The following is a 121,896-nucleotide window of genomic DNA, read 5'->3' on the forward strand; positions in this document are numbered from 1 at the left end:
CTACTTACATTCAGTGTCACGAAAGCTTTATAGGCAGGCTGTTTAGAATAGCTATTGTGCGTACGTTTTATGCTCCAGAGCAGAGATTTTATTCCTAGCTTTGCACCCTAGGTTATATAACTGTAGAAGTTTTCATTATTTGTCTGAGTTCCCAGATGTTTTGAATTGTGCAAAGGTGTGTAGGCTTATCAGATTCACTTCCTCAACTTTATTGATAATTTATTTCTGGAGATGTCTTCGTTTCAGGAAAATCCCTCTCTCCATCTAGTATTTTTTTTTTTCCATCAACTTCATTTTTTTTCTATTTACTCTTAATGGCATTGGAGTATTTCATGTAATTTCTAACTTCTTTCATATTTAAATATTGATATATTTTTGATGTGAGAAGTCTTCAAGGAATCTGGTCTTATTAGTGATTTACAGTAAAGTGTAGAAAGAATCAGAATTATTCCTTGTAATAAATATTGCTTTACATGCTGTGCACATGAGCAATGAACACTACTCACCCGTGACCATTATATGTAATTTATTACTATATTGCTCTCTATGTCCTTATATTTAATAGATCTTTTCAACATCAGGAGGTTTGCTACACTCCATATTTCTAGGAACTTTCTATTCTTCTTGTGACAAGCATTCCCTCCAAGTCCAGGATATTAGCTTTGTATTAAAATAAATAAATAAATTGTTATACAAAGTATGTTGCCATGGACATCTTTGGGCTTGTGTTTGGAAGTGTGTTTATGTTACTCTGATGCCACAAGCCTGAGACAGGCAAAAAGATATAAGTAGACAAAATATCATCTCAGATTTTGCAATCCTCGTGTTTAGTCATTGACCTCTTCTATCTGAAACTCCATTTCACTAGGAACTTTGAGACAAATCCACCATGGGGAAGTCAGGAGTCAGTCAGTGAACACCTGAAATCTCCTTTAGTTGGAGTCAGATTGTAGAGCAGAAGCTCCAGCCCACTGTCTGCTTGTCCTTTTATATCCCTAGCACAGATGTAGAGAACTGCAATATTGGTGTGAGCAGAAGACAAATGGGTCTGCCTGGGAGTGGAAGCTCCTGAAGGAGCAGCAGCAGAATGTCTGAAAGAAGGGCACCTAGGTATTGATAGCAGCTAGATTAGTAGGCCATCAAGGTCACGGTCATAAACCTAAGAACAATTTGGAAGAAGTGATGAATACCTAACAGCTGATATTCTTTACCATCAGTTTCATGGCAAAGAATCCTGAGCAGACTATTTGGGCACAAGTACCTTGGTGGTTGTTAGAATAAGCGTGTGAAAGTGTGTGAATATGACCAAGTGAAATGAGTTTTGTTTTAAAACAAGATCACTTTTCTCCCCACAAAGTCTCACAACGAGCTTTACTACACTGGTTCTACACTATTGCAACATTTTTTCCTTCATGGAGTTGATTGCCAGGCATCAGGTGAAATTCAATTATCTCCCTTCTGTTTCTCTCCCTGTAGATGCCATGTGAAGGCTGCATGGAGAGGGACAATGAGAGCACTGATGCAACCATGGAGTTCCTCCTGCTTGGCTTCTCTGAGCTGTTCTGTCTGCGGGTCTTCCTCTTCCTTATCTTTTTAATTGTCCATTTGGTCACACTGGCAGGGAATGTGATGATCTTTGTAGCAGTGGTTATGGAGCCTTCCCGCCCTCCCATGCTTTTCTTCCTCTGTCAGCTCTCTGTCATTGAACTCTGCTATACCTTAGTCATTGTCCCGAAGGCACTCCTCAGCCTGATAGTAGTGGATGGCAGCACCATTTCTTTCATTGGCTGTGCTGCACAGATGCACTTTTTTGTGGCACTTGGTGGGGCTGAATGCTTCCTCCTGGTAGCCATGTCGTATGACCGCTACGTTGCCATCTGCCAGCCACTTCATTACATAGCAGTGATGAATGAGGGGCTCTGCTTCAGGCTGGCTGTGGCATGTTGCCTGGGAAGCTTTGCTGTTGCCCTGGGGTTGACAGTGGCTGTTTTCCGCTTACCTTTCTGTCAGTCACATCAAATCAACCACTTCTTCTGTGATGTCCCTGCTGTGCTGCACCTGGCCTGCACTCAGAGTTACACCCCTGAGCTGCCTCTGCTTGCTGCCTGTGTGCTTCTCCTACTGCTTCCCTTTCTCCTAATCCTGACTTCTTATGTTTGTATTGCTGCTGCTTTGCTACATGTCACCTCCTCCCTGGGAAGGAGTAAGGCCTTTTCCACCTGCTTTTCTCACTTGGCCATCACCTTGCTGCACTATGGATGTGCCACCTTCATATACATTCGTCCTAAATCCAGTTACTCACCAGCTCAAGACAAGATGGTTTCTCTGGTCTACACCAACATTACTCCATTGCTATATCCCCTTATTTATAGCCTGAGGAACAAGGAAATCAGAGGGGCTCTGAGGAAAATGTTTAGGAGGAAGAGAGGAGCTCAGCTGAACTCGGATACTGTCAGGGCTCTGACAGGTGTGTGGTAAATTTTATTAGAATAAACATGCTTGTTGGAAACACAGCCCCATAACCAGGTTAGGACCAGATTCTCTATAGATGTCACTACAACAAATATCCAGGCAGAATTCAACATGCATTGATACATTTATGACAAAATGACTTCTCTGCTTCTAAAAAAAAGTCTCTACCTACCTACAGGGAAATTCTACCAATTTGTAAGGAAGAAGAACTTTCATCAGTTTTTGGTCTGACTTTTGTGATCACATATATGTGCCCATGCACACATTTACAGTCATATCAGCGCACTCAAAACATCAACACAAAATTATTTACAGCTGCTGTATTCTTTTCATTATTTTTCTTTCAAGATGAAAGTAGAAACTGGAAACTCAATAAATACTTTTAGACTGGTAAGTCTTCCAGCACAAAAACAAAAGAAAACAAAACAAAAACAAACAAAAAACACAAAACAAAACAAAAAACCTGAAGGCCATTATTAGAAGGTTACAAAAAGAAAGCCACTGCTTTGAATGAAATAGAAATTAAACTATGGTTTCTCCAAATTTATTGAAAGACTGCACTTATAACGTTCCATCACATGAAGGAAAGATCATCAGTGTAAACTCATCTTACTTTGAATTATTTTAGATAATGAAAATGAAAGTGCCATGGATTTGATGAGTATGACTTTCCTATGCCCATTTAACAGGAAAGATCTTTCCTTTTACAGGAAGATACTTTAGGTTTGTGTTGTTCCTATGTAAACACAAAGGCTCATATACCAATATTATATGACGTCTATCAGGAAAGGCTGTACCATATAAATAAGGATGCCTGAGGAGTGTCAAAATCTATCAGCATTAAGTCTAATAATACCATTGCTGCAAGTATTGTCATTTATTTAATAAAACTAGTGAGAGTTCCAGCATATGCTGGACTGCAGCAGACATAAGAGTCTGAAATGTGCACAGCAGTGTTATTTTGTGTGTTTCCTACATGTAGACAGGACAGGATGATTCAGGCAAATTAGGACAAAATCAGTTTTGGACAGGAAGAGGGGTGAAAAATCAGCTTCATTATTTTATTTAATACTTCAATTTGCATCATGTTTTAAAGCACCAAACAGACTCTATGATTCAGATCTCACCTCTTGCATGTAAGATTGCTGAGGAGAAAAAAAAAAAAAGAAAAAAAAAAAAAAGAAAAAAGGCTTGCTTTTGTTTATCTGTCTAATCCAAAGGTAATTCAGCAGCCAATTGCCCTGAAATCTCCCTGTTGTCAAATTGAGGGAGCAGAATGATATTTCCTTTCTCTGAGCTACGGTCATAAAAATTATGATAAGTGGACTTGACTAACATAAAACCTGCACTGTAATGGAATAAATTAACTTGGAGCTATCTAACAAAAGAGAAATGTGAAATTTAAAACTCAAGTTAAAAGCTGTCTTTAAATAGACAGTCTAGTCAGGCTAAAATATTAACAAAATGTTGACTCTCATGTCAATGAATACCTAGTTACTCCTGTGAGCAAAGTTTCAGCAGCATTATTTAAAATGATCAAAGTATTAGTGAAAAATTTATCACCTTCTAGGTCTTTCAAAAATGAGAAGGGGAGGATCTCAATAAAAGCACAGTATTACTCAATAAAGAAGTACTTTATAAATACATTACAAAAGTGCTTTGAATCAAATGATAGAATCATAAAGTTTGGAAAAGACCTTTCAGATCATCTGGTCCAACCATCCTCCTACTACAACACTATTAAAGGATTTAAAGACAGTAAATAATTGTAATGAGCATGAGACAAAACTGAAGCCTTAAATTCAAATTCTGTCATGTCAAATCAAGCTTTGAAGTTAATTCGGCTGTAAGCAGTGGGGTGGACTAGAGACCTCCAGAGGTCCCTTCTGAGATTAGTAAGATTCTATGGCAGAGGTTTCTACCCTGCTTTTTAGGAGGTATTGATATGCTTGTGTACCTGGCAATAAAACTAAAGAGATGAAACACACTACAGTTAAAATGTTAAGAACATTGGTAGAGGCCCTCACATATTTCTGGCAGTTGTAGGGATGGAATAACAGCGATATAAATGTCGTCTGCTTCTAGTTATGAGAAGATAGCAGGACTGTGTCTTAAGCTAGAATTACTCCTTGTGGACAGTTATTGATCAGGGGCACTTCAGCAGACCTGTCCTTACTGTAAGGATATGGATGGTGCCTTTAGGAGGGATAACATGACTGAAACAGCACCCATGCTAGACTCTCACCTCTGTAATTTTGAGATATATGTCAGAACCACAATAAACAGTAGAGAATTCCTGTGAAGACAATGTCTTTACCTAGTGTCCTTGCAGATGAATAGAATGAGGAGATATTTCAGAACCCAAGACTATGCCCCATCCTACCCCCACCAGTATGCCCACACAGATTCACAGCACCCTCAACCCCTCTTCAGTGCTCAGCTGTGTTGAATGCTGGGCTTTCCTGTATGGACCTGTAGAAAGGACTCAAGAATGAGAGTGGTAGGAGGGAAGCTTACGATGTAAGAACAGCAAGAATGTATATGAGACATCAGAATCACTTTCTCTTTAAATGTTGTTTTTCAGATGCCAGGAGCTACCTGATGTCCCTTCCACACCCCTCTCCCTCCACCAATGTTAGAAATGTCTGTTTCAGTCCTGTTGACCCACAACACTGTATGCTGAGAGCTTGAGAGTGCCCAAGTGAAGTAAGACAGCAAAAACCTTGAGCTAGAGCAGAGTACAGAAAGAAAATGAGGATTTTAAAGTCCTTTTCAGAACTTCACAGGGAATAACAGGATCCAATCAGGCAGTGCAGAGTTAGATAAATGCGTATTTATCTAAGTTTCCCTTCATGGTTTTCATGACCATAAAATCAGTATTCAATCTTGCAGTTAATTTTGTCAAGGCTGCCATGAGCAAAGCATTGGATGAGTACAAAGATCTCATTAGTAGTTGAGCACCAGAGCTCAGCCTTTAAGCTCTTAACCTTTAAGGCTCGTAAAATTGTCCATGTGCTCAAAACTTAAAAGGGTTTGGATGTGATGGCAGAGATGTTCAGTAACACTTGAAGTATTTGAGGCCCAGTACCTTCAATGGTGCATACAAAAGAGGTACTTTCACTTACATCTAAGAAAGTACTTCAGACATGTTTGTGTTTGTTTTTTTATTTCACTGTCATGCTTTACTGACAACACAAGTAAGACATCCGGGGAGGTCCCAGATGACTAGAGACTTGCTAATGTGATGTCCATTTATAAGAAGGGTAGTAAGGAGGACCAAGGGTACTACAGGCCTATCAGCCTAACCTTGGTGCGAGGAAAGGTGATGGAACAGAATTCATCTTGAATGTAATCATGCAGTGTATGTGGGACAGGCGGGGGATCAGGCCCAATGAACATGGGTTCAGGAAAAGCAAGTCCTACCTGACCAACCTTATCTCCTTCTATGACTGGGTGACCCACATGGTGGATGACAGAAAGGCTGTTGACATATTCTACCTAGACTTCAGCAAGGCCTTTAACATGGTCTCCCACAGTATTTTACTGGAGAAGCTGGCAGCCCATGGTTTGGACAGGTATACTCTTCACTGGGTTAAAAACTGTCTGGATGGCTGGGCCCAGAGAGTAGTGGGAAACTGAATGAAATCCAGCTGGCGACCGGTCACCGGTGGTGTTCCCCAGGAGTTGGGGCTGAGGCCCATCCTCTTTAATATCTTCATTGATGATCTGAATGAGGGAATTGAGTGCACTTAAGTTTGCAGATGACACCAAGCTAGGGGGAAGTGATGATCTGCCAGAGGATAGAAAGGCCCTGCAGAGGGACCTGGACAGGATGGGTTGATGGGCAGAGGACAATGGGATGAGGTTCAACATGGCTAAGTGCTGGATCCTGCACTTTGGCCACAGCAACCCCATGCAATGCTACAGGGTTGGGGCAGAGTGGCTGGAAAGCTGTCCAGAGGAAAAGGACCTGGGGGTGCTGGTTGATGCTCACCTGAACATGAGCTGACAGTATGCCCAGGTGGCCAAGAAGGCCATCAGCATCTTGGCTTTTATGAGGAATAGTGTGGACCAGGGAGGTGATCATCCCCTTGTACTCAGCTCTGGTGAGGCCGCACCTTGAATACTGTGTTCAGTTTTGGGCCACTCACTACAAGAAGGACATCGAGGCCCTGGAGCATGTCCAGAGAAGGGCTATGAAGGTGGTGAAGGGCTTGGAACACAAGTCCTGTGAGGAGTGGCTGAGGGAACTGGGGTTGTTTAGTCTGGGGAAGAGGAGGCTCAGGGGAGACCTTATTGCTCTCTACAGCTACCTGAAAGGAAGTTGTGGGGAGTTGGGGATTAGCCTCTTCTCACAGATAACTAGCAATAGGAAAAGAGGGAATGGCCTCAAATTGCACCAGGGGAGATTTAGGTTGGAAATTAGGAGAAATTTCTTTTCAGAAAGAGTGGTTAGGCATTGCAATGAGTTGCCCAGGGAGGTGGTGGAGTCACCATCCCTGGGGGTGTTTAAGGAAAGGTTGGACATAGTGCTTAGGGACATGGTTTAGTGGATGACATTGAGTGTAGGTGATAGGAGGGTGATGGTTGGACCAGATGATCTTGAAGATCTTTTCCAACCTTAATTATTGTGTGATTCTATGATAGATTTGATTTCTTAAAAATTGTTCCTCTAAATATTCAGTCTCCTAGAAATATTAAATGTACTTGGATTAAAAAATATTTAATTATTTTACTAGAAGTCTAACTATCAAAAGTTTACTGTAGAAATGTGTTTCTGTTATGGGCTAGGGAAGTTGAAATTTTGCTGGAAATCCAATTCTAGGAACATGGAATAATTTTCAGCATAATCACCTCCCCTGGACAAGACATGTTTTCACAGCTTATCCATCTTGGCTTACATGGGAATTGAGTCCACCAGCCTCCCTTCATTTGTATTCTTTAAAAGCTTAGCAAACTGAAGATAATCCTATGGTTACCCAAACAACTTCCCTTGTCCTTTGATCTGAAGCAGGAGGAAAATATCAAGGTGAAATTAATACAGGTATTTGCAACAACAGAGTTGCAGCCAAAGTAAATGAATGCGTGGATAGTATTAAACCCAGAAATGGACTCTAATGCCATGAAGGTGAAGGGCTGTCAAAAATGATGATTTTATGTATTGAGAAATGACCCGTTTTCCTTATGTTTATCATTCAGCGTGCCAAGGGTGATAGTCATATTGAATTTACTATGACAAAATATAGAATGCTACAGAAGTATCTCTTGCACATATTTATAGACCTATAAAATAACAGATGAACCCTGCCTGAGATTGCTTTGTTCTATTGTATGAAATTATTTACCCAGCATACAAAATCTGATAGAATCTTATATCAAAAATAAAGTCTACATTCCTATAAACAGGCAAATAAGTAATAAAAATGCATAAGTAATCTGACCTCCTCTGCAAAAAAAAAAATATATATATATAGAGAGAGATATACATATTTAGAATCTAAAAGGTTTTTATTTTCCAGCCATGTGATTGTGTAGGCCTTATGTTCCCTTTTGTGGACTACCTCAGGAAGCAATCAGGAATACAGGACATAATCAGAAGACCAAAGTGAAGTTGAGGAATGAAGTGAAGCTCCATACCAGCATTTTTTTATTTTTTTTTTTTTTCAGATCAATTTCACTTCTACAATCATATAGATCAAAAAGCTGACTGCAGGCACTATTCATGATTACAGCACTGTACCACTAACCCAAAGCTCTTGGTTAGAAATATCCTGTTATGCTCAGTTATCTTTTAGACAAATTCAGGAAAAAGTGAGGACAAGAAGGTCAGCACCCACCTAAACTGTACTGTTGGCTTTACCTGCACAAGCTCAAAAATATAAAACTGTTTTTAAAATTGGTACATAAAGCTGAGGGAAGACCAGATGGCTCAACAGCCTCTAGCCTAGTCACCACTGAAAATCAGGACTTCCCAAACCTATGTCATGTTTTATTGTGGTTTTGATCTAGAGTTGCTTTCAGTATTCATTTTGGTTTCCATGTTTTGCTTTAATTAGAATTTCAAGCTTCAAAATTCAAGTGGGAATTTGAACTGGGAAGAGATTTGACAGTGAGTTGGGAAGATGTTATTGCAATCAAATGCTCTCATTCCACATGCAAGAGAGCAACCGGTCTGTTTCAAGTATCTTCTCTTGTCAACAAAGAAATCACTCATGATCAACACAGGTTGTTAACACAGTGACCAATGGAAACTGTTTCATTCAAAGGACAGCAGGGCTCTGTAGCATTGCAACATCACAATTATGCTACAACAGAAAGAAAGAAGGACAAGTTTATTGAATTGGTATTGTTGAGGCAACTGTAATTTGTCAAGAAGAGGACCATAAAGATAACTGCAAAATTGAAAGAGAAAAAAAGGCTTTAAATTTTCTATTAATAAAGTAGAAATGAAAAACTTGATTAGCTCACATGTTCAGATGTCAGGGTACAAAAGTAATTTAAAAACACACTACCAAAGTGACTAGTGATATGTCTGCTTACTACATGGTTTGAATGGTAATTATTTTTTCCAGTCTTGGTGAGGTATTTTTTCTCATTTAAGCATAATTAATCTGAGAGTGGGAAAGAACATCAAGAAAATATCTACAAACAACAAATAATAGAAAGATATGTACTTGTTGTGCAGAGATTATTCTTGCATAATTTCAGCTGTGATTCAGTTACTAAAAAGATTATAATCCTCATTTCCTCATTTCTATAACCTACTTGAAGAAGTCACAAGCATCTCTACAGAAGTGAAAGTTTTCTGGGGTCAGGTTTTATGCTTATACTTAAACATATGCTGTGGCTTTTTTTTTTTTTTTTTTTTTTTTTTTTTTTTAATTCCTGTGGGGTCAGTAATAGAAGTAATAAAAAAGTGAAAACTCAACACCACCAAAATAAATATCTTCAAATATGCTCAGAAACCAGATGCTCTCAAAGAGGAGCGTTTCATGTAGAACTGCACTTTTTTTGATTTGTAAGTATATAATATGCTAGAATATCTGTTAGAAAGCAACAAACTCTTGTGCCCTGGAATTGTACCTGTTAGGGTAATTTTATGAGTGAGAACATGAATCATACTATATTATGTCCGGGTTTGGATTGCTTTCCACTTATGTATCCAAAAGGTAGCAGCTTGACAAAAGCAGAGGGATGTTTTGCTTAGTTGTTGTTTTATTACTATTATTATACTACTTTTTGCAGCTGGTCCTTCAGTCTCTCACGGCCTCACTGTGAACTAAAAGTGTTAACTTGGAAAAAACAACCAACCAACCAACCAACCAAAAACCACAACAAAATCACAGACATCACCAGACAAAACTGCATCACCCTTGAACTAAGTGTAGTCCTGGTGGGTGAGACGGGCTCCTCTCTGGTCCTGCCACACCACCTTCAGGCTGACAAGATCTCTAGGGCTCTACACCCATTCGACCACCAGAGGGAGCAGAACTAGTATTTGAAAGCAGGCAAATTTTCTCAGGTGTTTTCTGGTGAAAAGAAAGGTCCTTCTCATTTTCAGGTGGTACAGAAATTCAGCTTACTCCGGTTTTGAAAGCCCAGTACTATCGTGGCTTATCAAGAGACAGAAGCCAGAAGTGCTGCAGTTCAGCCGAGTGGAGATACTTTGACTGTACTAAATTAGGTTTCCAGCTATGGCATCAATAGATAGAGAAACACCTATGAGTATGTATCTGATGAACAAGAAAGTGGAGTTTTATGCAAGGATACTGAAATTCCATTCTCAGTTTAGTCATTCCCCCTAGCTTTCTCTATAAGGTGAAGTATTAATATGCTGCTGCTTTCTCATTTTGATTGAAGCCCAGGTAAGGAGTTGTCTACATTCCTAGTGGCATGTGCATGTTTGTTTATCTTATAGTGATCAAAGAAGCACAAAAAGGGGGAAGTTACTGCTGGAGGTCTCTAGGTCAAATATCTGCTCACAGCAGGGTTAACACCAAAGTGGTACCAGGTTACTCAGGGCCTTGTTCAGGAAAATCCTATACATCTCTGATAGGGTTTATCTCTAGATATGGGATGAAAAGTGAGGGACCATCCCCTGCTTCTACTGGGATGAGCAATAAAAATCAAAACCCAGATGTACACACTGCCTCTATCAACTTCATTTGTTCCCTTGCCCTTGTTTTTCTTCTCAAGGGAGAAAGAAAACCAGCTTGACTACTCATGCAATCAAGTCCCCAGGTCCCTAAGTTAGAATCACTTTGTGATCAAGAAGGGTCATTTGTGTTCCTTTGTAGGAGCATAAAATATCTGTTAAAAAGGCCTGAGTTTCTGGATGAAAAGTAGTCCACGTGCAAAACTAATTTAATAGTTGAAACCACTAGATGGTAGGAATCTATCTTCTGCAGACTGAAGTCAACTGTTTGAAATATTCTAAGATAATTGTTGATGGAGTAGAGCCAGAAAATTTTCCAAGGCAAAAAAGAAAACACAAGAATATTAAACTGTGGTCATGATGGTGAGAATAAAAGAGAAGGGACGCAAACCCTCTATAGGGAATTAAACATAAAAACTGTCTCCTGAGCTCTACAGAGCTGTCATGGATTTTTCTTAGAGCTGTAGAGTTAGTGGATAAAAGAAATGAATCAAGGCCAAAGAACAAGGGCCTGATTCCATCTACCAAAAGCATCTCCAGAGCAAGTTCTTCATTCATACTGAAGTGAAGCTTGTTGCAGAATGTGACCAGGGCCTCTGGGAGCCCTATTTATATGTATATTGTCCTATATATATGTATGCTACCATATCTTACTGAAAGACTGTACAAGGTGCACAGATTCAAGATACCAATACTACAGGCTGACTGATGTAGGGATACTTTGTTAGTCTGGGAATCGATACCAACTTGGGAACTCAGAAGATTGTTTCTAGGTTCAGTTTTGTTCATGATCTAGTAGGACATTTAATAGCACAGTGGTGAAATTCATAGCTCTTTCTAAAATGTGAGGTACAAAAAACTCAGGAAAAAAAAAAACAAAAAAAAAAACCAAAACGTATGGAAGAGTTGTGTCTGAACTGCATTTCAAAAGAAGCACATCTTAATTCCATCTTGGGAGTGCCTTATTACTGTCCCAACATTACATGAAGACAAGACCTGGTGCATACCATTCCTCCTCACTTCCCTCACCACAAGCCCATATTTCTGTAGGAGGAAAGCCCAGGTGTGTTGTGTATTGCTATTTTCCACCTAGATAACTAATCTCAGCAATACACAAAACAGGACATGGGAAAACAGAAGGAAAAAAAAAAGCCCTGCGATCCAGAAATACTTTGAGGGTCTCAAAACAGAGGATGAGAATCAATCCAAAGAAATGTTGAGAGTGAGTGTAAAAGATTCAGTTGTCCTCTTGCCATCAAAAAGCATATCAGAGATGCACAGCTCACTGGTAAGACATGACTATTAAAAAGTTTTGGAGGTGTAAAGATAAAGACATTCTGAAAATAAATTATTTTATTTTTATTTATTATTTGTTTTTCACTAGACACTAAGAGAATTAGCTTTGTCCAACAGTTTACAAAAAATAATAATAATAATAATAATAAAAAAAAAATCCAACATTACGATGTGCAAGAAAAAGCATCCCATCAGTGAAATACTTTGTGGAGTTGTATGGAAAATCCAGATTGTACTCCACTTTATTGGGTGCAGCCTCTGTGTAGATTCCTTCTCTTTCCCTTAGGATGTGCAGTTTGGTGCAGAGGACACTTGGCAAAGCTACACAGCAGAGCTTACACAGATATCAGTAAAGTTCCAGGCATTTGGGTTTTCTACTTTTTTTGTGTTTACACTCATTTATAGCCTTATTGTTACCGTGACATATTTTGTTTGACTGTGACAATATTTTGTTACTGTTACAATATTTTTTTTGACTACCACTGTGACAATATTTCAACAACCCCTGTACATATTCTAAGAGGGAGCTACAGTAGATGAAATCTACAAAATCTAATCTACAAACTAACAAAGCTGTACATAGAATTTCTGACCCCCATCATTTGGAATACTCTATTTTCTGACACCCATCAGCCAACACTAACAAAGGGGAGAAGATGAAAGTAAATCTTTTTTAGGCCATCTTTTCCAATTAGCCCTAGAAAATCTGTTCCTGCACATCCCATCAGCTTAGATCAAATGTCCTTGAGTATCTGCCAACTAAGTAAAACGACATAGAGAATCCCCACATTCTTGACACCAGAGATTTGGTACTTTAAAGATTCTACAGATGTAAACCTGGGTATGCCTAAGGAACTGAATAAAATCTGCAATATTTTTTTTTTTTTTTTCCTCTTTAGAAAACATGCAAGCTCCTGAGCACTCCTAGAGCCTTATTCTCCAGCTGCAAATGTTTTTTCTCATTTCATGCCTATGGGGGCCATCTCGTTTCATGCCTATGCTGTCCCATCACAAAGGAGAAGTTAGCCATAGGCACACCTCCTTCATTGCTATGTCATAGACTAAGAAGGCACAGTATTGTATAAACAAAAACTGAAATGGGTACATTCTGCTAGTGCAAACTTAAGGTACAAGATGTAGATAGGGAAACATTATATTTGTGTTGCAATGGGAATCACTTAAATGTTGGGAAAAGATGGGCGTAAAAATGTAACAGCTCTGTAGACTGAGAAAAAAGAAAACTTTTTAGACAAGATTAAACTGGAATAAATTTAAGATAACTAATTTGAATGACACTAATATTTTAATTGTTTTTATTGATATTTTACTTCTTGCATTATGCTAAATGTAAAGATTAGTATTTTGACTGTTTCTTCTGAAAGGAGCTCAGATCTGTAGCACCAGCCCCTTCTCACAGCAGAGCTGACTCCAGAGCTCTATCAAACTGCTCACAGCTGTGCCCTGGTAAGTCTGGAACATCTCCAAGGGTGGAGATCCCCCCAGCTTCTCTAGGCAACCCATCAAAGTCCTTTCTTCACTCTTCTTTGGGGAGGAGGAAAAAGAATGCAGGAGGAACACAGTCTTACAGCAAGTGGAGGAACATTGCCATCTCTGTTTTATGGGGAAGGGGTTAACAGATGTATTTGAGAGAGAATACTATTCGTGATAAAAGAACATCTGAATGGTGGAAAAGTTACCACAAAAGGAATTTATTTTGTATTTACATCCCTCAAGTCGGAAACTAATGAAATGAGGTTTTCCTACCCAGAAGAAAGAGGGAGTCCTCCCAGGTCAGTTTCTCTTTCAACATGACTTTTGTACTGAAAAGCAGGAGACTGCCCATGATGAGGAGCTTACTAACAGGAAAATGGTAATTCTGCAAGATGGTGAGAGGTCTGGAGGGGAAGACACGTGAAGAGCGGCTGAAGTCACTTGGTTTGTTCAGCCTGGAGAGGAGAGGGCTGAAGGGAGACCTCATCAGAGTCTATTGCTTCCTCGAGGTGGGGGCGTGGAGGGAGGCGCTGAGCTCTGCTCTTTGGTGACTAACGATAGGAGCCGAGGAAATGGCTCGCAGCTGTGACGAGGTGTTTGAGGCTGAGTATCGGGAAAAGGAGTCTCCGGAGCAGGAGCAAGTACGGTAGCAAGGGCTGCCCGGGAGGTGGCAATCGGGAGCCTCTTACAGGGCTAGAGCAAAAGTGGAGGGAGGCTCCCAGGAAAAAGGTGGCTGCCTTTAAGGTGGGTTTATTTGCCTGCCAGATGGGAAGTCTGTGACCAGCCCCTTTAAAACAGGTAAAGGCAGTAAGGCTTCTCCACCCACTTGCCTTGATCTTTCATCATAACTGTGGGCCAGGCGGGGAGGTTGTGCAATGTGCGCGCTCCAGTCAGGAGGCTGTGGGAGAGGTTCATGCGCTGCGAGCAGGAGCCGAGGCTCGGAGGCCTGAGCCAGGAGAGCAGGCAGGGGCTGGGATCGAGGCCCCCTCTCCAGCCAGCATGGAGCTGAGGACCTCGACTGGCAGGATCGAGCTCTCCCTTGGGCTCCTTCTCTTCTGGGCTCTCCTTCCTTCTGAGGTGCTTGGGAAAGAAGGTAAGTGTGGGGCCTGCTAGTCTTGGGTGGCAGGCGAGCGAGAGGGACTTCTTCCGAAAGGGCAGGGAAAAGGGCCTGGGCTACTTGCATGGGGACCCAGGGACAGTGCAGCCTGCCTGGAGAGAGCTGGAGAAGGCCTGCAGGAGACTGCAGTGCATAGGGAAGGCAGATGGGTAGGGGGGTTGAAGGCGAAGAGCAAGCCGCTTCTGACTCTTGGTGGCTCAATGAACTGAGCTCAGGTATGCGGTTCCCCCCTCCCTCTCCACCCCCACCCAGATGAAGCACAAATGCCTTGGCATATCCAGTGATCCAAGAGAATCTGTTTGCATTAAACACAAGTGTTGCAGATAACAAGCTCAAACATAACCTCATAAAGTCATTGCCGCCACCCTCCTCAAAAACATCCCTGAAGTTTCCTGAGGAAGCCCTCTTGAGGGTTAACACTTGTAAGCAAGAGAACAGTCATTTTTGGAGGTTTGGAAGGCAAGGTGGTTTCTTTCACTTACCTCAGGGCTGGTAGGTAGTGTTGGGCTTTACAATTTCTTCTTCCAGCTCTTCTTTTAAGACTCCCTGCTCCCCTTCCCTGTTCCACTTAGTCCCTTTTACTAGAAGTAGTAATCTTTTTTTTTCTTCCATCTTGGCAGTTGCACAGTAGTTATGAAATGTCTGGGGAATGGAAATTTTAACAGAGAGGTGAGGAAGAGTAAATCTCCATTCAGTTTCCTACCTCTTGCACCTAACTCCTGTTAGAGAATTCTTTCTGAGTCTGTTTTGTGTGGTGAGAAGTGTCAGGGTTTTTCAATCCCAAGGACAGTCCCCTCCTTTGCTGCTCCTGGCCCTTGATTGAGAGGATTTAGTCATAACTGGCAGCTCAGCTGTGGGATCATCTCAGACTCACTGCATGATGAATGCTCTTTTAAACTGTTCTTGACAAGCACGTTTGTATTAAGGATTCAGCTAAATGGATGCAGCTAGTAGATGTTGTGGAGAAGGCAAACCTAGGTGAGAAGTAATATAAGGTATTGCCACACAGGCTCTGTTTTCCCTAAGTGTGCGACCAGTAGTTGGCAATTACACTCAGGGACTTCTCTGCCAGCTTCTCACCTATCTCAAACATCTTATTTTGGCTGTGGCTGTGATCTACTCTTCCTTAATGTGCAGCAGGGAACAGCCCATTTCCCTGTCCTCTCTTATCTGAAGTCTTTCTTCTTTTTGGGGAGATCTTCTATGTGTCTGGACAGCCATGGAGAGATTTCTAGGAGAGAGGCTGTGGACCAAAGAGCTAGTAGCTCCAGAGTACTTTTATTCCCTGTGCTTTTGTAGTCCTGCTTACTTATTCTTCCTTTCTTTGGAGACTCCCTGTTGTGGGTCTTTCAGTTTGAGAGATGCACTTGTTGAGAGGGGACTTTGCCTTCTCCAGTGGGCACAGGGTAGCTGAAGAAGCACCTGCTGGAGGTACCGTGACATGGTACACAGGATGTGGAAGGTTTCTGTCCCGGCCTCTTTTGATTTTTTTTTTTTTTTTCCTTTGCTCTCTGCTAGAACTTGCTGTGCAGCCCCTCTCACTTCCACATCACTGCTTCAGGCCTGAAGTGCGTGGGATAGATGTTATCTGGGTGATGGTTCTGGAAGGACAGGCTACCTCACCCTGAGAGTTTTTGGAGCCAACAACACAAGAATAGTATCTCAGATAGACTGAGAGCAGAAGGGAAGTGAGTGAGGAGCTTTGTCTGGACAGGGAGTCTGTGGCTTAGGAAGGTTTTGCCATATGACCATGCTGTGAATGCAGCAAACTTGCAAAACCTGGATTCCTGCTTTTCCCTTCTCCTGATCCTGAAAGGGTGTTTCAGAGGTGAGAACAGCAGTGCAATCCCTCTTATCTCTGATTCTGGGCCCACAGCCTGCTTCCTCATTCCACAGGACTCCTGCTGATCTGCACTTTACACTCTATTAGTTGTAGTTGGCAGGCAGCATTCGTAAAGCAGTCAGACGAGGGGGAGGAAATCCAGTTATTTAAATGCTGTTTAAAATTTCCCCCCCCCCTCCTACTTTTCACTCCCCCCTCCCCTCCCCCCCCCCCTTTTTTTTTTCCTGTTACCATTAGAAATGTCCCCTCTGAATACACCCACAGGAATTCAAAAGGGAATCCAAGGATTTCTTCCAGTTTCCTATGTTCCCAAGTCAGGGCTGCAGTAGGTGCACTGAAACGAGTAGCCTGTGCTGTCAGTACCGGCAGACCCAAAGGCAGGCATGAAGCTGTACATCCAGCAGTACAACTCACTTTAACTTTTCTCCCTTCTCCCTGTTTACCAAAGAAGTGATAAGTTTTTAATTTTTCTTTAGATCAAAACTTCACGGTAAAGTCTGATTGTATTTTTCAAGTTTCTTTGCGGGCTAACAATGAATATACTACTGAATTTCTCCATTGCACGACTCCAGGAGCCAAGGCTTAACGCACAGTCATGCAGTGCAAGCCTTTGAGAGGTGGCAATGTTGTGCCCTGGAGATGCTATTAGCTTTCTCTCTTGGTTAAAACTGTTTTGAGGGGGAGAGAGTAAAACGGTTTCTAGGCCACCATCAGATGGTGAACAGCCTGGGTCAGCGGTGTAGTGCTGGTCAGTTTGAGAAACTGCCTCATGGCTTTTGGGCCCTGTGACAGTGGAAAATCCCTTTTACAACTTCACATTGCTTCTGTCTTTCTGCCAGTGTTTGAAGCACTGAATAGTAGTTCCTCTAGGCGACATCGATTGATCTTTTGTGTTGGTAATTTATTTGATCACCTGCCTCTTCATCCACTTTGTCTGCTGGTTTCCTATTCCAAGGAAAGATGTGCTCGGCTGCTAATACTGGCTTCCCATTTCAATAGGCTTCAGACTCCTCCTATTTTGGGACAATTTTAAAAGGCAGAAAGTGTCAGGGTTTAGCATGTCATTATGTATTGTATGTGTTAATTGAGAGGAGGGTGGAGGAGGAGGGGGTCTCATGAGGAAGAACTTTTAACTCGTCCTGACTAATAGCACTGTTTTTTATTTTCCCATCCTTCCTCCAGCCATACTTTCTGAAGGTAAAAAGTCACAAAGAATGCGTGAGCTGAGAGACAAAGTGCAGGCTTTGCCTTCCTTGACAAAACTAGAATGAAGTCATTCCATGGCACATAGGAGTTGAGTTACTGATTTTTCTTTACCCTCTTCTGTTTTTCAGTGGATCTGCTAGACACAAGCACTGCACAGGGTGAACTGGGCTGGCTTCCAGACCCTCCAGAAGTAGGGGTGAGTACGCGTGTTCAAGGATGGGGAGCTGCTGGGAATGCTAGGTGATGGAAAAATGTAATCCAAGTTGAAATTTCACCCTGCGTCCCAGAATCAGGCTTTTTTTGCAGCCCCATCCTCTCCTGGGCCTTGCATGGTCTTTGTCTCCTTTGCAGTCCCTTCACCTCTACAGCCTCACCCACTAGCCAGCTGTTAAAGGACTGTAAATCTTCCAGTAGCTTTCAGTAACTAAACGTGTTCTTGAAATATATTGTTTTTATGATGCAATAAAACCTAACAGAAAAAGAGGAAAAATCAAATCATATGTCTCCTTCTCCAGGCAAATAGCCATGGCAGAAGTATTTCTGTCTACAAGCCTCTAAAAATTTAGAAACTTTGCCTGCTTAAGCTTGTTCTCTCTCTCTCTCTCTCTCTCTTTTTTTTTTTTTTTCTTCCTTCTTGAGCATTAAACTGAATGATTCAATTACAATTTATTTTTTTTAATCATCATCTGACTGAGGAAATAATTGTAAACTCATGGGGCAAGAACCTGGCATATTGGGTGGGCTGTAAGGTTCTAGGACTTTACATCCAGTCTTGTTGCTATTTTTGACCCACACAACTAATAATGAGGGAGGCGTTTCCCTTTATTTCATGGCTGTAAAATTGAGCTGATGGAAGTGCTTCAAATTCTACTCCTGAAAGCACTGCAAAATTGGACTCAAAAAGGCAGCTGAGCTCTCAACTATTTTTGTGTAAGCATGGATATTTTGTATCAAATACAGACAAACAGTCCCTCTTACTGTTACAACTTAAGTTAGGGAAGGTGGTTTTCTAAGAGCGGGAGTGTGGGTGGGGTGGTAGGAAGGACGGAAGAAAAATGGATTCAGGAACCATGTTACAGTAGTTAGAAGGATGCATGTTAATAAGTAGTTCAAATTCCTCATCCTTATCTTTCTAGCAAGGCACAAGCTCTCATACGGAGTAAGAATCTTTACTCTTGTTGCTTATAAAGTAGACAGACCTAGGCTCAGCCTGTTCCTAACTCATTTTCATAACTTTCCTCTGTAATGTGCTGTGGCTGGTTAAAATTCATCCCAGCCTCCTCCTACTCCTGGTAGTCCTGCTAAGTGAACTAGAGCCAGATAGTGAGGTTTTCCTATACTGACATATCTGCATTTTTTGCTAGTACAGCTGTTTTGCTTATTATTATACCCTACTCAAAACAGGTGCCATACTGAGACATACATGTAGATAGTATTTTGCTCACTGCTCCCCTTCTTGTCCCTGTCAGCTGTCTGTATGGTGATTTTGACCCAATACTGTGCTCCAGGCATGTTCAGGATGAAATCAGTATATTGAAGAGATGGAAAGAAACATTAAGAAGCGCATTTTAAAAATTGTTGTCTTTCTATCAGATTATTTTTTGTCATAGAACATCTGGTTTTTGCAGAGTAGGTTCATAGCAGTGCTAGGAGCTGGCATACCCTTCTGCTTGTGTTACATCTGCTTTTTAAAATTTATGTATATATATATTTAAAATGTAATTGTAACTAGGAACTTTAGAATATTCTGGAAAGAATGGCCTGAGAGCATTTTATACTAGTCGATCAAGATGCTGATGACTGATAAACTAACAGATGATGAAAAATAGATTCATTGGCTACTGAGAGCAACTCTTGCAGGAATTTGTCTAATTACATTGTTTCCTTATCGTTTCCTGTTAGGTGGATCTCTGACAAATGTCCACAAGTAAAAAGAGAACCATGGGCAATTCTCTTGAAATCAGAACTTTGAAAAAGTTTCTGAAACCATTCTTTCAAAATGATGAAGTAAATGTGTTTGAAAGAGAACGAAGATTAATTCAGAACATTTTTGATACAAAAGAGCAAAGCTTAATATTGAACGGTCTGACTAGTTTAAGTAATAACAGGCTGGAAATGTCTGAGTTGTGTTGCCTACGGAGTCAAAGGGAAGAGCTGTATTTCATGTAAGAATGCTATTTGCACCTAACCTCAGATGCCAGAGATCTCCTATCTGTGAGGTGGATTTGTGTCAATATGCTTATCACATGCAGGAGGAATGTGCTGTGAGGAATTTTCATGCTTTGTATGGACAAAGTCTCTGAGGCCTTGCGCAGAAGAGTTTGGATAACTCTGTGGAGGCAGAATCAGACCTTTGTTTTCTGCTCTCTTCTAGCCTATGCTAAATGCATGAAGTGGTTTGCTATGTGTGATCGTTTCATGGTCAGACAGGGTCTGCAGCTAGTGTAGACAATGCTTCTGTTAACACATGCTCAGCTTGTGAACACCAAGCTGCACGGCAGTCAGTTTTGGACAGTATGGGTCATTGTTCTGGACTGTGAGTACACTGTCTAGCAGTGAAATCTTGCCTAAGCTTAATGGTGTGATGTAGGACTGAAGTAAAATGTATATAGAAATTGTTTGCTGAAAGGTTTATGCTAGCTTGCTTTGTAATACCTGTTTAGAAATCTTTAATTCACTTTAAGTTACTGTCAAAAACTAGGCCCTTAGAAAGGCAGATTACTGAAGTCCTGTAATGAATAAATTAAATAACTAGGCACAGTAGCATTGCTTCTTGTCAGGTTGTAAAATAACAGTATCCAATTTATCTGTTTTGCTTTCATGTATAATTGCATCAGCCTTGAAAATACAGTAATGAGGAGTCATGCTATTCTCTTGCATTTGTCTTTCAATAGACAAGGCCCTGAGCGACTCCAACTGTTTTTGAAATTAGCCTTACTGTGAGCAGGAGATTAGAGACCCGAAGGTCCTTTCCCACCTAAATCATGAGTATATGTGACTATGTATGTTCTTAGCAATTCTTACTGTAGGATGCTATGTGCTGGGCCTTTCAAGGTGGCATTCTATGCTGTTGTGTGGATTGTAAATTAAACACATGATTCTTTGGTGGCTGATGTGTTTTCTTTCAATGTGTACTTTCAGCAGCTCTACAACAGTCTTTGCTTGCAAAAGAGTACTTTTTCACAGCTACTTTATTTTTAATTGGGTATCTGTTATTTCCAAAATCACGTGAACTCTGCTGCTGCCACATATTGCTATTTGTGTCAATAGGCACAATTTGGACTATTATATTAGAATTGAAGGATCAGGATCAAATCCAGATGATTTTCTTAGTCTTCTTTCTGGACTGCTGTTGTTCTCAATGTTTTATGAATGGCGAGGTGGGGGACATAATTTTCTCTGCCTATTCTATACTTGTTTGCTTCTACCCATACTTGAAAGTGTTGCTATCAGTTCCAAACTTTATAATATGTTCCAAACTTTATAATATGCCTACTGTGAATGGCACCTGGCTTGCTCAGCCTTGGTATAGTTTCACACATGTAAATGCATAGCAACTTAATGTATTCCAGTGACATAAATAGCCACTAGCTGCAGTTATCATGGCTCCCAAAACACTTGAAAAACTTTGGAAATGATGCAATTCCTGTGCAGCTCTGTAGTCTGTGTTTCACAGGATGTCTGATTGTGAATGTAGCAGCTGCCAAAGCTATATTATTGTAACTTGAGTAAAGCAGTGTTCAGATTTGTTTATTTGATGCTTTATTTTTTTTTTTCTGTTAAACCCTAGGCATAGTACAAATTTTCACATTGCTCCATTTTTTTTCTTTAGGTAATAGACTAGATCAAGTACTTGTGACCTGTCAGCAACTTTTATGTCACTGACCACAAAATGATGATTATAGGCCTTCAGGTTCTAACAAAGCAAGGTAGTTTTTCAGTGTAGTAAGAGGTCTCAGAAACCAGTCATCAGCTGGTATCAACATCTGTTTCTGCCGTTTCTGTTCAGACAGATCAGCCTGGCCATGAAAGAAATAATGGTGTGGGCCACACAGCCCTCAACCTGCAAGTGACTCCAGCACAGCTCTCCTATTTCATTAAACCTTAGCAGTTCACTTAATCATCAGTATCTTATTCAGATAGCCTTACCTGGAACAAGTCTCAGCAAGTCTGCACCATCTGAAGATGGTGTCAGAAATAACCACCAGAAATGCTGTTGTGTGCCTCTCTTTCCACAGCTGTTGATAATGCGTGTCCTCTAGGATCTAACTCAGATGTTATCATCTCTGACCCTGAAATAATATACCTCATTATATACCTCAGCCTGCTCTCAGTTTAAGTATCAGGCATAGGTGCTTAACTCCAAGTGAACAAGATCTGCATGGAAGTAAGGGACAAATGCCTGGTAAAGCCACTAAGTAACTGGAAATGGACATTGCTCTGTCTTCAGGGTCATATCCTGATATGTCCTATTGCTGTTGATGTACGGACACGTAGAGATACTTGTTGATGATATTAAGTGAAAAATAGTTACCTCATGTACATGTATATTTGGGAGAAAGTTTAAAAAAAAAAAAATATTGTACATGTCCAGATATACCTCACTCAGAGGGGTGAGAGGTGGAATAGGAAAAGTGAGATGAGAGGAAGTTGGCTACATATTAATAGCCGTACTGTAAATCAGATTGCATGATCCACTAAATAGGTAGGTAGTCTAGGATGAAGTTATGCACATACATCCAAGAAGCAATCTCAGCTTGTGAACTCAATGTTGTGACTTGAAGGGCAGAAAAGAACACATTCTGAGCCAAAGTGACGATGCTGTATGACTTACATTCATCACCATGGCTGCTCAGGCACTACAGTGATGACAGCAGTGTTGCCTAGCAGCTTGCGGAAGCTGACTCATCTTTTTATAGCTGTTGGATGAGAGTGGACAAGGTTCATTGAGCTTCCTCACATGAACACAAAAGCTCCACAAGCCATCTGGAGCTTTAAGAGGAGGCTGCCTATAGCAAGGTCCTCTGAAAAGACGAGCAGGCTATTTAAAGTTTAAAACCAAACCAAATTTCATTATAATACCAACTAGAATACTGCTGAGTTTGCAGGCAGACAAGTTAGAAAGTAAAGGCTTTATATCTTTTGCTGCCAGCTGTGTCCTTGCTGGGTTGACCCAAGCTTTGAAGTGTGATTCTTACTAATTCAGAGGCTGAGTTACAGAAAAATTTGCTCATTCACTCTGGTTTCTTGGAAGGTTATTTCCATTGTTTCTAAGGCCAGTTCCTGCCTTCTTTGTGGCTGACCTGGAGCCTGCCATCTACTTGCTAGTCTTTCATGCTGCCATCTCCTGCAGCTTCTTTTCTTCAGGCATGCTTACCTTTCCAAAGAAAATGCACAATTACCCTGTCCCTGTTTGGGATTCTACCTGATCCGATGCTCTTTTTTAAAAGGAACCTATACAAACAGCGTAAGTATTGCCCATTGCCATCAGACTCATTTTCCAGCTCTACTATAAATACTGGAAGTGTAGTTGACAGACCATACAAAATCATAACTCACACCAGACTGAGCTCTTTGCCTTGGGAAAAAAAAAAAAATAAAAATCACTTTCATTTACAATAGATGCTAGGCAATGTAAAATGTAGTGCACAAATATGTGAGAGATAATGCTGTATTGGTAATTGGATTTCAGCCATGAATTCTGAACTCCTAAGATGCACCATCTGTTTTTCTGCTCCTGTGTTTTTTGTAATTATTGATGTAGTTGATGGGTGTTACCAAAGAAGACACAAGAAATAAATGTTCCAAAATACCTATGTGAAGTGTTGGACAAGAGTATCATTCTCCCTGACCTGGTAGCACCTTTTGTGACCCAGACTGTTTTCATGCAAGACCTTAATGTGGCCAGGCAGTTCAGAGAACGAGCAGACAGCAGGACCTGGATTTGATAAACAGGTCATATAATCAATGCACTGGAGCTCTGTGGCTCAGATTAGCGCCTTACCTTCCCATAAGGACATGAATACAAGTTAAATTGGAAGGAGGTGGGTGGGATACAGACCTATGCACTAGTGCCCTAAAGGACAAATAATTGCACAACACTTGCTCCTCCCTGAAGATAATCAATGGATCATTGTGGGGAAAAAAAAATGTATCATCCCACCCAGACAGATATGCAGACAAGTAACCATTACTTTTATGTTCAGTTGTATCAAAGGTTCCATGACGATGATGTGATGAAATCAAACTTGCCTGACCATTGCCAAATGTTCAAAGAAATAAAAACAGCCTCTTTGCTGTTCTGCGATCTAAAGTTATAGGACTCATGAAGTTAAGAGTCTAGTTATAACCGTGTTTCTTTCGTTATCATCTAAATTGTCTTCCACACCCACAAGAGAGCTTACAAGAACATTGAGAAACTTTTAACTTTCTGTGACACTGTGCTAATTCTGGAATATTTTCAAAACACCAGTCCGGTGCTGCTATTTTTGACGGGTCGGTCAAGCTTTGCCTACTGACAGATTTTTCATCAGATGTATTTTAGCTAAAGAGAAGCTGTTCACAGTATTACAGCAGATATCAGCAAGGTGTCTCCATTGTCACAGTCTTACCTCTGAGGAGCTACGTTAAGAATCTAATGCAGCTGAACCTGTAATGTACAACTGGCCTTTAACTCTAAAACCATGCCAATATATTTTTTTTTGTCATGATGGCATGCAAATGCTATACGAATGTCAAAGACTCAGAATTTTGAAATTCTATTTCTCTCCCCTTTCTGTTTACATGGGGAAAGGAGAGAGAGAAATCATTCAGCTTTGTGTATTCTGCTAGGCAGTTTTAGGCTTGGGGCACCAGTGATGTATGGTGGTTGAGAAAGATTGCTCTTTCTGTAGCTCTTCTTCACTGTAGATGGCTGTACTAACCCAGCTTGTCTTTTGATCTTAGCGTAGCTCTCTAACCCAAAGTTAAACAAGTTAATGCTTTTCAGCATGTGAACTCCTAACCTCTCCAGTAGAGACCTGCATCTTAGTTTAGCAACTTCAAGCTTACTGGCAAGATGCTTGCTTTGTTGTTACCTTTTTTAAAGTCTCTTAGAAGTATCCCTGTACCTTTCCCCAAGGGTGTGCAGGCCACAGGCTGGAAGTTACTGTGCTGAGCTAACCTGAAGGCAAATGAAATATGGGTCACAACAGGCAGGCTCTTATCTGAAAGGAGATGGGACAAGTGCCTGGCAGGCTAGAGATAGAGACAGCATTACTGCTGTGAGCCACAAGCTCTTGTGACTCCAGTCTGAGCCTTAGGATTTGCAATACTATCTGCTGCTTCTGTCACTGGTAGCCTACCTCTTCACAGCAAGGGTGAATTTTTTACTTTTCATGATAAAAGTACTTTTTTTCATTCAAACAAAAAAAGCTGAAACCAAAGATGACCACTTTTCTAATGCCTGAAGAGCCTGCGACAGCAGCTCCAGGAAGACATACATACTGTCTCAGTTCACTTCTTAAGACAGACCTTAGGAAGAGTAACTCAGAGATAGATGGAGGAATCACAGGTTGTCCTGTATCATCTCCTTGAAACAGACCTAATCTAGAGAAGGCTTATTGATAGAAGAAGCAAGGTAAGCCTTCCTGAGGCTTCAGAGCTTCAAACTGTATAAGCAATTCACAGTCAATCAAGACATATTATAACATATGTACCTTAATCTTATCATGTTTACTCACAAGGTAGACCAAACCCACACTGTTTACTGCGAATATCTGTCAGTGAACTCCCAGTTTGTCATTCATGTCATTCTAAACTGGCTTCATAAAGATAGATCTTCTTCGCTGCTTTCTTTAATACTGAATCCAACCCAGCAGTGGGAAGAATGTTGCCTTCCTTTTTCCTAAACTTGCAGTATTCTGAGCTTATTGAGATAGTATTTTTGCTAAGTGATCTCTGAGGTTTTCTTTCACTTACCACTAACTGCTGTGCTGGAATAACTTAAAGAATTTCAAGAACAAATCTCTGGAGTTAAGTGCTGTGTCAGCGTGTGGGTTCCTGAGAATCACAGAGCACCTTTTTCTCCTCAAATCCAATAGCTACATCCTTAGGCTTCTTAGAAACTCATGCTACTAATTTATGTCTCTCTCTTGAATGCACTGGCTTTTGCCTTCTCAGCAACTTTTTAAGAATTCTAATAAGTTTTAAGAATTTAAACTTAAGAAAGTTTAAACTTAAGACAGTTAAAACTTAAACTTAAGAAATTTAAAAGAATTTAAAAGGAATTAAAAATGTGAAGAGGTTAAGAACTCTTTAGCTTGCTTGGAGATGGGGAGTGGAGTAGATGACCTCCAAAGGTCCCTTCCAGCCTAAGCCTTTCTACAGGTCCAAACCTCATGAGAAAGTTTTCTAGAGCATCATAAAACCACAGTTCACTCCCTTCTGGAATGAGGAAGTCTAACTCTGAGCCTCCTCCACTTCTCCTATAAAAATATTTCCCATCCTCTGGCCAAACCGATGACTGGAGTAAGGATACAGTGTCTGGAATTAAATGGGTAGAGAGTAATATTATCAAAGGAGGTTGATTCAATGTCATTGGCAGATGAGCTGGAGAGTCAAGTAATTCATATTGATTGAATCAGACTCTACCACACATATTCATTAAGAACATTACATTAAAAAACAGAGGCATACATTTTGATTTTGCAGCAGATTCCTTGAGGATGTGAGACAGTTGCCTAGCAACTTCTGGACTCATCACCCTTTCATTAAGTGTTGTATGTAACAGTATTCTTCCACTACTTTGAATTTAAAAGCTTCACTGAATAATGAAAAGAAGTCACAAGTGTCTTTAACGATAGTTCTGCAGTTGCTAGCGTAAATAATATCCTCATTTTACTTCCTTTACCCATCAGCAGCAGAGTCTAGAGAAACCATGTCTGACTCCCTTGTTATTTCTCTGTGCCACACTGCATATGAAACTGTACAATAGAAATCTTTGCTCTGAAGATCTCAGTCTGGAACAAGATGGGCTAAGATAAGATGAGAAATACAGGAGTTAGGAGTTGGATTTTTTTCCAGTAGTAGAATAGGAAAAAGTTCTGCCAGTTGTCACTATACAGGATCAAAACTTAATTTTCAATTAGATAAGTTAGGAAAAGGGTATATTTTCACAATTCATGTATTTCAGTGAGACATGCAAAAACTGCTTTCTGGTGACGCTTATGTGTGACACTGCCTTGAAATAAAGTGCTAATGGCAACTTTCTTTAACTCTCGGCCTTCGAATGCAATTGTATATTTCCCATCAGCTTGGTGGAGGCAGATACCCATGGAAAAAATGCTTCTAAAAGCTATTAACGTTGGCAGTTTCTTATGAAAATTACTTTTTTGTTGCTCCCTTTCTTACCTCTTCTATTTCAATATACTTCAAGATGCCTTGTAAATTTAGTTCTGTAGCATTGTCCAGAAGTTTTTTTTTAAATGAAATACTGCAGGGGGCAATTAAGTGACTGACACTTTTGGTTGATCAACAGAGATCGATCAGTCTATTTCTCTCTCTTGATGTTCTTAGTCCTTTGACCTGCAGTAAATGAAATAAATGAAAATCCTGTGTGGTGCACGTATATACCAACTGAATCCGATTAAGAGGGTGGGGTAACACTGGAGATTAATTACATGGAGAAAAAGGAAACAAGAAAGGACAAATTGATTCTATCTGCAGAACTTCCTGGGAGGAAACTGCAGGTATGCATTTAGGTAAATGGCTGAGAACAGACTGATACGAGCCAGTGCTATCAGCAGTGCTTGCTATCTTGGAGAAAGCAGTGATAGTTTACAGAGTGGGGCTGTACAGGAGATTTCCTTTGGCACTCTATCTCTAGTACTCCAGCAGAGTAACCCACAAGGCTGTATCTGGTCTGTGGGATCAGAAGCTGGGAGAGGAGCTGCAGGGCTGTGTCTGAGCACAGGAGGTGGTTGTGCTGAAGAAGAGGAATATGTGAATCTCATGCTCAGCTCATGAAACTTGACAAACTTAGAGTAATATAGACACTGAGGTGTTGTTTAAAATGCACCTTAACCTGCGGTGTGATTTGAAACCAAGATGCTTAAACCTGTGCCAATACCTATGTGGGCACTTGTTTGAATGTAATTTGATTAAACATTTAAAGTATAATGAAAAGACAGCATTAACACGGTGTGAAAAAGGGTATAAGCCATTTTCCCTGTGGACAACACTTTCCTTTCCAAGTTCTCAATTTTCATGTGTAACTTACTTATCATTGGACATTCTTTGCATTTCATATTTGACCTGTGGTGAGGAAACAAAAGCGCAAAAAAAGTCAGTGAAAATGCTTACAAAGATTAAAAGATTCATACAAATAATATCAGTGAGATATATCCAGTTGGGCATGCGTCCTTCTCCCGGTGATTATTTTGCTGGGGAAGAAGCAGAACCTAGTATGAAGTCAGGAAAACCAACTGAGTTTTAATAGTTAAATTAGGGTTTGCAAATATCACACCCAAATGAAGTGTGAACTCCTAATTAATGAGCACAGTGCTGCTGCTGTTGGCATTCCCATTGTGTCAGGCCCTTTCTTCTCCTGCCCCAAAGTGCTGTGCACTGTTTTCAGGGGCAGTTAATAGTCTTGGCATATCTTATTGTACACTTTGAATTTAAACAGGGGCAGAAAGAAGTGGACAATACACGGGAGTAGGGGGTCTTTATCTAAGACAAGACAGTGCATGAAAGAAAAGAGGTTGGAACCAAGGTAAGATGAAGGGGATGTGCAGCAGTCCGTGCACTGTGGTTCCTTTCAGTTTCGCATGAGTTACACCCTAATTAGAGTATCCTCCGTGTTCCCAGTGTAAAGAGTTCAGGCAGATACAGGGCTGTAGGCCAGTGTAAGAGGCCTTTCAGCTCTGCAGGCTTTGAGCCCTGAATGCTAAATAGGAGTGGATCTTGTAGGCTAGATTTTGTTGTATTTGAGGTGAAATTTGTTTCTCACGTTTGTCTAACATGTTTTCTTCTACCTTGGGAGCAGTGGAGTGAAGTGCAGCAGATGATAAATGGCACCCCAGTCTATATGTACCAGGACTGCAGTGTGCTTTCTGAGGGAGACACCGATCACTGGCTTCGCACCAACTGGATTTATCGGGGTGAGGCAGCCTCTCGCATTTACGTGGAGCTGAAGTTTACTGTGAGGGACTGCAAGAGCTTCAAAGGAGAAGTGGTGACCTGCAAAGAGACTTTCAACCTCTACTACATGGAGTCTGAGCAAGATGTCGGGATCCAGTTCCGCCGCCCGCTGTTCATCAAGGTCTGTAGGGCTGTGGGTGTAAGGCTGTCATGCCTTTCAGCTTAAACTGGGTGTGTCTTGCTGACTGGGGGCGGACAGGAGAACCAGCATCTGGGGAAGGGATGTGGATAAGTGCTGTCCTTTGAATAAGCTTTGCCCCTAAGTGCCCTCTGTGATGCTCAGAGTAGTCACTGCCAGAAGAGGCCATAGTTTTCAGATGAGATCAGACCTCCATTCTTCTTAATCACCTATTTAACTGGATGCAACTTAGGTAAGGATTCTAAAGGATTATAACTGTGCCTGATTGTTACATCAGTTTTTAGAGTAAAGCAGAGACCAAAATAATTTGACTTGCCTTAGGCAATAAAGCAAGATTAGACCAAGTGAGGAACAGAACCCAACTCAAACCTCTGTTGGTGCTCTTCTTCATTTGCTCTGATTGTAATTAGATATAGGGTGTTTGTTTGTTTTTATTTTTTCTAAATCTAGAGGTGTTGGCTTGTTATAACATATTTCTCCCTTGTGTGAAAGTATTTAGCACTGCTATATTTTACCTGCTGTTTTCCCTGATGTACTGCCCTTTTGCCATGAAAATATTTGAATTACAGAACGGGGAACCTCAGCTTTTTTGTAGAGGAACTTCTGTAACTCAGTTGTGTCCTAAAAGAAGCCACGGACCTAAATTACTTGACTGCCCTTTTCCTCTGCAGTTTAAACGACATGTTATGAAAACAAAGAACTGTAAAAGCTACAGTCCTGCTGCTTCTGCTCCAGGAAGAGTAGAACTATGGTAGCTAACTCTTCCCTCCCCCTTCCCCAGTGCACCTCCCTTGCAACTGGAGGCTGCTGTATGCATCTGTGTGATACCTCCACAACTCTTAAACCCGCTTTATGATCCTACTACCACATGCAACTGCTCTGCAGATTTTTTTGCCATCCACCTACATGGAACAGGTGGTGTTGTGTAATGGGGAGGGGCCTACAGTGGAGAGGATCATTTACCAGTGTCTCTGAGAAGAAAGACCATCCCACGTGCAGTCCAGTTTTTCCATATCATTTGATGTCATGGAGACCTTTCCCATTTGCCCCACTATAGAAAGCATCTCTCTCACTGTCAGTTGGTGAGGCAGTGGGAATGTAAAAGCATGGAAGCATTCTTCACCCAATTGAAGTGGAATTTTCAGTGCTAAAATGCCTTGAATACTGCATGAAAAGCACCTTTCAGTTGAAGGTCTGATCTGCATCAAGTGCAGCCTGGAAATGGGTAGCTGTAATTCACTGGTCAATTTCAAAAACACATCTGTAAGTCCTATTGTGAATTTATTTTAATTTTTATTGCATATGATTTGCAAACAAAAATAGCATGAGAGATTTGCTCCTGATTTGTTAAATTCTCCTAGGGTAGTTTGTAAAGACATCCAAGATCACAGACCCAGAATACCGTGTGCTGTATAAGAAAGTGAATGACTGGAAATGAGTTGAAAGGAGATAGTGAAAAACATGCAGTACACTGAGATCAGAAACAGTCAAACATGCAGCCTTTAAAAGGCCTTAGTGTAAAAAATGTTTGACAGCTATAGGTAACTCAGAGCTGCTGCTTGCTCAGATGTTAAAACTGTTGTCTTTTCCTCTTTCACCTAGCTCAACACTGTGGCTGCAGATCGAAGCTTCACAAACAGAGACATTGAATCTGGTGCCATGCAGCTGAACACAGAAGTGTGCCCCATTGGGAAGCTGTCTCGCCGGGGCTTCTACTTAGCTTTCCAGAACTCTGGGGCTTGCGTAGCAATGGTGTCTGTCCGAGTGTATTACAAGACTTGCCCGGAGGCAGTGCGAGGCCTTGCCCGTTTTCCAGAGACACTAGCAGGTTCAGAGGGGCTGACAGAAGTGCTTGGGGCCTGCGTGGAGCATGCAGCTGAAGAAACAGGCTCTCCCCCTAGGATGCACTGCAGCACAGATGGCGAGTGGTTGGTACCGATGGGACGATGCCTTTGTGCTGTGGGGTTTGAGGAAGTCGATGGGAGCTGCGTAGGTGAGTATGCAGACAGACAGTGGCTGTAGGCCATGGGAGAGGTTCCAGGGAGCTGGAGATCAGAGTATCTGTAAGCACAGAGTGGGAGCAGGGGAGTTAGTGTGGTCTAACTTTTTCTTGCCTGCCCTCTGTGCCTGAGAGCCATTTCTTAAACCTTTTCTCCCCTCTTTAGCTTCTTATTCAATTGGGATTTTCTCCTTGTGTGTCAGGTGTAAGACCTGCACACACCTTTCCACTCCCTCTTGGGCTCCATCCAGGAGCTTTTAGCTCTGGAGCTAGTTTCTGCGAGCTGTAACTGTGTGATTGACACTGACTCACTCAACAACTAGTTCCCAACCCTTAAATGGCAGCCTTGTTCTCTCAGGGCAGACAGGTCAGACACACAGTACAGTGTGCTTGTCCCGTGACTAGAAAGCGAAGAGCTGCAGGGGGGCAAGTTTCTCCTTCGTGCCCCCTTCTGCTTGGACTGGGATGGTTCTTCTGCCATGGGAAACTGTGTAAAGCACATTGCACAGTACCATCAGAGCCTGGCTCATTTCTGAGGAAGAACAATCAGCAGGCATAGGAGTCTCTGGTACTGGAGCCACAGAGTGAGACAGGGTTCTTGGAGCAAGCAGTGCAGGGCTATCCTTTTGACAAGGAGGGGAGAGGATTCAGCTTCCTATGGAAACTACATGTGTATGCCAAGGAAGAGGATGTGTACGGTGGTTTTAGGGACATGTATTAATGCAGACAAGGAGGTAAGAGCACATTTCCACTCTTGTTTTCAGAGTCATATGGCACAAGGCTGAGGCAGTTCCGAATATAGGGGAAAGAATCCATGCACTGCTCTCAGGGTCAGTGGAGTAACCTCTCTGCTCTGTTCTGCCCTTGTTTCACTGCAAGGATCTGGTGCCCCTTTGAATCCTCACTGCTTGCCTGCTTGCTGCTCATTTTGCTTGGAGAGCTGGCAAAGGTTGAAGCGCAAGATCCTTGCCCTTCTCCAGCAATCCCCTATCCTTGTATAGCCCAGCCAGTTTTTCCACTTAGGTGCTACACAGCTCTCCCCGCCCTCCTGAGAGCACTCCCCTGGGAAGGGGCAGGGAAGCTGTCATGCCTGGACAGGCCCTGGCTGCTATCACAGCACAGGTTCATTCTTCATCTGTGCTTTTATCCCACTCTGCCCAAGTACAGCTGCAGCTAGGAGTGTCTTTTGTATCTGTGGAGAATCAGGAGGTCTCCCAGGAGATGAAGGGAAGAGGGGTAGAACCTAGCAGGGGAAGGGAGAGGTAACTTCAAGCCCCCAGAGCAGTGTGTTATTTTAGCATCAGAAAAGGTGAATGTAGGTTGCCTGTTGGGGAATGTGTTTGGTTCCCCTCCCTCTACAGAAAAGACATGGCATTATGCAAACAACTGGGAACAATCCATGTCAGGATGAAGACTGCGGTCAAGGCTTTTACTTTTGTCCTTGCAAGGTGAAGGACTTCCCTTCAAACACAAAAAGAGAGACAGAATGGAGGAAGAATACCTTCAGGCAGAGTATTCTGGTTCTGGTTTTTGCCTTGAGCAGGAAGACAGGAAAGCTGTACTATGATCCTTGCCTCATAACAGGGAGGAGAATCTGCCTCCTGTCCTGTACCTGAGTTCAACAGAAAGCCAGAACACCAGGTTCTGAACCAGTTCGCCCAACCCCTCAGTGAATTTCCAGCTGTACAGAGCTCTGGTGGATAAGTGGCTCAGCCATCTCATCATGCTGAGAGGGCTGTGCCTGCCCAGAGCATTACATCTCAGCCTCTCGTAGCATGTTATACCTCTCTTATCTGAGCTTCGGACTACACCTCTGCCAATAAGCCTGGACCTCCGTGACTAACTTCCTGAAGTACGTCATTTACTGTGAATACCGGAGGCTGACTATGCCCCTAGCTTGCATTCTGGTTTCTTGGTGGGCTCTGCAGGGTGATGGGTGAGTTAGCTGCTGATGCTGAACTCCCTGTCAGCATCGTTCTGGTGTCTGAGTACTGCCCAATGCTTGCCGGCAGTCGTAGGAGAAAATCACCTGCCAGAATAAGCAGTGAAGGGTTAGACCACTGCTGCCCTCTCTGCCTTCTGGTTCTTGGGTGAGCAGTGCTACACCCACCCTTTTTCCAGTCCTGTTTTCCACACCTTGTTGCCTGAAGCCACAGCTTGGAGCAGATGACCAAGGACAGGGGAAACCAAATGCGTGGAGTGGGAAAGGGTCTGGACTGTAGCTGAGGGAGAGCAGAGGGGCGGGTGCTGCTGAACAGCAACGGGACCTGAGGGAACAGCACGGAGCTGTGATGGGGAGGTTACTCCCGCGCAGTAGCTGGGCTCGATGATCCTCCATCTCGAAATATTCTCCAGTTCTCTGCTCCCTGGACCTGAGCACCGCTCAGCCTGCGGGAGCCGAGGGCAGAGCCTGCCCTGCTTCTGCCCAACGAGCCCGTGGCGGCGGCCACGTCACGGGGAACCGCAGGCTGGGAAGGACGCGGGCAGCAGCGGCTCCCCGGCTCCCCAGCCTGACGCCCGCCCGCCCGCTAATGCGGCAGGCCGCCGGCGCCTCGCCGCCCCCACGCCCTGCCCAGCCGGCCGCTCCGGGGGAGGCTTCGCACCGCCTCTCAGGCGGGGCTGCCGGCTCTTGGCCCCGCTCCTCCCCGGTGCTGGGCGGCCCCCTGCCGGCCGCTGCAGGCACGGCGGCGGCTGCGTGGGCAGCGGGAGCCGCGGCGCCTCGCCCGGGGCTGGTTGTGGCGGCCGGGGCCGGGCGCTCAGCCCTGAGGCGCCCGGGCCCCTCCCGCTGCCCCGGGCACCCGTCTGGGCTGGCCTGGGCTTGTTTTGGCTCAGCTGCCCGAAACTGAGTGGTCTTGTTGGTTCTGCCCCCGCTGTCCTGTCCTTCCAAACGCGGCCGGGCCCGAGGATGGCTGCCCTTAGCCTGGACCATACCATGGGCATGCTGATATCTGGATATCAAAGCCGTGTGCCATCCCTCTAGCTTGCGTTTCTAGGCTCTGTTTGTCACAGCCTGAGGTGATGTGACCTGGTCTAGCTGACTGGTGTGTTCACTGTTACCTCCCAGGCTTATCCCTTTACACAGACGTCCCCCCGTGCAGTTTCCTCCTTGCACTCACTTGGTACTAGGCTTACTGCCTCCCTCTGAGGCAGTCATCCCACCTGAAGGGTCCTAGGGCCACAGTGAGCAAAGCAAAGCTTTACTCTGAGCAATAGATGTAGACTGTAGGTCTGTGTCCCAAATTTCCTTTCTGTGTTACCCTGACAATAAGTGTGTGTAAGTTGTGCGCTTATGGCAAATAGCATTGTCATTGAATATTGGTGTATGTGTTACACAAATCTGTGGCTCTGCTCTTGGTTTGTTTTTCATGGTGCTCTCAAAGCCGATCCAATCCAGACTGATCCAGTGACATTAATTTTGAAATCTTACGCTGGAGCAAAATGGCAGGAGGTCACAAAGTTTTCATTTTCACTTGAGCAAGTAGAAATGCTCTTGGTCATGAGCAGACTAGAGATCAAAGAATTTTTCTTATTCTTGACTATTTCTGAAAGAGATGATTTGATCTTAAATAGAATATAAATGGCATCTCTGGGCTGCAACCTCTGATGTTAATAAGACAGTCTGCTTGCCATTTGAGGGCAAGAGAGGTAACCAACAAGACTGGGATGAAACCAGTTCTCTGATGGTAATCTACAGAGAGATCTCAACCTATGGTGATGATAATCACTCTTCCTGAGACTGGGCCTTTGTTAACAGAAAAGTTTTTAGTTCCTTCAGGTGTTCCTCTATGTCATGTAGTAGGAGTGGCTGTAATGTTTTTTGTTTTCTTGATAAAGGATTGATTTCTGTGTTATGTTCTACCACAGTAAGCCATTTCAGTCAGGCTCCAGAGCAGATGGCTTTGGGGTATTCTCCCTTGGGATATCCTGAGGGATTACCCAGGACATAATTTTTCTCATAGTGCAATATGAAAAGGGTAATATCCTCAATGCTCAAGTTAAATGCAGGGCAGAAGCTTGGTAAAAAATTAGTGTTTCCATTCCTCAACTATGTGATTAGTGATATGTTTGATTGTATTTCAAGGACATTTGATAAAATGGGGGTTGGACTAGGTGATCTTCAGAGGTCCCTTCCAATCTCGGCCATTCTGTGATTCTGTGAAAATCATTTAGCACAGGCCAGTAAACCATTAAATTCTCAGGGTACTGCAGCTTTCCTCACTCCTTTCCTCCTTGCTACATACCTACAGAGGTAAAGCATTAACCTCGAGATAACTGGTAGACAGACTAGTACTCCTGGAGTACGAGATAGTAATAATGCATCAAGGATGGTGTCAGATGATAACAGCTAGAGAAGGACATGTCTGCTTAGTTTTATAGGACTGGAAATAGGAAACAAATGGCATGTGTTCTTGCAGTGCATTAGCTTTATAGCCAGTGCTGTTAGGCAAACTGATAATTATCTACATGTACATATTCCTCAGGGCCCTGCTAAATACAACACTTGAAATCAGAAAACATGCTTCTGCTAAATAGCCCACTGGCTATTCTGTAGGAAGTCAGCAAGAAGAGGAGTCTGAGGAATCCAAGGACTTTGAGACAGTATTTACAGCCCTTACTGACAGCAGAAATCTTGATGAGTAAAATAGAAAGCAATGTGGATTTATGCTGAAAAAAGTATCCGAGGCTGACCAGGTTGTGTTTTCATTAAGCATTCCTGAGGTTCTTCAGCCTACAAATCCTATCATAACATTGATCCCACCTTGGGTCTGCATCTCCTCTTTGTCTGCTCTTAGAAGATGATTGGTCTAGGTGCCCTCCTGGGATCCCTTCCAACCTAAATATTTCTCTGAACTGAAAGAATAGAAGGAAAGCAAGCATGTAAAAGGAGCTTTCAAGAAATTGAATGAAACTGGCAATTTGTTTCCTGTTGATCTTATGTTGAATTGTCTGTGTCCTCACAGCCTGCCAGCGGGGATTCTACCGTCACTCTCTGGAGACTAACCGCTGCCTCAAGTGCCCCCCAAACAGCTTATCCAACGAGTCAGGGGCTACATCTTGTTCCTGTAACACAGGCTTCTACCGAGCACCTTTGGAGGGCCAGAACATTGCTTGCACCCGTAAGTTGTGGCTGGAGAGAAAGAACAAGGAGAAAAGACGAAAGAGAGTGCTAGGAAATGGGGATGAGAGGTCAGAGAGGGAGAGAGGTTGGGGGGGACAGAGGGCATAATTTGAAATGCATCAGCAGATTGGAAACTGCCACAATACATTGTATGTTATCAGCTGGATCTAATACTTTCTTTCATTCTTCTCATAGGTCCCCCTTCAGCTCCCCGCAATGTCAGCTTCTCCCTTATTGGCACACAGCTCTCTCTGTGGTGGCAGCCACCCAGCGACCATGGTGGGCGAAAGGATCTGACTTACACAGTCTTCTGTCAGCGCTGTCATTTCATGTCTTGTGAGCCATGTGAGGCTGGTGTGGTATTCACCCCCAGTGCTTCTGGTCTCACTAAACCTGCTGTGGATGTGGATGGCCTAGAAGCTTACACCAACTACACATTTGCTGTGGAAGCCCATAATGGTGTCTCAGGAATGGGACCTGCTCCCCAGAGAACTGCTCCAGCTGTCTGGGTCGCAGTTGGACATGCAGGTTAGCAGAAGCAGAGAGAAGTTCTTCCTGCTCATCAGGAAAAGGAAGAGGAATCTCTGTGAATGTTTAACCTTTCTCCATCTCCTTCTGTCTGCCACATGTGTTGGTATGGTATGATAAGGTACCTCTGCCTCTGGCATGTAAAGTCCATTAGTCATATTCCTTGCAAGCTAAATCAGCAGTAAGCATTATCTACCAAGAGCTATGAATCCACCAAGGACTTAACAGAGGTGAGGAGGATAAAGCCCTCCCTGTGATACGCTGTTGTAGTCCAATGAAGATATTGCTATATGTGTGTGACAGGAAGCATGGGGCCTGAAATATTACCAATGGCTCAAATATAGTGAAAAAAACAAACCAAACACAACAGAAATCCTGATGTAACTGAAAATAAAAACTTCAAAAACGTGGAGAAATTTGTATGTTCAAAACATACAAGTTCTCCTTGACACATTTATGCGTAGTTCGGCTTCAAGTTGAGCAGCAGTTTGACTGTCCTATGAATATTTTCTGGAGTGCTGTTAAACAAGATTATAGGAAAGTAACATTGCAGTGCTCAGCAGCCCTTGGTACTTATCCCAGTTCTGATTTAGTGACTTTTATACGACTCCCTGTCTTTTCTTCCTTTTGCTATGCAGAGGCAGCATAACTCTGAGCTAGGAAAGCAGAGCTACGTTGGGTTTACCTCATCACTTCCTGGTGATGATGAAGGACAAGGACAGAACCAGGCTTGACACGTCAGTCCCTACAATCTGTTAAGAATTATCTTTTTATTCATGAATAACATTCTTCTGCAGTCAACTGAGAGATTTTGAGTACGGAATTTCACAGTACCATATGAAATGGAGTTGTATTCATAAATCACATAGGATAGTTGTGTCACTGTTGCTGAAAGAGCAGAAAATCATAACGTTTTGTTTTCAAATTGAACAGTACAGTGCTGGGTTAAATGTAATTTCTTGGAAGACTGGTTTTGTTTCAGAGACAAAAGATATGCTCTTCCTCTGTTGGGGTGGATACTACTGGGGTAGCATGCTATTCTTAGAAAACAACAAATTACAGCTGGAGACCCCATTTTGCTTTCACCACAGAATAGAAAGTTAAGGGAGTGGCAGTGGCAATGAGAGTCATTTCTAGTTACACGGTATGACATAGAAGGAAAGATAGAGCCTCTGATGGAGAGAGGCATTACTTTGTGTTGTTTGTATTTCATTCTGGTATTCTTTGTTTTCTCCCCTGCAGCTCCAGTGACAGTGTCCCATTTTATCCTGACACAAAGGGATGACAGTAGTCTGTCTGTTTCTTGGCTTGCCCCACGGCAGCGCAGCCAGACCGCAGTGGAGTATGAGGTCATGTTCTTTGAGAAGGTGAGACCTGCCTCGTTTGTTCTTCCCCATACCACTTAAAGGGCTGAAAACGTCCTCTTTGTTCCATTCCATGTGTGTTAGTTATTTAACGTTGTTCAATTTCTGCAGGGAGAGGAGGCACGATACACAGTGAAGCACCTTCTTGAGCCAAATGTCACTCTGACTGACCTTCAACCAGACACAGCCTATCTGCTTCGTGTGAGATCCATCACACCTCTCGGGCCTGGGCCCTACTCCCAGGAGCAGGAATTCCGCACCCTTCCACCAGGTAAAGTACAACCATTGGTATGTCATTAGTGAGAAACTCCCTTCTCCATCAGATTGTATATGCACGTAGTACACCAATCTTTTTGTGTTCTGCTAGCTGCAAAGGCAAAGAAATCACACTCCTGAATTCTTTGTCACCATGGCCAAGACTTTACAAAGCTCTGCTTTGTGAAAATGTTCAACAGGGAATCATTTTATCCTTTGTGCTTGCTGTTATACAGAATCCTATTGTACTTTCCCATTCAGAAATGATTGGTGTCAGTTTTGTGTGTTATATAAATAAATTATTCACCATCTGTTCATTTAGTTCTCCTGAAAGATATTTTGATTCTGAATAGTAACGTTTCTAAGTTCAAGTGTTAACAAAACAATTAGCATATTTATCCTTTTATGTAGGAATTGCTAATGAAAAGGAGAACTCAGAGGACTTCAGCACTATTTTTTTCCAGCTTTATCATTTCTACTGTATGTAGTTCAGCCCCTGGATGTGAGTCTGGCAATGACTCTGTCAGATGATATGTGCTGCTGAAAAAAAATTCTCACCCAAAGCACAAAGTGTAGGCCAGTCTACTGAGGCCTCCGGCATCAAAGAATATTTTATGCAGGCCCCACATCCAACCTTCCCTTTCCCTGGGTTATCCAAAGACTTCCCTATTATCAAAGGTTTTCTATAAAGGAGCTTACTCTCCCTTCATTCCACAAATTCACAGATCCTCCTAGTGACCCTATGGATGTTTCTGATAACCCTAGAAATCAGTTCATTGAAATGATGCCTATGAAAAGCTAGTTTTACTGTAACGAAGCAAGAAAATAGGAAAAAGGAAAGGCATACATTAATTTTAAGAAATGGTTATAGTAATTCAGTAAAAGCTGATAAGGATTTATGATACCATGGTTTAAATATTGTTTAAAGATTTTCTTTTTTTAACACCAAGAACTTTGGGTAAGATTTTCTTGCAGCCTTTGTCAATTGTGATGACATTAGTCTGTTGGTTAAGTCTGTTAATGTATCACAAAGGTTCTGTGGAAAATTTTTAAGTTAACATGTAATAGATTTTTTTTTGATTATAAAATGATGTGCTAGGAGATACTTTGCAGCTTTCCACAAGTTTATGCTTTTTTTTCTCTTTAAATAAAAGTTGATCATCTCATCATGCCAAGGCAAAGATATTTTGAATATGAAAGGAATAAAAACCTTGCCAGCAAGGTTTCATTCAGTGGAAGTGATTATTTGATAATATAACGATTTTTGGCTGCAATGGTTTAGAGATATTAGTGGAACAAGATTGGTAGGGACAGGCAACTTTTAAAATCTGAATTTGAGTTTAGATCCCTTAATTTATTGCAGAAGAGCTATGTACTTAAGAGCCTGTCCCTTTTTTCTTGTTGGTTTAATAAAATATATTATTTCCCTCTTCCAAATCTTGCCTTCTTGATTTTAGCAAGAAAGAACGTTAGCTTTGCCTCTTGATTTCTGCCTATCTAAGCTGGTGATTTTTAGTAATTTTAGTGGGATGAGTCAGCATCAAATTGAGCAAGAATAACAAGTGTTAATTAGGCTTTACAGATGCTGAGCATTGGACTGGATGTTAGGAAACACTTCCAGACACTGTTGTCATGCAGCTGTTCCTTGCTTAAAAATCCCTCACTTATTGCAACATCATATTTAGGAATTTTCTTTTTTTTTTCCTGCATGCTTTCCTAAATGTCTTTAGGAAAAATATTAAAAGATGTAGACACTCGTTAGATATGTATATGAACACTTTTCATTAATGTATTTAAAAATAAATTATTATTTTTTTAATTTACGAGAAATAAAGGCTTAAATGCAACCAACAGAGGGAATTTAGTATTTACTCTGATAAATTCAACTATATTGTGAGGATATCACTGTATTATAACCTATATATAATATAGTATATATATATTATACTATGTCAACTATTTTGTGTGGTTTTAGCTTAAAAGTGTAAGTAGAAAAAGACAGCCTGAGTTATCTGAACACTGAGTTCTATCCAGTCACAAAATGAAACCACCTGACACTTTTTTTCTGAGAGAGCAGAAATATGATGTTAGATTTCAGGTTCATACGTCAGTGCTTGCTTGTTTGCAAAAACACTAAGCAGCCAGTGGTTTCTGTCAAATTAATTAGGCAAAAAAACAAACCCGGATTTTCAAAAGGAAGGGAAGGCAGAATGGGGAAATGAACTGCATAAAAGAGAAGAGTCAAACTAGACTGCTGTGCAAATCTGTGTCTTTGCTATGCCATAGTCTAAATCAGCTGCTGAGCAGGAAGAAGAGTCTGATCTGAAAATGTAGTTGGAGAGGAGTGGGAGGGAAGAATAGCTGTTCTTCACTTACATGTGGGAAGAGACCTTGGAGTTGTCTAGCTCAACTGCAGCAGGGATTATTTGAAAGCTAAATCAGGTACAGGGATAAATTACTCATCTAGACGAGGATCACAGATAAGAGTGAACCAGATACCTACCTGAAGAGACAGTATGTGCATGGATAGCATGTGCATATTTGGACTCAAATATGGTCATTGTGTTGCCTGGAAGATGAAACACCATAGTTCACCTAATACCACTGGCTGGTAGAAGCTGGTTGCTACATTCCAGACAAATAATTCTTGTTCTTTTAAATGATATGGCCTTTATCTTTTCCTTTGCAGACACAGGAGCTCTGTCTGGTGGAGTCATAGTCTCCATTATCTTTGGAGTTCTACTATTTATTGGGCTGCTTCTGGGACTTCTGTTCTTTCGACGAAAGTAAGTGTTGATTTTTGGAGCTGAAAAAGATATAGATGTAGGAGTATGACACAAAGCTCAGAGGAGTGGCTGATACCCCAGAGTGCTGTGCTAAAATTCAGAGGAACCTTGACAGGCTGGAAGGTTGGGTTGGGAGGAACCTCATGTAGTTCAAGGGCAAGTGCAGGGTCCTGCATCTAGGGAGGAATAACCCCAAGCACCAGTACAAGTTGTGGGATGACCCGCTGGAGAGCAGCTCTGCAGAGAGGGACCTGGTAGTCCTGGTGGACAGCAGGCTGACCATGAGTCAGCTATATGCCCTTGTGGCCAAGAAGGCTGACAGTATCCTGGGCTGTATTTGGAAAAGTGTTGCCAGCAGGTTAAGGGAGGTGATCCTCCCACTCTGCTCAGTCCTGGTGAGGCCACACCTGGAGTATTGTGTCCAGTTCTGGGCTCCCCAGTACAAGAGGGACATGGAACTACTGGGGTGAGTTCAAAGGCAGGCTGCTAAGATGGTTAGAGGACTGGAGCACCTGTTGTACGAGGACATGCTGAGAGAACTAGGCCTGTTTAGCCTGGAAAAGGGAAGACTGAGGGGAGATCTCATTAATTTATATAGATATCTGAGGGGAGGGTGTTGAGAGGATGGAGGCAGTCTCTTTTCAGCTGTGCCCAGCAACAGGATGAGAGGCAAGGGGCACAAACTGAAGCACAGGAGGTTTCAGCTGAGTATGAGGGGGCATTTCTTTACTGTGAGGGTGACAGAGCACTGGGACAGGTTGCCCAGAGAGGTTGTGGCGTCTCCTTTTCTGGAGATACTCAAAACCCACATGGATGCCATCCGGTGCAACGTGCTCTAGGTGATCCTGCTTGGCAGAAGGTTGGACTAGATGATCTTCAGAGGTTCCTTTCAGCCCTGCCCATTCTGTGAAAAACAGCTGAGCTATAAAAACTTAATAAAGAGTTAAGAAAGGACTTGGTATCTCTGAGGAAGTTGGATGGATTAGTTAGAGGTGAAAGAAGACCAGTGTGCTGCAATAAGAAGGAATGACTCTAAGTGATTTCAATTAGCAGGGTTGGATGGGTTGATATGCCTGTAAGATAATGCTTGCTGCTGAAGACAGAGGAAAGTATGGTGATTTCTCTTTTTTTTTTTTTTTTTTTTTTTTAAACATAATCCAGCGCTATCATACTATTATCATGACAAATGAATAATAATAAAAAAAGTGTTATGGCACAGTCCTTTATATAGCTGCTGATCAATTAAGCAGGCAGTTCATGTATCCAGTTATTTCAAACCATTTTCCATATACTATTACTTTAATGGTCCTCTACCCAGATACAAAGTTCTACTTCCTTTCCAAATGTCTACAAGGCTGTTCTTTTTAAGATGAGATATTTTACTGAAAGTGTACAGAGAACATAAAAGAAATAGAAATTCGTATTTAATTCAGCAACAGAGGAACAAACAAAACTAACTGCATGGAAACAAAATTCCATTTCTAAATGTACATTAAGTACCACGTTCTATTATAGGCTGTACTCTACCAAGTAGATGCAGTGTCTGGTTCCACTTTGCTCTGAGCTACCCAGAACTCTGTGCTTGACCAGTTGGGACAGACTCCCTAGGAGTCTTGCTTTCTTCTTTGCTATTTGTTAACCATTTGAGTTTCATGACTTCTCCTTATGTTCTAGGCATGCTCGTCGCAGACAATCACGGCCAGATTACAATACTTCAGGCTTTGATCGAGGTGAGCTTCAAAGGGATAGTGGAACCAGGGAGAAACCTGGAATGGGTTGCAAAAAATGAAAAGAATCACAGTTTTCAAACAAGGCACCCGTGTGGATTTTCTGATGTAATCTCTCTCCTTCTATAATAGCTGCAGTATTATTCAATGTATGTTTGATGTATTTGTTGACTGCTTTTGTTTGAAGGTTGTGGATTTAGCTCTGCTTCTGTATTTTTGCCCTACAAAGCTTGACCAAAGAGTTGACAGGTTAAGTTGCTCTTTTGTTTCCCTTTACCATAGAGAAGGTCTGGTTGAAGCCCTATGTAGACCTGCAACCTTATGATGACCCCAGCAGAGGAGTGCTGGAATTCATTAAGGAACTGGATGTTTCCTGTGTCACTATGGAGAATGTGATTGGGGAGGGTGAGTTTGTTGGCCTTCTTTTCATCTTTCAGTTCTCCCACACTGATATTTGGCTGCATGTTCTTGAGCTCATCTGTGACCTTTTGTCTCTGGTTGTCCTCAGGGGAGTTTGGGGAGGTCTATCGTGGGTCCCTACGGCTCCCAGGCAAAGAACGTATTGTGGTTGCAATCAAGACCCTGAAGTCAACATATTCAGACTCACAGTGGTGGAACTTTCTGCGTGAGGCAACAATTATGGGGCAGTTTGACCACCCAAACATTGTGCATCTGGAAGGAGTTGTCACCAAAAGTAAGAGCGTGGAAGAGCATCTTGTAATGACATAGAAAGTGGCACATTCCTAGGACCTTTCTTAGGAGAGGATTATGCCAAGGAGGCAATATTGGGAGAAGAAACATTGTTATATTAGCCTATGGTGGAGAATGAGGAATGGAGGAGGGGTATGGATTTCCAGTGGAGTCATGAGGCATTGTTAAGAGAAATCTTCTTGGGCTGATGAGTGGAGAAGTTGGAATAGTGTAAGGGATGGTGTAAAGTTATGTGTGATACTAAAAGGAATACAAAATCATCAGGGGAAATCTAAGGAGGAGTGACAGCTAGCTGTCAGAGTGGAGCAGGGATGGTGGTGGTGGTTGGGCATGATCCCCAGTTTTGGGGGAATGTGGAGAGTGTTGAAACACAAATTGCAAAGGTGAACTGCAGAAAGGGTGACACTTTGCTCTTTTCCCTAAGGGAGGCCAATGATGATCATCACTGAGTACATGGAGAATGGAGCACTGGATACCTTCCTGCGGGTGAGAGATCCCAATCTGTAGTAGGCTTGTGTACTGCCAGAACTTGTACTTAAACTGGATTTAGGACCCTAAGAGAAGAGTGGACAAAAGATCTCTACATCCATATAATTTCTGTTCACATTTCCAGTCTTGGCAACTGAATCTTGATGCTATCCAGTTTGCTCAGTATACAGAGTGTTGTCTGACAGATAATTTGCAGGTGCCTGGTGATGACTCTGGAGACCACCACCAGTCCCTTAGTGTGAACCTGTGGGATCCTTTGGGCTGCAGCATTGCCTTTTTGCTTGTTCACCAATGCCCTCTTTTACAAGTTGATAAGGCCAGTAACTAGAAAACAGCAGACTGATGTCACCTGACCAGGGTCTTCTGTCACTTCTTCCATGCAGGAAAACGAGGAAAAATTTAGCCCTGTGCAGCTTGTGTCTATGCTGCAAGGGATAGCCTCTGGCATGACCTACCTTTCAGAACACAACTATGTGCACCGGGATCTGGCTGCTCGCAACATCCTAGTCACACGCAGCCTTCAGTGCAAGGTGTCTGACTTCGGTCTTTCCCGAATATTGGAGAATGATGCAGAGGGAACCTATGAAACCAAGGTAATGCAAAAACAATCTCTGCTGAGGTAAGGATCAGTCTTGTAATTTAGCTGTAGTCTTCGGGGTTGGGATTCTGCCAGATAAGAATGGCAGGATTTCTTTGTAGTAGGAAACGTGCCAGGTGAAGGATTTGGACATAAGTCTGAACAAAATAGATTTTCTTCTCTGAAAGAAAACCTATTATAAAATAAGTTTTATAAAACTGTTATATTATATATTCCATTATAAGACTACATATATACATGTATATTACATACATTACGTATGATATATTATAATAGATATATATTTTATTATAAACCTGCAAGTCACGGCGTGGTTGAAGGTGGTGCTTTTCTTTCTGGAGTCTGTGCTGATTTTGTTTGCTAAGAGATTCAGTACCACAGAGAATGTGATTTTTGAAATGAAACAAAATATGGGATCTTATATTTCGGACTCAGTTAATTATATGTAGCTTTGAAGACAGCCCTGCTGTGAAGAGGAGTTTGGACTAGAGACATCTACACATCCCATCCAAAAAAAGCTCCAATGATTCTACTATCTTGTGTCACTCAAAGAAAGTCTGTTCTTGATGTCATTGTCTTACACCCACAGCCATGGTTTTTTTTTTTTTTTGTAGCATTTAGCTGAACACAGGGCTTAAACAAAATTACTTTCCAAAATCATTTATGTCCTTTTGACAAGATTTCCCCAGAGGTGATCACACATCACTTCAAGTGAAGTGGGCCCAGTCTGTGAAGCATTTTGTAAGCTGCTTGACTGAAAGCACTGGAGAAGCATGACTCAATGAAACAAGCTGGTTACCCAATGTCTCTTCTCTTTCACAGGGTGGTAAGATTCCCATCCGATGGACAGCCCCAGAGGCCATTGCTCATCGGATATTCACTTCAGCCAGTGATGTCTGGAGCTTTGGAATTGTCATGTGGGAGGTGCTGTCATTTGGTGACAAGCCATATGGAGACATGACCAATCAAAAGGTAACAGACATTGAGCTTGTGCTGGTTTAAGGAAATAAACCAGGAATATAGGCCCAACTTGTGTTGATCTCCCTCTGCCTGCAGCCTTGTCATTTTTCCAAACACAGAACTACTTTGTCTCCTTCCTGGCCAAAAATCAGTGCAGCCAAGTCAAAGACAGAAATGTTTGGGTCCCTGAACCAGGTTCAGATGTCACCAGTAGCAAGTCAAATTAAAGACTGATTAATATAGCCACAGTCTTTGGGTTTAGAGATGTTCTTTGCTGATTTCTTTCTCTCCTTGCTCTGGTTCTGAAGTATTTTTCTAGTCTCATACTTGTGCCAGGCTTAGTGCATCTATGGGGTTGCCACATGGTGTTCAAATTATTCTTCAGAACCTGGATCTGCTTTTCTCACTGGGCCTGTAACAGAATCACTTGGTCCTCACTTCTCATGAACACATGCCGTGAATGGCAAACGGGAGCTAAACTAGTAAAGGGCTGAAGCCAGCTGTGTATGCCACTTCACTTTTTGACATCTCACATGTCCTGATCCTTTGTTGTGCTGCCCAAACTCTACTTTATATGCATGTAACTGTCTTCAATCCCCACCCTGGCTGCACACCGTGCAAAATGATGAACTGTCTGCTCCCAGCCCCACAGAGGCCTCTGGCTCCTCTCTTTCACTCTCTGCTCTTTTCTGAGTTCTATCTGTCCTCCATGCAGGTGATGAAAAGCTTAGAGGATGGGTATCGGCTCCCCCCACCTGTGGACTGCCCATCTATTCTCTATGAGCTCATGAAGAACTGTTGGTCACACGATCGGATGAGGAGGCCTCAATTTCATGAGATCCAGGCACAGCTGCAACATTTCATCTCAAGTCCTCATCTCCTCCGATCTGTTGCAGACTTTGATCCCAGGTAAGCAGACTGTCTTAGGGAGGGGGAGAAGTTAATTGGGAAATTTTTGCCTCCTGGTTTGAGCAGGAGGAGAGGTGATGCTAGCAGTGCGGGCTGGTGAGAGACATCTTGAATGTGTATATGCAGAAGATAGCGGTAATCTGTCTCTCATGGTGACAGAGGGCATACATAGCCACTGGCCTGTGCAGTCTGATCACACAGTGTAGAGAAAAGATGAGTTGGCTTAGACCTGGCAGAGGGTTCTTGCTCTCTAGCTAGTGAGGCTGTCATCTGAGCCTCTTGCCTGGCTAATGAAAGTTTCATCTGTGTTTAGGGTAACGCTCCGGCTCCCCAGCTGCAGTGGATCTGATGGTATCCCCTATCGATCCATTCCTGAGTGGCTGGAATCCATTCGCATGAAGCGCTATATCTCCAACTTTCGCACTGCTGGCCTGGACACCATGGAGTCAATTCTGGACCTCACAGCTGAGTAAGTACAGGCTAAGCTCTCACAAGGCACCCCGTGCTATTTCACAAATAGCTGTTTCTGTCCTTCTGCTATCTGAACAGGCACTCATGTTTACTTGGAAGTCTTCTTCCCATCCTTCTGTATGCAGTTAAATGGAAGTGGATGGACCTCTTACCCTATAAGAGAACAATCAGCCCAGAAAAATCACGATCACAGCTCAAGCTGTGAAACTAATTCTCCAATTGTCCTTGCTTGTGACTTTCCAGGGGTCTGAGCTACTCTGAATTCACATTAGGCACACATTAGACTAAGGGTAGACAACAGATGACAGGCAGTTCTCTAACCTGACCATCTCCCCACCCTCGTAGGACTTGATAAGAGAATTTTCTTGACTTGAACTCAGACAGGCTAGTGACATTTTCCCCACATCAGCCAGGCACTGTTTCATCCTAGAGCAAAGTCCTTCTGGGCTCTTTAGAAGAACTTGGGCCAGATGCTTTACCAGTACACATTTTTCCTAGTGTAGGGTCAGGGATGTACAACCAAGTATAACCAGAGTAGTTACATAAGACAAATGAAAAGGCACAGTGCAGAAGCAGACCCTGCTGAAAGGTTGAGACCATTGTGAGCAGACATGGATGCAGTTCTAATGTAATGGGAGTAAAGGCCAAGTCACAAGGTGAGAGAGAACAGTTGACTGGGTGGGCAGAGGTAGCCAGAGAAGAAAAGGAGCATCTAGATGTTTCTTCCCTCTGGAGAAAAAGCACGTGTAGCAAGAGGCACCGAGGGAAAGGAAACTTTCTGAACTAATGCGTGGGAAGAGTTTCTGCCCTTAAACACACCCCAATCCCCAAGGAACAAGAATAGCAATTAATTTTTCCTCTCTCTTCCATTTCCTTCAGGGACTTGAAACAGATGGGAGTGTCACTTCCAGGCCACCAGAAGAGGATCCTGTGTAGCATCCAAGGCTTTAAAGAGTGATCTGTTGTTGCTCCCTTAAGCTTGCCAAATGCTGTTTTACCCACATACCACTTGGAATCATTCCTATGGCAATTGTTTCCAAATGAGTGACTGGGACAAGCAAAGCAAAACAACCAGGACTGAAAAGACTTATGAGGCAACACCACCTGCTCTCACTTCTGTTGCCCCTTGCTTTTGCTCTACAGCAGTCATTGGTACTTTTCAGATCACTGGTCTTAGAATCTGTTCTCAGCCATGTCTTCTATAGTCTGTTTTGTGCAGTACTAAGTAATCCCTGTAGTCCACATACTGGACTTTCAGCCCTCAGTAAATCACGTGGAGACATAAGATACGTTCAGTTGGGGTGTGGGGCATGGATAATGTTATAAGATTGGAGATGAGGATTCAGATAGAGTGGGACCTTCTAGGAACATGCACAAGGATGCAGATGTAGGGTTGGGCCCATTCACTCCCTGGAGTATGTCCCTTCTCATTTCAGCAGCCTTTTGTCTTCCTTATTTTACAACACGAACAAACTATTCAGTCTTTCACAAGGCTGCTGCTAAGGGATATGTTTTTAAATTCAGCTGTTCTTGCCTTAAACACCACCAAGTCATGGTGTACTTTGTTCTTTGGAGGAGAAGTTGGGAGTAGCAGCACATCCTGCTGTAACTTGTGTGATCATGTAACCTTGTCATGTTGCTTATTTGCACACGTGTACTTCAGCAGAGAGACTTACCTCTCCCCGACCTGCTTAATACCTTTATTGGTGCCATGGACACAAAACCCTCTAGGTACCCATTTTTCTCTGCCCCTTTTTTGAAAGAGGGAATGGTCTTGTTTGACTGGATAAGGTGTTTGTAACAGAAAAATGCGTAGGTGGTCTGTCTTATTCCTCCTCTTTGGAGGAAGTGTTATTATTTATCAAAATTCAAGACAGAGGTGCTATAGACTGTAAATAGTATTTTGTAAATAAACCTGTGGCAGAGCAGGCAGTGTTGAAGTGCTTTGGCTTATCTCAAATACTATTGGGACCTTTGCTCTAGCATATACATTATGTTCCAGCAGTGTGCTTACATTTTAATTTAGTTGTTTCATCAAGGTTTAAGTTCTCTGGCAATCATGTAACTGCAGGTGAGCAAATGCATCTGCATTAGGACAAAAGGATGCATGTGCTGGTGATTACTTCAGACGTTTTTTCTTTAAACCCATTGCAGCTGTAATCTGTTAGCCAAGTCCATTTTCATACAGCTCCTGTATTTACCCCTAAACTGTGAGAAGTATTAGAAGCTACTTCTCTAGTTTGAGGAAATAGGTGTGTAGTACTTCCTTCTGCTGCAGAAGAGAGTATTCAGGTGAGAAGGGGTGGGGGGAGAATTGTGTTCTGCTCATCCTAAAACTTCCTCAAAAAGCAAACTGGACTCTCATATCCTACCCAGGAAGACTTAGCTGTACTCACCTCATGAACTATGTTTCTGCACCTGTGCTAAGTCTAGCTTGGTGAAGATGGTGAGTGCTAGTCATTCAGCAATGAGTTATTTGTGGATAGCTATCAGTGTTTCCATAATTGTGTAATCCTCCAAAATCTTAAGGGTTTGAATTAACACTCCTGCTTGTGGGAAGATCTTGCTTACCTATGCCCTGCAGAAGGGTTAGGAAGCCCAGAGCTAAAAGGATGCAACTTGAGGCAAGAAGGATGGTTTCTATTCAAATTGAGAAGCAGCAGGGCATACACACAGAACCATGATATGCATGTATCTCAGCCACTTGAGTTACTGCAACTACAGTAAGACAGAGCTGACAGGATAAGCTTGCACTGTGAGTCTTGTTAGTATACTAAGTTCAATCTTAGTAATATTATCTATGCTTCATGTTAAAGTTGCTGCATAGATGATATCCAGGCTAGACCGGAAGCTTTGATTAGGCTGACATAAGATAAAAGCGTGTGTCACGCATATGTAAACTTCAGCGTAGCCTTGCAGATGATAGAAAACTGGGAGTGGTTGGTTGATACACCAGATGTGCTGCCATGCCATTCAGAGGGACCTCAGCACATGGGAGAAAGGGGAAGAGAGGTGCCTTATACAGTTTACAAGGCGAAATGCAGAGCCCTGCAGCTGGGGAGGAATAACTGCTTGTATCCACGGGGACGGACTGGATGGGAAGCAACTCTGCAGGAAAGGACCTGCAGGTCCTAGCAAGCAGCAAGTTGCACTTGAGCAATGCACCCCTGCATCAAAGGAGGCCAACAGTACCTGGACTGCACTAGGAAATGCAACACCAGTAGCTGGAGGGATGCTATTCTTCCCCTCTCCTCTCCCCTCCAATAAGACACCTGCAGTGTTGTACCCAGTTTTGGGTTCCTCAGTGCAAGGAGGACATGGATTTACCTGGAACAAGACCACTGTAAAGCCACCAAGAATTTAAAGGGATTAGAGCATCTGACATGAGGAGAGGCTGACAGAGATGGAACTGGTTAGATTTGCAATGAGAAGACTGGCTTTGGTTTGTGTGGCTCTTACCATTGTGTATAAATACCTGATGGGAGATAGTCAAGAAGAAGAAGCCAAAGTCTCCTTGGTATCCAGTGAAGGGAAAAGCAGCACTGGGCATAAATGAAAATACAAGAAATTCCCTTTGAAGGTAAGAAAATGTACTGGGAGTGTGGACCAACACTGGAACCCAGAAAGTTTGTGGTGTTTTCAGCCCTGGAGTTGCGTAAAAACTGATTGGGCACAGTCCTGAGCACCCTACTCAGACTGACCCTGCCCTGTGGTCTGAGGCTGGACATGGAGGTCCCTTCCACCTTCAACTGTGAGGAGCTGCTGAATCAGCTAATCGGAAAGAGATGAGGCTGCTCAGCTCCATGTCCTCAGGTACAGCCAGTAGCAAGCCTGAGCATGTATTCCCAGTAGGCACTCCTGCAGGCATTCAGGCACAATGCATATACATGCACATCTACATGCTACTTGTGTGCACACACTTGTGCATGACTGACCTCACAGGCAGAAAAAACACAGCAGCCATGCAAGCACAGCACAAACAACCTGATCCTATTCCCTTCTCTGGCTGATCAGGATAAGCCAGTTAGTGAGAAATGTATACATAAATACCATGGTAGAATCTACCCTGGTAGTTTCTGCTGGTAGAATTGAGTTTCTGAGACCAGCTGTCCAGTAGCTGGGACAATGAGCACAGCTCTTCTCAGCTGCTGGCCCCAGGGCATACGACCCCTCAAGGCCTGTAGCCAGACTTTGCTGCTGGGTATGATTCCCCTTCACGTGCACACACACAGATGATCTCTCCAGTAATGAGCTACAGACATTGAATCTAGACAGCAAGTGACCCCAGCATTCCCTGGTCTCCTAGTCACCTTACACCAGATGAAAACTGTTCTCTGGTAGCAGGTCCAGGCTTACCAGTAGCTGACTTACCAGTAGACCCCAGGGTAGCTGGCTTGGTCCAACTGGAAGCTCTAGCAGCTGACTGATATGGGACTTTCTGGCAGCTGGTCCAGACTCAGAGCCACGCCAATTGGAGGCTCTCAGCTCTTGTATTCTACTTTCTCTCCAGCTACTCTGGCTTGATTTTCACTAGTGCTTACACACTGATACCCAAACACTATACTTGCACTTTGGTATTTCCTGTTGCTGGTATTTAGACCCTGCATACACATACTGAACAGGGTCTCTTCACACAGGAAAATAACTGTAAAATGAGTTTATTAAGAAAATGGGACAGACTGTTGGGGACATAGAGGACATGGCCAGATGAATGCATGTGCTGTTTACATGCAGAAAGCCTCTTGTCCCCACACTGCTTCTTCTTCTAGATCACTTCCTTTTCTTACCCCTAAACACCTAATGAAATATGTTGTACAGTTCCCAGATGCACTTCCCCTGCATACCATGCTCCTCAGAGGCAGTAATTCCCCCTTAATCTGTGAGGTGATTCAGAGAGCCCCTTCACTCTACTGTGTTTGTCCTAAATACCTGGGCTTATTCCAGGCCTGTGATAGCTCTGCAAAGGGCTGCACTAGGGTGCTTCTCTCTCACCTGTCATTATTCCTGTGTGCTCCTTGGTGTTTACGAAAGAGCTTTTAGTCACAAAAGCTAAGAGCAGCCCCTCTGAAACCATGCCTATGAGCCACCATGAAAACAGGTAAGAAACTAAATAGAAAGCAAATGTACAATTTGTTTATTCTTTGCTTACCCTAGAGGAAACTTCCAGGCATTTACTGGATGAATTTGAAAGGAGTTATTAAACATTACCCCCAACTTGGCAAGAGAATGAGAGTTGGTTTCATGTCTTTGAAGTGCAGAAGCATTGATGCTTACCACAGAGTTTCACCTTCAGTGACCAAAACAGTACCATGCTTAAACCATAAACACCAAACACAAACACTTTTTCTCTAAATAGCAATAGTGAAGACAGAGCAAATTGACAACTTCAGCCCAGTTTGATGCAAGTGAAATGTAACACCTATCAGCAACATACCAAGCAGACTACAGTCTTGCTGTACTGAAATGTGGTTTTCTAGTGCTTTAAATGAGAGCTACTCTCCAGGCACAGGAAGTAGAATACTAAACAACGTGAAAAGAAGACCAAGATGTGGAGAGAGAAAGGCTATTTTCAGACTCATAACATCTTTGGAGGCTAGGTGGAACAACAACTATAGATTCTGTAGTGCCTAAGACATCAGTTCTCGTGGGTAGTTGACCAAATAGAGCACAGACATCTTAATGGAAAAATTGTCACCATTTTATTGGATGCAAACAGTGGTTAGACAGTTATTCAAAGGATTTATTTAGTATAACATTTTCTAGTCCAGGAAGTGAGACTCAGTGCAGTAACACATAGAGCCAGACAGTATATTGCAATGACACTGTAGCTTCCACTGACAGCAGTGAAAGAACCCCGGCTTGGAACAGAGAGATGCTCCTCAGTCTGCTGAATTCTCATTCACACATTGATGGACCTCCTCACCATACGCTGCCCATCCTTGTCACAGTCTTTATTTGTACACGTGTTCTTTGGACTGCTTTGTTACTCTGGTGCCCCCCTGACTGCCCAGAAACCACGCTGAGAAAAAAATAACTTTGGAGAGAGAAAAAAATTAAGAAGTCTCCAAACTCAGGAGCAGGGTACGATTCCAAACATTGCCAGTTTAATCTGGCTAAAAAAAAAAAAAAAAAAAAGAAAAAGGGGATAACAGGACAGTTAGCCGATAAAATCCATTAGAATAAAAGCTAGTAGGTTAGTTTTTTCCAGCCACCATAAAGAGATGGCACAGGAAAGAGAAAACCTATGACAGAAGCCATACTAAGATGGAGGCTTCCACCTTCTAATGTCAAATAATCGTTCCTGGCTTCATGGAGCAGAATGCTCAGCCTTTCCCATTGCTGCCACAGGTCATTTTTGCTACTTCCACCAGATGGTGGTGGAGATCTGGTCTTTCTCCTCCAGTGCTGAGCAAACAGATTTTGCACTCACCTCAGTCATAGCCCCCAGCCTGGAATACACTACGGCCAGGAAGTGGTGATAGGAGAAGAGGTCCTTTTTTGGTGGGTGTGCACAGTGAAGTTTATGAGCTGTGAATCGTATGTGAGTAATGAACCGCGCTGGCAGCGTCTCCATTGGTAGCAATCTGACTTGTCAGGCAGAAGGGTAGGACAATGGTGGGGAAGGGAGGAGTATTGAGTGCAGGGGTCTTCAGGGTATGCCTGCTCCAAGCTCCTCAGCATGCTGTTTTGGCACGAACAGTGTGACACTTCATACACAACACATGCCCATCCAATGGAAAACAGCCATTCTCGTCTGCCTCAATTGATAAGGGCTTCCCACAGTCCTAAATGGGGAAAGAAAAAGAGGGAGATAGCTCAGTGACAGCAAACAGTAGGGTGGATGCAGACAAGGATGTAAGAAATGCCCTTTTGGATCAGGATAATGGCTCACAGCCCACTGCTATGTCTGTGGTGATAATGGGAAATACCATTTTGAAAGAAGAGCCATAGCCCCTTCTGTTATCTCTACATTCCCCCAGCATACACAGCTGCTATATTAGAGCTGTGTTAGAGGCTACAACCCTGCACAGTCCTTGTTCATGAACCTGTTGTCTGTGAATGTCTAAACTTGACTCAAAATGCTTCCAAGTCATTCAAAACAAGCTCAGTGTTTGGTCAGGATAGGCAAGTTCAAAGGTGCCACCTAGTTGGTGATGACATGAATGAGATGAGAGGAGTGGGGCCACAAGGATTACCTCACACTTGTAACACTTCATGTGGAAATTCTTCTCCAGTGCCACCACACGCACTGTCTCATCCTTCCCAGGCTCTGGCATGATAGGTTCACTACACACAGAGCAGCGTGGAGCATACTTCCTGTAACACACACAAGTACAGAGGCGACCGTGAGACCACTGCAGGTTTCTCATTGCCACGTATCAGTATTAGCAGCAGAGGAACAAATCACAAAACATTTAAGTGGTAAAAGACTTTAATTGGTACATGGTACTTTGTTGACTCAATTTTAGCTTTATGTCCAACTGATCATGTGGGCAACCCAAGTCCATTCTGCAGTAAAATCACACAGGTGTGAGGGAACATCTGCTTTCAGATACCACATGAATGAGCTTTCTCCATACCTGTGGTAGTCATCCACACAATGAGGCTGGTTGGCCTGGTCCACAATAAAAGAAGCCCCCTCGAGAGGGGTGTGGCACATCACACAGGTGAAGCACTGGGGATGGTATGAGTTACCAGTGGCCTTCAGCATCCGATCTGTGATGGTCTGTTTGCAGACACTGCACTTTTCCAGGGTCCCCTAAGCCCAAAGAAAACAAGACAACATTACTCCAATTCCCCATCCCCAGGGGACTACACCGCAGACAGGTGAAATGGAAGGGGAAAGAAGAGAGGCTAGCCACAGCAAGCTCAGCCCTCTCCAGCAGCTTTCATCCCAGTGACTCACAGCATAGCAGTCCTCACAGAAGGGCTTCTCGTCCACATTGTAGAACTGCTGCCCCTGCAGCTGCTTCTCACATTTGAAGCAGGTAAAGCACTCCACATGGAAAAGGCTGTCCAGGGCCCTTACAGCTGGCTGGGTTCGTGACAGAGGCTTCCGGCAGAAGCCACAGAGCTCTGCCAATGGAAGGAGAAAGGTATTAGGAGAGAGGAAAACCCACCACAGTCTCAGTCCCATTGATGTCCACTAAAAGAACGCACCAGAAGTAGTGGCTTCTACTGGGGGTGGGTGCTCCATATCCTTCAGTAGTTTCTGGGTCAACAACTCCAGCTCTTCTACTTCCTTCATGGTCAGGGAAGAGTTTCCCTTAGGCGGGTCCGCGCTGGAACCTGTGGGTCTATGCTGCAGGAAGAGGAAACTGTCAATCCCAAAAGATGCTTATAGACAAAGCCCCTCCCACCTTGTCCCTAATAAACCTGCTTCTCTCACCTTTACACCTCTTCTCTATCCCTCTTTAGGGAACAATCTGCCATCCATTATTCTTGCTTCTTTCTACCTTTACATGAAGTCCTATCCCCCCTCCAGCACTGTTTCTAGTTCCAGCTCTCAGTAAGGTACTAAAGGCTGTTGTCTCTCAGATGAATAACTACTTCCCCCTACCCTGGCACAAACCCTCCCTCCTCATCCTCCAACTACACTCCCAGTGATTCCATGCTTGCCCAGAGACACTGGATCCACGGATCTGTCCCTTACCGTGTCTTTTACAGCAGCAGGTTGTTCTGTGCGAACAGGCTTCTCCTGCACTTGGGGCCTTTCCCGCTGCTGAGCATAGGTGAAACTGGGAGGCTGCGGCCGAGAGGAAGGACCTGAAGGTGAAGGGGCTGTGAACTGAGTCTGAAGGGAGGTAGGATATCTTGTAGAGTTTGAAGGAGCCGTGGAAACAGTGGCACCTGGTTTGGATCCAAACTTAGGAGAGCCAGCAACAGAAGGTGGAGTGAATTTAGGGGTAGGCTGAGCAGGAGGGAGAGGAGGGGGTGGAGGGACTGATGCTAGGGGCTCCTTGTGCTGCTGTGGAGCTGCCCACGGGGCTGGAGCAGGGGTCACATCTGCTCCAGGGGGTTTGGAAGAAAAGCTTCCACTTGGCTTTGGAGTGAACTTGGAAGGAAATGAATGAGGAGGATCTCTGGGTGCAGATGAGAATTCCACATGGGTCTTTGGGGCTGATGGTTGCTCCAGAGAACCTGTGGATCCTGTGGACATCTGTAAAGTGAAGAAGCAGAGAGAACAGGCAGTCATCAACAAGGTGGAAGGGACCAACATACCTATACCATCATCCATGAGGAAAGAAGGAACAGAGCCAAAGAACTGAGTGAATCCCCTACAACACCAGATTTTGGCACCTGAGACTGTAGTACAGATCTGCTCCTGCCCTGAACAGATAGCAAGTTGGTGAGGACAAAGAGGGTACAGTTTCCAAAATCTACCAGCAGTGGGAAAATGCCAGGGATCAGAATGCCAGAAATATTTAGGTGGGAAAAGATAACTGGAAGTCTGCAGTCCAATACCCTGCTAATCGCAGAGTTAACTCCCGAGCTAGACCAGGTTGCTCAGGGCTTTGACCAGGTGGTTTCTGAACATCCTCAAAGATGTATATTCCCCAGACTCTCTGGGCACTTGTGCCAGTTTCAAGCCACCAGTGGTGGGGAACAGGTTTTTCTTCTGTCCAACAGGAATTTCCCTTGTTGCAGCTTGTGTCCCATTGTCACTTCTTCTCTTGTTTGCCCCTGTAAGATGAATCTGTTTTCTCTCCAGCCCTCCTTTCAGTACTGCAGACATCAGTTAGATCCCTGCCTTTGGCCTTGCTCCTCCTCTGCCATCTGAAGAGGAGCCATGCTCCAGTCCCCAGTGATTGCCATGACACTTTACTGGACTGCTTCTAGTTCAGTATTCCTCTGTGGTTACTACACTGGTGGGCCCAACTGGAAACAGTCCTCCAAGATGCAGTCTCAGCACTGAAGAGAGAAAAAAACACTGCCCTTGCCCTGATGACTACACTCTCACTAATATATATGGTCCAGCATGTGGTTGGCCTTTATTGCCCCAAGGGTGCAATGCTGGCTCACATTTAACTCTGTCCACCAGGATCCCAAGGTCCTTCATTTGCAAAACTGTTCCCTGGTCAATTGACCTAACCTATGCAGGTGCATGGGGTAGTCCCATCCTTTGCCTTTATATCAGCTGAACTTCTACAGCCTACTCCACAGTGTCTTATAGGAAAGGACAGTGCAGACACTGAGGTGCTAAGCAAACGCTTTCCCACATCTCCAGGCTTCCTGCTGCTGATTTCAGACAGAACTGAGAAGCTGTTTCAACTCAGAGTTTCACAAGAAATTATACTTCCCTTGACCTCACTCACCTGTGGGGTGGATACCATGCCAATAGGCCCTTCATCAAACATTGGAGGAGGAGGAGGAGGAGGAGAAGGAAAAGTTTCTTCTGGGGCTGGTGGAAAAGGCTCTTCAAAGGGTGGTGGAGGTGGGGGGAAAGCACAATTTGAGGAGAAACTCATATCCTCTCCAGGTGGGGGAGGAGGTGGCAACGGCAGATCTATAGTGAAGAATAAGAATAAAAGCAGGTTTCACTCATTTCTTACTCCTAGCCTGTACAAACCCCACAAGGAGTCTTGAAGGTGTTACAGTAAGTGGTCCCCAGTACTCATCAAGGACAGCTGAACTCCACGGGATCACTTTCACCTTGTCCAAACTATTTGCCACCACTTAAGATTTCCTTAGTAGCTACTGCAATTACTCACTAGAAATAGTTATTGTATAACTGAGAAACATGTCTTAATGTCCTTTCTCACTCCTCCTCATTCTTTGGTCTCTAGTATGTAGGCATCGCTTTTCTCTGTTCTATTATGACACAAATCAAGTGTGAATCTTCTTCCCTTCACTGTACAGAGGTGCAAGATGTTCTCTCATCAACTACATGGCAAAGAATATTAAAAGACAAGCAGGCATAACTTCTACATTTCTTATTCTGGATAAAATGAATACCTACTTCTTTTCCTAGCTAGTCCCAACCAGCAGTAGCATGAAAGACCAAAAGACCAAAGACTCCTGCTGCTCCACGTATGACTTTTAACAGTAGTTATCAAGTTGTCTAATCTTTATATGCAACTGTGTTTCACCGACTTTAATAGGGCTTCTCCTTTGTAACATAAGGGACGTGATACTGCCTGTTTCAGAAAATGAAAGCTGAAATCTTATTAGCCAGTGGAATGCATAAACTGCACTGGTATGTAGCACCTCTTCCAAGCCTTCTTGTTCTGCTTATGGGAAAGAAAGAAATTAAAAAAGGCAAAAAAAAAAATAGGAATACAGAGCTGGTATTTTTTTTCCTCAGAAACTACAGTCTGAAATCAAATTTGTATATGCTTGCTTTTTGGTTTATTTAAAAGATAAAGAATATTGCAGAAATGAAACCCTGATCCGCTGTCAAAATGTTTCAAAACGATTCACTAAAAGCCTGCTTTATGAATTATTCACTCAAACAAAAAAGTCTTCTACAAAGTTACTATACCGAATATATAGAATGATCAATATTAAATATAACATTCCTACAGTCATATTAACAGGGCCACCCTGTCATTTAAAACAAATAAGCCAATTGCCATGGTTTTATGTTATACTGGCATTTCTTTAGGAAGTGTACAAGAAAGGGAGAGAATGATCAATGATATATGCATCAGAGAAGGATCAAAGCAGATGCATTTGTTTCATGACTGAGTGAAAACTGAGTTTCACTTGACTGTCTGCACTTGAGGTACCTTGCTAGTACAGCATTCCTAGTAGCCCTCACTTGATGGTGACATGGCAGCTTAAGCCAATTGGTTCTTCTGCTAATCTCTGTCAAGGTAGTTTCTCTATAATAAGCTTTACAGGGAGAGGAGAAGTGAACCAACTAACACCCAATCCTCTACTTGTACTATATATTGAAAAATGTTTTTAACATTAATTTGTCTACTTTTGTACTTGAACATTTGTGTCAGTGTGACACATCCTACATGCACATTCCTAATCCACACAACTATAGCAGAAAAACAAAATCTAGTATGAGACCTTGGATGACAGACACAAGATTCCAGCCAACAGCATGAAAGCAGAAAGTCACCAAAGTCATGCAGTGCGATTCTAAGAGACAGAGGCATCAACACACCAAGGCCATCGTGACTCATGAAATGGAAAAAATGGCTTAATCATTTGTCCCTGAGAACAAGACTAGACTTCCTATCAGCTACCCACTAACTTAGTACACTAACCTAGAATAACTATGTTACACAGTCTATGCTAGACAGTTAAAGGAAAAAAAAAAAAAAAAAAAAACAAAAACACAAAACAACCAACAAACAGAAGTAAACATTATTTGAACATATCAGTCTTGGCTGAGGTGCAAGTTAATAGGATATTGGGGTAATACGCATCATCAGGCATGAGCAACAGGTCCCTACAGACATTTCCAGTGGTCCCATGCTGATCAATTCCAACTAGGGGAGGTACACAACCAGGAACCTTCTGTTCCTTAAGGCACAAAAACAACCAACCACCACCACCAAAAGAACAAAACCAACCAAACAAAACCACACCACCACAGGAAAAAAAAAAAAAAAAAGAAAAAAGAAAAAAAAAAAAAAAGAAAACCACACACTAAAGCAAGAAGTCACCCTACACAGGAAATCACACCCAACCCAAGCCACAAGTAAAAATTAAAAAACTCAGCCATAAAAACTAAGTCTCACTTCCTGTTTTTTGTTAGCTTACACCCTTTTTCACGCAATTATTTCTATCTCCCCACCTCTTGCAGCAACGATGGCAACTGCAGAGTCCACAAGAAGGATCTCTATAATCAGAGACAACTTGGGCTGAGATGAACCAGTAAGAAAGAACAGCATGATTCATCACCACCAGGGTCAACTTTCTTGCAACATATTTGCTCTCAGACATGCTTGCCAGAATATCACTGCAATTACACAATTATGCACACAGGGAATACCACAAAAAATCCAGTGTGTTCCTGCAGCTTGATTAAAATATCAGTGCAACACAAAATTGACTTCTGACTCCTTTTTAATTGAGATGCCTCACACTTTGAGATTACTTTACAATCCTTTTGTCTCATTCTGAAACCTGCAATTGCCTACAGCAAGAGTATCATTCATTGGTAGTGTTTTTTTAGCCTATTCCCTATGTTTAGCCCAATTACAGACCTCACACTGAGAATTCAGTATCACATATTCACATCTGCCATGCCAGCCCTCACCTACCTTCTGCCAGCATGGACGTGGAAGCTGATGGGATCTCCCCCACCCTCCCTATCTGGGCACGCTGGGTGCCAGCTCCGGGAGGCTGTGGCAGCGACGGCTCTGATGCACCCCCAGCCTTGAAGGGGTTCACCTTGGGTTTAGGGGCGACCACAGGTGCAAACTTCTTCTGTGGATTGTAGAAGGAAGGAGTAGAAATGTTGATACTGACTGTGGATGTCATGCGGGTCCCTGGGGTACCTGGCGAGGCCATCTTCTCAGTCCCTGTCCGGAGAGAAGAGAGAGGATACTGGTATGAAGTCAGACTTGGACCTGAGTCAAAATTAATAAAAATGAACACATAATGGAGGGATACGGGAATTCACGTATTGGCAGAGGAGCCTGAGCAGAACACAGAGCACTTTCCAGGACCAGCACAGCAAAAAAAGAGGAACAAAAACTACAAACAGCTCGAATGAGACAGCACACTTCACTATCTCAGCTCAGCACAGCACTGACCACAGAGGGGTTCCTGACAGCCATGGGGAAAACCAAGCTCTGCTGCATGAGACAGTGACGATTCAGGAAAGGAAAGCAGCTGGTGAGCGGAACAAGTGTCACTACCCCACACAGCGAGCCCCCTGCACCCCAGGGAAGGTGCCCCCCCCATCATGCTCTCCCAAGACCAGAATTATCATTTCCTCACCCCACTTACCTGATAATGTCATCTGTTTCCTCCTGACCTCAGCCTGTAGCATCCCCAGTAACGCCCCCCTCAGCCCCGGCATGCCCCTCAATCTTCCACCCCACACACTTTACCTCAGGACCCTCGCATGCAGGTAGCTGTGTCAGCCAGAACAACAGGTCGAGCGAGGGGGTCCCCGGTGTCACATCCCCTGGCGAGGACCCCCTGCTATTTGGCACCTCGTCTCTGCCTTCTCCCTCTCCTTCCTGTCACCGGAGCCGGCGACATGAGCTCCCTCTGCCTGTCACTGGCTGCACCAGCCGCCTGTTCCGCCTCCACCAGGAAGCACTTCCAAGAGGCATCGCCAGCCTTTCAGGAGCCATCCCCTTCAGCTTCTCCTGCACACACAGCACCTTTAAGTCAATCCCTTTTTGCAATCCAAATGGGTTGATATAAAAGTCTGCACTGTAAGCACCACAGCAGAAGAGCAAGCACTGCCGCTGTAGCCCTGCCAGGCACCAGGACCCCAGGTTTCAGGATGAGAGGCAAATTTTTAGGATTCCCTCAGGCCTGCAACGCAGGCCAGAAATCTCATTTTTGCCAGAAATCTCCACGAAGTCAGTTACTTTGTTGTAACCCCTGGCATGCCTATAGTCCTCTTCCTAACACCCCAGCCCAACAGTTCTTCTGCCAGCACAGAGGCTCTGTACCAAGCGTGTCAAATCGGCATGTCCAATTCAGTGCCCCTCCACGCTGCCTGCCTCTCTCACACAGCTCACAGCAACAGCTGCTTGGATGGCCTTGGTGCCATGAACATCTGCCTACCCTTAAATTCACCCATGGCTGCTGGTAAGACCTACCTGCATGCTCAGTCCTAAGTGCTCCCACAGTTCAGTTCAGTATGGCGAGATATAGTTACCTGTAACAGTATTTCCAGGCCACTAGTGTGTGACAACACAGAAAAATGTCAAGTCTGTGTTGCTGCACATTTTTCCCCCTATGTTTGGGGCTGACAAGTTGCACACACCTTGACAAATTGTTCTAGGCTCTTTAGAAGCAAGAGGCAGCAACAGTGAGCAGCAAAGAACTGAGCTAAGCATGCACCATATGATCCTGCATGGGAAAGGGCCAAGAAAGAAGAGTAATAAAGTCTGTTCTTGATCCGTCTGATTGCTGGGAGTCAACTCCATCCAGCCTGCAGCTAGGGCTATCAAATCTCTTAAAAAGACTTCTTGCCTTTCTTTAGAGACTTTCACAGATGAAGGCACTTAGATGTCTTGTGCTCCACTGTTTCGCTATGGCATAATGGACCACCCAGTATCATTCTACCAGAATTGGTTGTCTTATGTGCAGAACACCACAGTCGCAGTCATTTCTAATCATGATCCATACTGGGGTTAGCCAACACAGAGATTGTCTTGGGACACTGATTGCTTCATAAAATGTGCTGGCTTCACTACCAGCAGCTGCTGTCTCCCTGAACCCAAAGCAGCCCATTTCCCAGTACGCTATGTCACACTTAAGGCCCCTTGTGCTCAGGGCTGACTACATCCAACAGCTGCCCCTGCTCATCCTCACTTCAATTTATCTGTCCACCCCCGCACAGATCAGACTGAGAAAGGCTGTCCTTGCTCAGTCCACTGCCCAGCCCTGCACTGCTGTTAATATCATCTAGACCTTACCAGGAACATGAAGCTTATGTGAGTCCTCTGGCACTGTTTGCAAAAGCTATTGGAAGAGGGAGTGTCAGACCAGCAGACCTAATCTTAGATCCTTCTCCTCCTCCTACGTTCCCTGAGGGGAGAGATTTTCTGCCTATTAACAGCAGTTAGATGACTCAAGTGGAACTGTGAAGAAAGATGTCCCCAAAGGATGCAGTGAGGATACTTGGTTGCCTAATACGTGGTTTCTCTCTAGCAGAGAGCAAAGTGTAGGACCAAGCAACACCTCACTCAGCAGCAGGGTCTCTTTCCAGAGGGTTGCATGGTGGGTCTGCCACCTGTTACATGCCCAGACAGCTTCCAGTTCTTTGGCCCCAAGACTGAACTTTCTAAAGCTCAGCTCCTTTCTTGAGTTAGTGGAAAAAAAAGGAACACACGGAGGAAGAAAGCAGAATGTCATTTACCACCTATGCTGATAGAAAGCAGCTTGGCTTGAGCCACACAGGAGGCCCAGTAAAAGCTATTCCAGCATTGTGGTCTGACACACTGTACTTCCCCTGTTTGCCAACTTCCTTCCAACTGAAGAAGGAGTCAGAAAGAGAACTATAGAAGGAAAAAAAAAAAAAAAAAAAAGAATCTGAACAGATTAAACAAATTTAGGAGTTGTTTTTATTTTCACTTTCTCTACAGGCTAATTCCAGAGAGTTCTCCCAGCCTGTCCCTGAACTACAAATGTTCGATGTGAGCAAAGTCCTATCAGCTATGCAAGCTGCAAGGTAGAGCCTGAAGAAAACCAGGATGGGGGAGGGGAGTATTCAGAGCTACAAGCTTTTTCCACATATGCTGGGCTTGTCTCCTCCCTGTGCAGAGGGAAAAAAAAAAATCCCTAAAGCTATGCAAACATATTTAAAACGTTAGGAAGTTATGAATTTGCAATCACTTGCATCTTCACTTTCTCAGGGCACTCCCTGAGAGACAGAAGCTCATATATTAAACAAATTTAATGCGCCAAGAGTCCCAGATTCGTCTCTTAAACACATCTGGAAAAAGACTCCATAGGTGTCTCACTCTTCCATATGCACACAAAAGAGGGCTTGTCCCGACTGAAACCAGGCTACACCCCCCTCTCCCTTCCCCACTGCTAGAGTTATACAGGAGTATAGTTAAATGGAGTGTTCAGCTGACTCCATTTCACCAGGAGGGAAGAAAACTCACCAGATTCGCACACACACAAACCTCTTAAAATTGAACTATGCAGAGGAGGCACCCTCCCCCCGCAAAAAAAAAAAAAAAAAAAAAAAAGGGAAAAGAAAAAAAGGGGGGGACCAAGACCTAAAGGAGCCAATCAGTCCTAAAGACACCACGAGAATTCCCACAAGGCAAGCAACTCTCCCAGTCCAAGAGGGAGTGGGGGAAATCAGCATCCCCCAGACACCCACGAAACCCCCGGGGAGTGCCAGGAAACCAGCATCCCCCAGACACGCACGTCGCACACACGCTTCCTCGACGCCGGTTCACTCCTCCTGAGCGCAGAGCTGCTGGCAAAAGCTTCCCATTAAGCCGAGAGATGAGACTCACCTCTGGGGGAAGCGGGAAGGGGAAATTCCGGCCCAGGGCGAGGAGTCCCCGGGGACCGAGGGTGCGCAGCTGGGCGCTGCTGGAGGAGCCCGGGTCCGGCAGCTCCGTGACCGGCTCCTTGGCCCGCCCGGCACGAAAGGCAGCAGAAATGAAAGGTGGGGGAGCTGCTGAGCCCAAACACTTCCTACCAACTCGCGAAAAAGGCCTCGCCCAGGCAAAGTTGTTTGACCATAAAAGGAGAGAGGCTGTGCGAACAGCTGAGCTCACTCGCTAGGGAATGTAGCAATGAGGTAACGGGGGAGTGAGCGCACCGAGACGGGGGCGGGTTTGCTCGGCAGCGGCGGGAGCCCCGCACTGACATCTTGTGTGCACGGAGAAGGGGCTTTATGTGCTTGCTTTGTCGGCGATGACGAAGAAGAAATGCTCGCTCGGGTGCCCCTTTCCGCTCCGCTCCCCTTCCGCCCTCTCGGGCGCCCACCCCGCGGCCCCTGCTCGCTTCCCTCCAGCCTGACAAAGGCCCGCTCAGCTCCGGAGCTGCCCCTGCCCGTGACCTCGCTTCCAGTCGCTGGGCTGGGGGTTAGGAAGAAATCCAGCAGCTCTGGTGAGGCAAGGTCCCCGCTGGGCTCTTCTGACCCAGCTGCTCGAGCATCTGACTCGCACTCTCCTTGTCTTCTAGAGATTAAAGCAAGATATCGGGTGACTGTACGGTACAGAAAAGGGACTCGTTCTTCTTGTACTGCCTGCAAGCCTGCAAGGCAAATACTAAACTTTTATATCAAAGACTAGCCAGTTGAATTGCTTTGTTGGATTGCCTGTGCTTTATTGCCATTGGCTTTATTTTTATCACAGTGCTGGCTGGGGAGTTCAGTCCTGCTTGATACTTGGGAGAGCCTGGCTTGGCGCAGCAAAGCATGCCCAAATCTTTTTTAATTCTCCTCACTTCAAAGCCCATTGGGAAAGAAGGATAGTAATGAAGACAGCATTCCTTTTTTTTTTTTTTTTTTTCCTTTTTTTTTTTTTTCTTTTCAGTCATTATAATTTGTCTTTGGAATTCAGCCTTAATACTGGGGTTAATTCCTGTACTGTTGCAAATTCCTTGGAGAATTACAGTATTTTGTAATGCTCAGAAGATCTGAAGTTTGTCTGTTCCTAAGTGACCTACTAATAAAGATACCTTCCAGCATGGGTAATTCACTCACAGGTGGCTGAATAAGCCACAAGCCACACCAGCTGTACTCTGCCTGTGCATTACTACAATATGCTCACATTAGAGAACTGTACAAAGAGATTCGACACGGCTTAAGAAATCCAGTGTAAACAAATCTTTAATTTTATAAGCAGGGTTTGCACAAAGAGGTAACATATTTTATTCAACTAGCTGATACTTTTGGAAAAAAATTGGCACTCTGTGAGCTTTTTCATTTTTACACACCATTTAAAAATCACCTATAGCAATGTATAGCACTGAGCATCTCACTGTTTCCATAGCTGCAACTGTTCACTATTGACTTATGACTGTTAAAAGCTTAGGGATATATAATTCTTACATGGGTGCAAAATACTGTTAGAATGCTACTTCAGTAGGCATGTCATCAGCCCTGTAACCTACCATGGTTAATACATGAAGTAATTGTGTAGTTTGAGGAAGGTTTCTCTGTGCTGTGCTGGATCTTCTAAGACTGTTACTTTTTTATTGCAGACAATCATTTCCCCTTTTGTTCAGGGAAAGATGTCAGTGCAGAACTAAAAAGATTTTGTTGTGGAATTGGTAACCAAATTCTGGAACATCACAGTACACCTAACAAGCAGCCTGACCTCAGAGAACTCTACCACTGTTCCCTGGGCTAGCCCCAACTCCAAAGAAAACAAAGAATGTCTCAGACTGAGATTAAAAAAGTGCTGAGGGAATATGAAAAAATTCTACCCTGTCATCGTTTCTGGTTACATCCCCATAAATCCAGATGCTTGTGTTTGATTGTCTCACCAATGCGGTGATGTTAAAAGCTCATGTAGGCAGATAAAGCGAAATGGGAATAAGAAAAAGAAAAGCAAGATGGCTTATTCATGTTGTGTTAACTCCTCACTATGAGGAAACAGATCTGAAACAGAGAAGTGTTTAGCAGGTTGGAGATGTGAAAGACAGAATTCTCAAATCTGAGTACATCAGAATACATAGAGAGAAACTTCAATCTGATTTCATGCTTGCCATATAGCTGATTTAAAGTTTGTGCTTCTGTAATCAGAAATGAAGCTTTCTCCAAAAATAAATAATTAAATAAATAAATCTTCTTATGCTAATAACATTCCTTCATGCAATTCTTTGCTTGGAAGAGTAGACATTTTTTCTGCTGCATATTCAAATTAGTGCCTTGAGATGTACACAGCTGCAGTAAATCTCATTACCTGAAGCAAAATATTAGTCCTGAACAGGAGTTTAGCTGCCTGGGTATAGACATGGATCAGCAGGTATACTCAGCTTGCTGTGCCAGAGGATATGTTTGACTTTCTCATTTTTGGAATTAGCATCAGTCCTCTGCATGTCCTTTGGCTGTCCTGTGCCATGAAAAATGCAATCTGGTGTTTTGGAATATATTGTGGTGTGAAAGCTAGTCTGCTCTGTAGATGTAGGGTGAAATGACAGCTGACTACAAAGCAGCTGTTGGAGGGATTTAGAGTATGCAGTTCTGGCAGGATGCTTCTTTGAGATCAGTGACAAGAAGCAAGGCCCAGTGTTGGCTGTCAAACCAAAGCTTAGAAATACTCAGAGTTCAAGAAACCTACCTCAGAGAGACTAAGTTTTCATGGAAACAGACACAAAGAATCCTTACTGGCAATTTAGTTGTGCAATGCAGTGAGTAAGTAAAGATTAATGCAATACAGAACTGATGTGGCAAATTCATATACTGCACTGAAAAATGAGTATGCTGTCAGTGATTAGGTGGCTATAAAATGAAAACAATGTAAGAGAATAAAAAATAAGTTCCTGAATGCAAAAAGAAGGATTATTTTCAAGAACACTATTAGAGAATTAAACTCTCTTGGCAAAAAATCTTACCAAGATTCAAGAGGGTTCCAGGTAGCTGCATATCTTAGTATTAACAGCAGCTTAAAGGTCAGAGGAAAGCAATCTGGATGCTGGACAGGATGTATTAACTATGATAATAGTATTAAATATCTGAAGCTGTATTATTTTCATGCATATTTAAAGATCCAGTACTGCCGTTTTATTTTATCTCAGCATGAATTAGCCAACAATTAGTAGTGCTACTTAAAAGTCCATGTTTTTCTAACCAATGAAAAATCCTGACTCATATCTGTGTTGCATCTCTGATACTTCTTTAATCATATAACTTCTGTTTAGTCTAAACACATTTTATTTATTTTTTCTAATCTAGTACTCATCAGCTTAGCCTGTGCTACGTTATCTTATTTAAATGCTGTGTCTGGACACTGAAAAATTGAAAATGTGTAATGGGTCCAATTTTCTCCCCAAGCCAAGAGGTACAGATGAAGTCAGGCCCACACTGTCCAGGACAGGCCACATGCATACAAACTAGTGCACATAATATAGCCTAGTAAGAGCTCTCATAGCACAGGCCCCCCCTAGTGTGTTCCCAACTCGCTCCCTCATGCACAGTGTGTGATAATCCCCCACTTAAAAGGTACATCTGACATCGGCTGACATCTGCTGTGGCATCGGGTTGGGCAAACTGCTACCACCACATAGGTGTAATTGTCCTGGTGGAGCCTGCCTCTATCTGCAGGAAAGGGAACAGGCATTGGCCAGGTCTCACTCTCCAAAAGGTAGTTTCAAGTTGGAACATCTCATTCTCATTGTGGGATGCATGTTGGCAGCTGGGTGCCAAAGGGTCAAATTCAGAGAGGTTCTGCTGCAGAGCCTCCAGACCGTATGAGTCCAGTCATCCTCCTGCATCTGTGAAACTGGCATGCAGTCAGGAATGTTATTTGCAAAGGTCATGAATTCTTCCGGAGAAGTCCCTAAACAACAAACTACCCAGGACAGATAGTTAGTGTGTCTCTGCTGTTTCTCTTCAAAGCTGAGTGTCTGAGAGGAGGAAGCAATAAAGACATAGCCAGGCTATTTTCAGTGGTGCCCAGTGCCAGGACAAGAGGCAAAAGACACAAACAGGAACACAGGAGGTTCTGTCTAAACATCAGGAAGCACTTCTGTACTGTGTAGGTGATGGAGCACTGGCATGGGTTCCAGAGAGAGGCTGTGGAATCTCCTGCCTTGAAGATATTTAAAAGTTGCCTGGACATGGCAATTTTTTCACTATAAAAGCATTGCATGATACACACATATATGTACATACTTCAAAAGGACATTCTAACCATTAAGAAAGGTGTGTCACAAGCTGCTTGAGTGATCAGGCAGACAGGGGAGCAGGTGTCTGGGGTGGAGTCTGTACTGGGGAGAATTTCCATTTCCAGCAGAGCTTGCAGATCTTTCCTGGACAGAGTTGTGATAATGAGATTCAGCTCCCAAATAAGCTATCAGCCTCACTTCTGTTTCCTTGTCTCCTGACCCTAAGCCTTCCTGTTGAACTGCAGCCTCTCTCCCCTTCTTGTGAGGCTACAGGTGGCTGCCTTGGCCATAGGGGCCATGAGGTAGTTGTGTTTAAAATCTTTGTTGATAGGAGGAAAAATGCCACTAAAACTTCAACCCTGAATTGAGGGAGAGCAGACTTCAGATTGCTCAGGGAACTAGCCAGTAAGGTCCCCTGGGAAACTGCTTTTGGGGTCTAGCAGTGCTGGAGGGCACCACCTCCTAAGAGCATAGGAAACGGGCAGTTCCAAAATGTCGGAAGTCAGGCAGGAGGGTCAGAAGGCTGGCCTGGCTGAGCAGGGATCTTATTCAAGGGCTTAGGCTGAAAATGAAAGTGTGTGGTCACTGGAAGCAAGGTAGGGAGACATGGGAGGACTACAGGGACACTGCTCGCCTTTGTAGGGAGAGAATTCCTATGGCCAAGGCTCAATTAGAGTAGAAGCTGGCCAGCAGTGTGGGGGACAATAAAAAGACTTTTTAAAGTATGTTAACAGGAAAAGGTGGACCAGAGCAAACACTGGTCTGATACTTGATGAGCACAGTCATCTAACAGGCAGGGACATAGACAAAACAGAGATTAATGCATTTTTGCCTCTATCTTCAATGACAGTGATGGGCTCTGGAACCCCAGCTGCCCTGAGTTGGAGGACTGTGACTGCGGGAATAACTTCCCAGTTAGCCCCAAACTTGTGCAGGATTTGCTGCTCCACCTATAAGTCTATGGAGCCTGATGGGATTCATCCCAGGGTACTCAGAGAGCTGACTGATGTCACAGTGAGACCTCTCTCAATGATTTTTCAACAGTCTAGGGAATCTGGAGAGGTCCCAGTTGACTGGAAGCTGGCAAATATGGTCCCAGTTTTCAAGACGGGCAGGAAATAATATCCTGGCAATTACAGGCCTGTCAGTCTCACTTCAGTGCCTGGTAAAATTATGGAGAATATTATTCTGTGAGTTTTTGAAAAACACCTGAAGGACAATGCAATCATTGGTAACAGTGAACATGGGGTTGCAAGGGTATGATCATGTTTAACAAACTTAATTTCCTACTACAACAAGATAACCCATCTAGTTGACCAAAGGAAGCCAGGTGATGTGATCCTTCTGGATTTCAGCAAAGCTTGTGATACTGTCTCTCTCAGTATCCTTCTGGACAAAATGACCAGAATACAGTTAGATAAAAGCATAATAAGGTGGGTGAACAATTGGCTGACAGATTGGGCCCAAAGTGTTCTTGTAAATGGGGTTACATTGGGATGATGACCAGTAACTAGTGAGGTTCCGCAGGACTCCATTTTAAGACCAGTCCTCTTCGATGTTTTCATAAAGAATTTGGATGTAAGACTTGAAGGTGTTTTGAGCAAGTTCATGGAAATATCCAAATTGAGTGGAGCTGTTTACTCCATCGGGAGTCATGAGGCCTTGCAGAAAAATCTAGAAAAGCTAGAGAGCTGGGCGATCACCAACTGCATGAAGTTTAGCAGGAGCAAGTGTTGGATTCTGCATCTGGGAAGGGACAACCCTGGCTGTATGTACAGACTGGGGGATGAGATGCTGGAGAGCATCCCTGCAGAATGTGATCTGGGGGTTTTGGTTGACAGCAAGCTGAATATGAGCCAGCAGTGTGCTGTGGCAGCCAGGAAGGCTGACGTACCCTGGGGTGCATCAAGCACAGCATCGAGCACAGCATTGCTAGCCAGTCAAGGGAAGTGACTGTCCAACTGTACTCTGCACTGCTGCAGCCTCACCTTGAGTACTGTGTGCAGGTTTGGGTGCCACAGTATAAAAAAGATATAAAACTATTTGCGAGTGTCCAAAGGAGGGCTATGAAGATGGTGAAGGGTCTGGAGGGCAAGATGTATAAGCAGTGGCTGAAGTCACTTGGTTTGTTCAGCCTGGAGAAGAGAAGAGTGATGGGAGGCCTCATCACGATCTACAGCTTCCTCAACAGGGAGAGTGGAGGGGTAGGCACTGATCTTCTCTCTGGTGACAGCAATAGGACCCAAGGAAACAGCTTGGAGCTACAACAGGGGAGGTTCAGGCTGGATATGAGGATAAGGTTCTTCACTGAGAGGTGGTAGGGCACTGGAATAGGCTCCCCAGGGAAGTCGTCACAGCACCAAGCCTGACAGAGTCAAGAAGCATTTGGACAATGCTCTCAGATACGTAGTCTGATTTTCTGAGTGGTCCTCTGGGGACCCAGGATTTGGACTCAACAATCCTTGGGGTTCCCTTCCAACTTGGGATACTCTATATTCTATGATACCTGGCAGGGCAGCAGACCTCCATGGCTCCAGCAACTCCATGGCTCCTGGGGCTTGCTTGCTGGCTTGCTTCCACACACTGCTCTCCCACACTGTCTCATTAATGCAGAGCTTGGTGCCTTAGAAGCAAACAGGCTGTCCTGGTGGAATATGAGCTGTTCTGTGACTCTGGAAAATCTCATCCAGTTACCTAAGGTCTAGAGAAGACAGTGGAATGCAGCTGAAACACGGATGAGTGACTGGGGCGTGTCCATGTATGTGGTTGTATATGGATGTCTGCCAGAACCTTTCCTGCTTGGAAAGCAACAATACCCTTGCCATTTCCACAACCTTATGCCCCACCCTTTGCCACCAGCAAGAAAAACTCTGACGTGTTTGGTTACTCTGTGCAAATAGTGCTTGTCAGAACTGACTGTCAAAGACTCAGATGTGTCAGTCTGCTAATTAAGGAATCAACTCTTCCTGTGTGTGGTATAAGCCTCTTTCCGTACTGAATGCTGTACTCTAATAGTAGAAGCTTCCTTTCTTCTTTGTTACATAATGTTGCCTTGTAAGTATGGCATAAAAAAGCCATATTACTTCTTGAAAATGAGTGTGATCAAATAGATTTGTATACTCAACATTGTTGGGTCCACACCTTGTTGCACCCTTGACAAAAAACTTCAAGAAAGATTTAAGAATCTATATGTGTGTGTGGGGAGGGTATCATGTCCTTGGAAGAGAGTTCCTCCCCTACATCTGTGGCATGGAGGGAAGAGTTCCTTCACCTCATCTGATCTCCTTCTCTGTGACAAAGCTAAAAGGCTAAAACAGGTCCTCAGCTCTCCTGGGTCACACTGAGCCTCCTAAGTCATATGATAGGAGAATTTCTGTGGTGACTTCCCAGAGAAGTATATGATGCTGCTCAGTGCTGCAGGGACAGCGATGCTGGTCTACAATCTCAGTCATATTATACTGGGAAAGGATCCTGCTCACTCCAGTTTCTGTTTCTACACCAGTGCCATTATTTTCAAGCATAAGAATTGAGAAGCCAAATCAGCAGGGTTGGCCTTTGGAGACTGATAAATTTGTCTTTTTGTAGCATGACTACAAATATGAGTCATGAATGTGCCAGGGCATGGCAAGAAAGTATATCAGGCTTGTGAGTACATTAGGGAAATAAGAAGATTGTTCTGGTAGGAAAAATGAAGCTTGGTGTAATCCACACCTGTATTACCTTTAGGGTGTGGATCTAGAAGCAAACTACTCTCTCTTTTGTGTCTCACAAAACTAAATAATTGTTTCAATCCAGATTGGAGTCCTGGCAAAAACTAATACATACACAATGATCTACAGTGATTAAGAAACCAGGGCTCTGGATCAAAGTGATAAACAAACAAAATAGACAATGTAGGCATATGGTCCAACAGTCTGCTTGCAGACAATAATAGGCCAAATGCTATCTACAAACTGCACAGTAAAACCTAATTTGAGCACAGCTTTTATGTGGTGCTGCCCCTCAAGACCTTGCTTTCCCAAAGCAAAAAATATGGAGCTATGTAAGTTTTCTGCAGGTCCCAGCTTTAGTACATGTGGCTACTAGCATGTTTGCTAGTTATTTTATTGCCAGTATGAATAAGAGGATGATTACAAACCAGACAAAAATCCTTGACTGTTTCCTGGGGTAGTCAGGATAATTAGCAGGACCTTGCAGTGGAGCCAGTCCTCTCAGTAGCAGCTGGGAACGCGTGGCAAGTGACAATTTACTGGGAAAGAGCTGACTTTCAAGCCCAATATAACTTTCAATAGGTTAAAAATATAAAGGTGTGACAGGTGTTACTGAAGAGGTGTGCTAAGTACATTTTGTATCCAACAAAGTGGTGAAGCACTGTATGAGAGCCAATGACTGGGGGAATAGGACAGCAGTAGTAACAGGCCACCACTGACAGCGCTTTGTAGTTACGTGAAGTGATATTGAGAGATCAGTAGCCACAGCTATTGTTCAAAATGCCAAAAAGGTCCTAAAAAGTCTTTTATCTTGTATTACCAAGTCATCGACAATTTGCATGTCCAGTTCTCCAAAGGTATGCTGGGATGACAGAGGCACAGCCCAATTTCTGGATCAGTTGACTACCACCATTTTACACAGTTAGCTCTATTAACTATGAACCATCCCTGTCTCTCACTAGTTAGTGGTAAATGTGTTGGACAAGGGCTTAAGGGACAGCACTAGTGAACTCAGTGGTGGATGTACGTTTCTGGAGACACAATTGTTTCAACCAAGGCATTCTCGATTTGCCTTGTTGAAGGTGAAGATGATGACTATGTTCTAGGTACTTTGCAAAGCTCCTGACTCTTTACTTCCATGGCTCATAAAACAAGTTACTTGCAACCTTTATCCTTAACCAAAACACTTCAGTTTCCATATTGTGGTAGTTTAACCCCAGCATGCAGCTGAGCACCACACAGCCACTTTCTCTCTCCCCAGGTGGATGGGGGAGAGAATTGCAAGGGTAAAGGTGTGAAGACTCCTAAGATGAGGTAAAGAGAGTTTACTAGGTAAATCAAAAGCTGTGTGCCCAAACAAAGCAAAACAAGGAATTAATTTGCTACTTTCCATAGGCAGGCTGATGTTCATCCGTTTCGAGGAAAGCAGGGCTCATCATGTGTACAATTTCTTAGGAACACAAATGCCATCACTACAAAAGTTTCTCCTTCCCTCCTTCTTTACCCCAGCTTTTACTGCTAAGCATGACACCATGTGGTATGGACTATGTCCTTGGTCAGTCTAGATCTAGCTGTGATCCCTCCCAAATTCTTGTGCTTCCCAGCCTCTTCATTGACAGGGCAGCACAAGAAGTGGAAAAGTCCTTGACTCTGTGTAAGTATTGCTCTGCAACAACTGAAAGCATAGGTGTGTTATCACACTGATTTTCAATGACAATCCAAAACATAGCATCATACAAGCCTCTATGTAGAAAATTTACTCTATCTCTGCCAAAACCATGACACATGTAAACAGCTTTAAGTATGTGTTTGGTCAGTTGAAATCTACACGGAGATCATTTGTGTTCAGGCTTCGTATCGAAATAAACTCTTTCACTGGGATTCTTGTGTCCCAGGTCATGTCTTCAACAGTGCTGGCTAATAGTTGGGACAAGCAGGTAGTGAAAGATGCTTGTGAAATTGAGCCAGCAGAATCTCCTGTCTGCTAATGAAAATAGGGTGGGTCAGGTTCCTAACCCTGAAAGCAATATTGAATCACTTTCTGCAGAGTAACTGATGGTTTCAGAGACATTATTGGACTTACTGCCGCCAAAAGAAGCAAATGTGATATTTAAAAATTTATTTCTCCAGATTGGGATTGTTTTTCCTAGGCCTTCCAACCAGGAAAACATGGGATTTCTTCCTGCCACTTTGGTACATGGTGTTCAACCTCATAAAAATAAATAAACAATAAATAAAATGCTGGGTCATACCAGCAATAATCCTTTTGCTTCTTGTTTGTTTGTCTTTTATGTTCTTAGTCACCAAAGCTGTGTCCTCCCAAGATGGTCATCAAGACTCTCTTTTAATAATATAAAACGAAAATGAGATTTGATAAAAGAAAATAATATGTTTGTATTGAAAACAGGTTTTTGAAGTAATACAACAAAGATATGGATTTGTGCAAGGGTATGGTAAATTTAAAACAGTGCAAGAGCCACATATGGTATCCAAATAATGGCAGGCAGTGTATGGTAACATAACCACAGCATCTTCAAATGTAATGCCTTGAAAGGGAAGGAGCCCTCTTAGTTGTCTGCTTGCTTTGGAAAGCTGAACACAGCGATACAGTCTGCATTGCTCCAGTGCAGTCAAATAGCTGCGATTTTGAATGTATAAGTGAAATACAGTATCCATTCCCTCCTGAGTTAAAAAAAGGAGGCATTTAATTGCAGTGACACTACATACTGCAAATGAATCTACTTGAGGAACAGGACAGAGAAGGTACGGGACCTTGATTAGTACTGAGATGGAAAATGTTTTGAAGAACATGGACAAAGTTCTGGTCTGGTTTATGATTTTCATTCCATCTGACTCTTGAGACTTAGTATCACTGGAGACAAATATCTGAGCTCAGGTGCCAAAAGCTAAATTTAAATTTGTGAGTTTAGATTGTGGTCAAGATTAAAGGGACACTAAACTGTTGAATCTTTTTGACTCTTTCATGTTCCATATTTTCAGGCTCCTGGCTTGGTTCTGAGGCTGAAATGATTCCCTCAGACTCAGCATATGCTGCTGAAAGGCCTACAGTATGTTGCTTTGTTCTTTTACTGGTAGTTTGGTAGAGTCCATTTGTGTATGCTATTGACTCAAAAATTGCTCTTCACCAAATGCCTACACTGCCAAGCAAAGAATTCAAGTTATATAGTTGTTGCGCAGTGTCTGGTATTCCACTTTCCTAAACATAGCAATAATTTATCTGAGGGACCATGAGACCATAACTCATCTCATCTACTATTGTTTCAACTCTTTATTCTAGCTGACAGTAAACTGAAAAAGCAGTAGTAAATATGAAAGTATGATAAATATTCTCTTACATACTGCACATTAAAAAAAATAAATAAAAAAATAAAAATAAATAAAAATTTGAGGAGATAGAAAGAACAACATTCTGTGGGAACAGAGAAAAGCTAATGTCCCTCAAAATTCAGAAGACAAGCTTTTGCATTAGCTGCATGTTATGCTTCATGGCCTGATTAGATGAGAATAGGCCTACTACATACAGAAATTTGAGAACTGGGAAGCTTTTTGAAACATCATGGTGGCTGATCACAGTATTACTCTGTGAGTAAAAATATATATATTGAATCAATATGTGTCTTGTTTCCATTTAAAACTGCTTTTCTATCTAAAAACACAGACAGGACAGGATTGGCTGAAGATTAAAGATGCTGAATAAGGACAAACAACCACCAGCAAGTACTTGCAGGCATTGAAAACACTATTGATTCATGGCAGCAGTACCCAATTGCAGTTACTGGCCAGCCACAGACTTAACCAGGTTTAAGAAAAAAAAACACATTACTGTCTGCCAGCATAAAGACACAGCAGTGTTAAAGAAAGCCCTCCTCAGCACTGGTCAGCAGTGCTGAGGAAGTCACATTGTTCTAAGGCAGCACTCCTTGATAGGTCTGAGAAGTGACAGGGTTATTGGCTAGTTTCTAGACATAACGTTGCCCCACATGGTGGCAATTGACCTTCCTGTACTTTTCTGTATATGGACTTCAGCGCCTTTGCCTTAGTCTGGTACTGATATATACGACTCCATACACTCTAAGGTGTGGTGGTAAACATTATTTGAGGTGTTTCTAGTAGTCTTCTCTTGAACTGCATTGGTGCCACAAAATACAGGAAGTCCAAGGATTTCTTCCAAGGGTCAGTTAGGATCACAATGGGTTGAGGACAGAATGCTCTCCTTTCCTGGTCGGCTTCTGGTTTGGAAGCACCTGAGGCACCAGAAGAACCTGAGCATCAGAAGCACCTGAGGGTATCATCTAAAGGTCTCACCAGTCTCTTCTATACCTGACAAGATCTTGTTCCTCAAATTTCAGTAGAGGCCAAAGAAAGAAGAAAGGTCCAAATGTGATTATTAAGGAGATCATCAACAGATGAGTCACTGGACCTCAGAAGACTTGAAACACAGACAGGAATGGAAAGGTCACTTCCAAATCAGCACAGAGGCAAACATTCTGGATCCCATAAGATCTCTTATGGAGTACAGCATAGCAGAGAAGGAAGATTTGTTCAGAATCCACAGAAACAGCCACAGGCCTGACTTGATTCCAAAACCAGTTTGAGTCAATGTTGATGTGCCAGAGCCTACTCACAGCAGATGTGTGCTCAGTGTTATACGGCAGAGTTAAATGGCAGAAACTACTTTCTGGAGTTTGTTTATTTTTTAAAGATGAGGGCCATTCTATCATCATTAGTGAACAGTTTAAATTGATATTTTGCATTATACCATCATTAGTCCAGACATAACAATTTGGCAGTGAGGACAGAAACACTAGCTTTTAAAATAAGAATTACTTTCTTTGTTCTGACTCAGTTTTAAACCTTTGTGCATTTTTGTATGTTTTTATTAAGATTTGCATAACCATATTGCAGAAAAGCCCTTCCTTTTCAAGAGTTAAAATCTACAGTTTCTGAGAGCTTCTAGTTCCTCATTTCCAATAAACCAAAGGGACAGAGTGAGAAGATGACAACTGATATTTTGTAAGGCTAAAAATACTGCGCCTTTTTACATAACACTGGGAATTTAAAAAGCACATTTACTGCTCGCAGATTATTTTTAAAAATGCAGTTTGAGCAACACCACTAGTATAGATTCAACTGACATTTATGAGAAGTAGCTGCTGTATGTTTCACTGTTTGGGATGAGATATTCGGTAGAGAATGAAGTAAATGTTTTTAAAAAGGCCAAATAAGACTCAGACTGCATCAAAGATATTTGTATCTGGGTATACACCACATGTTTATGTCATTGGTGGTGTCTCTTCCTAGCACATACTGCATAGCCCTTTTGACCCTCCAGAGCTATTTCCTCTTACCTCCCTGCTTGGTACTAGCTACCTGATGGTGAGTGACGTGAGTTGCTCCATCAGTAACCATCAGTAACTACTACAGATTCACCAAGCTCCCTCTCTCTCACATTTCTGGAATTTTCTCTTTTTCTCTTCCCCTCTCCCCCAGCTCATTTATCCCTCCTGGGACACTCCATCAGTGTTCAGTTTCCAATAAATGATTCTAGGATATCCAAAGTGTGTGTCTTTACTCTGGCAGCATAGACCAATTTGAGAACTCACTGTGCAGAAGAAGGAGAAAAAATAATCTTTTAGCGCCACCATTATGTCTCTTCAACAATGTGGGAGAAAATAGTATTGAGCACCAGGAGGAATTTTTGATAAATACTAATGCTTTCTCATAAAGTTTTTTATGACTTCTAGGTGTAGGCAGAACAAGATGACATTTGCTTGGATGCGGATGTAGGTATGCATGAGCTTATATTGCAATATGTAATGCAAACATTACATGTGTAATGATTACATGATATCCTGTGTCTATACCTCCACCTATTGTTACTTCTAATCTTCAGCTGATTCACACAGCCTCAAATATTTTCCTAGCTTGAAAGGACCCAGCCTTCCATTTATGTCAGATATCATTCACCCCTCTCTGGTTCTGAACTATGCTGGTGCTTCTTTTTTTCATTTTTTTGAACCCCATAAGAAGTCTTTTTGTTTGTTTCCTGCACCGAAGGAGCTCTGAGCAAGAAGGGATGGTATGAGTCATTTTGTTATCTCATTTCCTTTTCAGTCCACATGAAAATCCTATCAGTAGCTAATACAGCTTGATGTAGAATTAACTCTTGTGGTATCTACTCCATTACTTCTGTGAAGCAATTACAGAGATCTCTGCCAGAAGAAGCATTTACTGGGGTATCCATGTTGTCAGTGGCAGAAGGCCAACAGAGAAGCATATTGGAGCAACAGTTCCTGAAGGGCAATTCCTGTCTATATAGATCTAATACAGACACTATTTTTGTAAACATTTTCCACTCTAGAAGTTAGTAGGCCTCTGCACATTTTTCACAGCTGAATGCACATCTTGCAAGAAGCATGTATGAAGTTCCTCCATATCTTTCTGTGATCTAAGTTGGTCGTGACACAGGATTTTAAATAAGGATTTGAAAAAAGATCAGAGAAGGAAAGTGAGCAATCATTTTCCAGCCTTTTCATGGGAGGATTAGATGTGATTACCAGTGAGACCTTTGGAGATGGAAACTCATGTCAGGTTAAATGATAGAGAGAAGGAAAATATTTTGAATTATTTTGTGGTGTGCAATGTTTAGTTAAAAGTGGAACATTAGATGGCAAGATTTATATATATATATTTTTTTTTCATTTGAACTGGTTTAAATGGCAGCTAAGGGAGAAGACAGGGGCACATTATTTATGGTAGTATAATCTGAATCCCTGATAACTAATTAATGAAATTAATACCTTTATTAAGCAGGTATGACAGTGACAATAGCTCTGTATTTTATGAACAGTATTTCTCAGGAAGATGCTGTTCCAGTATTTATAATTTACAAGATCATTATATTTTATTTATACAGAGCCATAGGGAACACATGGAAAAGTAGGTTTAATAGAAACAATTCATCAATGGCTCATAGGATGATAAACAATGCTAAGAGGCGTGTCTTAAAGAGCAAACACAAAATAATTAAGAAACAATTAACTGGAATAAGCTAGACTAGCCCAGAAGCTCTGCTTTGCAAACAGAAGTTCCTCAGGGCAACAACTGACATGGGAGCTAGAATATAGCAATGTTCTTCCTTCTGTGTTGCCTAGTGTGCCTCTTATAGCAGGGTATACGGAGGGGGAGGTCTTCAGCTCTACAAGAAACAGAGGGGCAGTTTCCTTCCAGTTTTGTGTCATCAGCAAACTTGCTGAGGGCATGCTCTACTCCATAAGCCAAATCATTCATGGAGACATTAAACAGGACTGGACCCTGGGGTACTCTGCTAGTTACTGGCAACCAACCAGACTTTGCACCACTGACTACTAGCCTCTCGCCCCATGCCTTCAGCCCATCTTCAGCCCACCTGTTTTTCTCTCTAGATGCTTAAATGTCCCCATCTACAAACCCTGTGTGAACACTTAACGTTTATGAATACCTTTCAGATCAGCATTTAAATCAGCACTACACAAAACATATTTTGCATATGCTTTCCCACAAATTATAGCATTGTGGCATTAAGACATGTGAGACAGCTATGCAGCAGGCTAGTAGTTCTGTGGAGTGAAAGAATATACACACTGGTGCAATTTTGTGGGAGCAGTGGACATTCACCACCCTTGGAAGGGAGAGTTCCTCCTCTTTTCCAGTTCTTTCTCTGCTCTGTTTGCCTGACACTTACCTTGTAGCAGTGTAAGTGCTTGCCAGACCCCTGTGTAATCTACTACCACACTAAAGCAGAAGAAAACAAATCCATCAAGAACTAGAAAGCTGATTTTCAGGCAGGGTAAGCGCTAGGACTTGCTCACCTGCATGTGGAATCACAGCCTGAGGCAGAAGTCAGAACAGATTGATGTAGATTTTATTGTAGCTTAATGAAAGGAAAGACAAATGCACACTTATTAGGACCTGGGGTATGACACTGAGCTTGAGACAAAGTGATAGACAAGTTAAAGTGTTAAGGCCAGAGAATAAAATAAGGAGAGTCAATGTGACTCACCTGAAACCTTTACTGAAAAGGAACCAGTGCAGAGATCTCTCTCAGTACTTAAAGGAGGTTTGCGGAATACCAGCTTTATATTGGGGGTGGAGAGAAGGGGATTAAAATTAAAACATGAAACAGAGTAAAGACTTAAGAAATTGCCCACAGCTGTATTAGCAATACATCTCTATGCAAGGGTAGGACTGCAATAACTGTTTGGTGGGGTTTGTGGTAAACCTCCTCAGGACAGCTATACTGATCAATCATAGAATTAGTAAGGTTGGAAAAGACCTCCATGAGACTGTGGAGGACAGTAGTTGGCTGGACAGTCACTAATTTAGAAAACACTTAGAGAAGCCTTGTTTCTTAATATACCACTTTTTTTCCCATTTCAATTTTCTTTCATTTCCCCTATTCTTGCATTTACACCAGGAAGTCAATATGGATCTCCTCTTCAGGGAGGCCGAAAGACCTCTGGGTAACATGAAGTTTCACAAGATCTATGGTTTCCCAGCATTTGTAAAACTTAGTTTTCAAGAGTTTGGACACATCAGGAAAATGTCTTTATGGAGTCATCCAAAACAATTCCAAGAAAGTTGACAGGTTTGGAAATATATGGGGGAGGGAGGAGAAAAATAGGGAAAGAATGCTGACTGTGGAGAAATTTCATCCTCAGCAAAGATATAATGTGCTGTATCCATTGAAGAACATTAAAGCACCAGATCATACTCCCAATGGCCTCAGGCACCCAGACAGGATGGGACTGCAATCTCTTATAATTCATAAGAGTTATAGTTCACCATACTTGGTAAATCTTCAATACCATGGAATAGGGAAAAATAAATAATAGCTGCTTATATTCAAACATTGGCACTTTTTTTTTTCTTCACTTTTTATTTATTTTTTTTTTCTGCACATGTCCTTTTTATTTAACTTTTACTTTGTAAGTTGACTTTGTGTAGGTAGATTTCCTTCTCTGAAGAGGCCCATGCAAAAACATTATCTTTTTGTATGAATTATGAAGCCTCCCCCTCCCCCCTTTTCTTTCCTCCTCTTTCTTTAGGTTTAGTGTAAGCTGTATGTGGGAGAATGAGCTATTCCCCATTACTGCTGTTAATCGGGGCTGTTCAGCTGCTGTGAGCGACTTCTCAGCGATGTAGACAAAAAACTGAATTTCTCAAAGATGAGAACAAAATAATCCATTTGGGATCAGTAAAATTCAATTTGCTTTTAAGAGAGACTGGTGGAATGAAGCTGGTGAGATCAGAGAGGTTTTGGTGAAGGAAACACAAAGCAGCTGGGAGAAACCATGAGCATTTCGGAGCGTGCAGGTGGAAGGAGCAGAGTAGGGAGGGTCAGTGGTGCTGGGGAGGTGGGCCAGGGGGACACTGCCTGTTGTTATCAGGTGCAGACGAATTTGGGTTGTGAAAGGAGCCGACCTAACATCTTCATCTGGTGAGATGCGTCCCTGCGTCCCCCCCCTGCCATGGTAGCAGGGAGCTTGAAGGAAAAGCCTTTTTATTCCACAGGGCTAAGCCTGCTCCTTTCACCGTTTCGCAGAGGGCTGGGAAGCGGGTACCGCTGCTGCAGATCTGCACCTGCACATCCACAGCCCTCCAGGGAGCCGCCGGCCGCTGGGGGGGGAGGAGAGCATCCTTTAATTGAATCAAACCTGCAAGTGTAGTTACCGGGAAACCGCGGCGAGCCGCCGAGGGCCCGTCCAGCCGCCTCCATCCACCCGCGGCATCTCCGCGCCCCTCGCTTCTCCTTCCGGGGGCGCTGCCGCTCCCCGCTCCCCCCCGCCCGCCGCTCACCTGTACCGGGCGCTGCCCCGGCAGCCAGGAGGGGCCCCCTCCGCCCGCCCCTACTGCGGGCAGGCCCCGGTCCCACCCCGCCCCGCTCCGCTCCGCCCCGGTGCCGCTCTCCGCGGGGTGGACGCGCGGCCGCCCCCCGGCCCGGCTCGGCCCGGCACGGCCCGGCACGGCTCGGCACGGCTCGGCACGGCCCTGCCTCCCCGGTCCTGCAGCCAATCGTTGCGGTGCTGCCGGGCCGGGGCTGTTTACCCAATCCGTCGGGGAGCCGCCGGGGGGAGCGGGCGGAGGGGCGGCACGGCGGAGGCAGGCGCACGGCGGAGGCAGGGGCGCAGCCGCGGCGAGGGCTCGGCACGGGAAGCGGAGCCGGGGCAGATGACAGCCCGGCCGGCGGAGTCCCCTCCCGCCTGCGTCTCCCCGGCGGGGGCAGCCGGCGCTCGCACCTGACCATGACCCCGCGCCGGTCCCGGCTGGGCCGCCCCGGCGTTTGCCGCTGAAGGGACCGGCTCCTCTCCGACCTCCCCCGCCGCCTTCCTCCTCCACCTCCTTCTCCTCCTCCTCCCGGCTGCCGAGGCTGCCGCCTCTTCCCGGAGTGATGGGCTGCATCGGATCCCGCACCGTGGGTGAGGAAGGCGTTGGCGGGGACGGCGCTAGAGGATGCTCGGGCGGTCGCAGTCCCTCCCCGGTTATAACCGAGCGACGGTGGGACGCGGGGCGCCCTGCACAGCGCCCATCCTGGCCGCCGAGGGCCCGCTCAGCGCCATTAGCTGCGCACGACGACCCCCCGCTCCCCCCTAGCCCGGTGCCCCGAGGGGCGAGGGGCGCCGCCGGCCTCGGTGCTGGGAGCGGGGCGAGCCCGGGGCTGCGGGGGCGGCGGGGGGCATCTCCCCGGTCACCCCCGGAGGAAGGTCGCGGAGCGTGCGGGGTCGGTGCGGTGCCCCCCAGGGGGTTGGGGGGATGCGGGGCGTGCCTCCCGACGCGGGATCAGGCAGCCGGAGGCTGCTTCCCTTGCACGGTAACGGGTTCTTGTTATCCGAGTGTACGTAACACTGCATGATCTGCACGTCTTCTCTCCCCCCCCCTTCCCCCTACGGAGACTTCAGTGGAGAACAGCAAACAAAACGGAATCCCTCCCTTCCTCCTTGCAGAGCCATGGCGAGGGGACATAGTGGGAGGAATAGCGTATTTCCACCCGGCCACGCTTATTTTTCAGGAGAGAATCCCAAGCCCTTAGGCTATGTAAACCTAGCTCTGTCTTCCTACACATATGTGAATACCAAAAAAATCCATGGATCTCTAAATGCAGGTCTCTGTAGATAAAAGCAGCATCCAGTGGCACACTTTCCTCCCCACGGAAAAATTTCTTTCTGTGCAAACCACATGTAAAGACATCAGACAGATGCATAGAGATATGCCATTTAACTCAACAAAACGCTCTCTGAGACAAAAACAGCTCATTTGGTGGAAGACCTCAAGCCCATGAAGCACACAGGCACTGTGACATAAGTAGGAAAATGAAACTTTTGAGAGCAAACAAATTGAACGAGATCCCCAAAATAAATCTGAGCGACTCTGTCAAAGCCTGGTGCTGTGACACTTCTTGGATTGGTAGGAAAGTCCTCTGTGAGCACTTCCAGGGGGCCATATACTCCTCTAGAAGCAAACTTTAAACTAGAGACTACAGTTTCTACCTTGGGATATAATTCCCACATCTAGCCTATGTTTCTTACCGGTTGGATGTCCTCATGACCTGAAGAGATCTTTTATGTTTTCTGTAATGTTCACATGGCAAAGTTCACTGTTAATATTTTTCAAAATCACCTGGGTCTGTATACTGTAATGTGTCAAAACATGTACTGCTTCCCTTTCCCATATCCTCTACATGTGCACACTGCTGAGGGTATTATTATCCTCTTGGCCAACAAATAATCTACACCACTTTTAACAGTGCATGTTGTACAGGTAGCTTTAATTCTTGGTCCATCTCCCCACAATGCTCTTCAAATAAATAATTAACACACAATCTGGTAGCATCCACTCAACTTCAGAATGATGCATGGCTTTCATACTTACCCATGAAGGTGTTTGTTCCTGTGTGTGCCAGCATTTTTATGATTTCTGACCTCGTATCTGTTACACAAAGGCAGTATAACTAACCTATTTCAAGTATCATTCATATATATACATCGTAGATATATATTAATATATATCTTGTTGTAATCCTAGGATATGGTTGGAAAATAATGCCCTAGCATGAGTAGAACTTTGTGTGCTTGTTGTATGGTGTAACTCGTTAGATTTTTGCAGAACTAGTTTAATATACAAGCTCTGTATTGCCTTTCCAAGACCATGGAGATCCCAGAGGTAGGCGAAGCACAGTACACTTCTGTTGGCTTTACCCTGGAATTTGCATGTAGCAGATTTCAAATTCAGAATTAGTGCTAGAAAGCTCATAATCAGTCACATTTAGTTTATTCACCACATGGGGACCAGTGAAGGATTGTGCCCTGAGCTTGCTCTGGACCTTTTTCCGTTCCAGTTTTAAGCAAACCACATGATTTCTGTCTCCTGCAGGGACATATTGTTATGATCTAGCTACATGTCATAGTTTGCACATTTAATGATGTGAAACTTCATATTTTCTTTCCTAAATATGAGTTTTCCTGTTATTTCTCCCTGGGAAAAGTAATTGAGAGGTTCCTAGCAGAGCAGCTCCATACATATAAGACTGAAGTGGAAGTCATATAACATCTTTTAGTGTTATAGGGGACACCAGAAGTCACAAAGGTGATGATCAAATTTGGATTCCCTAAAGTATGAGGAAAGTTGAAAAGTCATCTTAAAGGCTAAGTGGATACCCATTCACCTTCTCCACAGATGCAGCCACTCACACACTGATGTCATACATGTGCTTTCTGTTACTTGGCATTATGTCAACTACACAACAATCCAGAGCCCTTTTAAGCATCACAGTTGACTTCTGCCTCCGATATATGCCTCTGATATTCTGCCTCTGATACTGCCTAGAGGTCAGATCTGTATATTGGTGATAATTACTTGCTCCAGTGTAGTTCCCAGAGAGCTGCCTAGTGACTCTCACAATAACTGGGACTTAATTTCAGTGTATGTAAAAAAGGTTTTCACTGAGGTTGCTGGACAGTTAAAGTTGCAAAATCCAGCCAGAAACTTGTAGATATTTGAGTTCCAACTACATGCAAAGACCAGCTTGATTATTTTTAGTAACTGAATTAGATAAATGTAGGATATTTCAGACCTGAATGTCTGAATGTATTCCAATTCAATTCTGAATACATTGCAAGTGTACCTTTGACCATAGTTTAGACATTACAAAAATTGATTGTTCTGACTAGTGTGACAAGATCTCTCTTATTTCCTTGAAGAGATTTAAATGAATGGAAAACTCAAACCTATTATGGTCAAGAATACTCTCTGTTTTGCCCAGTGGTGTCTCTAATTTCTTTGACGTCTTTGAGTGAAAGCCTGCAACAAACATGTTTTGTGAAGTGACGTGAAATGGTGGAAAACTATTTAAAGAAATTAAAATCTAATAGTGCTTTTGGAGTGTGTGGGGAGAAAATAGAGATGCTCACACTGGATATCAGAAAACTTCTTGACCATGAAGAGTGTCAAGCATAGGAACAGGTTTCCCAGATAGGTTGTGCAGTGTCCATTCTTTGAGGTTTTCAGACCAGACTGGGTAAAGCTCTGAGTAACCTGGCCTAATCTCATAGCTGACTCTGCTTTAAGCAGGAGTTTGTACCTCAAGAGGTGTCTTCTAATTGGAATTATCCCATGATCCTATGTTTAAGACTTAAAGCGTGGAGGGGTTGACTTTCTGAATCAGATTTGGTCCAGTGCTTCAGTCATGTGCTGTCAGAGGACTGCAAGCTTCTACGTATTGTTAATACATTCCTACTATACTTTTCCCACCTATCACTGCTTTCCTTTAGCTGCTTAGAATACTATGTGACACAGACTCCCTTACCTCACTATAATAACCCCAGCTGTCGGCTGAAGTCCTCCCAATGTTTGCTTAGTATGGCAATTGTGCAAAAAAGCAGCTCAAGTGTTAGCTGGTTTAGGCTTGTGCACAGAGCATCAGTCAATGTATAGACCATGCAGATTGGAAAAGGTAGTGCTCTTAATTTGTTGGTCTCTGGGTCAAATCTGACATGCTAAATCTAGCTAGCTAGCTTGCTGCGCTTCCCTCTACACGGAAAGGTCAGTATACTGTCAGAGGGAGAAGCAATGCAGGTACTAGTTGAAGAAGCCTACACTTTTAACATTGCTTTCTCACTGGCTGTGCTGTACAAAGTGTAAATGAGTGGCTCATAGCATCCACGGTAGGAGAAATGTAGCCAAAGACCACACACTTCCAATCTGTCTACTTCAGATTCAGCAGAGTGGGAGCATGATAAGAGACTGACAAGAGTGGGGGTAAGCTGCTAGGGGAATCAGTGAACCCCCCCTTCATTTTCCTCCTCGTTCATCCCCCAACAGATCTGAAGGTTGTGTGGAGTGAGATCTGGTGTGGCAAGCGTAGTGTATACAGTACATATCAAGGAGAGCCAGTGTCTGGTTCCTTCGTCCTTCCTTCCCCTTCAACATACAAGTAAGCCAGCGAAAAGAAATAAAGAGAGGGAGAGGTCTAGGAGAGCAAAAGGTGATGCAGAAGGAAACTGAGTCATGACATTGGGGCAAAATACATTTGTTTACTTGCATGCAAAGAGGTGGAAGGAGCACAGGGCTCTGTGTAGAAACCTCTATATCAAAGGCAATATGGTAAAAAGGGTGGGAATACATAAAGAAGGGCATCTGGGTATCTTGTTCCTCTCATAGCCAAGGGAGAGAAAAACAGAAAAGGGGGCACAGGAACACCTTTCCTACCAGATCAGACTGCTTTGTGCTTGGTCTCACTTCATTAGTTCTGCTTCTTCCCAGTCTAACTTTTCTTCTTTTGAGCATTTCTCAATTTGATCACTGTAAAAAGTCAACCAAAGAGCTCTGGGATTAAGAGCTCATTTCTGCCAATAAGAATCTGAACAGAGACTCTGTCCCTGACCTAGCAGCCAGTTGTCATGATGTGTCTACAAAATGATCGTCTCTGAGACCTCTATCTCTCTTGTCAGGTTTAAGTTAGTGGTTTCAAAGTTGTTGGGAAAGAACTAACAAAGAGGCCAGTTGCATAAGACTAGTTTGAAAGCATTCTAAAGAACAAGTGTAAATTATATTTATCAGCAACAGTCACTAGTATAGGTAAACTGTATTCAGCATGTTGCTGATTGTCCTAAAACTCTTTTTGTGTGTGTGTGTGTGTATGTGTACAGTTCTACTGATGTGATCTTGAGGAGTAGAACTGAAGGACAACATACTGAGTCTGTTAACTCTTAGAGGCAGTAAGTTGGGAGAATTATGAGAGAAATTGCAAAGGAGCCGATGGGAAAACTGAAGTAATGAATTGTCTTGAGAGAGCTGGGAGTCAGTGACTTCTATAGACTGATGTGTATTGAAGCAGAAAAATTGACCCGCTCAATGCATATTTTTTGCCTGTTTTCTTGGGGGGAAGTAGGAGAAAAATAGTTTTCAGCTTATTTAATAAGTATGTTTTTCAACAACAAACAGTGATGATGTCAGACTGATACTTAAAACAGCTAGTTCTAGATAACTAGCACTTAAGAGTTTTTAAAGAGTCAAATAAAAAGGCAGAACTGTAGTATTTTTTTTTTCCTCCAATAAGTCTTGAAAGAGCGAGATAACCTAGGTACTTATTTTGTCAATCTGATATAATTCCCAGTAAAATATTAGAAGGACAACATGACAGACAAGAATGGCTTTATTCAAAACAGATCCCATTAAGCTGACTTTATATCATGACTTGTATGAGACTCTCTGCAGTCAAATACTCCAATGATAGAAGTAACTTCACCTATGATCATAGTAATAAATCTAAAATACTAGATTGGTAAAAGATAAAACAACGATCAGTTAGTAACCAACTTAGTACCGCATGATTCTTTTACTAATATTATATAAATGTGGTACATATGGTGCATCAAAATAGCAACAAATAATCATTTTTGAAAAAGTTGTGTTTCTTATGTGATTTTACATTTCTCAATATAGTTGTCAGTACCCTGTGATTTAACACAGAAATCTAAAATATTGATAAGCTTAACAGAATCTAAGAAGATTGGATGAATTGCCAAAAATACAAATACAAATGAAAAGGATAAATCACTGATATACATGTAGAACAGTTTAATTCATTTGTAATATCTTGACTAACAGTGTGCATTTGTCTGACTAAATATGAGTTCATACATCTATTGACAGAGTGTGAATAATATGTCCCGAACCAGAGCTCTATGTTAGAAAGCAGTCACACTGCAAAAAGATTAGAGATGTCTGAACAGATAATCAGTAGATCAACAGCTTCTATTGTGATGCTGCAGCCAAAGAAGCTAATGTGGTTCTTTGATCTATGAAGAGCTGAATATTGAACAGAAGAGAGAAAGTTATATTTTTTCTGTATTTGGCATTTGTGAAAAAAAAAAATCTAATTTTATTATTCTCACTTTGAGAAGTGCTGCAAAAATAATCATCAGAAAATAAATATGTGAGCCGTGAATAAAAACTTACAGGGGTAACTTGATGACAGTTTTTAAGTGTTTGAATGAAGAACAAGCATCAGAACAATGTGAGTCTTCAGCCTAGCAGAGAACAGTTAAGATGCAATGGAAAGACAGTGGACACATATAGACTGGAACTAAAGCAAAAAATCAAATAGTAAAAATACTTAACTATTGGAATAATTTACCAAGAATTGTGCTGAGTTCTCAGTCACCTAAACACATAAAAATAAAGACTTTTCTATTTTTTTTTTTTTACTGTATTTAAGTGCAGAAATGGAAAATGTAATTAACAAAGGGAATACCTTTAGCCTCATTTACTTTAAGGAGGTCAGATTAGATACAGGGATGTTTCTTTGTGAGTTTAAGCTACAAGTTCTCAAGTCCAGGAGTGTACTAGATTTATGAAAGGACACATAGTTTCTATATCCTGGGAAGATGAGTTTGTAACTACAGATGCTGATCAGACAGTTTATGGGGAAAGTTGCAGTGCAAAAACTATTAGCTGAAGTAGAGAAAGTAATTTGGTGATCCAAATAGCTAGCATATGGATTAATGTTCCAGACCTAAATAGGGAAAAATAGTTTTAGGGATTGTACTACTAGCCACTTAATGTCACTGGTCAGGTTGGTGACAGGAAACAGTGACAGCTACAGGAAGATCAACGAGGCTGTCAAGGCAGTAAACTTAGTAGTAACATGGACTTCAGTTAACCATACATGTAGCCTGGTAAGAAATCTGAATGCGATGCAAAAATTAAATATTTGCTCTAGAAGCCAGTCAAAGAGCCTGTAAAAGTTAAGTAATTTGCCTTGTGCAATGATCAGTATTTAGTGCATAATGTTGTTACTAATGAGGCTTTAGGTGACTCAGAGAGATTAAGACCATAACAAAAAACAAGCATACAAATTAAAAAAAAAAAAATCAAATAATACATATTTGCATCTGGTTGTTGTGGTGGAATTTATGGAGGCTTATCCTCTGGACTCTTTCCATGCTGCGGATACATCAGAAGATCAAATTGAAGCCTTGGTGAATATGGTTGTAAAGTAGGTAGACAAAAGAATAACAAGTCTTGGAGGAATTTGACTCCGAAAAAAGTGAACTCCTGATTGTGATATGTAAAGTCTTGCAATTACTTTAGTACAAGAAGATTGGAAGTTAGGTGATGTGATGCCTGTTTGTAAACAGATTTTGAGATGTAGGAAACTATAAGCTAGTCAACAAGATATGCATGCCAGGCAAGCTAATAAATGTTGCTCTAAAGAACAGCACTAGTGCATGCATGGACAAGTAAGATATACTAAGGAAAAGCTAATGCTACTGTTGAGGCAAAACATGCCTTGTATGTCTTAGAAAGCCTCAACAAGCAATATATGTCTTAGAAAGCGTAAACAAAGGAGATCCAGTGGCTATAGTCTACTTGGATTTCCAAAGCACATTTGTAAGGGCTGCTAAAGACAGCCTTTCTGCTGTCGGATCAAAGGAAAGTTCCTAAACTTATTAATTACATGGGTAAAGATAGTATTAAAAAAAAAAAAAAGATTAGCAAGAAATGGCCAGTTTTCACAGGGATCTTTTTCAGATGTGCGTATCCATGAATGGTGTGAAACAGGGGGCAACTAATGAGATAAAATACCATCATGAGGGTAAATTATTTGGGGGAGCAATTGAAGCTGAGTGCAGAGATTTACAAAAGGATGTCACAATACTGAATAATTAGGGGTTAAAATTATGGGTGAAATTTGTTGTATATGAATGTAAACTGATGCACAATAAAACAATTATAGTGTTACATTAGCAATGATGAAGGTTCTGAGTTGACTATTTCCATTCCAAAAGGCAGCAAAGACAATCAAGGTATGGTGTGGCTTATGTTTTGGGAGCCATATAGATAGGGATTTCTCAAGTCTGGAAAACAGATGATGAGGGCAAGTTATGACAGATATCTTTAAGGTCATGAATTTTCTCTACAATATGAATAACATGGAGAAAACAAACAGAGAAGAATATTTTATTATTCTTTTTAAAGATAGATACTACACATCAAATGAAACCAAAATGGCAAGTTTCAAACAAATAAGAGCTAGCATTTTTCACATAATGTATACTTAAAATGAAGAACTATTGTTATAGGGTGCTATGGGTACAAAAAAGATTTCTTTGGTTTAGAAAATGAATAGATTAATAGAAGAAAACTCCCTTAAAGGTGACTAAATACAGAGACAAAATCTGTTTCAGGAACTACTGGAGGTATAAATTACTTGGAAGTTAAGAGAAGTATTGTAGGAAAAAATCACTACTGTTTCTCCTTTTCTTTTATTATTTCTTATATATCCACTCCCATCTGAGGGACGAACTAATACTGATACCAAACAATTACTAAATGCTTACTTTCCCCCCCTGATTCTCCTCCCCCCCCAAAAAAAAAAAAAAACAAAATAAAATAAAGACAGTGAAGGAAAGAAACCAGGAGGAATAAAAAGAGAATTGTTGGTGGCAAAAAAGGAGGAATAAAATTAGAACAGAGTAAAGACTAACAGACTAAAAATAGAAAAATATAGAACCAGAGCAGAGCAATGAGTAGAGCTCTTCTGTACTTCCATGGTATACAGCGACTAGTGGATACTTCCTAGTGATGTCCTACCTAGAACAAGGGAATAGAAGTAGGACTCCTAGTTGCTCTAGTTGCTGGGATCCTGGGTTTTCCTCCTCCTGCAGCTGCAGATAGCCAGCTTGGTGAGAAGCAGAGGAAAGTTGATTAAGAAGGATCAGAATTCAGTATGGCTTGAGATGGGAGCTGTACAACAAATTTGTTAAGAAGAGCATCCAGAATCTAAGTAACAAGTTCTGGAGGGGTCCAAAGACTTACATGCCTGGTATACACTGGTGCCAGTCTGTCTCTCATTGCAGAAGAAACAGGAGGTGGGGGATCCTGTGAATAAACTTAGGTGCTTGATGCAGGGTGTTCCCTCTGATGTTCCAAGTGGGCCATAGAATTAGACAGACTAGAAACTAGCTACCGGGGTTTCTCATCCTCTCCTGACAAGGAGTTGTTCTACAACCATATATCTGTATGGGATGTGACAGTAAGAAAGTGAAGCAGTTGAAGCATGAATGCATAGAAGTGTTCTCAAGGGAGGTCATCTGGTTTTCAAAGCTTACTAGAGTGATGTGTAGGCTGGACAGGGAGTCAAGGGCCAAGGCTTCAGAAGGAGCTCGATGGAAGTAGGAGTTGGAGGGGGCTACCCTCCTGTGGGACTTGCCTGAGGTTGGAGTTGTTGATATAATCCGGGTGTTTGATGCCGCATACCAGGCAAACAATGTGGGGTTGACCCAGTCTCACTGACCATAGACCCAGTGCTCCTCAGTTTTGCTGATGCTGCAGGAGCCATGCTTCTATGCAGTGAGGAGGTTTCTGCCTACATGTGGAGGTGGGTTTTATGAAGCAGGGACTCAACAAAGACATTCCTCCTTGTTGGTGATCATGAGGGACCTGATAGCACCAGAGAGCTTCTGGGTTCTGAGGAGGGCCTTGTAAAAGTCAAGAAGGCTTTGCAAGAGGCCTCTTGTATCAGTGGTGTAGAATGACAGACATCTCAGTTGTATGCCAGCAAGTTCTGTAGAGAGAACTATGGTCCCTAGGTTACAGGGAAGCACTCTGCTGCCTGGCTCCCCTTCCCTCCTTGAACACGGTCCTCATTGATGAAGATGAGGTTGTTGTCTGCCATGGCAAGGGTCAGCTGCATCTTCTTCCTAGAGCAGTTAGTCTTCAGCAGTTAGCAAAGGTAGTGGCTTGTTCCCCCACTGGCTAAGGATGCTAGATTCAGTGCTAACTGGAGTGACTGAAGATGCAAAGAGGGGGAACCATTCTGAGATCCTGTAGAAGGGCTGTCACAGAGGAATGACAGCAATGGCCTTGTTCACCTCAGCCAGCTGTGGCCAGCTCTGCCCTCTTGGCTGTCTTTGAGGGTCCAACTGTGACCTGAAGTGGCCTCCTCTGGAAGAGATCTGTCTCCTCTTAAGGGATGGGAGATATCAGGCCCACAGAGATACTATCCATATGCTTTTCCAGGCATTAAAGCACAGAGGTAGGTGGCATGAAAGGAAATGATTTTTCCCTGTAAACAACTCTCTGCCTCCCTGTGTGGGATTCCCCACAGCTAGAGTGGGTATCTGCTTATGTTGTGACCACTTCAATTTCTCACTGGCCAGTGATCCATTTCTGGGCCAGAAAGCAGCCAATGCATAAGTGTCCCAGGCTCTGCAGGGAAAGCCCTAAATGTCCCTGGAGGAGCTGTGGATGTACAAGAAGATTCCTGATGTTAAATGATAAAAGATTCTGCAGCTCTCCATCATGCCATGTACAGCCACCAGCATCTGGATGGATCACTGGCAGAGAGAGATATCCTTTGCAGGAAGGGGCTGATGAGAAACACCACCTTCTTCAGGGCAAAGAATAGGAGCGTGAGGAGAGCAGCATTGGGAGGAGGGGAGAGACAAAGTTAGGATCACCTCTACACCCAGGATTTACAGAAGCTTGAGGAGGAAGAAGAGCCTCCAACTGAAGTCCTTTGCCTGTTGCTTCCAACAGAGTGGCTTCTGTTGGCAGAAAGAAAATCTGCTATGCTTTGGTGGCCATTGTCATGGCATGCCTGCCTCTAGCAACTCCCACACTTTGTTTTGGCAGGAGAGAGTGATAAGAGGGAGGCAGCAGTCTTCATGCCTCCTGTCTGTAGAAGGAAGTGGTTCTGACCAATACAGCTGTTCCAAAATGAGGTGGTTGATGAGGACTGTGGCTAAGTGTGTGGTGGCTGTGGTGGAGAAGGATGTAGCCACCTGGCTGTATACTTTGGAGTTTCCAAAGTGATACCCCCAAACTGAGCAGGGACAGGTAGGGAGAAAGGAGCCTGAAACTGTTAGGTGGCAGTTGCCCCTGTGTGCTGGTGTTTTAAGCAAACTCTTGTTCTGCTTCTTCATCTAACTTGTCTTGCTGACTGGAGAATGATAGTGGGCCTGAAGATTCAGCAGTGGAGTCTTGTCTTGGGCTTGTTGACATCATATTGGCAGTGGTGCTGCCTACCCCACCGGCTGAGGGGAAAAAGAAGGTCTGGGAGAAGTCCCTGGGGTCAACAACCACCCTTTCTCAGTCTGTCCTATCTTCTCCACACAGGCAGGGCAATGGGGTTGGGTATCTGGGTGTTTGTAATAATATTTGGGAGAGGGTCCAGAAGGGTGCAGAAAGGCTGGAAGTTGGGAAGAGAGGAGTGGACTGTGCAAGGGGAAAAGGCCTGGGCTCCACAGGTAGTGCTGGAGGGCAGAGCATGGATCAGGGCTGTCCTGGAGACAGGTAGGGGCAGAAAAACAGAACACAAAGAATGCACAGAGGTGCTAAGGAGGAAAAGAGAGCCTGGGGAAGGGTATGGTGTGAATGGGAGAGCCTATAGGAAAAGAAAGGGTAGGGGGGCTCACATGTGTTTTTCATATGTAAAATGGTAACATCAGGGTGAGGGGAGAAAAGGGTAAAGGGGACAGTTGGGTAGCGGAAAGGTTCTGTGCTGTCCCTTCTCCAAGTCCTTCTGTGTGTTGCAGAACCTGAGATGGTAGTGAAACCTTTCTTTCTCTTCCTGCTCCAGAGTGCAGGGAGAAAGGTGCATTGCGATTTGCCAGTTGACTCCTGGTGAGTAGCTGGGATGGTCCGTCTTTCTCACTGGTAGAGATGAAGCTACAGAACATAGATGTCACAACTAATGATATTCTTATTCTCTAAGACAGTGCTCAGTGTCATGTGACAATCACAGAGATTAAAATTTAAATACATAGGGAGAGCAAGATATGAAATTGCCTGCTGCATATTACTTCTGCAATGTTGGCTACAGGCCCGCCAAAAAAAAGAAAAAAATAAAAAAGGCTGTTACCTTTGTTCATATTGACGTTTTCATACTTACTGTGCTGAATGAGGCCCCTGGGGACACATTCTCTGCACTTCAGAGAAGCACTGAAGAATGAGGATAAATCCATTGCTGCTGTTCATGCTGGCTGATACTTGTTCTGCAAATGAGACAGGTCTTTGAGATTTTTTGTTGTTGTTGTGTTAATTGGATGTGTTCCATTTTGCAGTATCTCCTTAGCTTAAATGACATGACTGCTTCTCAGAACAGAGCTGTATGTGTGTAACATTAGGCTCAGTGTTCAGCTCTTCTTAGTTGCAAGGACATGGTGTACAGTAACCTTTAGAATTGGTTTGAAAATGCTTCCAGTCAAGAAGGAAAATGTTGGTCTTGGAGCTTTGTTCCTTAATTCTATTTCCTAAACAGCTCTGAAAAGGGACCTACCTGCAGAAGGAATCAGAATGGTCTGGGAAATAATTTAGGTTACCCAAATTCAAAGCAAAGATCCTGAAGAAGAACTGCCTGTCTGATGCCTAATCCTACAGACATCTCAGAACTGTAGATGTTTTCATTTTTGATCAAAAATTTCTGAGACATCTGTTTTGTGGAGACCAAGATGCTTTGAAGAGCACTACACTGCTCAACCCTCTCTCATCCATGAAAACAGGCATTTTAATATTCACCTTCCACAAGTGGTTCAGTTGCTATCTACATTCTGAAAAAGCCAACAGCTAACCACTTTCTATGTTTCCTTATCCATGCTCATAGAGTTGTGCAAATAACTCAGTTTGATTTCTGAGCTTTATCTGGGAGAATCTGAATGCTTTCATCTGAGGTTCAGCTCAGGAACACTTCACTTGGCACAGAGGCTTATTCCTTTCCTCTATGTTGCCCTTTAGGCTAGCTTTCAACAGCTTTCTGTAAAGCACACAGGGAAGAAAAAGGGTCCTGTGATACACTATCTGTCCATCTGTCAGTACTTTCCAGTAGCTTCCACTTACTTCATTTCAACCACGTTTGACAGGACATGAAGGTGTTCTATTAGACAAAGATATTACACTTCCACGAGTATAATGAAAATTCAGAGAATCATAGAATATACTGAGTTGGAAGGGACCCACAGGGATCATGGAGTCTAGCTCCTGGCTCCACACAGGACCACCCAAAAATCAAACCATATGTCTGAGAGCATTGTCCAAATGATTCTTGAACTCTGACAGGCTTGCTGCTGTGACCACTTCCCAGGGGAGCCTGTTCCAGCATCCAACCACCCTCTCAGTGAAGAAACTTTTCCTGATATCCAGCCTGTTGCAGCTTGTTGTCATTCCCTCTGATCCTGTTGCTGGTCACCACAGAAAAGAGATTACTGCCTGCCCCTCTGCTCCCCTCATGAGGAAAGCTGTAGGCCACCATGAAGTTGCCCCTCAGTCTCCTCTTCTATAGGCTGAACAAACCAAATGACTTCTGCCACTCCTCATATGACTTGCCCTCCAGACCCTTCTCCAACTTCATAGCCTTCCTTTGGACACTCTCTAAGAGTTTTATGTATTATATTGTGGCACCCAAAACTGCACATGGTATTTGAGGTGAGGCTGCACCAGTGCAGAGTACAGCATGACAGTGACTTCCCTCAACCAGCTAGCAATGTCATGCTTGATGGACCCCAGCATACACTGTTGACTCATATTCAACTTGCCATTGATCAAAACCCTCTGGTGGGGCTGCTCCCCAGCCTCTCATCTCCCAGTCTGTACTTATATCCAGGGTTGCTGAGTCCCATGTGCAGAATCTGTCACTTGCTTTTGTTAAACTCCATATTGTTGGTGATTGCCCATCCCTCTAATTTGTCAAGATCTCTCTGCAAGGCCTCTGTACCCTCAAGGGAGTTAACAGCTCCTCCAAAATTGATATTGGGGAAAGTACAATTTAAATACTGATCATAATTACTGCAATTACATTTGTTGCTTTCTTAGTCATTCAGGGTAAAGAAAGGAGTGGAAAGAAATAATTGAACCATTTACTCTAAATATTGGTGTTTACCAACATTAAAGTTGCCTACCAATATCGAATGATAATGTTTCTGCTCTCTGCGGAAAGTAAAACTTGAAAAACAGAAGATGGTTTGCTAACAGTGGATAATAACAGCGCTGGAAACTCATTGTATAATTAATGTGTTTCTTATGTTAATTGACAACACATCTGAAAGCGATTGACACAAATATATGTTTAGTATATAGTGTGTATCTTCACCAGCATTGCATTGGAAAAAAAAGAAGAAAATTTAGGACTCTAAAGCTATATTGTTCTATTCAGTGCAAAACAAAACATAGAAGACAAATTAGAGATTTTGAGCATTCAACACAGAAGTTGCAACAAAATAGGTTATTAAAGGCTTCTGCATAGATGCAGGTGTGCAATTCAAGCAAGTACCTTGCTAAATGAACAAAATACAGGCATACATATCAAATACACTGTCAATGAATGCACAGTAGTAATAGGATTGAGAAATTGCAAAAGGAAACCCAAATATAATAGACTTTTTAACATTACAATAGATAAGTAATTCAAAACCAGATGAATTTCCTATGATCACAGAAATAAAAAGAAACTGAAATATGTCCAACTAAGATATTTTATGTCTCCATGAGAAGTCAAAGTATTCATCAAAATGGGCTCCAAATAAGAAAAAAAAAAAAAAAAGTAATAATTAATATTACATCAGCAACGTGGGATACAGTCATCCAGATGGATTCTTGGAGTTTTCCAGTGCATTCTTAAAAATAGTTGCTATTTCATATTACTTGTGAATTTTAGAAAATACATTTTCTAATTTGTGAGTCCATAGTTACCATGCTTAAAAAAGCAGGGGGAGGCATCTTGGTATTTTGTTTCCCTCATCTATTTTTTTCCTTTTAAAATGTTTTTCATATTTATTATTTAGAAATGTCTGACTTAAAATTAAATCTTTATTTTTACTTAAGCAGTGCTGTAAAGAGCAGAGGGATTGTCTTTCCCCCAAAGGCTTAGAGGGCTAGAGTAGAAACATTTCTTCAGTTGTGATGGATACAGCTTTCTAGATATGCGTCTGTCAGATTTTTTTTAAATTAAATTTGTGTTAAAAATACAAAGCAACTTTGATCTGTAAACACTGTCACTTAGTATATTTATGTATTTCAACTGTGTTGGTTTCATTTTACTGCTTCTTATATTTAGCTTCCTACTTATTCTTCAGTCATCTACTGAGTCTTTCAGGGAAAAGATGGAATTTATGATGTTAAAAACAAAACAAAACAAAAAAAGCAACAACTTTTAAAAGTGCAAGGAAAAACAAAATTCCTCTGTGCTTTTTCTATACACACTGTACAAAAATGGAAACTATCAGTGTGCTACCAGTATTGAGATCAAAAATTGAATGTCTTTTGCCAAACTTTGCGGCTGTCGAGTTGCCTGTATTGAGCACCTGTCTGCCTGAGGTTAGTCTCTCTCTATCTCTGTGTCTGAGGGGTCCTTGCAGAGCATTTTCAGAACAGTGCTGCAGCCTGTTTTACTCTGTGTGCCAGGATGTGTAGACTTACAGTAGTGTCACAGCACTATGCTCAGAAACAACTGAGAGTACAGGAATGAAACAGGATAAATGGAAATAAAACAGCTATGGCACTGCTGTTGAAGTCTGTAATGAAGGCTTCTGTACTTTTGCCTTCTGCTTTGGAGTGGTAGCACCTCTTCTGCCTCTCCAGCATCATTGTCTATATCAGCTCTGCAGCAGGAACGCCTCAGCTCTCCCCTTCTGGTGTGACAGAGAGTTATTGATGGAGTGAAGGAGCAGGAGCTGCCTCTACAACAAGAGGCAACCGAATCCCAATAAGCAGAAGTAGGCACCCACTCCTACACCTAACTCCAATTTCAACCTTCCACTGACCTCTGTTGAATTCATTGGCTCACTTTGATGACATTCAGCCCCCGCACTCATTCCTTTATGTGCACTCTCCAGATTTGCACTTCCTTGTGGTTCCCCTTTCTTGCCCTCCACCAGCTTCTACCCTCTACCCTTTCCCAGCTCAAGGAAGATCAAATACGTTTATTTTAAGCCAACAGCAAAACTTATAGCTGATGCACCTGGGACTCGCAGCTGGGCTTCTCAAGGCTCTATCAGAGACTTTCCTTTGCTAGAGATGTTTCTAGCTTTGATTTTAATGCCAAACCTAATAGCTCTTCAGCCACATTAGGAATGAGCAGCCCATGAGTGGGCCCACTATGGCCTTGTCCCTCTCACTTGAATCCAAGCACACACCAGAGCACCCTCTCTTGCTTTGACAAATTCAAGATTGCTCAGTCTTGCAGGGAGTAGTGCTGTCTGCCACAAAACAAAACAGAAAAATGAAACTGCTGCCAAATAGGAAGGACAAAGCATAATAAAAGCTTGTGTAGAAGGTAGCAATGATGTATCAAAGCTTTATGTAACGATACAAGAACTGACTGCTTGGGGTGAGCTAGTTGCAGCTGTACTCCACAGCCAGAGAAAAGTGAGGTAACTGTCCCATACAGGCACTGCACACCAGGATTTAGAGGAAGTTTTGGCAGCCTGGCCTTGGGGACCTGCCAAGGCCTGAGTGGAGATACCTCCAGATCCGCTGGAAAGCTCGTGCACAACCTCAAGTGCCCTTATAAATGGGCACTTGAAGCCCATGAGCAGAGATGAATCCAGTAGCGGCAAGGTTGCTGTAGCTCCATGTCACCAGCTGCAGTGAGTAGCAAGGCTGAGTAGCATACACACAAGCATGCATACGCAACATATATACATACATTCCTCCCCAAGCCACCTCGATCCCACGCTTTCCCTGCCATTGGTTCTACCCCTAAACATCTCATAAATCTACTGCAATCCTTAAATGCTCTTCTCCTACATCCAATAGTAGGTCCCATATTCCATGGCATATGAACACCTCCCTCAGTTTCAAAGTTGCTTTAGAGAACCTTTTCCCCTGCCTTATCTTCATGGGCACTGTTTCTGAACCATGGGGCTGAGGCTGTCTATGCAACAACCCTTGTGAGGGGTCCAGACAGGGTGTCCCTTCCTGTGAGTGCACAACTTGGGTTTCCACCTGCTGTTGTCACCCTATGAGCCTCTGGGTGTATTGAGACATGACTTTGATAGGATGATGGTTCCTGTTCTGTGCCTGGGAGTAGCCTGCCAGGGTACTATTTGGATCCCACCTTCTGCCATTGTCTCTCTGTGCTTCTTTGTGGGTGTGCAGATAAGCTTGTATCAAATGATGTGACATACCCTGCAAAGGAGGGAGGGTGACTGTGGATAGATGCTGAATGATCCAATCAGAATTGAAAACAATTTCAGCTGTATACTTCTAGCTCATGAATTGATCATGGTTAATGGTAATCACAATTAGAAGTAAATAATGGAGCTCAGTAAGGACAAATACATGCATGTACTTGATAGGAAAATCAGTCAAGATGATCACAACCTTGAAAGGTAGTCTTTGTCATGTTCATTAATGCCAAATCCTGCTACCTCCTGAAATCAGGCTATGTTTGACTTCTAATGCTGGGCTTTGTAGCAGACACTATGGATTTTTTTTTTTTTCTTTTAAGTTCCATGAATAGTTTCTGTTTTACTTAGCCAATCGGAAGCACATTGGGGATGCTATTAAAGCACTCAGTTACAATTATCCCAATGAACAGAAACATATTTAATGTGTGGAGGAGAAAGTATGACTTGATCCTTTGAGAAGGAGATTTTCTTACACAGCAGAAAGTGATGAGGTGTGAAGATGTGGTGGACACTAAATCAAATAATACTTGCTTTCTGCTGTTTTCTGACTTACCAAGCTTAGCCTTTTTTAAAAGACCAAATTAACTTATTTGCATTTTGAATTCTAGCTGATGAATGCCTCAGGCTTCCCACCCATAAATGCCTACATGCCTCCTACAGGCCTGTGTAGGGCAGAGGATTGCACAATACCTCTTGCCTGTCAGAAAATCTCTACCCAGGTAGTGACAAACCAGTGTAAATGTGCCAGATGCTAGAAAAAGCAACAGGGTTTTCATGTGTCTGTGGCAAAGAAATTTGCGACAAAGAGCAAATAAAAAGCAAAATGCTAATGAAAATAGCACCATTCACATTTAGTAATATATATTTTAAATAGACTAGAGATTACACAATTGATCCAGGAATCAATGATCATTATTGGAGCTCTGTTTCTTGCTAGATTGCAAAAGGCTGTTTTAAGCACAGTATAACCTTCTCCTCCATGACATGGATGCAGAAATAAAATGTTTTTTAGTTTGAGATGGAACAAGGATTGAAGGCACAGTAAATAGCTATATGGACAGAGAGGTCATACAGAACAGTCTTGATACTTGGCTATATGAAGTTTGCATTTAGTTTCACTTATATTAAAATTTAGTATTAATCATTTTGGTTTTTATATTTATTCTTTCAATTTTATCATTCCTATTTTACGTTATTAACATTTATTTTTATTTAATCCTTTAAGTTGTATTAAAATGCATCTAAAATCAAACAGCACAGATTCTGCTTTTGAATGGGTGCCAATCCCAGAAAACTGTGCTGAATGCATAGGGATCTCAGTGAACAAACAGCTGAACATGAGAGTCTACTGCAAGGTTATGGCACAATGGGTTAATATGATGAGGAGCAGCCAGTCGTTTTTACCTTTATTAGCAGAATGGGTTATAGGAGTCCTGTATTACTATGCATGGTTTCATGTCTTCATTTTGAAGAACTAAAAAAATTTAGATGTCAAATGTAGATGACTTTAAAAATAATAAACAATTTATTAAGGGGGATGGAAAAATGCTATACAATAAGAAACCTAAGGATCTCAGTCTATTTGATACATCAAGAAGAAAGTCAAATGTATGAATAACTTTTCTGAAACGTAACAGCAGGTATTAAAAAACTCTTTAATCTTTCTGAGAAAGGCAAAGCAAGGACCAGCACCTCTAAGCTGAAGCCAAACCATTTCAAATTAAAAAGAAGAAATGCCTTTTTAAGTAATGATGGCTTAATATTGAACAGGATATCAAAAGAATTGGTTATTTCTGTCACACATCATGACTAGATTCTTTTCTTCTGGGAAGCTATGCTTTAGCCAAGCATACATTCTGCTTTAGAGCAACACAAATGACTGGTCTTCATATGGAGATATCCTTGTGAAATGTAACAGTTAATGATGTACAGATGGTTTGATAAAAATCAGGTTTGGTTTAAGGCCATTATGGCCTTAAAGTCAGTGATTCTTCTGTATGCTAAGCTGACTTGGCTTTTAAGACTCTTAAAACACATTTAAGTCAGTGGCATTTGGAAGCCTGACTAGATATGTTCCTGCAGGAAATGAGGTGATTGCAGTAGACTGGAAAGGACTGAAAGATGTGGACCAGATCAATATGGACAGCACCAGTTCACTGCATGGCAGCAGCTTCCACCGTCCTTCCACTGAGGTGAGTGCTTGTCCCAGACACACTTATCCAGGGGAATCAGAAATATATGATTCTTTCTGAGTTTAGAAATGCATGTTGTTTATCACTGGGGCATCATGTGGGAGGGGACTAGGATGTCAGTGTGCACCCAAGGATCAGACCTCCGTATCTGTGCAGTTTGGCTTGTGTTGAGTAGAGTTGAGTCACTCTTTTGAATATCCAGAGTGAGTAAGAGTTTGCACGTAAAGATGTTTTTAACCACTCACAACAGAGGCAGAACAGAACATGAATAAGACCGTGGCAGTTCTGACAAGCCTGTAGGTCTGCATTCCTTGAATAATGGATTCACTGAAATATCCAGCACTATGTCCCAGCTTCTGCAGTATAGCCATAGAATCTTCTGAAGAAACATTTGTCTCCATTTTGATTTTTAGGAATGCATTCACTAGTAACTCACTGCCAATTGATTTAGTGTTTAGTCAAGGGCTGATTCATTTCCTGCTCTGAATTATTGCAGTTTAGATACCTGAATTTTCAGCTCTGTAAGGTTCAGAATATGCAGTCCTGGTTAATAAAAATATCAACAAATAACATTTGGGAAATCACAAAGAATGTTCACAAATAACATACAATTTGCCTAATCTTACAAAGTACTAATGTATTGGTATTTTATTTCCTTTTTATACTTTATTTCCTTATTACACTTTGCTGGCTTGGCATGTAACTCTAAGAATCTTGGAGTTTCACAAAATCATGACAGAAATAGTGGAGCCTAACCTTGTATGGAAAACTCAGTTAAAATCAAATACAGATTTTAAAGCCAATGAGTATAAACCATATCTCATGAAACATTTTGATTTATGTAAATTACCATAGCTGTAATCAATTCATCTAAATTTTCCTGAGCGTTCACATCCCCAAGCCAAGATGTTGAGATGCGAGTCCTCCCAGCTGAAGGAAATGCACTATGAATTGTTGCTGTAATGACTGGTATGGGCAAGGGATCTGTTTTGCAAAGGGAAAGTGGGTCAGAGTGGACAAACTGAAAGACTACAAGCAAAAATAATTTTGGAAGAAAATCATTCTGTAACTTGCTATCATACAGTAAAAATAGATAGGTAGTGTAGCTCCTCCTTGTGTTAGCCTGAGGGATGCACCTCCCATACAGAGATTCCAGCTGCAGTATTTAGCAACGAAAAGTTGTAAGAAGGGGAGTCTTAAAGGTGTTTGTATTTCTCCCTCTCGTACTTTTTTATCTTCATATTTACTTGCATACTTCCAAATACTATTGTACCTACAGTGACCACATCCAGCAACAGGGAATAAGCCAGCTTGAAAGACACAAGTTTTTTTAATCTATCAGCTAGAGTACCAGCTGTTGATTATGGCAAACTACTTGGAGAGATGCATAGCTGTTTGCAACTTGTTCATTACACTAACATCATGTCCATTTTTGGTTTCTTTAGCAAACACGGACAGATTTCTCCTGGGATGGTATCAATGTGAGTATGCACCACGCTACTGTTCATATTCTAGTCATAGAAAGCCCAGGATTTGTCTTTTATTAGATATAGTGGCAATCAGAATGGAAACATGAATGAAAGTCTTCACTGCCACTGAAATTCTGAGCATTGTCTAAGATTCAGAGGATGCTGATGAATTTTGATGTGCTTCTGTCTCACAAGATATTTAGATCTGCAGGTGGCTTTTAAGTTGCCTTTATCCCTCTGGGATAAATGTGTGTAATTTCTGATATTTTCTTTGTGATATTTCTTGGCACTGTTAGATAAAGAAGAAGTATATCCAACAAGTTTAAAAAATCAGTAGTCTTTGATCTTTTCCAGGACTTTGGAAGAAATGTATCTTATAATTTTCAGCTACATACAGAAGTAAAGACATTTTTTACAGTCCCCTGAGGAAGATGGTCAGCACAACTTAACTTTAGCTAATAAGTGGAAGAAGAAACAAACAAATATTTTAATAACATATGTTCCTTGTTGCTCTTAACACCTATGCCATGATTTATTTTTTTTTTCCACTAGCGCAAAAAGAGTATCCTGAAAAGGGAATAATTTCTATTAGTGCTACCAAACTATTCTTTCTGGCTGAGATACTTAAGATACTTAAAAAAGATACTTAAAAGTATCTTCCCATAAATTAGCGTTGATAGTTTTATACATTTTGAAAGGTAGGATTAGAAGCCAAGTTTTTGGCAGTTGTAAGCAATTTCAAGTTTCAGATACTTTTTAAATGTGTGTCATTTTCTGGTTCTCTGTGATTTGAGAGCACTTGGGTCACTGAATGCCAAGGGGATTTGCCTTTTTAACCAACTGTGGTGTTTTTACCCTGCTGAGCAGCTAAACTCCACCACAACTGCTGTCTCACTCCCCCTCCTTAAAAGAAGAGGGGGAGAAAATACAATAGAAAAGGGTTCAAGGATTGAGATTTTAGATTGCTCACTAATTACTGTCACTGGCAAAACAGACTCAACACAGGGAGATTAATATAACTTATTGCATATCACTAGCAGACTAGAACAGTGAGAAACTGAAAGCAAACTAAAAACAGCTTCCCACCCACTCCCATCAGCGCTCTTCTACCTCCTCTCCCTGAGTGGTGTAGGGGAACAGGGAATGGGGCCTGTGGTCAGTCCATGACACTTCATCTCTGCCACTACACTCCTTCAGGTCACTCTCTTCCCCTGCTGCAGTGTGGGGTCCCTCCCATGAGATACAGTCCTCTATGTGGGCATTCCACAGGCTTCAGCTCTTCAAGAACTGCTCCCATATGGGTCTGTACCATGGGGAGAAGTCCTTCAGGAGCAGAGTGCTCCAACACGGGTCCCCCATGGGTGGCAGCTCCTCCCAGACCCCCTGCTCCTGCGTGGGCTCCTCTCCACAGGCTGCCGCTCTGGCCCGGAGCCTGCTCCTGCGGAGGCTCTCCATGGGCCGCAGCTTCCTCCAGGCCACATCCACCTGCTCCACCAGGGGCTCCTCCATGGGCTGCAGAGGAACTTCTGCTACGACACCTGGAGCACCTCCTCCCCCTCCTTCACTGACCTTGGTGTCTGCAGGGCTGTTTCTCATTTCTCTCTCTCCCAGCTGCTGTTGTGCAGCAGTTTGTTTCCCGTTTCTTAAATATGCTCTCCCAGAGGCACAACTAGCATTGCTTGTGGGGTCAGCTCTGCCAGCAGCAGGTCCTTTTCAGAGCTGACTGCAACTGTCTTTTATCTAACACGGGGCAGCTTTTGGGCTCTTCTTACAGATGTCACCCCTGTAACACCTCTGCTACCAAACCCTTGCCACATAAACCCAATACACCAACCCTTACTACTGACATCTCATCCATTGTGGCACTTATGGCTTGGGATGTTTTGCTTAGTCTCTTTTGCTTAGAGAAACACATTGAGCAGGAAAATTACACAGCATACAGCAGTTTACTGGAAGAACTTTACCACTTTTTTTTTTTTCCTCATTGCATTTCTGTCTACCTGAAAGCAAGGTACACAAGGTCATGTTTCCTTAAAGACAGTAGAAGATAGTTTTCTTACTTGCAATTTCCAATTTTCTAGCCCATTCTGAATCCGTCAAGTCCTTTCTCAATGTGTCTCTTTCTCTTTCTCAGTGTAATTCTGTATATCTTTGGCATCAATGCTGGCTCATGAATTTCCTTCTCTTCCTATTCATTCCTGCCTTTCTGCCATAGCTGTTCAGCCTTGGAGTGGCAGAGACCTCCTGCAGATGCTTTCTGTTCTAGGTCATTTTCATTAGGTTTATCATAGCAGAGTCCTCAGGCTGTTTTGAAACAAATGGACAGATACTGAACAGCAGTGCCCAGGCAAGAATGACCAGTGGGGGCATAGACTGGCATTCTTTAACCAGCTTCATCATCAAAGGAAGTGCACAATGGAACAAGCTGTGTTCTAAGCTACACCTTACCTTTTTAATTGTTCTTCCCTGCTTTCTGATAGCTTCAGGTTATGTGTCACACACACTCATTCCTGGCTGCTAAGTTACAGAATGCCTCACTCACTACATTTACACTCAGTTTTCAGAGAAACTCATCTCTCTTAGATTGGCAATTGACTGGGATTATATGCAGTTTGATATCAATGCTTGTCTTTGCCTCCAATTATTTGACTGCCTGAGATTATTTGACTTCCTGCTCCTCTCAGCTTTCATGAGGTCTATACCTATGGCCAAATGGTTGCTTCAGATCAGGTTTTAAAATTTCCACTGTCATGGTCACTACTTTTGAGTATCTTTGTGTTTGGATGCTGAGTATGAACATGGTGGACTTGAGTTTTAGAGGCTGAAATGAAGAGCAAAAGCAATGCTTCTTTAGCCCTTATGAAAATTTAGCCTCAAATGCAATGCCTGGCATCTTTGAAGAAGCCTGATGAATTCATCTTGAGAAACTGTGTTTTATTGTGTTTATGACTGCTGCCTGTCCTTGTTATTCAGGGATTTAGGATGAAGAAAGAGAATAGAGTGAAATTTACTGGAATTGACCTCATTTCTTTACTAGTAGTTGTAGGTGCTTGAATGAAACAAGATGCACCACTGATATAGTCATATTCATTTTAAGACCATGTAAAATATGAGAGGAAATTAACACCAAAAGCAACATATAAAATAATATCTGTAGTGCAATGCATATTGGTGTGTCTTGCCTATCACATTGTCAGCTCCTCACTGTAAGCTCCCTGGTTGTCCATCAGCCATGCTTTGCCTCTCTGACGAAGAGCAAGAACAGTGCAGCATGTCCATAGAGGACTGGCAGCAGCCAAAGGGAGGCCTCTCACAGCCTGCTTCTGTCTCTGCCACTGACCTTGCCTCACTCAGTCCCACAGCTATGCACTATCAAATATTGGTTAAATAGCTTCTATTTTTTTCATCTCCTCTTTTGCCCTTTCTTGTTGCTTGCTTCTGCTCTTCATCTTCCCTCTACCTTCTGGAATTCTTAAACTGATATCTTACTTCCATTCACTTTCTTTTCATCTTCCTCTATATATTTCTTCATATTCTCTCTCTTTTCAGCTCTCCATGGAAGATACGACCTCCATCCTCCCCAAGCTGAAACGCAACTCCAATGCTTATGGGATTGGGGCTTTGGCTAAATCGTCTTTCTCTGGTGAGGTCCTTAAAACCTGGGTTTATCCTTGGCAGCTTCTTTCCACAAGCCTTCAAGGCCTCTTCTTATAGCTCCCTGTTGCTTTCCCAACTGCTCCCTTCTTACTCATGCCTTTTCTAGGCCTTAGAGCAGCCTCTACCACCATGGTTAGAGATATAGAAATCTCTTAGCTTTTGCACTTTCCAAGAAACAGATTTTGCTTCTCACCACGCACCCCAGCTCAGACATCCTCAATTGTTTCCCCTCAAACTGTCTTGGGTTTAACCCCATTTTCTATTTCTTAGTTTGTTCACTTCCAGGTTTCATCACTCATGCCCAACTCTGTCCCAAATGGATTCTAGGCAAGGAAGGAAATGGTCTTTCATATTTGGGGTTTCCTCTTTTTCCCCCTCCTGAGAACCAGTCCAAGGACAGATGGAGAAACTCTCCTGGAGAGGGATACAGTGAAAGGTGGGAGACGCCCAACCCAAGGCCTGAACCCTGTCAGGAAAGGAGGGGAGAAACCCCACTTCCAAGAGAGGTAAACAGAGAGGCAAACAACCTTGGAGCTGTGTAATAGCCCCTCCTTGTTTTCTAATGTCTGGCCCCTTAGGGATATCCCGCAGCATGAAGGACCATGTCACAAAGCCAACGGCTATGGGCCAAGGCCGTGTGGCTCACATGATTGAATGGCAAGGCTGGGGTAAAGGTAACAGCCAGCAGCAGCAGCACACGCATGAGACAGCACGCAAAGATGCTGATGCCTACTCAGACCTGAGTGACGGTGAAAAGGAGGCCCGATTCCTTGCAGGTAGTTCTGACTTTTTTGCATGTGAATTGGGTTGGTTGGGATGGCCCAGAGCAGAATCACTGGGATACCAATGTGCAGGATCCTCAAAAAACACACTTAGGAATGTCTCTGGGTGGTTCAGGTGGCAGAAGGAGATGAGAGACTGTGGTTGGAGTATTGTCAATGGCATGCAAAGTGTAGACAGCAAGGGCCAACTATGGGTGATGGGCATTGCTGATATTGGACCATAGTGGGACAGAGGGACCAAGAGGTAAGATTTAAGAGGGTGGTGAAAGGTGGAGGCATTCATGCATCACTGCTCCCCCTCCACGTCTCTTTTGGTACAGGAGTGATGGAGCAATTTGCTATATCAGAGGCGACTCTCATGGCCTGGTCCTCTATGGATGGTGAGGATGTGAGTGTAAACTCAAATCAGGAGAATCCAGCAGGCAACTACTCTGAGAACTATCAGGAGCTAATGGAGAGCCAAGGTGAGCTCCAGCACCTCTTGCTAATCTTGAAAGACCCCTTTTCTGCTCTTGGTGTCATGTCACTGTACTTCCATCTGCCCTGTTTTATTCTGCAGTGTCAAATTCCAGGGTTGGAATCTAGCAGAGGCATCACCTATTTGCACCCCAAGGAATCTGACATTAGCAGAGAGGCTCCAAAGCCCAGTTCCTTTGGCTTTTTGGGCACAACTGTGGAGAGCCACTAGCTCTTGCAGTTGCTTGTGGGTATAGTCATGTTCATATGCCTACTGCCTAGTACTGCCTCTCCTCTTCACCCTCCTCTCCTCAAAACAATTTATCAACCCTGTCCAATACAGTACCATTTACAGACATCCAAGCTATCTGAATGAACCAGCTTGGATTACCGTGTCTAACTGTCTGTTGTTTCCTTCCTTTTCCTGCAGAGCATATGGCCCAGACACAGTATGATAGCTGGCCTCATTCCTATGTCTCACAGGGCATGTATTGCTTAGGTTCATCTGATGCCTGGGAGACCAGTGACCAGTCCCTCATCGCTTCTCCAGCAACTGGCTCCTACCTAGGCCAGAATTTCGATGAGTCTCAGACAAACCTTCAGGAAAGTATTTTGATCCAGAGCGGTCTTCTCCAGCAGCAACAGCTGCAGCCACAGCAGCAGGAGCAAAACTTCATCCAGAGCACAGGGCTGGTCCATGTGTGGCCCCTGCAGACTTCTCAGGGTGGGGATGGGGCTGAGTCCAGCACCTACATGGAGGACCATGTTGAGGACGAAGGGCACCCACAGCTGGAGAAGGCTCCTCTCATAAACAAGAAGCCCTCTCCAGAGGAGGATGATGTAGTATGCCGGGACCTGGAATCTCTGTCTCCTCGAGAGGAGCTGGAACATGCTGCTCTGAGCCGCAAAGTCTCAGATGTCACCTCCTCTGGGGTTCAATCCTTTGATGAGGAAGAGGGAGAAACAAACAACTGATGCTTTTTGTGAAAATTTCATTAATGCTGAACAAAGAGATGGGTGACGAGGAATGAAACGACAGAAATTCTTCTCTCCAGCTCCCTGTACTTCCGAGCAGACACACCTTACATTCCTACATTTAATTATTTTTTTAAACAAAAGGAAAATCTCAGAGTGATTGACACATGAAGACCTTTCCCTCTGGTGTGGACATACATGTATATTTTCTATTTTCATTGCTCTGGGCAATGCACGTGAGGTGCTTGGAGAGATCTGGATTGGTAAATCATGTTTAAATGTTATAAATACAAAGTCTTGGCTCTGGATACAAACTTCTGGTACTGGGGATATGGCTGATAAGACAGGCTTGATATAGGGAGTGGCTATGGGGCTAGAATCCAGCCTGGCCAAATGGATGTTGCTTTGTGGACTTGATGCCCTTTGATAGAATATATGAATATAGACTGTTTTAAATGAAGATATGGCTTTACAAATATAGATTGCACTAGTATAGTGATTATGGCTGACGCAGAGAATAAGGCTGTATTCAATATAGACTGTACTGAGATGAAGGATTTGCTGTGTAACCAGATCCTCAATAGCACCTTGATATGAAATCGTAGGCTCAATGGATACAGACTGCGCTCCGTGGGCACGCACTGTGTTGCAGTACAGATGGTGTGGATCTGTGGGCATGGCTCTACTGTGGCATGAAAGAATGGATGCAGATACGAATCTAACCCTGCTCTGAGATACTCACGCTTTGGTTTCTTTCTTTCTAGTCTTTCATTTATTTGTTTCTGTCTTTGACATTCCTACCTTCCTAGGAGCTGGCAAGAGTGGTGTGTCCTTTTGGCACTGAGCACTGGATGCCAGTGGAAAGAACATTTTCAGCTACGGAGACAGTCATAAAAAGCTGACTCTTGCAGAGGGCTTGAGAACATGTCCATCTTGGTGCTGCTGCTGCATCCTTCTGTCTTTTCCTTTGCCAGAAGCATGGGGAGGCAGCAGATCCAGGAATAGTGTGTACAACTATGAGATCACAGATATCCAGTTTACAGTGGAATTTTCAGTTGTTGCTTTTTTAAAAAACTTTTTATATTGCTGGTTAAGTGTTCCTAAAAAAGCAGTTAATAGTGGTAAAAGCCTGTACTCCAGTATCAGAAATACTGCACCTCTCCCATTTCTGCCACTCCTTCTGCAGTGCCAAATGTAGATGGAGGAAAGAGGCTAGAGAGGATGTTTCTTCCTCTTTCTTCTTCCTGACTATATTCCTGACTTCTTTTGTTTTCCTGCCCCCAAGAAATGTAAATAGTGCTCAACACTTGATCTGTTTCTTTTCACATTCCATCTCTTTTTCAGGAGTGGAAAAAGCTGATTTTAGGAGTTTTTTCCTATTTGTATGGGTTACTTTTTTGTTTTGTTTTGTTTTTGTTTTGTTCGTTTGTTTTGTTAAAAAAAATGGTTCATTGACTTGTGAGAATTCAGTCTCTTGCAATTGCTCACCATGTTTCTACAGACCTCTTTTTGCAGGGGAGGGACTTTGAAAGGAAATTGAAAACCTGTCTCAAGGTAGAAATTTACCCTACCCTGAAACTGTCTCCTCTCAGGTGGAACTTTACCCTACTCAGCTTTCTCCCACTTACACAGGCAGCTGCATGAAGAGGGAACTCCTCTATGAACTCCCAAGTCTTTCTAGCCAAGACCATGTCAAGAAGATCTGTCTTCCCTCTCCATTGCTCCTCTAAAGGAAAAGACCTTTGGATATTAAAGTAAGATTGATAATTTGGTATAGGTAAGAGATAAAATCTTTTGTGACCTTTTTTCCTTTTTTTTTTTTTTTTTTTTACCCATTTCCTTGGGCTTGCTTACATCTGTCTTAGGAGGTAGCTCTTCTCCTGAATGATGAACTTTCAGTATCTTTGTATAAATGTTTACACATTCAGGTGCTAACCTCTCCTGGGCAGCAGTGCTTCATAAAGATGAATCTACAGGTTTTGCAGGATCAATGCTAGTTCATTTTACTGAACTATCTTGAGCCTAGTCAGGGATCAGGGCCTATGAAACGACATGAACCAGAACAGGTGACAAGGCAAGTGCCAAGGACACTTAATCAGGTGTCAAATGAGCAAGTGTTAATTATTTCTGTTTCTAAAAACCTTCAGGGATACAGAATGGTCTAGTATGTTTCTTTGTGGGAGAAAATTTGGGTTTATTGCTTTTTTCTCACAGTTTTGTTCCCATGTGCCTCTCCAGGACCAATCTGGATGTTTATGGTAGCTTTCAGAATAGCTTCAAATGATCTCTCTGTGTTATTTATAGGACTAAGGTGAGAGGGCCAACTTGTCCAGGACTTTTTTCTTTTAATGTGGACATGTGATACACTTACTAAGGTGTTTGATCAATGTCTAAAAGATGTACATTTTCTCCATGCAAGGGAGTGAGAGGGAAAGATCTACACAGTAAAAAATGCAAAACAAAAAAAATAAAAAAATATATCTATATATAAAATATTGAATTTGTAGAAAAATTCTGTGGAGTTCAATACCAGGGGAAAACTTGTTGAGTTTTCCAGTTTTCTATGGAATGGGATAGAGAATCATACCCTGCTTTATAATTTCATAACCTTATGTCTAGCAACCTGTAGATACACTTATTCTCTGTGAAGTCTGACAGGTTTCAAGACTACTCTCTGTAAAAACTTTAAAGTTTTCTAAATTCTATAAAGCTTTTTCATAAAGACCATGACTTTCTGTGAATAAAATTTCATGACCTCTTCCACAATCCCAAAGAGAAATGTATCTTCCTCTCCAGTTGCAAGGAGCTTGACTAGAGATAGCAGGCCTACCCATAATCAGTTGCAACCTGAGTGAGCATCCAGAGCTGGACTGGAAAGGCAGTTTGAATATAATTTGAAAATGGTTTGTATAACCTGGCCTTTTCTTAGGTAACAAGCCTGCTGCTTCTGTGTATCCAGTATCAGAGAGAGGGACCTGGAACTTACTGTACATTTTCCAGAAAAGCCACTATTATATAGCTATACCTATTGAAGCATATGGAGGGCACAGGTGCTCTGTGAGAAAAATTTGGCCTGCAGTTCTTTATGCTGGTAAGGGTAAATGAGTTGGAGGGAGTCCAGCCAAATACTCAGAGTGCAAATTGAACCCATGAGGCTGAAAATAAGAAGGAGAGGTAAGCTGAGTATGCTTGATCTGGGGTTACTAAGAAACTGAGCTCTACTGTTTGTTTATACAGGTCCTTTTCAGACCAGAGCTGCACTACATAGTTTTTGGATATTTCTTGAAGCAGTAAAGATTGATTTTTTTTTTTCTCCTTACCAGCACCTCAAAGCCTTTGACTTCAACAGGAGCTACTGCTGTTATTATAGTGAATATGAATGAAGGGTTAAACATGTGACCCTATCTGAAAGAAAACTCAGATTCCACTGTAAGAAAATTCTATCTTCCTTTTCCCTTGATTGCCTATTTTTGGCCAGCTATACTACTTCATTTAAACCCAGAGACTGGATTGGAGGAAGGAATAGGAAAATAAGATTGGCAAAATCTTGGAAGAAAATATGTTAAGATTTGGAGCAAGCACTGGGCCAGCACCTTTGGGCCAGCAGTTTGAGTATGCCCTAATAATGTATGGGTAATGATTGCCTCATAGCAGACTAAACATAGGACAGGAACATGTTTCATCTCTAAGGCATAGTGTCTAGCTTACCCAAATGTAGAGCAGCTGGGTGAGTTAGGGAATTGCTGAATGGCACATGAACATTGTATCCCACAGACCTTGATAAAAAAAAAAATAAAAGAAAAAAGGGGCTAGGGAACTGTGGCATGTTAGGACCACTAAGACATTGGTTTGAGCCTCTGCTTATCTACCAGTAGCTGTAACTCTTTCCTGTATGACCATTTATGTAATTTGATGAATATCAAATGATTGTTTAATTGTCCCCCTTGCTCTTTTTCCAGTGCTGGTGTTAGGAATGTCACAGTGCTAGTGCTTCTGTTGCTGTGGTTGTATAACTTAGGGGGAGGGCAGATCTTATTTTCTCCACTTAAAATCCAGTAGAGTCCACCATGTTTGGGCACACTGGGTTGCACCCTTCCTATTCATCAGTCACATGAGGTCTACGGGCCCTGCTGGGTTTTACAGTGTGGGATCCTTCCCTTCAGGGCCCTAGGATTACAATGACTCAGAGAATCATTTTGCTTGCGCAGTCCAAACCTCAAAGTCAAGGACCATACAAGAGAAGCTTACGTAAGTTATTCTTTATATAAGTTTTAGGCTTTCTTGACAAGCCTTGTGAATTTTTTCAACCCCATTACCTTAGGCTTTGGGGTTGAGAAGTCAATCTGCTGCTTTAGTTTCTGTGTCTCTAAATCAGCAGCTTCTGTGAAGCCACTGACAAGTCACCACTTCCACTTTCCCTCTTCTGCCCCCACCCCCCTTACCTCTCTAAGACTTTAACATCACCTTTCATGATAAACTTGCAGCAGAGAACAAAATTTAACCATACCTCTGAGATGATCAAAATGGGATGCTGTTGTGAAGGAGGTAGCCCTCTACCCTAACTGTACCCATCTCCCACAGTTCTTGTACAGACGCTAGCATGCTGCTGACCTCATAACAAGTCAGGTCGCTTATACCTTTCTAAAATAAGCAAGAGGGAACAGCTGTGAGCAGAGGGAGAGTGAGCATTATTCTCAGTAGCTGGCCTTTATATTAGGCTAGGAAAACTGTGAAAGTGCACTTTGAAATGGCATTGCTGTGATAAGTCGAAGCTGACAAAAGAAGCTGTCATGCTTCCTCCCTTCTCTCATCACCAGCTGTATACTTCTGCTGCCTAAAAAGCACAAGTACTAACTCTCATTTGGCTGCTCAGGAACTGGCACCATTGAAAACTAACCACATCTCCTACCAAAATAAGAGTTTCAGTGGGATCAGCAACCTGTATTTTTTACATGGTGAGGCATGCATCACTGAGGTCCTGTGAAATGTGCAGATGGTCATGTTGAATGATGTTTCTCTGGCTGCAGATGAAACTTAAATTGTTTTAAGCTGAACGTGAAATTTCTGTCAAAGAAAAAGAAACCCACCTGGGAAACCTGAGAGGATATACTCCCCCTATTCTCCTTCCCTAGCATTTTCCTTAGAATTTTTAGTGCTGTAATCTGATTTTGGGTTCCCTCCTCTTCCACAGGATCCTTTGAAATAATCCCTTGCAATCAGGCAGGAGGCCTTGAGTAACTTGACATACCCTTGAAATTCATAAAACTGATACGCACAAATCACTGATGTACCCAGTGATTACACTCCACAGCAGCTAAAGATACTGAGGTGTCTTTTCCTGTAATTATAAGAGGAAGAGCCTTGTGCAGGACTGAAACACAGATATTGGAGGTGAGGTTTGTCCCTGTCTTTAAGCCAGTTCCAATCTAGTGTGAGATTCAGAATGGCTTTTCATACCTAGGCAGAGTCTGTGCATGATGTACTGTGTCCAGCAAAAACAGTTAGTTGAAGGCCTGAAGACGATTGAAGAGAAGGAAACTGTTCTCTTTGTTTGACAGGTGTGAGGTATGGTGGTGGGGAAAGGCAGGGTGCAACAGGCCAAACTTGTAGACGACTATGTGTGCTTGGTGCAATGGCAAGAAGTGTAGCCAGTGAGGGGAAGAAGTTGAGAGAGAGGCTTGGGAAAAAGATCAAGAAAAACTTGAAGTTTATTTTTACAAAACAGAAGTAAGAAGTTCTGTGCCAGACTACAGGCAGAAGGGAACCAGGTAGAGAACTGCTACACAAGCCATAGCTCCAGGACTGGCACAACTCATGGCAGTCCTTATTATAGGCCACACTTTTTGTCAGAGAGAAAGGAAAGACACCTTTCTGAACTAGGCCAGCTGCTGGCTTCTTTTTCATTGTCTTTGAAAAATGGTTCACCACATGCTTAATTCTTCAGGGGAACCATTAAGAAATACTCCAGATAAGAACTTACTTATTGTCCGAATAAAGTCAATGTGAATTTTGTCTCTAGCAGAAAAGCAAAATACCTAAATTTGGCTCAGTTTACCTTTACTGTTGCATTGGTAATTGCCTAGAAAGAGAAACAAACTGAAATAAATCCACCTCTAACAATTGTGGAGAGCAGGGGGGGCAAGGTTATTAATTGTAACTCTGATCTGTGCAAACTGATCTATTCAGTTTGCCTAAGTCCCTACTATCTTGCAGTCTAAACCTCTTCCTTCTAATTCCTTCTGGATAGAAGTTCCTTGTTCCGATAACTCTAAACAATCTAGTATTTCCCTTAAACTAGCTTTGAATTTTTTCAAAGGGAAAGAAAAGGAATGGAAAGAAAAAAAAAATCCATTCCTATACAGAGCTTTGATTCCTCTCCCCTATAGCAATTTTATGGGGAAAGATTGCTATGCCATGGCTCAGGGAAAGGAAAAAATAGGAAAAATGTTAGTAAAGTGGTGTCTATTAGAACTAAATGTATATGTAGCACAGCCTATAGTCATTAAAGTACAGTCTCAAATATGAATGCAAGCGGAAAAGTCAATGTCAGGTGCCTCTTCTATATCACAGGTTTTTCCCACACTAAATAGTAGTAAATCTGCACAGGAACGGAAGAGAGCAGCTGGACATCTGTGACAGAGGGATGTCTCACCTCATCTCAGAAAGAGTCTTGAGCCTCCAAGAGTTGACTGGGGTAGGGATGAAGACAAATGGTTATTATGTTATCAAATGGACATAGAATACCTGTGCTAGAACTTTAGGGCCTGTTTGCATACTTGTACTTACTTTTTTTCCCCTGCATAGGGAACAAAGTAGTAATCTTTTCCTTGGCAATCAAAAGAAGCTCCATGAATGTCAGTGTAGGTCTACTCATATATAATATAGACCAACAGAAAAAGGAATTATGATTTTTGCCAGTACAGATACACATTGCTGGAAGAGGAAAAATTTAGTCAGGCCAGGACTCCCTGTGAAAGACTATTTTTACTAAAACTGTAGAGACTTGTTTTGTGAAATTATGAAAACTTGTTCAAGTGAGAATGTTCTCTGCAGACATCAAGGGAGTTACCTACTGATACCTGTCTTCTCAGAAGAAAGGGGTTGCAGTGTTCTGTGGAAAGAATGTTAGTGAGCATTTGCCTCATCTCTTTTGATTGGGGACATTCTGAATGTATTAGCCTTGTTTCTGCTTTCCTCTAAGGGAACAAATGTCCATCCTGGTCAGACAAACAATCTAAAAAGGATTTTTTCCATTACTGAAACAAGATTGTGCACCAAGATTTACTTTTAATGAGATAAAAGCATCTAGTATAGATTCATTAGCTTTCTGGATTCATTTTCATTGGACATGGAAATCCAATCCTGTTGGAGGTCAGAAGGTTAAGAACCCTTTCCTAGAGCTCTGCTGAGCTTCCATGGAGCAAGTACAGGTGGACTTCCCTTCTTTTCAGATATTGCATGTTTGAGCAATGTAGCAAGCCAAAAGCTCTTTTGCAGATATATATTCTTGTTTGACTTCAATTTCTCTTCTCTGATTTGTGGATGTTGTGCATGATTGGAGGCCTCTGGGAATCCCTATGCTATAAAGTTGGGACTCAAAAGTAATTTCACAGAGAATAGGGTTTATCTTGTTTCAGCTTTTTTTTCACATATGGGAGGGTCCAGACTGAGGATTTGAGACATACAGGGGTGGTGGATGGGAATCTCAGTAGTGGTGTGGGGAATGGATTCCTGAAGCACGTTTAAAAGTAACTAAGGTTTGGGGTTTCAAATGTTGTATTCTCAGTGTCTGAAACTGCTTTATCATAAGTGTACGGGACAGTGGAGGTTGCAGCAAAGCAATTTTAAGACTTTTGCTCCAATCCATACACATTTTCTGTAGGGGGAGGCTGCATGGTGATTATCTGTATTCTTTCAAGCTAGTGTTTACAGAAGTGCATTAATGTCTGGGGTGAAAGTACTGAATGGAAGTAAAACAAAAAAGAGAAAGGGGTCCACTATTGTAAGCTTTCATCCCTACCTTGTCCCACACTAGCCCTTAATAACTAAAATGAGTCTGATTTGCCTTTGGTCTTCCAGCTCCAAAACATGTTTGCCTGAAAATTTTTGTTGAATATACTTCGCATGTTTTGATAATGTGACTTCTAAGATAACACTTCTACAAAGTTATATATAAATACATGCAAGTACAAACACATACATACATGTACACACACTACATATAGACTTAGGAAACTATGGCACTCTACACCTCCATGCCTGTATGTGGCAGCAACCACATTAAATAGGGGGAGGTAGCTCAAAATAGCATGTACAGTCCTTTATGGAGTTGTTATTAAACAGAATGTGGTCTTGCCATCCTGGCTGGTGGAAGTGTTTTATTTCTGTGGGACTGGTTCCATGGGAGTTGCGTCTGAGAAAAGAGAATCATAGGAACAGGGGTGGGTCTCAATGAGGTTGTCTGATTAAGGGCCTTGAAAAGAATCCATGGTGGCTTGGAGAAACATCCCACAATAAGAAATATACTATTTCTCATCGTGAAGATAAGAACATCATCTGTTCCACTATGCAGGGTTAAAATCTCGCTTGGCTACCATGAAACAAATCCCAGGCCATTGTGACAGATTTGATGATAGACAGCATCACATTGACAGGATCCTCTTGTTTAGCACAAAGTGAGTTTTCCTGTTGCACTGGAAAAGCATTTACCAGATGATGCGTGTAAGCTTTATCCTGGTACTGGTGGTGTGCAGACACAACTGGTACAGTTGGTACAGTTTCACAACAGCAGGTTAGAATGAGACACAAAGAGAAATCTGATGGTGGGGTGGCATATGCATTTACCATTAGTAGCAAGACTCTGGTTTCATGGTTTATTTTTAAATCAGCACTTCTCAGCCTGGTGTCCTCATAACAGTTCAGGGAATTGGTTGGAAAAGGAAATACCTTTTTCCTGGAAAGGAGCAACTCTGCAATTCCAATATTATTGTGTCATCTGCCTCTTCCTAGAGGGATTTAGGATGTTAGGCCAGATCCAGTAGCACTTTGTTAATCATATGAGAATTCTAAGTTCTAGACATGAAAGATGTTTATTTCCTTGTGAAGATATTTATTTGCACTTTTCCACTGGTTCTTTCAGGGACTAAACAGTGTCACTCGACCTGTGTAAGGCATACTGTATTTCACAATCAGGACTTAGCAGATCTTTGCTTTTTGTGTTCTATTTGAAATTAATCTTCTCCCAGTTTACCTGCTGAATAGATTCTCATCCATCCTTTGTTATGTATATCTGCATAATTCTGTTAATTACGTTCATATATTTAATTGTGTTTTAACTCCTTTAATTCCCCCCCCTCCACTCCTGAAAGTCCCCTTGTATTCACTCTCATTGTTTTTTGTTGTTGTTTTCCCTCCCCCACCTCCAAATGGCATCTAAATTGTCACTGTATTTTTTTTTTTTAAATGTAATGTCTTGAATTAAATCAGTTATTCCACATACATTTAAGACTTGAGTCCTTGGGAAAAAAGAAAACAAAAAACAAAACAAACAACTCTGAGCTTGGAAGTGGTACTTTCAGTATAGGAATATTTTTTTTTCTTCTTAATTTCACATTATGCTACAAAGATAGTGTGAAACTGCTGAATGTTTTACCTAACAGAACTCTTTTATCATCGTTCTAGTCTAGATTTATCCCTCAGTTAAATGCTTCTCTGGATTTAGCTGCTTAGCACCAGCATGAATCTCACTCTGTGGTATCTGTCCCAGACTTTCATTTCCACTTCCCTCTCATTTTTCTGCTTAGACTAGATGGCAAATCTACTATATGCTTCTCTCATCTTACAGTCTTACAAGCTCTCTTAAGTTACTTTTTCAAGTAATTAATGAAAAGAGTAAATAAAAAGGGCACAATTCTTACTGTACACCTCACTGGCTCTGCACTTTGCCAGCTGCAAGGTTATTTTCTGTATAGTCCTTCAGACAGTTCATAGTTTCTGTGCCATATTATTATCAGCAAAAGGAGGTCCAGAGACAGCACTGGTCTGCTACACTATGAGGATACTCGCCTCACAAATAGCAACATAAACTAAGCAGAGATGCTTAATGCCTTGTTCACCTCTGTCTTCAGCACCTGGGATGGGCCCTGGGACCCCTGGAGCCTGAGTTGGAGAACTGTGACTGTGGTAATTAAAAAGTCCAATCCGACTCTGAACTTGTGTGGGATCTGCTGATCCAGCTGGATGCATTTAAGTCTATGAGGCCCAATGGGAGTCAATATCATCACAAGACCTTTCTCAATTATTTTTCTGTGCTTTGGGAAATCTGGAGAGCTCCCAGTTGACTGACAACTGGCAAATACTATCCTAGTTTTCAAGATGGGCAAGGAAGAAGACCCTGACAGGCCTGTCAGTCTCACTTCAGTGCTTGGTAAAATTATGGAGAAGATTATTCTGGGAGTTACTGAAAAACACCTGAAAGGCAATGCAGTCACTGGTTATAGTCAACACAGGTTCATGAAGGGAAAGTCCTGTTTAATGAACTTAGTATCCTTTTATGAAAAGGTTACCTGACTACTTGACCAAGGGAAGGCAGCTGAAGTAATCTTTTTGGATTTCAGCAATATTTTTGATACAGTTTCTTACAGTATCCTTCTGTACAGAAAGTTCAGCACATTGACTAGACAAAAACATAATCTGATGGATGAATAATTGGCTGATGGGTCAGACTCAAAGGGCTATAGTAAACGGGGTTACCTGAGGCTGGCAACAAGTTACTAGTGGGGTTCCCCAGGGCTCCATTTTAGGGCCATCTGTTTTTCATTGTTTTCATAAATTATTTGGATGCAGGACTTGAAGTAACACTAAGCAGGTTTGTAAATCATAGATGTTACTAAATTGGGAGGATCTGTTGAATCCCTTGAGGGTAGAGAGGCCTTGCAGAGAGATCTTGACAAATTAGAGGGATGGGCAATCACCAACAATATGGAGTTTAACAAAAGCAAGTGACAGATTCTGCACATGGGACTCAGCAACCCTGGATATAAGTACAGACTGGGAGATGAGAGGCTGGGGAGCAGCCCCACAGAAAGGGACCAGGGGATTTTGATCAATGGCAAGTTGAATATGAGTCAACAGTGTATGCTGGGGTCCATCAAGTACGACATTGCTAGCTGGTTGAGGGAAGTCACTGTCATGCTGTACTCTGCACTGGTGCAGCCTCACCTCAAGTACCACGTGTAGTTTTGGGTGCCACAATATAATACATAAAACTCTTAGAGAGTGTCCAAAGGAAGGCTATGAAGTTGGAGAAGGGTCTGGAGGGCAAGTCATATGAGGAGTGGCAGAAGTCACTTGGTTTGTTCAGCCTATAGAAGAGGAGACTGAGGGGCAACCTCATGGTGGCCTACAGCTTTCCTCATGAGGGAAGCAGAGGGGCAGGCAGCAATCTCTTTTCTGTGGTGACCAACAACAGGACCAGAGGGAATGCCAACAAGCTGCAACAAGCATGATTCAGGCTGGGTATCAGGAAAAGTTTCTTCACCGAGAGGGTGGTTGGAGGCTGGAACAGGCTCCCCTGGGAAGTGGTCACAGCAGCAAGCCTGTCAGAGTTCAAGAATCATTTGGACAATGCTCTCAGACATATGGTTTGATTTTTGGGTGGTCCTGTGTGGAGCTAGGAGTTGGACTCCATGATCCCTGTGGGTCCTTTCCAACTCAGGATATTCTGTGATTCTAACTGCAAAATTGATTTAAGCATAAGATTCAGTGGTAAAGTTGGTCATAATCCAGCCATCTCACAACTCCCATTTCTTTTCACAGCCCATTTTTTTAAATGCACTGTAGAAGTTTGAGAAGGGCAAAAGAAAAGCAGATTTTTTTTTTTATTTTTGGCAGTTGTATTTTCTCATAATCCTCCCATTACTGTCTTTTGAATTTGTTTCTGAGAGGAATAACTGAGAACTTTCTAACTTAAGCTTGTGTGACTTTAATCCAGATGCCATTTTAGTAAGTCTTGTATTTTATCATTTGTCCTTCAAATCCAATAAGTAGCTATTCAGTAAACAGCCAGATATTATCAGCTTTTAGATTTTTGTTCATATAAAGCAAACAGTACTGTACATCACGTAGGCACTCTACAAGCATTTCCTCTACACTGTTTCCTTATCGATTTGCTACTGGATTTCTCAGCATTCTTTGTCCTCCATATCAGGTCCAGTCCTTCAAGTTGGCTAGATATGGAGCATACAGTGTTTGCACAAGCAGAACTGCTGGAATGTGAGCAAATGTTCATCTGAAAGATCAGTGCTTGAACTCGTAGTAAATTTGTCTGAGACTGGCTACATTATCCAGCAACCTAATCACAGTGGGTGTCCACTGCGTTGGCTTTAGCACTATGAGTTTGCATCAGGACTTCCTGACTTCTAGCAAGCTGAGGGAGGAAGAGATTTGGCTCAAAGCACAGGCAACCCAGTTGCAGAGCTGCCTAGTATTTCACACCCTTGATTTGAAAAAGGTGATGTTTGTGCGTCCGTGTATATTTGTTGGCTGGTTGACTGTCCTGTACGGGAAGGGGACAGAGTGAGAACTTGCAGTTATGGTCAAGACTAGCTTAAGCTTGTCTCCCATGAATAAAGCCTTAAAATATTGCATCATGTGGCTTAAAATTAAAATATAAACCAAAATGTTTTTATCTGTTTCAGAATGCTAA

At 42.8% G+C, this 121,896-nt stretch overlaps 4 protein-coding genes across 9 annotated transcripts; 3 read left to right on the forward strand and 1 right to left on the reverse strand.

Moving 5' to 3' along the window:
• Positions 1-1,476: 1,476 nt before the first annotated feature.
• LOC311439438 (olfactory receptor 10AC1-like) lies at positions 1,477-2,488 on the forward strand (the record flags this gene model as incomplete). Its single annotated transcript, XM_084525106.1, is given in 2 exon segments — positions 1,477-2,465; positions 2,467-2,488. Coding segments are annotated over 2 exon segments (1,011 nt in total).
• Positions 2,489-14,013: 11,525 nt separating this feature from the next.
• On the forward strand, positions 14,014-48,744 carry EPHA1 (EPH receptor A1). Of its 4 annotated transcripts, none has more exons than XM_084501966.1 (18): positions 14,014-14,212; positions 17,709-17,776; positions 28,607-28,882; positions 30,503-30,893; positions 35,861-36,016; positions 36,214-36,546; positions 37,789-37,913; positions 38,022-38,181; positions 40,855-40,951; positions 42,626-42,681; positions 42,961-43,083; positions 43,187-43,372; positions 43,814-43,875; positions 44,262-44,471; positions 45,299-45,448; positions 46,152-46,345; positions 46,659-46,814; positions 47,696-48,744. In XM_084501966.1, exons 3-18 carry the CDS (start codon positions 28,625-28,627, stop codon positions 47,772-47,774), a joined length of 2,736 nt encoding a protein of 911 aa, XP_084358092.1. In that variant the 5' UTR covers positions 14,014-14,212; positions 17,709-17,776; positions 28,607-28,624; the 3' UTR covers positions 47,775-48,744. The 4 variants fall into 4 exon arrangements, with proteins under 4 accessions (XP_084358092.1, XP_084358091.1, XP_084358094.1 ...); XM_084501965.1 differs by having other exon boundaries at positions 14,019-14,507; XM_084501968.1 differs by having other exon boundaries at positions 14,064-14,158.
• Positions 48,745-52,492: 3,748 nt separating this feature from the next.
• Positions 52,493-64,148, reverse strand: ZYX (zyxin). 2 transcript variants are annotated; one of them, XM_084501999.1, is made up of 10 exons: positions 63,940-64,148; positions 60,835-61,098; positions 60,040-60,300; positions 57,133-57,323; positions 55,470-55,976; positions 54,977-55,118; positions 54,723-54,892; positions 54,397-54,575; positions 54,013-54,133; positions 52,493-53,601 (listed from the first exon to the last, which is right to left on the reverse strand). In XM_084501999.1, exons 3-10 carry the CDS (start codon positions 60,287-60,289, stop codon positions 53,491-53,493), a joined length of 1,671 nt encoding a protein of 556 aa, XP_084358125.1. In that variant the 5' UTR covers positions 60,290-60,300; positions 60,835-61,098; positions 63,940-64,148; the 3' UTR covers positions 52,493-53,490. The 2 variants fall into 2 exon arrangements, with proteins under 2 accessions (XP_084358125.1, XP_084358124.1); XM_084501998.1 differs by lacking the exon at positions 60,835-61,098 and having other exon boundaries at positions 63,940-64,146.
• An 18,072-nt stretch (positions 64,149-82,220) lies between these two features.
• On the forward strand, positions 82,221-117,548 carry FAM131B (family with sequence similarity 131 member B). Of its 2 annotated transcripts, none has more exons than XM_084502019.1 (7): positions 82,221-82,454; positions 101,742-101,851; positions 103,297-103,332; positions 106,870-106,963; positions 107,556-107,753; positions 108,080-108,223; positions 108,646-117,548. In XM_084502019.1, exons 1-7 carry the CDS (start codon positions 82,427-82,429, stop codon positions 109,188-109,190), a joined length of 1,155 nt encoding a protein of 384 aa, XP_084358145.1. In that variant the 5' UTR covers positions 82,221-82,426; the 3' UTR covers positions 109,191-117,548. The 2 variants fall into 2 exon arrangements, with proteins under 2 accessions (XP_084358145.1, XP_084358144.1); XM_084502018.1 differs by having other exon boundaries at positions 106,870-106,959; positions 107,543-107,753.
• Positions 117,549-121,896: the final 4,348 nt, after the last annotated feature.

This window comes from Aythya ferina, assembly GCF_964211825.1.
Source record: "Aythya ferina genome assembly, chromosome: 1".
Taxonomy (NCBI): Eukaryota; Metazoa; Chordata; class Aves; order Anseriformes; family Anatidae; genus Aythya; species Aythya ferina.

Coding starts and splice junctions, on each gene's coding strand:
- EPHA1 (XM_084501965.1), top strand. CDS start 14,414: ATGGAGCTGAGGACCTCGACTGGCAGGATCGAGCTCTCCCTTGGGCTC. Junction 17,777..28,606: donor CAGACCCTCCAGAAGTAGGG/GTGAGTACGCGT, acceptor CCTTGGGAGCAG/TGGAGTGAAGTGCAGCAGAT. Junction 46,815..47,695: donor ATTCTGGACCTCACAGCTGA/GTAAGTACAGGC, acceptor CATTTCCTTCAG/GGACTTGAAACAGATGGGAG.
- ZYX (XM_084501999.1), bottom strand. CDS start 60,289: ATGGCCTCGCCAGGTACCCCAGGGACCCGCATGACATCCACAGTCAGT. Junction 54,576..54,722: donor TCTGTGAGGACTGCTATGCT/GTGAGTCACTGG, acceptor CTTTGGGCTTAG/GGGACCCTGGAAAAGTGCAG. Junction 53,602..54,012: donor TGAAGTGTTACAAGTGTGAG/GTAATCCTTGTG, acceptor TTCCCCATTTAG/GACTGTGGGAAGCCCTTATC.
- FAM131B (XM_084502018.1), top strand. CDS start 82,427: ATGGGCTGCATCGGATCCCGCACCGTGG. Junction 82,455..101,741: donor CATCGGATCCCGCACCGTGG/GTGAGGAAGGCG, acceptor ATGTTCCTGCAG/GAAATGAGGTGATTGCAGTA. Junction 101,852..103,296: donor TCCACCGTCCTTCCACTGAG/GTGAGTGCTTGT, acceptor TGGTTTCTTTAG/CAAACACGGACAGATTTCTC.